This window comes from Carassius auratus, chromosome 5, assembly GCF_003368295.1.
Source record: "Carassius auratus strain Wakin chromosome 5, ASM336829v1, whole genome shotgun sequence".
NCBI classification, from domain to species: Eukaryota; Metazoa; Chordata; class Actinopteri; order Cypriniformes; family Cyprinidae; genus Carassius; species Carassius auratus.
Window position 1 is genome coordinate 4,139,494 of NC_039247.1, and position 144,179 is coordinate 4,283,672.

A 144,179-nucleotide genomic window follows, 5' to 3' on the forward strand; every position below is an offset into this window, starting at 1 on the left:
TTGACAACACAAGTGTTGCAAATCCTCACAACACATGCATATAACGTAACACGCTGCAAATCCTTCACAACACATGCAAATTAAGAAACGCTACATTGCAGTTGATTGAGCTATCTCAGCCACCGTACTAAAGTCTCAAACTGTCAATTACAGTTATTACTGAAGCCATGAAATATTGATACGTCAAGGCAGAATTTCTTGTATTATCTTTAGTATTTTCTCGTCCAGACAGTACTGAGAATCTACTTATTAAATTAAAAATATCTAATAATACAACTCTAACAATTATTATTGAATTAAATAAGTAAATACAATTATAAATAAATACATTATTAAGAGCACTTTTAAGTATTTAAAGGACACTTTATTTTTGTAAAAGGAAAAGGAAATGACTAATAATAGAATGAATTGTTGAAATTAACTGAATAAACTAAATAACTACATAAGAACTTGTATTTTACTATAAGAAACATTGTACACCTTATATTTCTATATTATAATATTATATTAAAATATTTATTATTTTTACTCTTGATTTTCGGGTGACATATTACTGAAATCACAGCTTTAAAAAATGCAAAAAGGCAAAAGAGAGAATGGATTACAGGTTGTGTGTAGCACTCCTGGTGGTCTGTGATTGGCTGACTCTGTTGTATAACCACAAGTCGTACTCTGCTTTGGGCATCTTTACCACATTCAGCCTCACTATCTGCAATGACAGGGAGAAGAAGAGACACACGGGAAGAAAGATAAAAGAGCACTTCTCATAATTACCAGCTGCTAGCACCATACCCTCCCAGTTCCTGACAATAGCTTATTACACACTGGATAATCTGTCATTATACGGCCCAAATAGCTGGTTGTTAACGGCGTCCTGTTTGGACTTGATTTGAGGGGGTCAGCAACATTTTGGCAGTTACAATTAAAGGAGGTAGGAAATAGATAGGAAAGCCGAGACACCTGAAATCTAAAATTTTAATAATTAAGAACACATCATGATGCTGTAGATTAAATACAACACAGCCAACTGTCCCAAAGTGTGAGCTGAACTGAGTGGTTACATAAATATGAAATACATAAATATTCCACAGAAAAAATATTGTGAAATATTATTTCCATTTTTTAGCAGCCATTAAAAATCAGAAATCATTCTATCATGCTGATTTGGTGCTCAAGTAACATTTCTTATATTGTCGATGTTAAAAGCAATTGTGCTGCTTAATAATTGTTCTGGAAACCCAGATATATATTCAGAATAATTAATAATTTTTTAGAAATATAAATTTTGTAAAACTCTTTACTGTCCCTTTTGGTGAATTTAATGCATGCTTGCTGAATAAAAATATTAATTTCTTTACAAATTGTTGCGTACCCAATATATTGTGAGTTAAAATATTAAGTGTAATATTATGCAGACACCTATTTTGTAAACAGTTGTGCTTTTTTTTTTCTTTTTTTTTTTTGTGGAAACGATTTTTTCTGGATCCTTTGATGAATAAAAAGTTCAAAAGAAAAGCAATTATTGTTACATTTTTAATGTCTTTACTATAAACCTTGCTGAATATATATGTATGTATGTATGTATGTATATATATTTTTTTTTAATTCATTGATTTTGATACTTTGTTATGAAATCCAATAAAACTGGTGCATTTTTAAGAGTGTCTTTCATCTACAAATATTTTCTTTGGCCCACTGCAGGATGCAGATGGCCCAGATACTGTATGTTGTAGCCATTGTCTTGACTGAACTGTTGAGTGCAGCAGACTGTAGCATTATCACATTTAAAAGTACTCAGAGTTGGTTGTCTTGTACCTCTATAGCCACACACAGATCAGGACAGCAGAGCTCCCACGGCTGGAGGGAGTTTAAGATCTTCAAGAAGTTGTGTGGGTGAAGCTGCAGTGTGTGGCCTTCTGTAAATCGACTCAGCTTCTCTAACAAACGTGCCACCCTCCCGTCTGAGTGTTTGACGGGAGCCAGATTACTGAGCAACGCTGAGAGCCTTCAGCAGACACAAAGAAACACACAAGGACTGTGTTAGTGTAATGTTACTGTAAACAGCAATGTTGAATGCATACACACACTCTTGCACCTGCGAACATCCTGTAGGGTCATTAACGTTAATATTTGCCAAACACACACATGCAGCACATAAGTGGCTTTGCATCCGTGTTCCCTGGAGGATTGGAAGTGATGCAGGCCATTAGACATTCACTCAACACACACACACGCACCACTGAGTGCTGTATGGATCCTCAGTGCTGTTTGGGATGTTGGAGTCTGGCACTGCTGGAGAGACCACAGAGGTTTTGGAGGTCACAGCAGAACAGGTTCGTCCTCGGGATAGCATGTTACAAAGAGATCCGTATCTCTTGGCCCCAAAATCCCATCTCTTCCTAGAAAGAGTTTAAAAGAGGAGATATTTACATGCATCACATTACTATAACTGAGATACTGTAACAGTTTTCTTTGTTTTGTTGATATTTGTAAGTTTTAAAAAAAATGTAATTTGTAAATTTTTTCTACTTACTGCAGAATTTTCAGGCTTTTTTCTTCAGATTTTTATTTTTTTACAATTTTACTTTAAAACTATTTTCCATACCTTCATTATTTATTTTTGCTACGCAAATGCTTTTACAGTATATTTTACATTATTATTTACATTTTAAAATCTAAACATTTCAACATTTTAGTGTAAAAATGTATCATTAGCAGTTTATAAGAGAAATTGCCCCTGTTCCTCAGTTAATAAAAGTAAAGTGTGTTTAGTTGAAGAACTGTATAAAAGTGTGTTATATAGTAAAAAAAAAAAAACCTATCATAAAAAAGATTCCTTGTTCCCCAGTGTGGTGGAAAAAAGAACTCACTTGGCACAGCGATTTAGAGCATCAGATAAATTAAGTGTTAACTCTTCTGCTATGTCCACAAAAGACGCCTTTTTCACACCCAATATGGCTTCCCTGCTGTGAATGAGTCGGTTAGTGGCAGAGATTCTGGCAGGGGAGCTAGTAAAATGAGAAAGAAATATAATAGTGATTTCAGTTGATGTACACAACAAAGATCCCTTTACATGGGCAGTACACATGTGAGAGATGTACAGCGGTGCATCAGAGGGTAAGACAACATGAGGATTGAACAGTAAATCTATGGAGCCGTTTGGGACTACACACTGTCTGTACACTTTTGCACAACAGCTTAGACAAGAGATGAGGAAGGAAACTGATCCATGCTGTTTACTTTCCACAAACTGTAATTTATAGCTTTATTATCATAGGTGGAGTTTATGAAAATAAAGGTCAATGCAAAAGGCCTAGAGCTGTACTAGTGCTTGATATGTCAAAAAGCAATACATTGTTTGCAATGAATAAGCCATATTACACAAGTAGCAGAAAGGTTCATATGTAACTGTATCTGCCTAGGTCCGCTGCTACACTTCTATGTGCAAAACATTCATGTAACTGTGCTTTTTTTGGACAAAATATTTTCTTGATTATTTATAAATAATAACCTCCTTTTTTTCTATTTTGTCTTCAGATTTACTGTTTTACATTCTGTTCAAATGTCTGGATCAGTAAAAAGAATACTTTTATTCAGCAAGGGTGCATTACATTGATCAAAAGTGACAGTAAAGACGTATTTATTTTCAATGCTGTTCTTGTATTCAGTGTTGTTTTCATCATTGATAATAAGAAATATTTAATGAGCAGCTTATTAGAATGATTTCTGATCATCATAATGTGACACTGAAAACTGCTGAACAATCAGCTTTTGCCATCACAGGAATAAAAACAACAAAAAAACTAACTAAAAAAAAAACTTTAAGATATATTAAGATAGAAATCACTGCAATTAAACTGTACAAATATTTCACAGTATGACACTTTCACTGTATTTTTGATCAAATAAATGCAGCCTCAGTGAGCATAAAGGACTGGTTTTCAAGCTCTTTAACAAATGGCCCGAAATAACCTGATGGTCATTTTAGTCATTCATAACCTGGGAATACTGGGAACAGTAGACACACCTCTTCACTCTCAGAGACTCCGTCTTCTCTCCGGTTGTGTTTTGCTGTGACTCACTCTCGGGTTGGACTTTGACTGACATATCACTTTAACATAATGCAGACAATTGGTCACATGAAATCTCAGCAATCAGAGGTCATCACATTCTCACATGCTGATCAAATGATCTGATAACCAATGATATACAAATAAACTACAAACATCAGTGAAACTGTGGCATTTGTGCATGTGTCATATATATATATATATATATATATATATATATATATATATATATATATATATATATATATATATATATATATATATATATATATATATATATTGACACACTGTCAGTACAGTCTTCTATAATAATAATAATAACAAAATATTATAATAATGATTTACTTTTAATAGTTGTTGTCTCCTGTGCTAGTTTACCTGTCTGGAGTGGACGTGAGTTGTTTATCAGAATTACAGCAGGTTTTAAGAACACTCTGGTACACTTCTTCGAGAAACTTCTGGAGATCTAAAAAGATAAACAAATATAAGCACAATTTATGCAAGTTTTACAATGAGGCAATACAATTCCTGTCATTGTGGTATATAATAAGTAGCCCAGTTTCATTGTATGCTCTGATATTTATAATTTAATTTAAGAAACTCTTGTTCTCTAATCTTTTTAATATTCAATAAAAAAAAATATATATATCACCTTAATTTTTTTAAAGCAATAACGGATTAAAGCATGTAAAACAGAATAACAACAGCAGCAACACCAAAAAAAAAAAAAAAAAAAAAAAAAAAAAAAGAACAAATATATAATAAAAAAGAATGACAGAAAAGATTCTATATAATATTTGGGAGTTACATAAATTTGAAAAGCTTTAGAATGTTTATTGTTTTTATAAGCTTGTTTTGTGATCTCATATTAGAAAGGGTATATATTAAGATCAGTGTTACATAAGGTAATATATGATGATTTCTTATGAGTTATTTTTGCCTTATGAATGTAAAAATTTGGTAAAACAATTAAAAGATTAATAATGTAATTTTGTTAATCAGAAAAATATGGGGTTCGAAAACAAATGTCATACGGTTCTAAATGAAGGGTTTTATTAATTTGTATTGATTTTATTTTTTTTATGTCTATTTTAAAGTCAACACAAAATGAAAGAGAATAAGGGCAATAGAAATGCAATATCTCAATGTTCAACATATTTCTCTAACTACGACTTGCATGGCTGTGTGCATGATCCAAGCGCGCCCTCTGCTGGTCGATCGATATTTCACACACTCAAATCCAAAGAAACACAAGCTAACAGCAGAAATTAACATTCAGTCCGTATATTTATCTAATAACAATTCAAACAGATTTATCACCATGAAAATATCATCTCCCTCAAATACAACACTTCATTAACTGAGATAAAACATAAATCGTGAGCACAAATTAAGTTTTCATTACATAAAACAAACTAGGATGCTGTTGGAGACACAGATGAAAAAAGACAGAACCCTTGAATAAATTGGCTGGTTTCATGCCTCATAAATACAAACTATAACAATGTCATTTTCAATCCTCTGGATTTACTATCTATTATAAATACATAGAGTTATTAAATTGGAAGATAAATCACATCTATATAAGCTTACATATTAAATAATTAATGTTCATGCTGATTCTTCTCAAATACATTCTCATACAGCAGGTTTATCCCAAAACCAATTAAACTGGCAACAATAAAATTCCAATAAAGCAGGATATCTTCAGAGTTCAGCTTTTGGATTTCACTCTTAAATCGTTTGGATTAGTCTCTTGCTCGAATAATTGGCATGACCGAAAGAGGCTTTAATAGACCTTTGATTTCTTTTATAGGAAATGAAATAAACCGTAATGACTGTGTGAAAACAAAGGAAGTTTCACTGAGCTCCCAAGCTTTCATCAGGACTCAGTTCTTCTCTCTGATCTACTCTGCAGGGTCTAGAGAATTTGAGCTTATTATCTTCAGGCAAAAATGCAGGACACCTAGTGTGCATTAGGCCCATCACACGTTTAGGCCCAAACGGCCCAGGAGTAGAAAACAGCACAGCGGATACATGCATTTTACAACCCAGGGAAGGATTCTTCAAAGATTTATTGACGTGACAGAAAAAAAAGAAAGTTTTGCTTCACAAACTAGTTTTTTCCAAAATTAGATTTCAAGAGGGACAGAAAAGAAACTCTAATTCTGAGCAAAGAGCATTTCTGGAAGTGTCTTTGTCTAGCCATGAATCCAAATCTGATGGATTCTTTTTTGTCTTGTTTTGTCCTGAGAGCCAAACAGCACAGCACTGAAGTGCACGATGATAATGATGATGATGGCATGCACTGTTGCCATGACAATGTGCTACATGTGATTGTGTGAGCAAGGCAAGTGACAGTTCATCTGGCAGTGAGATGGGAAACAGATAACACTCGTTTTGTGCTCCACTCATCTAGAACCAGACACCAGCAAAAGTCACTCAGGCTGTGAATCCATGAGTCTGTTTATCTGTATCAGTTTCACAGCAGCTGTGTTCTGCCACAAAAATAATAAATAAAATAAAATAATAATAATTCCCGACTTGTCATGAAAAAACAAAGCAAAAATGTGTGTAAATGCATTTTATACCTATATAAAAAATAACTTATAGTGTGAAATATTATTATAATTTAAAAAAGCAGTTTTTTTTATGGTAGAACGATTTTCATTTTTGTTTAGTAGACTGTAGCCTAAGACTATCCTACATTAAAAAAATTAACAAATTGTAAAATTTTATGTTCTTTTTTTTTAAATGTTACAATGTTATATCATAATGTTATTGTTGTTTTACTTACTGCTATCTCATTTTATAATTACATTAATTTAGCAATCCGTCCCTTTGCGCCACCTGGCGGTAGTTTCGCGAATGATTTCAACACGCGACTGAATTACAGTTCAGTCACCGCTGCGGCGGTATGCGCGGCGGTAAGGCCCAGATAGGCTGGCCACCTACTGTAGGTTTCTACACACTGATGGACGAGTTGAAATTGTCAGCAGCAGTCAACAGCATACCATAGATTGCAGTCCCAGAAGTGATTTTGAAAACATCTCAAATATTCCTATAAAACTGTCTGTCAAACTGTGTCATCTTAGTGCATGCCTAAACCACTAAAAAATCAGGGAGCTATAAATACCTCATTTAAATCAGACAGAAGTTAAATGTTAACCATTGGGACCTACATTCTGTCGATGAATGATCAGAATCGGATTCTCGCACACTCAGAGTCTCGATGCCCTTGGTGTAAATAGGCTCATCACAGGTGTGATCTGGAGCCGGAGCCAAAGACAGCAAGCTGCCCACCGATGACCCTGTTACTGAGGAGGAAACCACACTGAGAGTGGAGGTCCTCCAGGTCTCATGTCTCCCTGAAGAAACATGTAATGGCCTGGATGTGAGATGCCGTGTCTGCTGGAGAGGAAAAAATGTCGAGGTTACATTTAAAACCTTCACTGAAGAAAGTGAAGACATTTTCAGCATAATTCAAAAAATGTTGGAAATGATGGATATATGTATATAAATACTTTATTTCTTATTTAATTTTTTAATTTCTAATTTGGCTATTTCTTTCTTTTGATTTTAAGGTGGAACATGACCTGGATGTGTTCTTGGCAGGTTTCAAGAGATTCATACAAAAAGAAAGAAATCTGTGAAAATGTATTATGAAATTATGAAAAAGAAATGATGCTCTAAATGTGTATTGTATATGCTCATATAAATTAGTCATTTATCCCAAGCAACCCACCTTATAACTGGAGAAAAATAATAAAAGCTATGTTTGGAATAGCATGTTACTAAAAAAACAATTGTAATTATTCCAACTTCACTTATTTGATTTGAATTCCAAAAGTTGAGACACATTTTTTACAATTATAATTAGATGACAAATGCAAAATAACTTTTTATTTTTGAGACAATATAAGGTTTCGTTACAAGAATGTAGAATCCTAATGTACTGAATTCTTTCACACTCTATTTTTGCTCTATAGAGTGTATGCCATGTAGCATACTAGTAGTATACCATTGCAAACACCCTAATCGTCTTGACCAAGGCCACAGCAGTGATAACTCATAGCTCACCACTTGGTTGCTTGCTCAGATCTTTAGCCATAAAGCCACCCCACATAACTGTTGTGCAAAATGGGTGTTTGAACAAGTTTCTTTCTACAGACGGCGTAATTAGCCCTTTGCTTATTTACTGTGTCTTCTAGAATGCAGCTAATGTTGCACACTTGTCTAAACCCCAGTGGCATGCTTAAGGAGAACACATCGCTTCACAGAGCTCCAGCAGAGCCACAGAAACACAAACATTCCAGTGTGAAAGAGACGATTTGGAGGAGAAAACCTTCGGCGGGGCAATAAACTGCTCCCACTTGGCCTCTATTGCCTTTTCTTTATTCAGCCTCTTTATTGTGGTTCGGCTTGTTCCAGGGTCCCTGAAAGAAACAGAGAGAGAGACAGATAAAGAGACATAGAGAATTTACTGACATTTTAATTATTCACATGATCTCTTCATAATGTGCTGGAATATTATCAAAATTGTATATGTCACCTTGAAAGGACAGAAAGAAATAGAAGGATGGAGGGAAACAAGCGCGCACATCTCATGCTCTCTCTCTCTCCTCCTGGCTTGGGTCTTAATGGCGGTTGATAAAGTTTCATTATTTTTTGTAATATCTGCTCTCTGCCGTGCTGTACCGTTTTCCCATAAAGCTTCACTTTATTGGAAATTGGATTCTGGGATGGTGGAAGCCCCTCCAGGCTCTGAGAGACGCTTCTTACAATCTCTCTCCCTCTTTTTCCATTTGTTTTGACCTCGCTCTCTCCGTCCATCACTAGCACCAACCTGTAGCTCCAGGAAATGAAGGATTAAATTCCCTCCTCTCTCTTTCCCCCTGTATCTCTCTATTTAACACCACCTATACGATGGTTTCATCATTTCTCAATTAGCTCTGATTCTAGTTTTTCCAGTTGTTGTTCCTGTAGGATCTCATTAGTGGCGATTGCTGAAGCATCACTATTAGTGATTTGAACATACCCCTGAACCCAAGTATTAAACTCTGGCGCATAGCTTGTTCTGCAGTATTTGTACAGAAATGAATAATACCTATGTTTGTTGACTACCTTAACAACTGAACCCTAAAATATTTATCTTAAAGTATAAAGGCAGTGTGACGAGTGGAGAGGGGCAGGGCCGAGAACCGTGGGAGTGGAGCGAGGCTGGTGGAGTAAATGATGATGAGTGAGGGAGGAGGGACTAAAAGAAGGAGCGACGACAGTGCAAGACGAGAGAGGACCAGGCCTGTATTTCATTTTGTTGTTTTATTATGTTTCATCCGGCAGTTGACCATGAGGGGCTGCTGCTTTTCCTTTAATTTCGTAATTGTTCATTTGTTTATTAAAGTTTTGTGTTTAAATGCTTGCCGGTTCCCGCCTACTTCCAAATCTACGAACATTGTTACAGGCAGCTATATATTTTAACGTACACTACCATTCAAAAGATTGGGGTCGGTAAGATTTCCTTTTTTTTTTTTATCCTTATCCTTCAGCATTTATTATTGTCAAGGTTAAAAGCAGTTGTGCTGCTGAATATTATTTTAGAAAAAACAACAACAACAAAAAAACATGTATATTCAAAAGGATTAAATATAACAGCATTTTTATGAAACAGAAATTTTGTAAAAGTCTTAACTGTCACTTTTAATGATATTAATGTATCCTTGCTGAATAGAATGCTGAATAAAAAAACTGTAGTGTATAATAACCCATGTATATATATATATATATATATATAGAGAGAGAGAGAGAGAGAGAGAGAGAGAGAGAGAGAGAGAGAAAGAATATCATAACTGTTGCTGCCAGACTCTGAAATATCTATATGAATCTTTTGAATATCTACTTTAATTTTCCAAAATGCATAAAATATTAGACTAGGTCATAAGTGCTTGTATCCTCAAATATCATTTAAAATTTAAAAAATGAAGGTTAAAAACATGGTGCAAATCTAATTAGGTCATGACTTCAGGGGACACAGTCTGGTTGCCTGCACTAGTATGGTTTAGTCCACACACACTATTTACACACTACAATATGTTATATAGAGACTTGCCAGCTTTAATGTCTGTTTAACAAAGATGGATGTACATTTTGTGTTATATTTCTAAGGCACTAAACTAAATGTTATGTATAAACAGACATGTTCGCAAGATTTACATGCAAATAAAATCAATTAAACTGAACCAGCGTGCACTTGAGACAGAGGTTATACCTTCCTAAAATACAGAAAAAGAGTTCAGGCACACAGACACAGTGCTAATAAGCAGAACACAAAGGAGTAAAGGCATGTTAAAAATTCTACCATTGTACAATTTCTACTCTGTAAAAAAAAAAAAAAAAAAATAACAATAATGCCACACTACTGTCAAAAAGTTTGGTGTCAGTAAGTTTTTTTTTTAATGTTTTGCAGGAAGTCTCTTATGCTCACCAAACTAAAATGATCAAATATGCATTTGTTGCATAAAAAAATACAGTTAAAAAAAAGTTATCATTTGAAATATTATTACAATTTAAAGTAAGTATTTTCTTCAGCATCATTATACTTCAGGCTGATCATGTGATCATTCAAAATTAATTCTAATATGCTGATTTGTTGCTCAAGAAACATTTTGTATTATTAATAAATTTGAAAATAGTTGTACTGCTTAATATTATTATATTATATATTTATGGAAAATATGACAGAGCTTTTATCTTTGATGAAGAGAAAGTTCAAAACAACAGCATTTTTCTGAAATAGATATCTTTTGTAAATGTTAAATGTTGATCATTGCAATGCATCTGTTTCTAAATGTCTGTTTTATCTTAAAAAAAGGCAAACAAACAATTAAATTATGTTCTTAAAGACCAGTGACCAGCAAATACAGATTTTGCAATGCTGTAAAACCTAAGCAGCATGGTCTATAATGTATATGGGATTGTCTCAACACATAAAATCCTCTAAAACAACTGATGGTGATCTAATAGGGAATTCTCTGGGCTAGTGATTTTAAGATTACAGATTCAAACCCTGGAAGCAGTTCAAGCACTAGAACACAGTTTTGCCCCTGAGCAAGGCAGTTAACTTTAGGTTATTCCAATGGGGGTGGTCCATGCAGAAAGGATTCTGGAAGATGCTGTGGCTGCTAAACGACAAACCAACTAACTAAAAGCAGCATGCCTGAATAGAACAACTGCATTTGAACCCCAAAATAATCACATAATGCATTTTGATATTTTATGGTGATAAAATGTATTTATTCGAATCTCACCTAGAGACCAAAATATTTTGTGTCCACAAGCTCAAACATATATTTGCTGCTTTTACATGCAAAGCACATCAGCTTCTATTCTGCACTGAATTCTCAAAGTCAGTTGGAATTCAACCAACTGAACAAGAGCAAGAGTTCTGACATATAAAATACAAAGTTCATAATTTAATTTTGGAATCAGGACTATAGTAACTGTCGTGCTTCACAATTTACCTTTAAGCTATTAAGAGAGACTTAGATGTCATCTCTTCCTGTTTCATAGCTGAACTCAAGACCAGATCCTAGAGCAATGCTAGACCCCCCCACCAAGGCACACATCCAGGCCAATTCCTTACTCCAACACCCTAAACTTGCCAGTCCAGGAACCACCTTTCTGTTTCCAAGAACCACCTTTCCATCGTAATGAACCGAAATGCTAAAATGAATACTGCATGAATTTTGTTCAGTGGCTAAATAATTGGAGATAATTCTTATTTAATTCGAATGGCAAAAATAACATGCTGATCTGTTGTTGAGATGATAAATGGATAATTAATTCATTTGTGTTCAGTCTTGCATTAAATTGATCAATAGTGGCAGTAAACACACATATAATGTTACAAAAGCTTTCTATTTCAAATAAAAACTGTTCTTTTGAACTTTCTATCCATCAAAGGATCCTCAAAATGTTTCACATTTTTCATAAAAATAACTAGATAAATTTAAAAATATTTAGGAGAACAATGATAAGAAATGATTTTTCAGCAACAAATCAGCATTTTCCAAATAATTTCTGAAGTATCATGTGACATGGAGTAACGGCTGCTCAAAATTTAGTGTTTAGCTAATTTAGAGGGATAGATTATATGATAAAATTAATTCAAATACAATGCAGTTATTTTAAATTGTGCTGTTTTTACCATATTTTTGACCTTAAAAGTCTTACTGACCCCATTCTTTTGAATGGTAGTGTACATCTACAATGATGGGGATGAAGATGAGCTTAAAGAGTGACTGTCCTAAAACTCAAACTCTGTTATGTTTTATGTTTCACTCACCTGACATCCCAACAGAAAATAACAGGTCCAACTCTTCCAGAACGTTCTAGAGTCAGTGCCTCCAGCAGCCAATTCAGACAGCACAACTGACGATATAAACACTCACTAGAAAAAAAAAAAAAAAGATAACATAAATCTTGCAAATCATATTTATAAAGTGAGGGGAAAAACACCCCCAGTATGCCAATGTAATATTCCTGCAGGGCACAACATGTAACCTTGTGTCAACAACAATGTTCAGCTTTGAAATCCTGTATGTAAAGCAGAAGCCCTAAAACTTGCTATTCCACAGAGAACCTGACAGCTTTCTTTTCATAATTAAAAAACAACAACACGATGTACGAATCACATCAGATAAATAATAAAAAGCCTTGTGTGGCTTGAAAGCCCTCTTGACAGCAAAACAGCAGCAGAACTTTGTTTTTGAGGCTGCCTAACAAATCTTTCATCCAGCAATTCATTTTATATATTTTTTTATATATATTAGCCAAGATAAAAAAAAAAAGAAAAGAAAAAAAAAAGATGTGCTTCTGTCAGAGTAAGTTGCTTTTGTGAGGACTTCTCCTGTGTGTGACACAACTAGTCCAAGTTGGGGGGATTGTCTGTAAAGAGTGTGAGAATCAAATCCATTGTTAATAGATTCAGTGTTTAATTTCCTATTTAAAGATGAAAAAAAAAAATCTGTTGGAAATAAAATTTACAGAGAGAGAGAGAGAGAGAGAGAGAGAGAGAGAGAGCTAGCCTGACTGTGCTTTGGCTCATTTGTTACAAACTAACATCTCAAGGCCATCTCCATGTCTAAATTAATTCCTCTTACTTTCTTTTCAACGTGAAGTAGAGCCACTGTTTTGCTCTCTGCTTTCTGTTCAAATATCAAGGTTAAGATGTTTAATCAGACCTCCAATGAAAGACATCCACCTACGCACTGTTGGCGGACAACAAGATTCCTGCTATCACGCCACCTAGTTAGCCACAATGTGATACATGGGTTAAATCTCTGGCTTAAATGAAACAGTTAATGGAACAGGATTTCTATAAATGTCACATTCAAGCAGAGGTGACCACATACTTAGGGAAGTTGTCAATAATAAGATCTTCATTCAAAAGGCCCAAAACAGTAATTTTACGATAATTACTGTTGGATAAATAAGAGAACAAAATACAACTATACTGAGATTTATTAATACAAAGGCAAGCTGTATAATGAAAATAGATTTGTACCAAAATGTTAAACTACAGGTGCTTCTCAATAAATTAAAATGTTGAGGAAAATTTCATTAATTTAAGTAATTCAACTCAAATTGTGAAACTCATGTATTAAATAAATCCAATGCACACAGACCGAAGTAGTTTAAGTCTTTGGTGCTTTTAATTGTGATGATTTTGGCTCACATTTAACAAAAACCCACCAATTCACCAATCTCAACAAATCTGAATACTTCACAAAACCAATAATAAAAAAAACATTTACTCCTTGGCCCCCCTAGTAAAATGTGTCTAGAGCCACCACTGTGTTCCACCACTGAAAGGCATTAAATAGACATTATTATGTTTTTTTTTTCAGGAGTCCATGATGAATAGAAAGTTCAGAACAGCATTTATTTGAAATATTTTGTTTATAAATTTCAGTAAAAATATCTATAAAAATTATAAATTAAAAAATTACCCCTAACTTTTTAATGGTGGTGTATTCATATCAAAATAACCTGCCCGAGAAATTTACGCATTTAGCAGACGCTTTTATCCAAAGCGACTTACATTGCATTCAGGCTATCAGTTTTTACCTATCGTGTGTTCCCGGGGGAATTGAACCCCCAGCATTGCACCTGATAGCACAATGCTCTACCAATTGAGCTACAGGAAGACTGAAACACTTACTAATGCAATGCATCACAGATACAGATCAGAAGTGTGTATGTGTAGTACAGTGCCCTCCAAAACATATCTGTGAACTTTTGGATACATTTAAAGAATATATCAATGTAATTGCATTAGATAACAAAACATCAAACATATTAGCCTACACATTGAGAGGTAACTACAGTATAATCCACAACAAAACCAAAAATGTGCAGGAAGAAAATGCAAATAGGTTATCAAAGGAGTAATGATGCATCGAAGATGTACTTTGACTCCAGCATGACATTCCATTCCATCATGAGACACTGTAAATGAGCCATGTTTATTTTTTCTTTTCATTTTGCTGCATAAGATCCTTCTAGTCAGAGGGTAATCACTCTGTCCTGCTGGGCGAGACTGATGGTTGAATGAATTTTGTTTTTCTGGAAGCTGAGACCCTCATAGTGAAAACTCTCACAGATTGCTGCGGCTAATTCCAGCAGAGAAAAGCATTATTTTCTTGTTTTTAAATTTTGTTTAATGCAGTTTTATGTCTGTGTGAACTAAATTGTAATGTCAGAAAAAAACGTGTGTTTATTTGATAAGATGTCAGTATTCCAATCATCCATGAAAAAGTGACACTGAGAAGTTATCAGGAATGCTTTAATCACATGTAGACAGATTGTTGAATTATGGCAGAAAGTCTGGCACTCAAGCAGCTTATTCTGAACCAAGAGTAAAGTGACCAGTGAGACATTTAGAAAAACCAAATTATGTCAAATTATGAAAAAATGCTAAATCAAAATATGGATTTGTGTAAACAGCAAAATAGAGCACAAGAAAGGGCTGAGCGGTCTTACCCTGGTAGTAGATGAGGAGGTGTTGAGATCAATGATCTGTGGATGGGGGTAAATGGGCGAGCAGCCCGCATTTTCCTCCTGTTGGGATTCCAACCTGGCGAGGATGTTGCCATAACATCACACCACCTGACAAAACATCCGTGATGGGTTTAGTTGGTGTGAATGGAAAAATGGTATATGTATTCAAGTTGAACACGTTTAGGTAGCACTCCCAACCCCTAGAACATGGACTTAACATTTACTGTAGCTAGTGATAAATACTGCAAAAAAAGTTATATTCTTCCTCAGTATATTAGTTTTACAGTGCAAAAAAAAATAAAAAAAATTCCTAAATCAAGGCATATTACTTGATAAACAAGATGATATGAGATAAGTGGACTTAGAACTTAATACAAAGGGAAAACTATTTATTTACCTCACTGACAGATACTTATTCTATATAAACCCACTTATTTTTCACTGATCCGAAAAAAACAACAGTTCAGCTATCTTCATGTTGCATCTTAAGTAAAAGTATCTTGATTTAACAATGTTTAGATACTTGTATTGTAAAACAAGACAAAAGTGATTTTTTTTTTTTACAGTGAATGCAGCATTTAATGCCATGACTTTATGAATGTAAGACTTTCTGCTACAATTTAAATAACTTTTTAAAGCCTTCATTTGCGGAATGAAAAATTAAGACCTTTTTAAGACTAGCAGAAACCCTCTCAAATGCAAGTTATCAAACACAACTTGAGCTGACATCTATGGCAGTTATGAAACTGTTGGACAGTTTTTATTATTCATTTGCACATTTAAAAAAGTTGTACATTTTTCCTTTTTGTATTTGATTGTTGTCAAGAAATTATAACAATACCACATCAAATGTAATCAACGATAAATAATAATAATAATAATAAATACATAAATAAATAAATAAATAAATAAATAAATAAATAAATAAATAAATAAATAAATAAATAAATAAAAAACAAAAAATATAATTCAAATATATGATGCCCAGAGAATTAATGAATTATTTTGACTGAGCATGGCACTAGCAACACCAAGGTCATGTGTTTGTTCTCTAGAGAAAGCAAGGATTGATAAAATATAAATATATACCTTAAATGCAATATAAATTGCTTTGGATAAAAGTGTCTGCCAAATGTGTAAATGTGAATTTTATCAGCCCATTTTTCCACAAATTCAGCCTGCATATAAGCATTACATTTGCAAAAATAGAGCTAGATAGTGAAAATATCACTTTTGTCATCGTCTAACCTCTCAGTATCACTGTCCTCATCTGAATCGGAGAGATTGGGAGGTCGTAGTTTGGTACGTCTCAACTCCTCTCTCCTCTGTCTTTCTCTCCGCTGCTCCTCCTGCGCTTCCTGTTCCTCCTTCTGAAGGAGGTGAAAGTAGCTACGACCCTGCTTCACTGCAAGAATGTGCTGCCTGTAATGACATTAAAATATTTAGAATGCAACTACTAAGAGATCACAATCACTGAACATTTATAACACATTCACTTAAAAAGTTTCATTGTTAATATTAATTACCCTGTTTTATTCTATAACATAAAAAAACATCAGCAATACCCCCTTGTTTTTTTTTTTTTTCTTGTTTTTTTTTTTTTTTAGCTTTTACTTCATTTAAAGTTAATAAATGTTGTCTTCATTTGTGGAGATTGAAGAAAATGTAAGAATCACACACTTTTGTTAGTCACAGAGCTCCTTTTTTGCAATAATCCAAAAGTCAGTGGAAAAATCGTGTTGGGTTTTTGTAGAGGGAACCAGTTTGTTTTTTGGTTGGCCTACAAAAATTTGTATATCAGCTTCATATTTCATCAAGGCCAAAAGTAAAGATAACTGAAATAACTGAAGCAATATTGAACAAAAAGCTTTTGATATACACAGAGCGATGACCTTATCCTCTTGCGACTGTGTTTCAACTCATTGAATGCGGCCATAATAATCACATTTTTCTTTTCAAAATGCCAGTCTTCATGACAATGAGTATGAATATTTCAGCACGCTTGGCTACGGTTTTGTCTGTCATAAATGTCAACCATTTTGTGATGCGCAGAAAGAGAAGGGGAGGAAGAGGGTGACAGGCAGACACAGCTCTCTTGCCTGTGGTGCAACTGTGTTAAATTCCCTCACAAACAAAATGCCATCGGTGACGCCTGCCAGGTTGAAACCATAGCCGCTGGGCAAGACGCAGGCGGTGCAAGTGGGCAGGAGAGGAAGAACAGATAATAATAGGTTTTGCTGCAAAAACACACAGTTTATCATTTAAATTACTTCTAACATATACCCCTGGTTTCACAGACGAGGCTTAAACCTAGTCTCAGACTAGACTAGAAAATGTAAGTCTGAGCTGTTTCAATTGTAAGAAACTTACACTGATTGACCTTAAAATATGTCAGTGCCCTTGTTTCTCCTCACGATGCACACCAGTAATGTTTTTTTCTAAGAAATGTTTCTAAAAATGACTTAAATGTCCTAATTGAACTATGGCCTAATCCTGGTTTAGTCTAAACCCTGTCTATGAAACCAGGCCACAGATTTCTTATTGTGCTTTAGTTTTATTCAGAGCTGTGCTGGTGTCTGTAGGGAGAACCTCCAGAAAAATTAACTCAAACATTATACTGAAATGCCAGTACTAGCATTATGACTTAAGAATTCCATTATCGGTAGACTGTTGTGCTCTCTTGTGCAATTTAAAAGCTTCTGACAGATTTTTTATTTTATTTTTTTGATTGCCTGATCAGTGCATTAAAGATGTGACAAGACAACTAACCCCAGTCGTCTGGTCTATTTAAATAATTATTTACAAGACAAATCTATTTCAAAGCATGACAAGGGATAGTTCACTTAAACCAGCCCCTGCCCCCAGAAAATTCAGTCATGATTTTCTCACCCTCATGCCATTCTAAACCTGTATGAATTTCTTTATTCTGTGAAACATAAAAGAAGATACTTTGAGAAATGTCTTAGTGTTTTTTGTACATACAGTGGAAGTCAATGGGAACTAAAAATGTTTGGTAACCAACATTAAAAATATCTTCTTTTCTGTTTCTGTACAAATTTGGAATGCCAAAATAATTTTCAGTTTTTTGGGTGGATCGTGAAATACTGTATGTATACTGTTTTGGGATTTGTAAAATCATAAAACAGATCTAAAAAGCTTAATTTTATATTATGAAAACATACATATTCATATTTCATGCAGTAGGCAATCCAGTGATTTGGCAGTGCTTAAATGCAGCATCTGTGCATGCAGCTGACTGGCGTTGTACTGCTATAACATATTGATGCAGACATAAACAATAATTAGTTCACAGTATGAACCCTAACCTTGTTTGGCATAGGTGTTTTCGAAGAACCGTGTCCTCTCTCTTCCATGACTGGGGCCACTTTGATACCAACTTGTGAAAAAAACCAAAAAAAACAGCAGGAATGAGATTGAACCAAAGAACATATATTTTCAGAAGGTTTTTGTAAATATCTATAAACAGGGCTTGGCATAGGGATTAGCCTATAACGCCCTTTTGTGGCCAAGCCATTGTTCTAAAATAGAGGACAATATTAAAAAATAAAATAAAAATCAACATTACTTCCACTTTTAAATAACTGTTTTCTATTTTAATACATTTCAAAATTTAATTCAAGGGATAGTGAATTACAGGGTAATTTTTATTTTTGTAACTATCAAGCCATCCTAGGTGTAGGTTTATATGACTTTTGGAGTTATTGGAAAATTGGAGTTCCAAGCTTTATAATGGCAATGAATGGGTGATATTCAGTAGATTAATAAACTGCGCCAGTCCATCATAAAATATAATAAAAAAAAAGTGCCCCACTTGGCTCCAGGGGGTTAATAAAGACCCCTTGAAGCAAATTGGTGTGTTTTTGTGAGAAAAATATACATATTTAACATTTAAACATTAACAACATAATATTTAAATTCCTCTAACTGCTACGCGCGTTCACGAGAAAGGGATGGGCGTATGGATCCTGAAGTATCGAAATATCAATAATGATGCGAGTATCTAAACTATCGATACTCAAATTAAAAATACTGATAATAATGTATTTTATTTACCCGTGATTTTGTTTATTTGTTATTTGAACGTACTTCCCGACCGTTTGTAGTATGAATGGAATTCATATGCAAATTTACACACACACACACACACACACACACACACACACATTTACAGACTGCGATCCCTACAACTGAATGTTGCAGTGCCAATTCTTGGTTGTATTTCGAAGATGGATCTGGCCTTACTCTAAACCTCTTGATTTCATGACAGTCCATCACATCCCTCATCGCTGCTTTGAAGTCAGATTCTGACCATGGCTTGGAAAAAGATGAGAGTGAGGTGCTGGTGTTTCTCTATTGACTGGTCCACGCAGCATTGTACAGGCTGGTGTCACTGACCTTTGACATCCCAAAGTCCATGGTGAATGAGATTGTGCACAGAATCCGCAGGGCAGTCATCAGTATTTTGAGGAGGTTGATCGCTTTCCCGACCCCGGATGACCTGGAGGCACTGGTGGCAGATTTTGCCTAGCTGGGTGGGTCTCCAGTTTTCCGCATGGTAGCTGGTGCGATAAACAGATGCCACATCCGGATCAAGCCACCAGCAAGTGATATGCGCCATGCTATTTTAACAGGAAGCTCCATCCTACGTCATCTGCTGGAACGCCACTTTCTCATGAACTATATGAATATCTACTGAATATCACATATTCAATGCCATTTTAAAGCTGAGAAGAGCCAAGACATTTTTTTAATATAACTCTAATTGTATTTGTCTGAAAGAAGAAAGTTCATATACACCTAGGATGGCTTTTAACCTTACAAATGTTTTCTGATCAATTTAATACATTACTTATATGACTTCATGACAGCTATCAAATCATAAATACACTTTTGCTATATAACTTTACCTTGGTGACATATTTAAAATAGGCAAAATTGGCATTAATTGTCTTTTATTTTTTATTTATTTATAAATTTCTCATGTTCAGTGCATCTCAACCCATGTCTGATCATCACATCATTTGTACTGATGTTGTACTAACAACACTCTCTTTGGCCGTCCTTATTGTTTAGGCCTTCTAAAGTTCAAATATTTGAACAACAGCTCAACAAAAAAGGCAAGCAAGTCTATAATGGGAGCAAGTTGACGCAATCTGCCATCTGACCAGCTATAGATTGGTACAATTCTCCAAATGTGACATTCCACATAGAACCTGCACCTATTTGCACAGTCAATCGGCTGACTTTAATTAACACGTTCGTTTGCACCTATGCCATGTGCCGTCTCATACTTTCACTCAGCTGCAGAAACAGGACTAGCGTGTGGATATATAATCATTGGGTAGGTGTGAAAGCATTGCAGATAAACCCTCACACCTCATTTTCCTGTGAAGAATGTGGAGGGGTTTCGTGAATGAGATTGTCATCAACTTCAGAGATCTTCTCATTTGGTGCCTAGTAGAAAAACACAAGTCATTTCAGGATGATTTTACTGGCAGCACAGTTGCACAGAAATGACAATTAAAGTACGGCCCACAAAATCCAGAGAAGATGTGACATTACAACATAACAAAAGTTCATTATAGGCAAAGCGCTCAAAGTTTTCCCCCCTTAGTGATAATGAAAATCTAAATTTTCTCATGCTTTGTCAGAGATGTTGCAAAGCAGTTAGCTCATGACATATACTATTTTAGTTTTTCATATATTTCCTAATTTAACAATAATTAAAAAAAATACAAATCATATTAAAATTATAACAACTCCAAATCAATTTCAGAATCTTATTTTTTATCCTAGAAAGTGCAGAAATATTTATTTCTTAATTGATTCCAAAGTTTTTAATGTTTAATTTAATGTTTAAATATGTATAAATCAATAAATATAAGTAATGTATAAATATATTACTGATGTAAGTCGATTAAAAAAATAACTATTTAATCAAATATTTTTATTTAATCACGATTGATTGCACTTTAAAATGAGTAAATAATAATAATAATAATTCACATTAATTCTACAAATGTAGAAATAACAAAGATTTTCAAAACAATTTTTTTTTTTTATTCGGCTGTAATTACCCAGTGCAACTTATAACATAATACTGAAATATATAACACAAAAATGTAAAAAAAAAAAAAAAAAAAAAAACTAAAACAATCACTGAGTTTAAAAAAGTATCATCCCCTCCAAAAAAAATAACCTGTAAACTCAATCAGGTGTAAGGCAAGGCAAGGCAAGGCAAGCCAAGTTTATTTATATAGCACATTTCATGCGCAATGGTAATTCAAAGGGCTTTACATAAAAGTAATTAAAATAATCATTAAAAAAATCATAAAAACTTTTAAAATAAACTAAAATTGATTTAAAATGAATTAAAACAGTTAAGAACAGTAAAAGATTATACATAAAATACAGTGCAATCAGTTCAGACCTAGCACAGTTCTCATTCACTAAATGCACAGCTAAACAGAAGAGTTTTGAGTCTGGATTTAAATGTGGCTAATGTTTTAGCACATATGATCTCTTCTGGAAGCTGATCCCAACTGCGGGTGGCATAGCAACTAAAAGCAGGTTCCACTTGTTTTGTGTGAACAACTTGGTATTTCTAACTGCCTCGATCCTAATGTTCTGAGTAGTCTGTTAGGTTTATATTCAGCTAGCATACCTGCAATGTATTTAGGTCCTACAGTAGGTCATTAAGTAATTTATAAATGAGTAAAAGTACTTTAAAATCATTCCTACATGTAACTGGAAGCCAGTGTAAAGACCTGAGAACTGGTTTGATAAGCTCAGATTTTCTGGTTCAGAATTCTTGATTGGAAACAAAACATCTAATTCTTGCGATGTTTTTGAAATGAGATTTAGTTACTGCTTTGACAAGACTACTGAAACTAAGGTCTGACTAGAATCACGCCAAGAGTCCTTACTCCTTGACTCTTAATTGTTTGACCCCTAGAGTCAAGGTATGCATTTAACTTGAGAACTTCATCTTTGTTTCCAAATGCAATGACTTCAGTTTTTTCCTTGTTTAACTGAATAAAAGTTTTGGCACATCCAACTGTTAATTTCATCAATGCATTGGCAGAGGGAGTCGATAGGGCTGTAGTCATTTAGAGATAAGGCTAGGTAAATCTGGGTGTTATCTGCATAGCTGTGATAGCCAATTTGGTTCTTTCTCATTATTCGACTTAGTGGGAACATATACCCAATCACCTTCTCAAAAGCACACAAAACCATTTGACTTTCAACTGTGATCAGCTATGATCATTTTATTAGCTCAGCTTGAAAAAGTCCTTGGTACAACTGAAGCAAACGATCAACTATGGGTGGCAAGGCACTGTCAAAAGTTCTCCGGGATAAAGTTGTGAACAGGCAGATGGATACAAAATAAAATTCAAAGGTCTTATCAATGTCTAGAAGCATGGTGAAGTCTATTATTAAGAAGTGGAAGGTATTTGGTACAACACAGACCCTCCCTGGATCAGGACGTTGCTCCAAACTGGATGAAAGAGCCAGGAGGAAGCTGGTCAGAGAGGCAACCAATAGACCGACAGCAACTCTGAAGCAGTTGCAGGAATTTATGATAAAAAGTGGTCATTGTGTGCATGTGACAACAATATCACAAATTCTCCACAAATGTGCCTTGTATAGGAGGATTGCAAGAAAAAAGCCTCTCCTCAAGAAAGGCCACATGCAGTCATGACTGAAAGAAAGGCCACGTGAAGTCACGACTGAGCTTTGCCAAAATGCACCTTGAATATTCTCCCTGACAGCAAGCAGTTTCGGTCCAGATTCGGCCCACATCTGGCCTGCATGGATTTCATGCGGGCCAGATGTGGGCCAGATCTGGGCCGACACTATGTTGCTGTCTGGGATGAGACTAAAATTGAATTTTTTGCCTCAACACCAAATTATATGTCTTGGAAATCCAATACAGCTCACCATCCAAATAAAAGCACAGCAAAATCTGCAGAATGACTTGAAGACTGCAGTCCACAAATTCTCACCATCAAATTTAACTTGAGCAGTTTTGCAAAGAAGAGTGGGCAAATATTGCAAAGTCTAGATGCGAAAAGTTAGTAGAGACAATATATATACATACCATGACAATGGTCATGGTCTACCCTTCTCAACAGCTATTATAATCTCAAATAAAGGCAAATGCTCCAAAATAAAATAAACAACAGTCATCACAATCTCCAGTTCACTGTAAAAGTGCATGGGATCTCTGAATACCAGCTCCCTTCACTATGAAAAACCACAGGTCAGTTCCATCTCATAATTCTTGAAAAGATGTATAAAAAGAGACAGACTTCAGAGACAGTGGATGAAAGAATGTATCCTTTCTCTGGCAGAGGTCTCTGCTCCGGTCTCATGTCCTCCATGCCCTTGTGCACATCCTCCCTCTCCCCTGCTGATAGATGATCTCATTTGCAGTAAATCTGCTTGTGTCGGAGCGAGACATGCCTGAAAGCTCTGCCTCCACTGCTCCACCCCTACTGGGCCTAAAGCCACAACATATGAGCCACATTTAAACACAGTTTAAAGAACTGTTACCTTAAAGAGCAAATCGACTTCACATTGACCATGCATGGTTACAAAAAAAATGACATATGTTCAACGGGACCATAATCAATGAGTTTTTTTATTTTTTTATTTTTTTTTTTTTACATTTATCTCACAACAAAAGTGCTGTTTTTCCCCCTAAATGTTATCACGATTGCAAATGTGATATTAATTTTATACAGCAGTTCAATAAACCAAGTTCATTTTAAGAGACTTACCTTTTAGACACAATGTTGTCTGTTTTTGTTCTACTTTGTCAACGAAAATGGTTCTCAACAAAGCCAGACCAAAACACGGTTGTTTTGTTACTGAACAAATCTACGTTTGAACTACCGTAATCAGGTGAATCAATAATTCAATTCAAATACAAATTCAATGACAAATACACTGATTTGCTGCCACTTACATTTCATTATATAGTCACATTTAAAGTTTTTCAATATTTTAAACATTTCATATTCCTGTAATCAACATTTTACAGTAAATGCATTCGTGCTGTCTTTGATCTTAATGCCACAGCAGCCTTTGTGCATCCTTTGTGGTGCAAAGATGGATTTTATTGATACTGATTTCATTTGAATTTTAATTTATTTATTAATTATTTCTTAATCTTTATTTATTTATCAAGGTTACGGTTACAATAAATAAATAAATAAAATAAATGAACAAGTAAATAAAATACTACAGGAAATCAATTTAAAGGGGGAAATATGGCATTTTAAGCAAAGTTAACTTCTGTCAGTATAATTTGTTAATAGTTTTCTATTGCATTAGCTGTATTTATTCTGTCAATTTAATGCTGTCACCCTAAATTACATCCTTATTGTTTTGTGCCAGATGAACACTTGTTGGACTGCAGAAATTGGCACCATCTCATAGCTGAACATAATGAAGAATTTTTGCAAAAGGGCAGCTTTACTGAATTATTTTTTATTATGAGTATCCTGCATAACTAAAGCAGCTTCCCTGACACAACACTATTAAAATAAAACTTTAAAAGTTCATGCTTACAACATAAAAAAAATATTACAATACTCTCTAGAATACATCAAAATACTGAGAAATAATCGTGCATATGTTCAGTTCATTGTTTCTGAGAAATAAGTACACAGGTGGCAAATAAATGCACACCACAAGAGCACAAAGGACATTTGTTAAGTCTGTCCTTGGAGAAGCCTCACGCTACTCTGTTTCAACGTAAAAGGAATGTGTACAACAACTGATTATGCAACTAGAATGTTAAACAGACCATCTGGGATTGTTTGAAAATGCATGGTAGAAATATCAGTACTTACTGTATAATCGCATAAAACCATTCCTTACATTACCATTGCCATGCTATCTAATAAGAGTTCTCTCCCCTGTCACTTTAAATACTGAAAACACACAAAAGCAACCTGCCCGTACATGCCTAAATATATAATGATAATAAATGCAAAGCTCACAGCTCATTTGACATTGTAAATTCCTATAATGCATTAGGCTCTCTGCAGATCAGCATGCGTTGTGTAACTCCTTAAGGCATGTAGTTATAGGAAGTGATGGCATTGCTCTGGCCCACTTCACAGGAGTAATTGTGTTTCAAATGACAGCCTCTGCCTCTCATTGATTATGTCTGTGTCGGTTATGTAAAGCCACTGGGAGAAGCACAGAGCCGTGCTGAAGTCTTCAGCAGAACTGGAGAGCATCTTTCACTGTTGAAACTAAAGCCTCTATGGAACAGTCTCTCTCGGCACAAGAGAAAAGAAGTGCAAAGTTGGAAAGGGTGATGCCCTTATCACAGCTGATGCTGTCAGTGTCATTAATTTGCTCTGTATCCTTGTCCATTAAGAGTAATTGGAGTACTTTATTTCAAGGATCAAGACAGATGTGTAGGGCCTGCGAAGGTGAGGAGAGCTTGGACAGTGTGTCATGGGAGAAAAAGTTCACACTAATCACATCAGTGTTAAAAAGTTTTAATGTTTTTTTTTTTTCACATTAAAACTTGTGGCTCAGAAAACATTCAAAAGTAGCATTCCCATTATATTGAGGGAGTGTTCAGATTTGACTTTTTTCCAACAACAGTAACATTAGCAAAACATTCTCAGAGCACAATTTTGTTAGCAGGGCTGAAAAAAGTAACTTAAATAATCAAGTTTTCAAGAGATAATTTTCTCCACAGTATGTCCATACTAAAAGCTAAAATACTACATGATGTGCACAATTACAGCCAATTTGATGTTTAAACCTAAAAAACCTAATGTATCATAATAGATACACAAGTTTAAGGTCTCTAAACTATCAACATGGTCAAAACTTTGCTTAAAAGCCTGATGTACAAAATCTACCGCATGCCTTTCTGACGTTTGGTCAATAGTTCATACTTTATTATCAAGTAAAAAGCCTTTTAGTATATTTATCAAAACAGGTTACAGTTCATGTGCCTTTTTAAACTAAAGAATAAAGATTTTTATACACTAAAGAATAATTGATCTATTGTAATATTTCAAGATGAGCACTTACTGGACTGAAGGAAATTGACTATCCATCCATATTATTTATTTCTTTATTTATTTTAGAAATCTGATCTGATGTGAGCCATAAAATGTTAAAATGTGACCATCAAACATTATACATCAGGCTTTTGATCTCTTAATCATCACAGTATCTTCATTCATTGTATAATCGTCACTGATTATACAATCACTAATCATTATTGAATGTACAGATCTTTGATCATAAAAAATCTACAGATCATAAAACTAAGTATTTAAATATAATCTTAAGACATTGTTGGCAGATATGGAGTGATAACTGATATGCATATGAATTTTGTAGTCTGCTATTCAGTTATAAAGATATTGATTTACATTACAAACTATTTTTCAAATGATATATACATATATACAGTCACACTACACAATTTACTATTATTTTTTCAGCTCGTTAGAATTAAGCTTCATTAAACTGATATTATTAATATGCTTGTGATGCCTTGCATAGACAGTATTACCTTGTCTGCTTGTTCCAGATTCTTTGGTTCCAGGTGAAGTGGCTCCAACACATCTTCAGCACAGCTCCATCTGAGTGAACTGTAGACTCTACGGCTCAGTGGTTCCTGTCTGTGGTGAAGTCTGTCCCAAAACATCTCACATTTATATGGTTTGTCAACCTTGCATGGTCCAGAATCTGAAGAGACATCGGTCTCAACTTCCATTTTCACTGTTTTGGGTTGAGAGAAGAACAATTATCAGCCCATTAAAATTAAAATAGTTCATGTACTGTACACTACCATTGAAAAAAACTAGGGTTTGTATTTGAAAGAAATTGGCATGGATGCTTAAAAAAAATTATATTTAACATAAATAGCCTTCTATTAATCAAAGACGAAGTTTCCAGAAAAACATTAAGCAGCTCAACTGTTCTCAACATTAAAAAAATTGTTAGAAATGTTTCTTGATCAGTACATGGATTTCTGAAGGATCATGTGACACTGAAGAATGAAGAAAATTCAGCTTTGCCATTACAGGAATAAATTACATTCAAAATAGAAACTAGTTATTTTAAATTGTAATAATATTTCACAATATTACACAAAGTTGCATTTAATCAAATAAATGCAGCGTTGGTGAACATAAGAGACTTCTTTCACAAACATTAATAAAATCTTACTAACCCCAAACTTTTGAAAGGCAGTTCAGCTATATTCATTTATATAAAAGCGGCAGAAGTCTTACAGTGCAAACTCAGCCTAATGTTGGCTGTTTGGTCTCCAGTGGTAACAAGCCAATTTAAAAACCGGTCTGAACCTGTCCTTTCCGCAGTATTTGAACCCATGCTGGATGGATTATTAGCACAGTTGTGCATCTCAGATATTGCTCAGGCCATACTGTATAGGTTTGGAATAACAAGCATCTGTATAATTGCACATAGTGAAATAATATTCTATTATATATATATTTAATCATATTGCACACCAGGCACAGACTCCCAATGTTCAGTATATTAAATAGAACCTGAACACAACAATAAAGTGTTGAGCAAATATAATTGTGCAGTCAGCTGTACGCCTCTATAGTCGGCGGCGCTGAAATTAATAAGGGTGAGTTTTCTGCACTGGGCCCATTAAAGAAAATCCCCTGTGCACTCTTTCATTAAGGTTCCTGGAAATAAAGTTAACATGCACTTAGACACCTTCACAACCTCTATGTAGACACCTCAACACTTAAATAGTTTCTATAACACCATTAACGATCAGTTCAATAAAAAGCACTTTGCCTGTCAAAGGCTAAGCAGGACGTTGCTTGTCCGTTCTCATCAAACAGCTATTTGTTGCTTCCATTTTAGATCTATAAATATCCTTAATTAGCATCTCCCATAGAGCCCCTCCACCCGTCCAGCAGCAGATTGAAATACCTAGCCATCACTTCATTCCTACATTCTCCTCTGGTCACATCATGGTAAGTGCTTAGTAAGTGCTAAAACACAAGGACGCTATATAAACAGCGTCTGCGATGTGTGCTGGTCACATTTGGGTTTGCCCTCATTGCACAGTGGTCTCATTTTTATATAGTTAGTACTTCTTTAGTCATACTGTTGCTGGATCTTCCAAGACTTTTTCTTCCTTACACTTTTTGATTTTCTCACTATGGCGGATGCTATCCAGTCGCCATCCAGGCCTCAATATTGTCATGATGTATCTTGGAATCCCCTGAGCTACAGATGGCCTAGTGTAATCTTTAATCAACATTATGGCCTGCCTCCGTTATTGCACCCTCAAGACCTCAGCTGGATGGAAGGCATCTTCAGAAGGCTGGGGACATCATCTTGGCCCGGGTACTTGCGCACACCCGTGTTCACTTCCTTTACTCAGGCCCCAGGACAGCCCATGTCTAAGCTGCAGAGGGAGATGAGTGGAGGGGTGTCAGAAGAGGTTGGTGAGATGTGCAAGTGGAAAATTAGCTTGGATGTCAATCACTTCGCTCCCTCGGAGATCACGGTCAAAATACAGGATGGATTTTTGGTAATTGCAGGTAAGGGTGATAAATAGTAACATTAAATAGCATGCAGCATAGCATAAAGATGACAGAAATACATACATATATATACGTGCATATAAAAGACTTGGCAAAATGCTGTTTACAATAGTTTTAGAAGAACAATGCAAGAATTTAATATCAGCTACCATATGACACATTATTTATTAATTTTTTGGGAAATTCCATTTAGAATAATTTACAAAATTCATAAAATGCTCTTCTGTGAGATAAAGTTATTCTTCTAAATTTTGTTAACATCTTTGATCTATAGGAAAGCATGAGGAAAGACAAGATGAGCACGGCTACATTGCTAGATGTTTCACAAGAAAATACACGTAAGTGTCAACAAGTTCATTCAGAAGTTTGGGGTGGGTGAGATTTTTGATGATGATCATCGAGGCTGTATTTATTTAATCAAAAATATGGTAAAAACAGTAATGTTGTGAAATATTATTAGAATTTAAAAACTTTAAAATGCAATTTATGCCTGTGATGGGAAAGCTGAATTTTCAGTGTCACATTATCCTTTCAATCATTCAAATATGCAGATTTTCTCACCATTTCCTTAGACTTCCAGGTGGTGTGGATGCTGAAAATCTCCAGTCGCGTCTGTCCGCAGATGGGATCCTTACAGTGGAGACACCATTACCCAGCATTCCCCTCCCTGCTGATGTCAATATCCCCATCCAGGTATTGATTAGCCAATCATACATTCTGAACAAATTCACTTGTTGAAGCTCAAAATTAGGCACTCATTTTTCTGTGTGGCATGCATTCAATTGTTTATGTAACCATTACATTTAAGTGCTGTTTTCTGCCATTCATGGTGAAATGGCAACATTATTGTCATTATTGAAAACTTTTCTAGGAAAATCCAAGGGTAAACATTACCAATCCATCCTCCGGTACGTAATTGGTTTTGTGTAAGAGCTAGACATTGCAGGCAGAGCATCTTTCTCCCAGGAGCTGTAATTTTAGCCGGTCTATTGGCAAAAAGCTGACAGCAATTTAAGTTTGCTGGAGAAACTAGGTTGTAATACAGACATGCGAGAGTAAAAGGATTCCTCAAAACCTATTATTTCAATTATTTTGTTGTATTATATTATTGCATGAGATGTGGCCATTCAAATGAATTTGCATCACTTTATAATGTAGATATTGTTTATCTGTTGCATGTCTTTTTTTTCACTTATGCCAGATTGTTAAGACATGCCGTCATTATAGGCTGCAAAAAAAAAAAAAAAAAAAAAAAAATATTAGACGTATATAATTCTATAATTTTGTAAATATCTAATGCTGAATTTGAAGTCAGTTTATAAATGAATCACCAAGTAATTCCAATTACCAGGCTCATAATTGTTGTAATAACTGACAAAGAGATCAAATTTAAGCTTATTTTCCCGCAGGGGATGTATGGCCTTTCATCACAACCCAGAAAATTAATAATTTTTGTGTACACTGACCCTGGCATTTTAGGGTCTTGATGTGGCATTTAAGCTCTTGACTACATTTAAAGACTGTTTCACGTTTGCCACAGGTGGAGGAAACTGTTGGAGGAAAACAAGAAGATGCTGATGAGCCTCAAGTTGAAGCAGAAGCTAAACCGGAATCATTTGAAGGAGAACCGCCTGAACCCTCAGTCTCATCTGAGCTTCCTGAGGGTGAACAGATCACCGAACAAGACCAGCAGACTGTACCAGATGTAGATCCTTCTAGTGAACCACAACCCCAGTCCATCTCAGAAGCTGCACCAGGTACCACTGAGTCTGAAAGCGAGCAGGTCGGTGAACCAGGAGAGGAGGACAAAGAAGGTGCATTTCAAGAGGCGGTTGAAGGCACCGAGCAAGATGGAGAGGAAGTCCGTGAGTCTGCAGACAAGCCTCAGGCTCCAGAGATTCCAGACACCATTACCTCCGAGCAAGGAGAGCAGGCAGAGGTCACGCAGCTTCCAGAACTGGAAGGTGAAGAAGGACATGCAGACCCTGCTGTGACAGAAGATGAGCAATCAACCTTCGGGCAAACCCAGGAGGTGTTCGAGCCTCAGCAGGTGCTTCAGAAGGAAATGGATGTAGGCAAAATGTAAGCTACAAGATAACGACATCCCAGCTCTTTCCTTAGCCTCTTAATTCCCATAAATATTTTCGAATTTACTGTAACAATGCATCTTCTTAGCACTAATAAAGACCTGAGCAAGAATGTGTGAAGCTTCTTGTTGTGCTTTAAAATAACAAGAGCAATTAATCAGAAAAAGCTGAGAAATGTTCCAGTTGAAGGTGACAGACGGAGATCTGTCAGTGTGGCACTATAGTTAACTTCTTGTCATGCTTGTAGATAATTTTATATGAATCTTTTATGCTGTGAATACATTGCATCCCTTGAGTTCTAGCAAATGTTGTGTAATTCTCATCATAACTCGGATGGTTATGATGCCAGCGCCTCTTGAGCATGGTTATGATCGTGATTCATTAACCTCAAAATTAGATAACTAGAGAACGCAAATCGATTTGACGAGAAAAATCCAATGGGCAAACACATCAGTTAATCAGCAATGGAGTACCGTTTTCTTCAATATTTTCTCGTCGAGGAGATTGAAAGCGAGCCAAAGCATTCAGAATAATCTCCACACTAATCTGTCACCCAATTACCACCAAACTGTGCAGAGACAACTCCCATGGAGTCACTCCTATAAGCACACAGCCAATCTGCCAGGCCAACTCCCAGATGTGATAGAGGACAGAGGATTGTGAAACAAATGAGAACATGATGCTTGATTTATTACTCGACAGCATCAGGTTATATAGGTGGCATAAGCAAACAGGTGTAAATTAAAGGAGAAATAACATGCTATATCGGCAATACAGTTCATTTATTAACTTTAGAGATTTGCAGAGAGGAGTAATAAATAAAAAGCGTTCTTTCGTAAAATTCCATTTATTATAAAAATTCATAGCTTACATCCCTACACAAAAAGAAAACACAAATATAAGAAGAAGAAAAAGAAGAGGAGACCATAAACAGCCTTTGAGAAAGAGCTCCAGCATTAAGGCCCAGTTCTCAGAGAAGACCCATTGTCCATTGTAACAAATATTCAGATGATTTAACAGCACTTCCGTTTGAATTCAGAGTGAAAACAAGTTTAGGTTTATATGAGGGACAGAAAGTCCAAAACGGACTCTACACAAGTATGTGAACATAAACTTTAGTTCAGCAAGCTTGGTTTCACAAATGAAAGGGTCTGAAAATAATTTATGTGGCAACACAAGCATGCATTGCATTACCAGTGTTGTCCTCTATTTGAACATGATGGAGCAAGAGTTTAAGAAGAATCTTAACTTAAGCTAGAAAGTTAGTTAAATGTATAGTTGAATTTAAAGTTCAGCGATTGTTTACTCACTCTTATGTTGTTCCAAATCTTTCTTCTACAGAACACAAGAAGACATTTAAAAAAAAAAGACAATTTATTTGAAGGGAACTCTATCGCCCCCTTGAGGTTTGAGACTTGCCATTACAATGTTTGCCCATGCTTTCCAATCAAGATACTTGTGTAGAGTATGATTATGACCACAGAAATTCGCCCTGGTCTCATTCCATTTCGTATCTTTCACTTGCCACTTGACTGGTAGCTCTATCACTTTCATTTTTCTTCATTGACATAGTAATTGAAAACTACTGGCATTTGATCCAAACTTGTACCATGTAGAGTGACATTTGATTTATAGAATACTCACTAGCAGATTAATGACTTTTGGTTTAAGTAAATTTATGAAACTGATTAAACTAGATTTTGGCATTGGCTTGGAATAAATAACATGGGTGTATAAGCCCATATTCACTCCCGGTTTAGGCTGAAGCCATGCTGGGATCCTGAGGTCTGGCCTCGGGTTCTTCCATGGGTTCTGCAGGCATTTCATTACTGTAAAGGTAATACGGAGGGGTCTGCCGAGCTTCAATGATGAGAACACCTTCCGGAGACAGAGAAGCGAACACAGTGATAGGGTCCACATCGGATGGGATTCTGTGAAAGATGAGAGATTTAATAAATGATGTCCATTTTTTCTGAACGCTTTTCACAGCAATGCCATAAAAGAACCAATTTGGGTTCCCCAAAGAACCTTTCAGTAAATAGTTCTTTAAAAAACTAGTTTTACTTAGGGTGAAGAACATTTTAATAATCGAAATAAAATTTTTGCACTATAAACAACCTTTGTGCATTGAAAAGATTACATGGATGTTAATGTTTCTTTATGGAACCATCAATGACAATACACATATATCTATTTGACACAGATGGAAACAGATTCTGATTTAGTCCTTTGTAAAATTTGGTTGTACATATCTGATAGCTATAATATCTAAATTAGGGCTGTAGCTATTGAATATTTTAGTAATCGAGTATTCTACCAAAAATTCCATCGATTAATTGGATAAAATGTGTTTTTGCTTAATTAAAGTGCAATATTTTAATTTTTTAAATGCATAGAATGCAATGCATACATCAAATTATTACCCAATGACAATAAAGTTGACATGAATTAAGTGGCGGGGTTGGCGCAGTGGATAAGACGCATGCCCTTGGTGTGAGAGGCCCGGATTCGAATCCACTGTGAGGCACCAATGTGTCCCCGAGCAAGACACTTAACCCCTAGTTGCTCCAGAGGCGTGTGACCTCTGACATATATAGCAATTGTAAGTCGCTTTGGATAAAAGCGTCAGCAAAGTAAATAAATGTAAATGTAAGTGCCATTCAGTTGGAGTTTCAAAATAAAGTATTTTCTTAGATGCACATAAAACATTAATTTAATTTATCTTTTAATTATTGAAAATTAAGCAAATGTAACTTTTTGGTAAACTAAGGGAATTTACTATTATAAATAAAACATGGAGGAAATGTTGTGTGATTAAACCTTAAAAAAATAAGGTTAGATATTTTTTAGTAGTAGGCTATGTACATTCTGCTGAATGATAGTAATACATATCTGTCAAATACTTTAAACTAAACCGGACTTCTATTTTGACGGGTTGACGTACCTTTACAGCTCTGTGTATGTGATGTGACGCTACTTTTACTCAAATCAAACGGACAAATGCTTATGAAGTGACTCTCAGAGCAGTTCTGGAGATGTTGTTCATGTGTTCTCGTCTTATTTAGTGAGACAGCAGACGCTGAAATCACCGCGAATGTCACGCGCACTTCAGTGTGTGTGATAAAGGAAGTCGCGCTTCTGCTCCATTCATTAACAGAGACACGCAGAACATGCAGGATTCATATTTACAGATATTAGTCCATATCATGATTTGATGTAAGTGCAATGACCTATTTTTGATTAATTCATTCAAAATTTCGCAATTTCCGTGCCATTCCGCGTTAAACTGTAAATTTTGTTTTTATGACTGGATTCCACGACTACCTCCGCATTTTTTGCATCGCGGAAATCATAGGGCCCTAGTTGTGGTATGCCAGCTTTATTTTGCAATGAACACACGCAACAACATTCTCTTTATGTTTGCCCGCGCCCTCAAATCAAAACACTGTTGACTCCTTGCAGTATGCGATTTCAGACGCAGCGCTTGTGTCTCCTGCCACTTTGTGGGTGACGTAAACGCGTTGTGTCACATTTAAAAAAATCATTGCGAAAGAACCTGACGTGAGATTTGAAATAAATTAAAAGAGGCTTCGAGGCAGAGGAATTTGCCTCGATAATTTTTTTTAATCGAATTACTCGAGGAATCGTTTTAGCCCTAATCTAAATAAATACCTTACTTTTCAACTTTTTTTGTCCAACAAAGTAAAACAAAGAGACAAAGCTTTGAATCAAATATTACAATAAGACGTTGACAAAGGTCAGTTTAATTTTAACAACTACACGGTATTGCCTGAACAAAACCCAGACTAATTGAGTTCAAACTCAAGTCTAAAGTTGATATTAACACAGAATTGTGAAAGTTTCTCAGACTATATCCTTGTGTACTCAGTATATTCTCATTTTGGTTTCATTTTCAACAAACTTAATTTTCTGTGTGGCAGCTTGTGGCTAGAAGATAATTCCCAGTGCATTTCGTGGTTTTCATTTAAATGTTCTGCCTGCCATCACTTGCAATGAGAGAAAGAGAGAGAAAGAGAGAGAAAGAGAGAGAGAGAAAGTGAGCGAGTCCTGCTCCAGGTGCTGAGCTCAGAAATAGAGTCTGTTGCCAATTATTACAAATCGCCTCCTGATGCAAAGTTTATCACCAGAAATTTCCATCTACACACTAGTCTAATCATCCAGCAGGCAGACTGACTGCAGCTATTTTAATGAGACGAGTTCTTACTGTCTGTTTGAATTGTGATGCCTTTAAGGCTGGATTACCATAAATTCATATCTGCTCTACAGAGAAAAGGTGGAACTTGTTTTGAACATGAATTGATGGTGATATCATACAAAGCCGCTTCCTACTGCAAAATTCTAGAGGTGAAGGAACTTTTAGGGATGTTTTAGAGATCTGAGAGGCAAATGCAGCAGTACTTAACAAAGTATATGAAATAAATAATTTCCACTGTCAGCAATTTATTACTAAATGGGCTACAAAAAGCATCATGCTAACCTTGCTTGTAATGCTTTGCACAGCCAGAAACTCCTCACATAATACAAAATGAACCCCTCGAGTGAGTCACATTCACCATTATTTATAGAGTTTGACTTATGATACAACAAAATTATTATAGAATTGACAAGATTCTAAACTAATGATGAGATGCTTTACTCTAATAATAAAAATATATATAGAGAACACACAAAAAGCTGATACTTTCCAATTAGATTGAATAGTTTTTTTAATCTTTTCAACAATGTAATATAAAATATGTTTATAATATATTATTATTGTCAAAATGTTTGCAAGGTTTTTTTCCCCAAAAAACAAAGAAACATCAACAAATACATGCCCACTGAATATAACATGCTGTTCAACAGTTTGAAACCTGTATGATTTCTTTAAAATATTTGTGAAAAGTATTTTATGAGCAACTGATTTAATGAAATACAGGAATATTGTGAAATATTATTACAATTAAAAATAACTTAAATAAATGATTCTAATAAAATAATATTTTTATGCTACTATATTTTTAAATGTCATTTATTCCATAAATTTTTCCTCCTCAGAATTCTTCAATTTCAACAAAACAACATTTATTTGAAATAAAAATGTTTTGTAAAATGATGTATTTGACTGAAACCTTTGATTAATTTAATTCTGGTGGTGGTTGAGGAAAGACCCCCCCCCCCCCCAACATGATTGTAAAGCTCTTTGGGTGTACAACAGTACACAATAAAGTGCTATATAAATCCACCATTCATTCATTCATTCATTCAATGCATCCTTACTGAATGAAAGTATTAAAAACTGACCCTCAATTTTCAAAAAGTACATCGTACAAAACTACATTTAATACTACCTCATTTCAGTCTAATGCTGTTTGGACAGAGGGTTCAGGACAGAGCTACTTTACTGTTTTGTTGTTGTGTTTTAATCTCTGTCAGAGTGAGAGGACTCAACAGAGACAGACAGAGAGACACTGACAGAGAGAGAGAGAGAGAGAGAGAGAGAGAGAGAGAGAGAGAGTCTCTGAGCTTTGCAAGTCATCATGTCCAAATAAGGCTGGAAGGTTCCACACTTGTTGCCAAGCTTCTGTGGAGTTTATATAAACCTTATCATGTAGCTGACTTTAGCGGTCTGATGCTATTCAATTAGCACAGCAATGCTACAGCCTTCCTGCGCTGTGCAGCTCGGCTACTGAAGGGCAAATGACAATACTGAAAGAAGAAAAGCTCAGTTGAATTGAGAATAGACAATTTTACCCAATATTTATGCGTGACCTATATCTTCCACAAGGGTATTGTGTTCTTAGCTAAGCTGTTAGAATCAGTTGTGAGTCTCTATCATTTCCCATCAAAAAAAGTTTGGGGTCAGTAAGATTGTTGGTTATTTTTATATGTTATGTCTTCTATGCACACCGACGAGTCTGCATTTATGTGATTTTAAAATAAAGCGAAAATAGTAATATTCTGAAGTATTATTATAACATATAATTCAAATATATGTTAAAGTGTTATTTATCCCTGTGATGCAAAGCTGAATGTTTTAGCATCATTACTCCAGTCTTCAATGCCACATGATGCTTGAGAAATCATTCTAATATGCTAATTTTCTTTACAAAAAACATTTTACCCTTATTATCAGTGTAGCTTAGTATTTTTCAAACTTTTGAATAGATAGTGTAATCTCTTGTGTTAAAATACTAAAATAATGCTGAATTCTTCAATAATTAATTTAGTTTTCTTTCTGAGAGGCTCTTTCTTCATCTCTGTCAGAGAAACAGCATGGTGACGAAAAAAAAAATCAAATCACTGTGTCGCTTAATTACTGCAGACATCAGAGCCACATGATATGTTTTCTGAGTCTAACAAGAGTTTTCTCTTTTCTATTTGATCTCTTGACTTTGATTCTTTTCCTCTGCCTCAACCATCCAATTTGACTCTGAAGAGCGAGAAGAAAGCTGAGAAGTTGGGGTGGGTGGAGGAGTGGGAATGCTTCGTGTTGCTTTAAAAACCCTGAGTGACATTCCTCGGGAAGTTGCTTTATCATTCTAGAAGGTTCCAAATCAGAAGCCCCAGAAACTTTTGATACAATCATCAGACTTACTGAATTTTCTTCGTGAAGTTTTTGGTAACAATTCCACCCTCGTCTTGCTTTTCCTCATGCTTCCCTGGTGAAAAGACATAAAGGCAGTTGTTAATGCAGAGATCGATGCCTTCTAGCGAGATGATCGATACGACCATACAACACTTATGACATTCTGCAGTTATCAGCTTTTAAATAAGAGGTGTAGAGAATTGCTTTTGAAAAAGATGTCGCTTTAAATACAACATCAATATATACGGGTATCTTGAAGTCAATTCAAGCACTGGTTGCTCACAAAAAGCTATAATGTTTGGCTTGACACTGACATTAAATTAGACCTGAACAGGTTTATAGTCTCAGACTTTCTTTCCATATAAGGCTTTTTGTTGAAGAGCCTTCACATTTTACAGTCATTGTAAAGGCAACAGTATATTTTGTGCTATTTCAAATCGAGAAGGCCTGTTTAAAAGCCTCTTGACCTCATTCTCTGCAGCTGTTTGTCACTAAATGCCAGCCATGCCATACTGCGTCTTTCTGTGGCTTACATATCTACAATTACTTACTCTTTAGGGAACACTATGAGCACAAACACATTTGACTGATTATTCTCCTGTCATTAGGCTCATAATCTGCAGCTGATATAATTCTTGCAAATAGTTTAAAATGTATATAAATGAAAGGATATTTTAAGAGCAGTTCATCCATAGAAATCAATATTTATATGGGAACTTATTTCTGTCACAGAATAAAAATATACTAATGCTAATTGTACTTTTTTCTTTCTTTAAATTGCGAGTTTATTTATCAAAATTGCAATTTATGTATTCATAATTGCGAATTCATGCAAAATCTGTAAAAAAAAATATTTAAAAAAAATATAAAAATTCAGAATTACTGGTTTATAACTTGCAATTACAATTTTGAGAATAAATTCTGAATTATGGGATATAAACTCAAAAGTTAGATAAAAGTTGCAAATTACCTTTTTTGTTTCCATACATTTCCATACTGACATATTGTGCACTATATAACAAAGATGTTCAGATGTGGCAGTGTCATTTGTTTGATAATGCCTTTCCTCAGGACAAAGTTAATGTTTTTCTGATTTTCAAGGTGTTCCAAAAATGATCACCAGAATCTGGGGACTGTGTAAAGGTCTTTGGTAAATCAGAGCATAGAGTAGTTCACTTTGATATCTCTGTGTGACACTTTTAAAATGAGGTTATGTGACGTTTCCACACTCCTCCCTCTGTGACTGAGTGACCCAGCTGGCATACCAGCACAGTGTTTCCAAAAAACCCAACCCGCCAGGCCTTTGCTCTGTCCTGAACTCTGAACTTCTGTCCTGCCGTCACGGTCAACAAATATAAAGTATTTCTGGAGCACACAGCAACTGTACTTTGCCCTTTTCACTTTATAAGTTTTACTAAAGGACTTTGGTCATTAAAGAGAGAGAAAAAAATGCAAAGGAAGTAGTGCAGTGTGGGACCTCTCTATCTGAGGTCTAATTCAGTGTGTTTATGTGAGTGATCCTCAAGGGATCTCAGCAGGTGGCTGATTACAAGAGATTTGCTGGTAATGTGCAAGTCATGCAAAAGGCCTTCCATTCTCAAACCACAGAGAGACAGCAGCAGAGGGGTATGAAATAATAATATGGGGCCCAAAGGGCATTATTGAAAATCTGGTGTCATTTTTTTCTTGTTAGGCTATATATATATATATATATATATATATATATATATATATATATATATATATATATATATATATATATATATATATCCATGTTGAAACTCGCTAGAACAACATGTAATTATATATATATAATTCCATGTTATTCGATAATTTATTAATATGGTCTATAATTTAATGTAATATAAATTGTGTTACCAACAATTACTCGTCCTTCTCAAAGTTCATATGTGTTTTCTCACCTGACACCTCTACAAAACCGTCTTTAGTTTTGACATTAAGCTCCTCAGGTTTGAAGCTGTGCACGTTCACGCACACTTTCCATGGTTCGTCTGGGTTGGTCGGGGGCGCGCTGGATCGGCGCGGGCTCTCGCTGTACCTGGAACTGAAGCCTTGCGGCGAGCCCATGCTCGTCCGCGGGAAGCCCGTGCGCAACGAGCCCGTCCACGGCGCGTCCATGCGGGCGCTCATTCGAGGCCGTGCCCAGCCGGGCCAGTCCATAGATAATTCGTCGTGAAAAGGTGGCATTCCAAAGTCGTCGTCCATAAATCGAGATGATAGCGACTGTTCCAGGAACGGATCCCGCGGAATCCTCTGTCGGTTGCCCATAGTGTAGTAATCCCCTTCTGCCATGGTGAAACTTGGTGGGAAAAAAATTAATTTAAGTAACTTTTCTTGTTTAAAATGTCGCGTTCCTGTCAGAAGTATGAAACTAAGTTATTAAAACAGCGCAAAACTATTTCCGTTTCAAAAACTTGCCGCAATTAAGTCTCCAGGCGCGTGATTACGCACCTAAGTTTACTCGTACCACTGTGCTCATGTAGGAGTTCTAGAAGTTTACTGACGATTTAAGTGCTCTTTCCATTGGTTTATATGTGATTTACCGGTCTACAAATTCCAGAAAGTGCTCGGCGACACACGACAGCTGACTGAAGACCCTCCCTATCCAAGTTTAGACCCCGGGCTGTGACTGGCTCAACCGGACAGCGACTGGTCCAATCTCACCCTCCCCCACATGACTCATTCACTTCATAATAGAAAACTACTCACTCCTCAAGGCCGAAGAGGAGTCACACACACATATGAAGAACACTAATAATGTTCTAAACACGAGATGTGACGAAACACAACAGAGGCACGCGGTTTCTGCATTTCCTTCTTTAGACGAGTCCTTGCATACGTCATGAAAGAGAAATTTGAAAGATGAGCAAGAAAAACATACACCCAGTTATATTTTAAGATGTCTCCTATCTGTTGAAAAGTGTACAGTGACTTATTTACAGTGTACTTATTTCCTATTTAATGCTGTTCAGTTGCTTTGTTACAATCTATATTATTAAAAGCACTAGGCCTATAAATAAAGCTGACTTGACTTGACCCAAAAATCCTCACATTAAATGTAATTTGATTTCGTTAGACAACAAAATATCCAGCCAATGAACTGACATTTTTTACAGCACTTTTCATACAGAAATGAATAATATGAATATTATAAAACCGAATCACACAAACACACACACCCACACACACACACAAAGACAATGAATAAAGCGAGTGCAATTTTAAATAAGCAAAAGAGTGGGTGAATTAATTAGATTAATAATTTATTTAGAACGCTTTGCAGATCATACCATATTCAGACCACAGAGAACTAGGCAGTAATTTACTTTAGCAAGGGATACATTGATATTCTTGTGCACATAGACAACATTGTATATACATTATAAAATAGGGGAAAATTGGGAATGTTCTTGACATAATCTTCCAGCCTGGTGCCCTGGATTGAGATTTTTACCTTTGCACTAAAACAAAGACACACTTGCTTTATATCTCTACCATTCATTCTGTGCAAAAATAAATTATTACAGGATATTGCAATATTTATTATTATTATTTTTTTATTTACAGAAACCAATGGCATACTGTAGAATGTTTTCACTTGGATTTTGTAAAATAGGTTGGATTCATGGCAACATTTCAGCATGTTGTCTTTTTTTTTTTAGAAGGAATGCAAATTATGTAAATTAGAAAGTCAGCCTTGTAAAGAGTCAATACCACTACTCCATCTCAATAAATAAAGCCCATGCCTAATATTGTCATACTAAACATTTGCATATTTACACAACAGATTTACATAATCATTTACTAAACTCATTTATGGTTGAGATTAGGTAAAACATTTGTGACACACATAAAGCCCCCCCCCCTCAACTTATCTGTACAAGTGTCAAATTCACAACAGTCAGACAGCTAATAATATACAGTGCATAGAGATCACCATGCCTTCGTTTAACAAGCATTCAAATAGACTTTATGACACAGAAACAAAGAAACTGCCATCATCTGTCGCGATGAAGGTGATGATTTTTACACGCCATTTCATCAAGCTGTATCGCACTCCAAATATATATCTTTGATCCTTTACAAAAAAATCCTTGATCTAGACACTCTGACTGATTTCTTATGACAACCATCTTCATTTCTCCAAGTCTGTAATAGTTTCTCTGCTGTTGCACTGATGTGCAACCAATAAATATGCTTTATAAAATATTCATATTTATAAATATCATCGTCATTTACAATATGTGAAGTGTGTGATTACATAATTCAAGAGATTTAAATAATAAATATCTGTACCTCACTATTTGCAGACCCAAAAGAAATGAGTTAAAAATACAAAAAACTAGGCATTAAATTATTAAATAATTTTACACAGCTCAAGGGTAATGCATTTAAAAATGACAAAAACAACAACAACAACAACAACAACAACAATAATAATAATAATAATTAAGTATAGCAGTGCTTTGAATCTTGGAAACATCACAACAGGGAAAATGTACCTTTTCTTTGTTCTCTCAGATGCATCCTTGAATCCAGTGGATACAAATATTTAAATGAATATGTACTTTAACATATTTGGTAACAGTACGGACAGCTGGACCCGCAAAATGGTTCCACACCTGTATCTTGATCGTCCACCACCATCATCATCATCTCCATCACGGGGCAATGACATTTGAATTGTTTTCCAGTTCAATAGAAGATAAATAAAGCTGGCATTTGGGCTGATGGGGTGTGCATTTGCCAGTGGGGCCGATTCGGATGGCACATTTTTCAAAAGTGAAGGTGTGTGCAACACAGAAGCGGCTGCTCTCAGTAAAAGCTGTTATGGAAGCAATAAATCTTTCTCCTCAAGCACTTTTGACATATCCTATAAAAAAGAAAACACTACAAAAATACAATAGATTCATACATGGGCTTTTACAGTTGAGCTTATGAGTGTCTCGTGAGTGACTCTGCACTTTTTATCTACTATGGTTGTTTTGATAAATGTCTAACAATATCCTCACACCTATGAGAAAAACAAGGTATAGCAGAACTCACTGATTGCAGCACACATATTGGAACCTCCGGTCCGGTCCTTCCTACTACAGCAGGCTTTGTGTTTGATAGACAAGTCTTCATTTGAGCAGGATGGATGAAAGCACACAGTTTAGTACACAACAATATGGAAAGCTTCAGTTTTATCTGACACTGAACAGATGATCCTGTCACTGGCTAGTGTTCCACATCTAAGCACAGCATGTTCTCAGTGTTGCTCCATTTCACTTCCAGTTACAGTAAGATGCGGTCCTGGGATTGCGCTGTAGCTCAGCATTCTGGCATCTGGTTCATCCGTAAATTAGCGACGGGCTCTGCTATAGCTCACCATTGAGTCATAGCTTCTGCTCCGACTGCGTCTGCATCTGCTATATTTCGAGTTCCACGATGAGCTGCGACTGTAGCTCCTGTATGAAGAATAAGTGTGACTGCGACTCCGGCTGCGACTCCGTGAACTACTGCGAGTTCGACTGCGACTGAGAGAAAACAGGCGCCAGGGCAGGAGGCTGGAGGATCGGCTGCTGACGGAGGGACTGGGACGGTGGTAGGGTATCGGCCTCTTTCTAGCACTGTGCAAGACAGGAAGGCATGTGGAAAGAGAACACAAAGAATGGCATATTAATAAATCATTTTAAATTGAAAAAAAAATAAAAATAAAAATAAAAAATAATAATAATAATAATAATAAAATAACAAAATTACTTGTCCATTTGTATAAACATACAGTACCACTCAAAAGTGTGGGGTCGGTAAGATAAAAAAAAAAGAAAGAATGTTTTTGAAAGCAATATCTTATGGCTGCATTTATTTGATCAATAATATATAATGATATAACGGTTCAAAAAAGTTTGGGGTTAAGAAGAAATTAATACATACAGTATATACAGCACAGCAAGGATGCATTATATTGATCAAAAGAGACAGTAAAGACAATTATGCAAAATATTTCAAATAAATGCTGTTCTTTTGTACGGAGCTGCACATGACCTTCAAGAAAATGTACTCGATGTACTAAAACATGCTCACGATTACTATTTTCTTCCCTCAATTTGCTAAATCGTGTGCAATATTTATTCATTTGTTCTCTCGATTTATAAATATTGTACATGATTTAGCAAATCGAGGGAATGAAATAGTAAATTGTGCGTACTATTTAGCCTACTTTTTTTCCTGCATGCCATGTGCAGGGCTCCGTACTTTTGAATCCTACTAAAAAACTTAGAGCTTATTTTAAAAACAAATCATTGTTTAAATCCATTCTTCAGCTTTCTACAGATTTGTCTCTACAATCAACGTAGAAAGGTGAAGAAAATCTATCTTGGTTTACTGATCTCCAAAGAAAGATCAGCAGAGCACTTCCCTTATGTGATTCATACAGTAGGTTGTTAGCTTGTGGTATAACACTGTAGTTCTGTAGGAACAGACCTTGTTATTCTACGGGCTTCAAGGTGACTGGGGGAATCTCTTCTTCTCTTTCTCATTGGGGAACAAGGTCTTCTCCTGCTGTGCTTTTTGCTCCTGCAGGAACTGCAGTCCCTTTTACGCTCTCGAAATCTTTTCATCCACACATAAGAGATGCCAGAATGTATGTGTTTAATAACAGATTTCATTAATGTTGCAGTCATTGTCAAACAATTATTTTAGATAAAATTACACATCTTGTTTCAGCTGAAATTCACCTGTCTGGTGTGCACCGTGAGTTATTTAGAGTGTGGTAACTGCTCACACTAGACAAACTGTCTCTTTGTGAATCCAGGGAGTAACTGGATGAACGGGAATGTGATCTGTAAATGAGCCGAGGGAGATGATACAAGTCAGATACAAAAATACAAGTTATAATCGTATAGAGTTGTGGTTTCTATAATAAATAGCAGCTACGTGACCCACCTTCTCCCTGAAGACAGGGATCGGCTTCTGGAATAGCGCCTCGAGTATCTGCTTTGGTATGATATGCTTCTGCTGCGGGACCTCATTCGATCCTGATATCTATGAGAAGACGGACTTCGATTCCTGTCAGTGATGAGACCCAGAGGCTGTGTCTTCTCCAAATCAGAATACCTGCCCGTTTTTTCACTGCAATGATAAGAGGGAAGTTATTTTAGACCTTTACTTTAATACTTCAAAATATAATAGGAGATCTGTATAGTTGCACAGAGAGACTGCATTCTGTACCTGGGTTAGTATTGTTAACTAAAACTAAATCTACAAATGTTAACTGAAATTAAATATAAAAAGGAAAATGATTTCAGCCAGTTGCCAAGTATAATAATAATAATAATAATAATAATAATAATAATAATAATAATAATAATAATAATAATAATAATAAAATCCATGTTTGGCTTGATTTTGTTTTATGTTATTAAGTTATTAAGTGACTCATCAGTGGTTAATCAGTTGTCAAGAGTGAAATGGAAGCTTAACCTACACCAAAAATTAAGATAATGTTAATGGACTTGTCATGGTCTAATGTAATGTTAAACTGTGATGTATTTGATGAATACCATATATTATTTTTACTTACACTTATTCTAACTGTAATATAATCAATTCAGACAAATGTAAATTTGATGTAAAGTACATTCAAAAAAAGCCTCACCTTTTGAGCTTGTTGAAGACAGAGTTGTGTAGGGTATTTTCTTTGACCACGGGTTTACTCAGAGAGTCATAGCTGGTTAGAGAATTGCCTGAATCTGAGGCATTGTCCCCATGGGCTAACCTAAGCTTCTCAGGAGGTGTCAGATCCTGACACAAGAACTTTCCTTTTCCAGTAACCTTTGATTTTGTGATGCCTGTTTTACTTGAAAGCGGAGAGGACGTGTCATTTCCTGAATCGTAATCTGCATGTCCTTTGCCCTTATTGGATATTGAGTCCTGGACAATCACCATTTTGTTTAAACCCTCAACCCCAGAACATGATGGTGAGACCTGCAAGCAGACAAAGCAAAGTTGTTGTTTTTCTAAAGAAAAACAAGGCCACATAAAAATATCTGCTACCTGCATGATGCAGTTTGAGTACTCTTTTAAAGGCAAAAATGTCCCTACAGAGCACAGAAAGGAAATTAATCAAGTATTTTGGGACAGAAACTAAAAGATTTAAAAAACGCCATGCAAATCTGTCACATGCAAGAAATTTGTAAAGGAGAAGAACAAAGCAAGAACTCTTACAAAAGAAACTAATGAAATAGAGTCTGAAGAGAGAAAATAAACGATGAACAAATGCTAATGAAAGAGGCAAATTAAAAAAAACATCCAGATCAAAAAAAAAGAGAAAAAAAGAACCTTCATGAATAAACTGCCAGCTACTTTTATGTTTGAAGAAAGAGAGAGTAAAAGGAAATAGAAATCCCCAATTTGAAAGTATTTTTCCTTTAAAGAACACTGAACAGACATCACAGAATGGGCTTAAGTAAAACAAATATTATAATTAATATGAAAAGGGTTGCAGACAAAAGAAATATCTCCATCACTCTAACTAGGTAAATCCTTGAGAAAAATAAAAAGAACATGTTTCTGCCTTAGTCCCCTGTCGGAAGAGATTTTACAGTCCACCAGCGGCCTACAGTAAGTCCCTGAATCTGCGGATAGCATCGACTTACCAATCAAGACTTCCTCCTTAAGTAGGTAAGGTGTAAGAAAAAAGGAAGAGCGGGTGACATAAGTGCATCATTAGAGTTGTAAAGTGCAAGAAAAAGACAATAACCCTCTCTTCTTTAAATCCAACTCCACTCTGCCACATAGCGGCAAGAGTCTTTTTCGTTACCTTTATTGTGCACCTGTAGGTCTTAAATTAGTTATTTTATATTGTGGGACTGATGGAATAAATTTAAATAGACTCTATACCCTTCATGGAAAATGGAAAGAAGCAGCTAAACTTCAGTAAAATTCTAGTTTGCTACAGTTGCACGAAAACCAATCAAACTGGCTCACAACTGTTGGAGAGCCCGGTGGTTATTTGTAATGATCTCGCTGTGAAGTGAGACAAAAACAATTATGGGCAGGTTATGTACAGATTTTATTCTCTAGGGCATCAGCTTTTTGCAGGCTTCAGTATATGAAACAAACCACAACAGAGCAAAACATGCTTTACTTAAACAGAAAGAGGCCATTGCTAACCAACCGTGCAATAAAATGTATCTAAAAGAAAAAACAAATAATATTTTTTTTTTTATTCAAAAGAAAGACAAAAAAAACAACAACAACCACCAAGAGAGAGAGACATCTATAGCATCTATAGTTTTAGAACTTTCCGAAATCAAATAAAAAATGTGTGGAAAGAATATTTTCTTCACACACTAGACAATCTTTAAATATGCTAAAAATATTAGCAATGATTACAAGACTAAAGAATGTAATTAGTGTAACTTTAATGATTATGTCAGGAAAAGTGATTTATCTGCCATGCATTCAAATGATCACCAAAGGCTTCAAATCCATTATACAAAAGTCTATTTAAAACTTTCTGAAAGTAATGTTCAAAAATCCATGATGCAGCATATAGGTTTATGTTAATTATTAACATTAAATTATTAAATTATGATATTATATGACTACTCTTTAGGACCACGTTCTTAAGTGATGGTGAACTTTTATATATTGAATGATGTGTGCTATTTCTGGTTGGAGTGGATGTATTTAGAGTGTGGCAGTAGGTTACATGTCACTTTTAACAAGTGTAATTACTGAGAGCGGAAAACACTCCAAAAGCACTCTCATTAAAAAGTTAATTAACTTAAATTTAAATTGTGTGTCAAGCATGTGTGCAATATGTAAATCTCATGATGGTTAAAAATTCCAACCACAAAAATAACCTCACTCAAAGGCAGTACTACAATGGTGATTATTGATCCCATTAAAAATGAAATGGCAATTTAATATTATCCAGTTTTTATATTAGCTACTTTTAAATGCATTAGTTAACAGACAAGCAAAAACAACATAGCTTTTGGTCTCGACGCCTATTAAGCAAAAAGAAGTGATTGGTTTCACAAGGGCCTTAAAATGACCAAGAGTTTGGCACTGTAAGCACATCAAGTAGCCATAAGAAACACTTACGGTGCTTTCAGAAAAGTGGCAGCAGCACTTAGGGGAGATTTTACTGGTCAGCTTGATTGCCGACCTGCATGCATTGACTCCATGGACAGCTGATGAATGGCCACTGTCTTGGAAACCAGATTTTTCACAATCTTCAGATCTACATAATTAAAAAAGCACATAAAATCATTGTTAACACTCCTTCAGGAGGAATTAAAATATTCATATTCACATTATATATACACTCACTGGCCACTTTATTAGGTACACCTTGCTAGTACTGGGTTGGACTCCCTTTTGCCTTCAGAACTGCCTTAATTCTTCGTGGCATAGACTCAACAAGGATTTGGAAACTTCCCTTATGAAACAAAAATATATTGCAGTATATTTTAAAATATCATGTTATATATTAGGCATATATTCTTATATATATTCCCCAGAGATTTTGGTCCATATTGACATGATAGCATCACGCAGTTGCTACAGATTTGTCGGCTGCACATCCCTAATGCGAATCTCCCATTCCACCACAACCCAAAGGTGCTCTATTGGATTGAGATCTGGTGACTGTGGAGGCCATTCACGTAAAGTCAGAGACAATTTATAAGAGACATGCCACTTCCTCAATCCTAAATACAAATATATAAGAAAAACCCATAACGGCAAAGATGGCGGTTGTATGCACATGTCCCGCCCCTCCCGCTGGAAAGCCAATCATCTGCTTTTAACAGTCAAGCCGGGCAACATTTAAGCATATCGTCTGGTTCCACTGACGCATGCGCAAAGTTGAGGTTTTGCGACAGCGGAGACGATTTGCGACAGCGAGTTGTGGTGTGTGCAAGATCAGATGGAATCCACATAGAAGAGTAAAAAAATAATAATAATTCAAAATATTGTACTGTACACTGATAAAACAAATGACATTGAGCATTTGTTTAAGTGCTTGGCACAACACCAGCATTCTGGACAGAGACATAAATGAAGTTAGTGTCGTGAACCCTTGCACATGCGTAGTCAAAAAAAAGCTTTTCCACAGCTGGATTTGTAATTCAAGAATGGAGAATGCAACTTAAAGCTGGGACTGTGGACGATATCCTTTTTCTGCACATTAACCTTAAGGGAAATTAAAGGCATAGTTTGTGAACGACAGGCTCAGGTTATATATATATATATAAATATATATATATATATATATATATAAATATATATATATATATATATATATATATATATATATATATATATATATATATATATATATATATATATATATATATATATATATATATATATATATATATAATTTTTTCTATTCACATGTAGTTATCAGGCTCCATAGTCTATTTAGCTGCCGATGGTAGGCTACTTGAATGGCGCAAAAACAAAGCACACTTTCGTTTCATTAGCACATTAATGACACTGTTGTGATGTTGAAAGAGGTGCAAGATAAAAAAAATAAAGCACTTTAATTGGAATGATTTCAGAGTGTGCGATTTATCGAGGGCGCGGATCGGGTAACGGGCCAAATATTAACGGGTCTAGGCAGGTGCGGATTTAATTTTTATATTATCACAGGTGACAGGTCAGATCTGGTGCTGAACTTTGTGGGTACAGGCGGGCACGGGTGTCCAAAAATGGACCCGTGCAGGACTGGCACCAACAACCATTCCACGTTCAAAGACACTTAAATCCCCTTTCTTCCCATTCTCGGTTGGAACTTCAGCAAGTTGTCTTCACCACATCTACATGCCTAAATGCATTGAGTTGCTGCCATGTGATTGGCTGATTAGCAATTTGTGTTACCAAGCAATTAAACAGGTGTACCTGATATGACAGCATGTGAGTGTACATAGCACTGTAAGAAGAACCATTTTAATTTATCAAGATAATGCTCACAGCACCTTTACTTTACAACAGTAGCAAAAAAAAAAAAAACAAACAAAAAAAAAAAATTCATAATGTAGAACAGTAAATGTATAATAGGTATAGTAGTTAAGGTATAATAGTCAATTTTCCATTTCTAGATTTATAGGCAGTGAGGAGGAAAGGTTAATCTTCCACAAGTTAACATATGGAAAATGATACTGTCACTGGGAGAAGCATCAAGGAAAGTGGCAAAAAGTGTAAAATGAAGAACTTTGTCAAAATAAATTATTAAACAAAAGCTTTTGCATCTACTGATATTATATTTCTTCTGAAATAGTAATTGAAGAGATCCAGCTAATTTCCATTTACTTAAACAACTGGGAACATGCAGACTTTTATTTCATTGTCTTCCATGATCGTCTAATTACTCTGATCTGCACAGGCTTGAGTTGGAATAAAATGGTTTCCTATGAAAGGACATGACAATTATATCAGCTCAGGACATGGATGATCAGTAATGGGTCTTTGTGAAGTGAATGAGGATTCACTGGAATTGGAACTGATGGCCATTGTTCCTGTTGTATGGCATGAGTGAGTGGGCTGTCTGTGCCTTTTCAACTCAAGAAACCATGTAAAGCTTCACTGTGCTCTCTTTCTATAATGATTTCGTCCTTTGAATATCCCTGTAAAATTCCAAATAAAGGAGAGATCAGTTAGGGATTTAAAAGCAATCATCTCCAGCTTAAGATTATTCAATTTGAGTTTTTCTACTTTCCCGAAAAAGGCAGAAATTGTAAGCTGAATGAATGAGAGCAGCTTTTTCATGAAAGACTGATGAAGTAATCAGAGTGGTGACACCTGGGAGAGCATTTGGAGCTAATTTAATACATGAAAAACTGTGTCTGTGATTACTCTGAGGCATTAATCTAATTCAAAATGTATTTTTAAAAAATACTAATTTGAACCAGTACAAAATGGTCTTATTTTACATCTCATTAACTATACTCATTTGTGCAATAAGGAAGCATGCACTCCAATGTCCTAACTTGTTTAAGCATTTGTCATAATCTCTGTACATGGTCAATCAGCAGGATTGACATTGATACGCTCTGCAGGCAATCTTCACTGATTCTTACTATCAAAGAAAACCTGAAACTTTATTTCATCGCTATTCCTTACAGTGCTACACCTCTACAGTACATCAACCTCATCACCCTACAACCTACTCCAAAGAGATGAAACTGGGGCAAGATCTCAAATATAATTCCCTTTCCCATTTCCATTGATCTACACACCAAATGTTGGACATCAGATGTGAGAGGCAGATAAAAGAGTTTCCTCTGTGTCACCTCTACCTTTATCAGTCATCACCACAGTGGCACTGGGTGCTCACAGATAAGAGAAAAACCTGACTGGCCAGCATGAAGCCATGAATTTCTTTGACCTCCAACATTCTCCAAAAAAAAAAAAAAAAAAAAAAAGAAGAACTTTTAGAATAAGAATGTTTTCATACATATGTTGTAATACGAATATACCACAACCAAAAACCATGGATTAATAGCAATGTTCAAGCAGCCTTGTCAGCATGGACATCTGTTTTAAATACAGAAAACGCTGACTATCGCAAACTAGCAAGTTATAATTTCAGGAACTCCATCAAAGCAGCAAAAAGACAATATAAAAACAAAGTTGAAGAACAATTCAACACCAACAATGCAAGAAGCATGTAACGGGGCATCTATAACATATCAGACTTTAAAGGGAATAAACCAGCTACTGTGAACATTGCAGACTCTCTACCGGATGAGCTTAATAACTTTTTTGCTCATTTCAAGGCTCACAATAACTCCTGCGGCTGCTGCAGAAGAGGTGAGTGCACTCTCCGTCTCTGTTGTGAATGTAACCCAATTCTTCAGACAGGGGAATATGCGCAAGGCTGCGGGTCCTGATAGCATCCCAGGCTCATGTGCTCCGAGCATGCACAATCCAACTGGCCGATGTTTTCACAAATATTTTCAACCTCTCCCTCTCTCTGTCTGTGGTGCCCTCATCTTACAAAAAATCAACAATTGTGCCCATCCCATAGAAAAATAAAATCACATGCTTGAACGACTGTAGGCCTGTTGCTCTTACACCCATCTTCAGCAAGTTTTTTGAGAGAATTCATCTGCTCTGTGCTGCCTGCCTCACTGGATGCGCTACAATTGTCATATTGTAGCAACCGTTCTACAGATGATGCTATTGCTTTCACCCTACATACTGCACTCTCCCACCTGGAAAATTAGAATAACTATGTGAGAATGCTGTTTGTGGACTACAGCTCAGCATTTAACACCATAGTGCCTGCCACATTGTTGCGAAACTCCAGACTCTGGGACTAAACAGATCTCTGTGCAGATGGATCCTGGTCTTCCTGACAGGCAGAAGTCAGGTGGTCAGAATGAGCAACAATAATCCCCTCTGACCATCAACACTGGTGCTCCTCAGGGCTGTGTCCTCAGCCCACTCCTGTATTTCCTGTACACACAACTGTGCAGGCACACACAGCTCCAACGTCATTGTCAAATTCACTGACGACACAATGGCCTGATCAATGACAATGATGTGACGGCCTACAGAGAGGGGGTGAGCACCCTGACTAAATGGTGTCAGGAAAACTCACTCAAAATTGACAAGACCAAGGAGCTAGTGGTGGATTTCAGGAGACAGAGCAGAGAACACACACCCATCAACTTCAACAAGACTCTTGGGGAGCAGCTTTAAATTCCTTGCTGTTCATATCAATGAGGATCTCACATGGTCAGCACACTGATGCAGTGCTGAAGAAGGCACATCAACGCCTCTTCTTCCTGAGACAGCTTGTCAGTTTGAGAATAGTTTGGAGTTTGGAGCCCCAGCATCGTTAGAACATTCTACACCTGCACTGTGGAGAGCATCCTGACTGGCTGCATCACTGCCTGGTTCGGAAACTGCACTGTTGGCAACTGCAAAGGGTCATGCAAACTGCCCACTAAATTGTTGGAGGTGAGTGTCCCTTCCTCCAGGACAACTACACCTGGCGGTGTATAAGGAAAGCTCGGAGAAGCATCAGTGACTCCAACCACCCATCCCACAGACTGCTCTCTCGGCTGCCCTGGAATAACGTCTCCACAGCATCCGATCCTGCACTAGCCAACTGAGTGATAGCTTTTTCCTTCAGAATAATGAACAGTCAGAACTAATACACCCTACAGCATACTCTCACAATACAGTATGTCATACATTGCACTTTAACTCCAACAGTTCATTACTGGACAATACATACACACTGCATTTAATACAATAATCTATCTGCTACCACTGGATACCATCCAATGCACATCCATGGCATTTTGTGTATCCAGTTCATGTATAATCTGTTTGCACCTTCGCTTTTATATGTGTATATATGTCTACATAATATAGAATGTGTACATACTGTGTATAATGTGTATTGCTAACTGTAAGTATGTACATACTGTGTATAATGTGTAGTGCTAACTATAAGTATGTCTAATAGTACACTGTGTGTACTGACTATAGGTATGTGTATATTGCACATTGTCATCTGCTGAAATCTGTATGTTTATATGTAAATTGTTTCTGCACTGTCTGGAGAATGCTCCCAAGAATTTCAATCACTAAGGCACATGTGCTGTGGTGATGTGACAATAAAAGGAATTTAATTTGATATGAATATGGTAATGTGTGTTTGTAAATGAATGTTCATGTCAATTTAGGATTTTGTTGTATTCTATTCTTACTTTAATTGGTTTTAGACCTTAAGATGTGATGTAATAGTGCCACTGATAGACTGGCCAGGACAGCAGCTGCCTTTCGTTTTAGACTCAGCCATGGAGTTCCACTGAATCTTACATTTCAATGTGGCCTTCTCCCAATTATTCAGTTGTAAGGTCACAACTGTACCTGTTTTCCATAGTGGAAGAACTCCTAATTTCTGCTTTCCAGCGCCGGTGTCTGCGATGAGAGTGGCTCCTTGCCCTGAAGGGTAACCAACAGAGACATACATGCAAATAATTAACTGTCTCACCCACATTTTATGCTATTTTGTGCTGGGATAGATAATGGCATCGGCCCAACCCTAGTAAGCAGTGAGCCAAAAGAGAAATTACAATGCCATAAGACAATAAAAAAAAAAAAAAAAAAAAAAAAACACCAAACACCCTAGCAAGAGTTAGGGCTTTTTTGTGTGAATGTCTCTGAAGTGTTATAATTAAATGTTGCACATGTAAAACAGTGTTAATTGAGTCTGAAATGGAGACAGTTTAGTCACACTTTCAGTTATTGAGTGGAGATTCACATAAGATTGCTGAGCTATTTCAATTACAGTTGTTACAGTTATGACGGTTTCCAAAAACCAAAATAAATACATAAATAAATAAGTTACACAGATAGAAAAAAAAATGTTTCTTGAGCACCAAATCAATTTATAATAGAACACATCAGAAGAAGAAAAAAACATCTATATCAGATAGAATAACCCATTTGTGCAATTAACATTCTCATGTTCTGACTATTTCCTAAATCATCTTTAGCATCTGTATCATAAAATTTAAATTAAAGCTTATGTAAACATTTTCAGTGCAATTAATTCGCAAAGGACAAAGAATTTAGAGTGTTGGACTGTGAAGCAAAAACACTTGAGATCTACTGATTTACACACTCACAAAACCTGAACATTTTGAGGATCAGAAGCCCAGCGAGGCACTTCTTCTCTGGCTGTGTGTGTAGCAGACTAGAGCCATGAAATTGGTTGGTGTTTCTCTCTCTGGGTGCTTTCCTGCTTCAGTGAGGAGCTGCTCTCATACTGCACTGGCTCTCCTTCAGTTTGAGAGACCACACAACAATAGCAGCCAATAACAGCACTCTTTGAGAGGAGCTGAGGTGCACTACAGTGTGGCTGTCAATACACCATAATCTAATCTAGAATATGTGACTCTTGTGCATGAGAGTTCATGAAGGTGCATTACACTGTAGAATGCATTAAGCTTTTGACACTAAAGGATAAACCACTGAGGAACTTGAATATAACTTAATAATATGTCAGTGCTTGAATACTTTCAACTGAAGTGTAAGCTGATGGGTTCTAAATGATTAAGGCACATTATGAAATCACCAACCTCTTTTTATAATTTTTGTCCTCCTTTCTTTTTCGTCTGGGACTCGAGCCACTGGAAAAATAGGAGTAAAACTGTTGATTAGGTTTAAATGAATGGTTCCATAGGAAACTAAATTCACAGATGAGATCTCTTTGCTGTTTCTGCTAGAAAACAATAAGATTCAACAAATTCTGTGTGTAATCTTTATGGTAAGTATAGCTCCCTATATTCTTACAGTATGCGAATAATTTAGCTTTTTTATCTCTTAAAAGACTTTTGGAGAAACATCTGAGACAAAGTAGATACTTTAACAATAGATAACTGAGCTCTTTCCATTCAATCTCCTGAGCTATGAAAGAGGAACTCTAAGCAATAAACTCTCTGGGAGCCATAAATGACTTAAGAATGACTTAAGAATGACTTAAGAGCACTATAATAACAACAATAATCATCAGGTATTATCTATACTTTGTGAGAAGCACTGTGCACTTTATTCTAGGAAATAGTTTTAACAAAACAAAAATCAATATAAAATGTACCTGTGTCGTCCCTTTCTTGAGGCAGACCTGGACGCAGAGAGGAGATGACAAAAGGCAGTTGTGACAAAATAATCTCACCACACCAGCATAGTGTACTCAAAGCAAACCTCTAAACATGATCTGATGTAAAAATCAATCACTACCTATGTTGCTTCCTTTTCTTTGAGCTCTTCTTTTTCTTCTTCTTTCTCACAGGAGATGGACTGCAGGAGGGCGATCTGGAAGATCAAATATATGTTTATTTTATATTCTGCATATATATTTTGGAATATTTTGTCCATATATGAAAATCTTGGAATGTGTTCCAAAATATTTAATATAATTGAATATATTTTTAACTAATTAAGAATATTATTCAAAAGATATGTGAATTTATATATGAACTGATATGAACTTGATTTATGTTTTTTTTTTTTATTAAATCTGTTTCAAATTGGGATGCAAGATATTATCGGAACAATATTGAAATCAACCGATAACTTAAAATGCAAATATCAGCTTTGGCCCGATATGAAAAATTGGCTGATATGCCTAGCCAATAAGATGAGTAACTCGCATGTGCTCAGGGTGTGCTAGCGATAAGATCATATCAGCAGTGTGGTCATACTTGAAGCAAACTTTTGATCATTAGATTCACTGTTGAGCATTTAATCTGAGAATGCAAGTACAGAATGACCCACCCGGTGTGGGAAAGAGTCAACTATATGGTTAACATACGCTCTCTTTTTCTCGGACATGTCATCTTTTTTTTTATTTGTCAATGAGTTTAGGATCTGTTGAGCAGCAAATCCTCCAGCATGGTCTGTCAGCCATCTCTCCTCTCAACCCGTGATCAGTAAAATCTGACTCCTGCAGCTACTGTTGAGGCTATCAAGTTGAAATTTTGCATAAATTACATTTGACTGAAATGCTTATATTGAAATATTTTGGATTCTACCTATGATAAAACTGTGCTAGTTACTTTAGGCACTATCAGCATTACTTTAACCACCAACCAACCACACCAAAGACCCCCGCCCTACTCCGCTCCGCTTGCCCGGCCCACCCACACTGTCCTCTTTTTTTAGAAAACTAAAATATGGTCACCCTAGTAAACAGTTACTAGCGCATGCAGTCCTAATGCCTGTCATTAATCAATATATATTAATGTGTAATATGTTTGTTTTAATTTTCAAACAGATTATATAAACTTAAATACAAGGAGCACTAAAATATTTTCCGAATTTGTTCAATTCTTTTGCTTTAGACCATCTACAAATGTTAAATATTCAAATATTTTTTAAAATCTTGCTTTATGTTGCTCTCAAAGTTTTCAATGTTCTCTCATTCTCAGAACTGCATTATTTAATTCTCAAAAGTAGGTTTTTGTTAAAAACGAACCAAAATAATTTTAGCGCTAAGATAGATCTACTGTCATGTGAAATGTGTGAAGAGAAATGAATGAAAAGTGCTAATTGGCATTTCATTTATAGTAGATTTGCTTTATTACATTGCATCAGATTTCTTTTTGAGCACGGTTTGCAGCGTTAATCACTATAACCAATCACCCACATTTCTGCTGAGCTTATGAATGCAATATCCAGAGTTGTTCAGTGTGCCACTCAATGACTGATGTACATGAGATCCTAAAATGTAAAGAAATGTAAAAGCCTTTGCTTAAAGCGTTTCAAGCTGAGAATAGTTGTTCTGTTCAATGGCTATTGTCATTACATTAATAATGTGCTTGGATACTTTGACACAACCACACTGTTTATTGTTCACTAATGCACATTGATTAAATACAGCATAAAATCGTTCTATCTATCTGAACTGCATGACATTTTCAGTTTTGTTGACTGCTCAGAATAAAAGATTATTGTTGTCACATGTGATAATTTGTTTTGTGGGCTGACCTGTGTCTCCTCCTCTTCCTCTGTGACTTCTTCTTCTTTTTCTTTGCTTTAGGGACTGGACGAGGGGACAGATCAGCATCAAAAGAGACCCTGGAAAAGCAAACACAAGAGAGAACACAATTTTTAGAATCTATTTGTTATTTACATTTTATAGTTTATACAATGACAATTATTCAAAAGTAAAAGCTTGATGAATGACCAGTCATTCACTGTAAGCAAAGGTCAGGGTTGAGTTAATCAAAGACTGACTGATTTGTAACAGTACAACTGACAGAAAGTTTCTAGAACGGAATAAATAGACAGCTGTAAATAAAAATATTTCTAGAGACAGAGAACTATTATTCTTAGTTCTTTGTGAGAGATAATGCAGGAAATGCCTCACTCACATATTCAACAGTTCCTTGATCTCTTGAGAAACAGACAATACAAACATACACAGGCATCTTCGAGGAAACGCCTCTCTCAGATATGCACTGGTTCCTCCTCATCCCCTTCCTTCCCCTCACCCATGTTCACACACTTCACACTCTGTATTTTTCTAAAAGCCAGGTGTGCATCTAAGTCTTAAATGAATCTTTGAGAATCTGATGTCTTGTATTGATTTGTTATCTTTGAATTGGCTATGTAAATGGCATAATACATATTTACCTGACTGTTAATAAATTGTTATATTTGATTCTATTCTGCCTTACTCTGAAAGTATTTTCTCAAGTAGATTAAGTGAAGGCGTTTGTTACTGAAATCTGACTCCAGGGTTAGTACATACTAAATCTCAGACTAGATGGAGCATAGGGCACATCAAGTGAGATTATAGATTCCTGACTAACTGCATAACTTTAGTTAAGATGTTATACAACTGCATTACCGATGGGGAGCTAGACAAAATATTATTGAATTATTAGCATGGTTCGGGCATATTTCATAATACTAGCCATAACCTCTGGTTATTGTCTCACTATATTCAAGTTGTTAAAGTATATAATTAGATTAGTTATAGGGGGCTAGGTAAAACATGATTGGAATATCATATTTCACAGTGCTAACCATGATCAGACTGGAGAGTTTGTGATCATGGGGTATATGTACATCGGCCGGCATTATACACTCTGAGTGACATAGAATCCTAATGAATGAGTAAATATAAAGTAAAGAGTTAACTAGAATAATCAAATGTCATAATAATAATAATAATAATAATAATAATAATAATAATAATTAGAGACAGACAATCAACCAATTTGTCTTTCAACCTAAATTCCAGGTCATACTAAAATGGAGTTTAGATAATAAAATGGATTCAAATATATTTGAATTTAAATTGAATAACAATTTCAACTTCAGCCAGCACTGGATACCTTTCTTGGACCTTCCATGGACCTTACAAACTGATGAACTTGAATCTAGCAATTTTTTATAATGTTAGTTGTCTTGCTGCTGTTCGGAAATGTAACATCCAAATAAAAGGTTAGTGTTCTATAATGTTTGAAAATAATGTACTACATAAACTAAATCATACCCTAAACCTAAGCGATACCAATGTAAACTAAAGCAAACGTGAGATAAAAATTTATTTGCTGAAGCAACCATTCAATTTTCCATTCCAGCTTGCTTCTATAAATCTATTAGCTCTTGTAGCATGATTTGTGTTTCACGGGACTGATACTGAAGTGCAACCCTGTACCAGTTGAGTGACAAAGCATGTTTACTATGTTAGCAAGCCATACTGTACAAATGAAGCTGGTTATGTGATGCAAACCTCAAAATGTATTTGTTTACAAATCATACACTATGGTAAAAGTGTTTTATGGTCATAGTATTTTGCAAAGAATTACTTCTTTAATAATCAATAATTAGGGCCCTATTTTAACGATCTAAACGCAAAGTGTAAAGTGCACGGCGCAGGTGCACTCAGGGCATGTCCAAATCCACTTTTACTATTTTAAAGATGGAAAAACTGTTGGTGTGCCTGGGTGCATGGTCTAAATGGGTTGTCTCTATTCTCTTAATGAGTAATGGGTGTTCTAATTTAGGTAGAAGAACCTTTGAACAGCGCCAATGAACCTTTACTTTCACCCAAAATATCTAAATTCTTAAGAACAGAAAAGGCATTTGGAAAAATAGAGGTTAAAGAGAAAGATATTTAAAAGATAGCAAAAGGAGAGAGAGATAGAAAGCTGCATGCTCAGATAGATAGATGACAGGCAACTTTAGTACTTTTAGTAGCAACACTTATGCAACAACAAAGCAGAAGATCAGAGAATGGACGGCATGTCCTGACTGAGCAGGACATGTGTGCTGTTTCAAAAGCACCGAGGTGTCACCTCAAAATCGTCTTTTAAAGGCAATAACATCTAGGGGAGTGCAAGAAAGGATTTGAAGCTTAAAATAGATCCCACACTGCATCTACTACTGAGAGTCTTGATTCCAATTCAAGTGCAATCATCAACAGGGAAGACCATAAACCGACAACAGACATTTATATCACACATTTTCACTGTTTACTAAAGCATGGAGCACTACTGTTATTATCTTGATTGCAGCAATGACACACCACTCTCGTTCCATCAAGACGACTAAGAAGATTCAATCAAAAGTGGGCGTGAAACGCTTTAACCTAACCACCAATATCCCTGATTTAAATTAAGGGGAAGCGGTGAGATGAACGAGTTAAAGGCATTTTTCAAGCTAATTGAAAAAGGTTAAATTTCCGCCCCCCTGAACGAAGGGGATTTATTGATTTTAAAGATTGAAAAGACACTGTTAACACTGCCATCTTATTTAGCCACACCAAGTAATGTCCTTCCATCACTTTTAATCCTTTGAACCCGCCCAAAGAAATCCCTTAGATGCTTCAAAATCCCCATTCTGAAACATTTAAACATTAATAAGGCCCATGGAATGGAACAGCTGACCTCTATAATATTTTCAAAGGCAGATTTTCTGATACCGACCTTATTTAAATATTAGAGACTAATTTTAGCTCACTATATTAAGCTTAAAATGCTTAAAGAGATTGTCTCATAAGCATTAGCACAGTGGAGGAAGAACATGTAATGCTATTTCCTTCATGAGGTGTGTGTACACTAAATAGCTCTTTATACTGTACATGTACACCTCAAAACATCACAGACTGTCAGAATGACATGCATCTGACAGGCAGCAATGAATGCGTGGGAGGAACTATACTGGATATCCATGACAAATACACATGACGGGAGCAGGGTAAGGCACGGTGGCAACGGCAATGAGATTTCCTTCTTGAGGCACATCACTACAGCAGGATAATAATATTTCATAGACACAGGGGAGTGCTGTCCATGACAGTCGATGAATTACAGACTGTTGTAGCTTTGGCTTTATCCAGCCAGTCAGTGATTCAATATGAGCACTGAGAGGAAACCATTTAGATGGTTCAAAACACAGACAGAGAGCCAGGCAGACTGTACGGATGTGCTCACAGGGGAGCGGGCTGCTTATTCGCTCTCTAAGGGTGGAAAAGGCTGTTTGGTCTGATATCAGGAGGCAGTTCATCCAGCCATTGCTGCATTAGCAAGCCTGAAACGCATTAGAAGCTGATTAGCAGAAAAGCAAGTGCCATTTCTGCTTAATTATGAGCCTTTGTTTCACATTACACACTTGACACAGGCACACACGCACACACACATACACAAACACATGCAAACACTACAATAGTACAGGATTTGTAGTTAATCTCTGCAGCTTTTATTTTTTATTCATATTAATATTTTAATATTAAATTTTTTTTTTTTTTTTTTTTTTTTTTTTTTTTTTTGATAAAGTTTTAGTATTTTGTTGTGTTTTTGCCATTTGCCATGACACAGGAGTGGATTTTCAAATCTCTCCCGTCCAACTCCCCAAAAAAATACAAAAATAAAATCCCATCCTGTCCCAATCCCATGAAAAAAACTGGGAGAAAATCTCGTCCAGTTTCAATCCCGGAAGAATGACTTCCGTTCCCTCCCACTCCCGTGTTGTATTTTTTTTTTTTTTTTTTTTTTTTGGCCGGAATCTGTCAGTTACAGTAAAAAAATAAAAAAAAATAAAATAAAAAAAAAAACGGTACAGATCACAGCATGCTCACTTTAGTTAAATAAAAATTGCACACACATTAAATTTCATGTAAATCATCCATGCTAACGCACACGTTTTTTATTTTATAGTTTTGTTTTGTTTTTGAACGTAGACATTTCACTATCTATAGATTTATTTTTCAAGTTTCTCGCCCAAGTCCACATGACCGAGACGGCAGAAACCACATCTTGTTTGCTTTATTTTAAAGAAGCACAACGTTTTCTTGTTATTGTGAGTGCACACAAATAAACATATATGGATTTGATAGATTTATTACTTTTATCTGTATGTCCAAAAATTATGGAGTATTTTCAGAGCAGGTGACAGCACCGGTGCCTCCATCTGTCCTACTGTGAGCATGCTGCTGTTCAGTTTCCACACACACTTCAATAATGCACATTTCTGTAGGGTAACATTAGATTGAGCGGCCATTAAAAGTTGTTATTACATACATCTTTTAGATGAAAAGCTATATTTGAGGTCTATGAATGATAGGTGGGCTTTTTGATGTCCTGTCCAATGTAGGCTACTGTATTACCACGTAGACCAGCCGTTAAAGAACTGGCCATCATGCGGTGGTCATTCACTTAACCAGCCACACCAAAGCAAACAGGAGGAGAGCAGAAAGAGAAAGGGCAAGTAGAATTGAGTTCAAAATTAATATATATATATATAGAAATTGTGTAAATAGTAGACATATGACAATACTGTAAATAATGCAGTATCAATAACCAGCATAGTAGGTGGTGGAACTGCACCTTAAAGATGGTTTTGTCACCTGTCAAAAAATGGAAAAAGAAATAAGAGGCAGTGTGTAGTTACTACTGCTGCACAAAATCATGTTGTTAGAAATGACCCCCCCACCCCCCCCCCCATGTGAATTTCACAAAGATGTGTCCGGTTATGCCTTTTATTTAGCTTGTAGGTTTGCTCTACAGCTTTAAAATCTTTCCATCAGTTTCAGTTGACCTTGAAGGCACACAGGTAACGAAAACACCCCTAATGGCCACCATCACTTCAGCTGTCAGAAGGAACAGCGTGGAGAGGGTCGTTTTGTGAGTTAGACCGAAAACTGACACACTCAGGAGAATGGACAAGGTTAGATAGTTAAAAGGCTGTCAACATTGATAACTGACATTTCACTGAGGGCTTCAGTGCTGTTTACATTGCCAGTACTGCTGTACTTAACTTTCTGCTTTGGAAAAAAAAACTGCACCATGATTTTCAAAATCAAAATAGAGGCTTAAGCTTGTTGCGAAAGTTATGAGAGGAAAAGTGTGCAAGCAAAAGATCAAAAAGAGTTTTTGACTACTGTCACACTCCAAAGGATGACAAACCTGCATTGTGAAAGCACTGTCAGGACTAATAAAAAACATTAAACAGAAGTGTCTTCCCAGAAAGACAGAGGGTTTATATTTAAAATGTCACTATATTGAGACTTATATTGACAATATACCATAAGGCTTTCCACATTTGAGATGTTTATTTTATTTGTATAAGAAAGAATGTTAAAACAACTGTGTACAGTATGTACATGATTTAGGATTCTTCAGTTGTAGTGATGAAGGAAAGCTGTTTATGTTTATTTCAGGGGTTTAGCTTGATCTGATTTAATCATTGTTTGATCTTGCATTGTTTAGTGGCGGTTGAATGCTTCATCATAACATCTCAACCCCCCCCAGAAAACCGAGCATGAATTCACCTAGAGATTAGCATGTTTAAGATAACATTTGAGCTGGCGTATTTCCGGTTTTACATACTGATGCACTGCTTAGGCCCTGCATTATCATGAACACTTCGAAGCTATCAGTGGAATTATTGTGTAAGGAATCTAATGCTGAATCAATTTCTTTCACCAGGTGGAATCTGAATTTGGTGGATTGGAAGGAAGAGGACCCCATAAAAGACACCAGGAACACCTGAATGTATACACTGTGGCAAGGAGATAACCTGTCTCGCTTTAAAGTTTGGGGATTTTAAATCATGGTTATAGAGTGCTTCATATTTTCATATGTTTGATCTTCTCAAATAAAATTTGCATTTGAATAAGTGTATTTTTTTCAACAGCACATGCTGTTTTCAACCACTTCAAAGATGGTGGAAAACTCTACAAATAGCTTTTTTTCAAGAACAGCAAAAGAATGCTTTATATTGAAATGTTTCACCTTCTCGGAAACCTGCACTTCTTCCTCTTTCGGGACTGCCGACAGCAGGACCAGTGTCTGAAGCACATGTGACAAAACTCCAGTCAAACTGGCCTACGTGGCCTGTGATGTCACAGGCGGGCAGCCAGAAGTATAAGACTGTGCCTGCCGAACATGACACCATCTTTTGTTGTATTCAGAAGCCGTTTGTTTGACAGTGCATGTGAAGGTGTTATGGAGAAAAATAAGGCAAGCAAGCATTTTAGAAAGTGTGTGCCTCCATGTCCGAGGTTTTTGACAACAAAGGACACACAATCTATGTGTTATAAGTCTTGGTAGGGAGCATGTGCTTTTGTTGCTCTGAATGTGCTCATTGTAAGAAATTCTCAATGAAAAAGCTCAGTTTGTGTTTATCCCTCTTCTCTCCAGATGAGGCACAAGTTTCTGCGTTCAGGTCCCGCTGCTGCTGAGGCACAGTGTAGACTCAGATCTTGGGTTCATACAGGGAAAATGTTAGAGGTAATGGTGTGTGCTTCGAAGAGGTTTGATTTCGGCCCCGTCCACACGGAGTTGCATTTCGCTGTATACGCATACATTTTGTATTGTATAGGCATTTTGTCCACACGGATACAGAATTTTGGGAAAGTGAAACCGATATGTTTTGAAAATGGGTCCCAGAGTGGATAAATTTAAAAACGCCTTCTTGCATTTTTGTATGGATAGCGAATCTAGTATATTTTCTGAAACGATGACATCGTTAGCCTACGTCTCACCCTTAGTCAGACACCACTATGTCATGTAACAGCAACAAAAACATGAACAAACACTGAACGATTGTCTTTTTATGAACTAACATTAACACAGATTAATAAATGTATTAATCCATGTCGTTTGTATACCGCATGCAAGGTTTATGCGCATAGTGCAAGTCCAACCTCTCTGTTTTTACTGTATCTCTGTGGCAGCGCCACATATTGGTCTGGGATGCATACTACATCATTTTGTGGTTTTGTGTGGATGCAGATATTTCTTGAGATGAGGGGAAAAAAGATTGGATAGGGAAAGCTCTGCCTTCATGTGGATGTAGCCTTAGTCTGGTCATGCAAAAAAGAAGCAGTCAGTTGGGACGAGCGCTTTCTGTCCGGTCATGACCTCCCCATCCCCAAAAGTATCCCCTTTCTTCCCAACCTCCACATAAAGTTAGTGAGATTGTGGGACAGGCCATATTCGGCTCGGCTACATCTTTTTCTGCATGCAGACTATTCTAATGTAAAGGTTGTGGCTAAGCACAGATATGCGGAGATGCACACTGTACTGTAGAGGAGCTATCTCTCCCAGGGTGAGTCATCTTCTTTAAAGACTCCTCCTCTTGCATCCAGACGGTTTCAGACCACCTCACGTCTGAATGGCAGGGCATATGTGGTGGCAGGTCAAACTGGTGGAGACTTGCACACTATGGCTGTTTTTCAAACTTACCAAGCAGATTTTCTTAGAGATCTAGATGAGTGCAAGGTTTTTGTTCCCTGAGGCAGTCGAGGAACTGTGCACCACAGACTTGGCTCTTTGCACCACTAAACAGACTGCTGCTGCCATTACTCATGTGAGGGCAGCATTGGTGGCTACGGAAAGGCATTTGTGGTAAAATCTTGTGGACATTGGGAGGAAGGAGAAACCCTTTCTTCTTGACGCTCAACTTTCACCTTCCGGACTTCTTGGCACTTCCATTGAGAAGGTGGTTGAGAAGTTCAGGGAGACGAAGGTGCAGTCCACTGCCTTAAGGAAGTTTATTCACAGCATCCCAAATCTTCCTCTCATACCTCTGAGAGGCCTGTTCTGTCTTGATTTGATTTTTTTTGGATAAAAGGCAGGATCAGAAGAGTAACATGGCCACTCGCACCCCCTCCTTGCTCTTGAAGTCTGATAGGCACTAAGAAGTATTGGATGAGAATCGTTCTTACTGTAAACTGCAGACTTGATGTGGTCCATGACTCCGTGGTCCGTTCAAAGCACTTAATGAGAATAGAGGTAAGTACAATTGGATGATAGTCATTGAAGCTGGATGGAGAGGGCTTCTTCGGGACTGGAATGATGGTGGGAGCCATGAGGCATGTGGGGACACAAGCCTAAGCAAAATGTTGAAAATGTCTGTGAAGACATAAGTGAGTTTCACTGGACAGTCTCTCAGTACATGTCCAGTAATGTTGTCTACAGTGGGGACTTGTAGAACCTTGTTTCCCCTGTGTTGGAAAGTCAATGTGTTGGTATATTTTTGGGAATACACTCTTTAAGTCTGTGTAGTTGAAATCCCCAGCCAAGATGAGAAAAGCATCAGGGTGGGCTGTCTGCTGCTCACTGATGTGCTGGTACAGTTCATTTAGTGCCTCGCTCCTGTTGCTGTAGCTGGGAGGGATGTATACAGCAACGAGCAATATGGCTGTGTATTCCAGGATTCCCCATACATTTATTTATTTGTGGCAGCCCGCCACAATATCCACGTTGACCACCACAAATAACCACCACCCCCTGCCATCAACTCCTGCGTCTCATACACTAGCGCGACTTTGCAGCTTTTAGACCCTTTTAACAACTTTTTTTTCCATAAAAGGTACATACTGAAAAACCTAGAGACTATTTGTAATAAATAGCTATGGTTCCATTCAGTTGGAAGATTTCGCCATTGCTGCCTCGCGAGCGCGAGGTCTGACTTCCCCAGCGCAGTGTCGTCTGTCTCTGCATCTGTTCTGTGCAGTGAGCAGCAGAGGAGCATCGCTTTCAGCTGGCTGTACCTCAACAGACTCGTCAGTAAATGAGTATAAAATGGCGTTTCCAAGCACCTGTCGCTTACTGACTGTCTGGGCTTATAAACATGAACATAGATCATCTGTTAATGTGCCCAGCTTGTTACTCAGACACAGGCAGTGCACTGCATGAGGCAAAAAAAAAAAATCAGTTGTATACAGTATGTCAAAGTCCAGAGAGTAGAACACATCTGTACTGAACGCTAACTCAATGTCATGACATCATAAATATTCTTATTAATGTGATGTCATCTGCCGCCACAAGTCTCACAAAATCCTGTGGGAAACACTGTATTCCCTCGGTAGATAAAACGGCTGGCACTTAATAATCATAAACTCCACAAGGGGTGAGCAGTGTTTGCAGACCACAACAGCATCGTGGCACCATGCAGCATTGATGTAAACACAAAGCACGCCGCCGCAAACTCTGTCCGTTCGATAACATGTCAGCTGATCGAGCTGAATAGCACAGTCTGGAACGTTGCTGAGCCATGTTTCCGTGAACAAAAAAATACAACAGTCTCTTACAGTCCTCTGAGTTGAGCATAGTAGTCGGTTATAGTCCAGTTTATTGTCCAAAGAGCGTATGTTAGCCAGTACGATGGTGGGCATGGCTTGTGTGGCATAGCTGTTAGCCTATCCCAGATAGCTCTGTGCTTACCCCTCTTTTGCTTTCTCTCACACCGAGTGTGGCGCCTCCGCTGTGGGTGAGATGCAGACCGAGATCAGACAGCTCTTTGGCATGCATGGTATTTAACTCTAAAAATTTGATTCTGCTGACATTGATCAGAAACTCACGACTAGGCATGAGCCGGTATGAGATTTTGACGGTCTGATAACCTTAAGCAAAAATATCACGGTATCAAGGTACTGTTGTTACAGCTCTGAAATGTGTTATTTTTAAACGACTGAGTAAAAAAAAAATATTTTTTTTTTTCCCCCGCTGGACAAAATATATTTTGCTCCTGAGCAACATGCAGAATATTAGAAACTGTAGAATTTGTCTATTTTTTTTTCTTTGATTTTGTTTCCTAAAAAGAAAAAATTAAAGAATATATAACTATTAATTTTAGTTATATAATTCATATACATACCATTTATATAATTTCATATAATTTATTTATATAATAATAATACACACCATTTGATTTAATAATAACCCAATTTGAAGCAAAAACAGAACGTTCTAACAAGCTTTGTTGAATTATAAGTGATCTAGCCATGCCTGAGGCTTGCCTGTTTTCACATCTCCTTCATACAATCAAGTTGGTAATGTGTTCGGCAGGCGCCCTCTTATACTTCCTGTATACACCCGTCCTGCTGGCAGCAGTCCCCATAGTGTCTGCTAGACACAGCGTCTCATTCCCTCTCAGGGAACCATGGTTACTCCTAAACACCAAAATATCCTTGATGAAAATGTGTATATGACTCACAGCTTTAGAAAATACAGACCTCTGAACTTGCCGGTGACTGTGCCGTTTACGTCCTCTGCATTTTATGTGTCCATTTTTCTTATGGGTTTTTGCAACTGCATCTTTTGTTTTCACTTTTTCCTCATCGTCTTTGGGTGCTAGGCTAACTGCTGTCTCCAGTCTGGAAGAACAGAATAACAAAAGTCATTAGAATCAAATATTTTACAGGCAAAAGGCTGTCTAATCTGCATTTAAGTCCAGTCAATCATAACATGACTTTCTGTCTTTGCATCAGTGTTGGGAAAGTTCACTTTCTACATGAACTAGTTCAAAGTTCAATTCACAAATTTTAAAATGAACTAGTTCAGGTCATAGTTCAAACTACAAACTTTTGAACTAAGTTCACTAAGTTCACAGTTCCAAAAATGAACTAGTTCATAGTTCTTTTTTTCCATATGTTGCTGTGAGCTATTATTTTTCACAATTATTGCCACAGCCCATATAGAATCACAGACAGCAATTATTTTATCAGTTTTAACAATGATGCGTCAGATTTCATCTTCATATCCAATTTTGAATCCTTATCCAACCAGGGTTTACATTAGCATTGAGGGGACAGCATTTCCCCATTGTTGCTTTAATGCTTTGCTTTGTCTCCCATTCTCACCGACCTTGTCATAAACATCATAAAATTCTTTTAAATGATCATACGCCTTCTTGCTACATGCTGCTGTCGCCTCCATGCCTTTTTTTTTTTTAGATGACGCGTCACGCATCCGGCGGACGGCGGTGCGACACTGGTGGCTGGTGTTGCCAGATTGGGTGTTTTTCCGCTACATATTAAGACCCGTTTACGGTGTGTTTTAGCCGGGTTTTCGGCTGGAAGGCTCTATAGAAATCTGGCACCCTATTGAACAAAGTTAACCTGAGAGAGCATGCCGTTCACAGACACCAGAATGAACGAGTTGACAGTAACGTTCATCAGGCATTAATACCGCATGTTCAGTTCACGTTCGCCCAAAATATGAACGAGTTCATGAACTATCGTTCAATTAACGCGTTCAGACACAACACAGCTTTGCATTTTGTAAAGTTTAGGCAGTTATGTAATGATCTTAATTATAGCTCTATAATGAAACTGAAATGCATTGTTCTGAAGGCATGAAAAAGGCCCATTATTTTGTTATTCATCTTGTAAATGCACTTGTGTTTGAGGAAGTAGGTTGAGTTTGGTCTTCCGCTGAAAAACATTGAGCATTTTCATGTTTCTCTCTAAGACCTTCATAAATGCAGAGGTCATCTGCTCAGCTTTCAAATGATGTGTCAAAAGAGAAGCCTTTATTTACACGCCTCAGTTGAACTGACATTTCTGAAATTATTTGTGCGTATCCCAAGGTTTTAAGGTGCATGGTTTGGAAACTCAAGACTCACATGTGCTCGTCTTTCTGTCAGTGGAGGAGAGTGAAGAGTTATATGTGTATCCTTCATGATCTGACACTAAAACATCTGACATTTGAAAATTGCACACACAAGTCATTGCCAATTATATTTTTCATGCTGTCTAATGATTCACTGAATACACCTGGCCAGGCTGAAAAATTTTTATAATTGGTTGACAGGAAAACTAAGGAATCTGGTTTGTGTTAGCCATACAACATACCGCTTACATAAAAGTTAATTGTAAGGGTGATGTCTTTTGATTCATAGATATTTTATGTGTAATGTGTAACGAGGAGTCAGAGGCGTTCGGGTCCATGTGCAGCATTTTATTGAGAGAATGGTCATACAGGCAGAAATCAGGAATGGCATCATGTATGTTAGGGATATCCAGAATCATTAACGGTAACAAGCAGTGATCAGGGCAATCAGCAGATAATCAAAGTCAGTTTAAACAATCTAAGATAATACACAGGATGAACAAACTGTAGAGAAAACCGCACAGAAATGCCAGACAGGCTAAACAAGACTTCACAGTGAGTGAGAGTGATTGTGCTGCTTTTATGTGTGTGTAAATGAGGTGCAGGTGTGGCAAGGAAATTGGCTGATGAATGAGGTGCAGGTGTGGCAAGGTGATTGTGATGCAGTGACTCATGGGGAATTTAGTTCGGGTGTGGTGCAACAGTATGAGAGGTGCTAGTGTCCAAGTGATCATATGCTGACATCTGGTGGTTGATGGGTGGAATGGTCCTGAGTGGAGTGCCCTCTACTGAAGTTCATGGGCACTCCATCTAATGATCGTGACATACATCTTGTTCGACCACATGCTTTCATGTTATGTTATGTTTTGTGCTGTGTGTCACACAGCTTGTTTTTTCAAGGGCTGTGTGTTTTTATGTTCTCATGATTTGTGTGAACACATGGCTTATGAGTGTTCTCGTTAGCTGTGTTTTGTGTATTATTTTGTTTTGCTGGCCATACAGTATGCTTGGGGTTTTGTTTTGTGTGAGCAGAAGGCTTTTCTTGTTTGTTTCTGTGTGCCATGTGCTCTCATGTCTATTTACTAACCCTTCCCACCTTGTTACCTGATTATTTGGTTCATTTGCCCCACCCGTCGTCCCTTGTCTGCTCCCTATTTATTCTCCTTGTGTTTGCAGTCCTGTGGTACTTTGTTGTTGTATGTTCCCTGGTTGTGTCATGATCCTGTCTTGTACTGCTTGCAAAGTTGCCAGTCTTTTTCCCTGTGGTAGTTTTTGTTTAATTTATTTTATCATTAATAAAGAGTCCTTGTCTCATCCTCACACCCCAACCCTGACAGTTGTGTTCCAACCTGTAGAAATCAGACAAAACGTGAAAATATATTTCCACTAAAATCACACTTTACATACAAATACAAAATAAAATAATTAAGACTGCTAAACTGTGGTTTTAACAGTAAGACTGCTGTTCAACACTCTCTCTATTCACAATCAGATTGTGTCTGATTGAAATGGGACTTGAGCAAAGATATACCCAGGTGATTCAGCAAAGACTGTGACATGACACTTGAGCCATTTGTTTTCCTGTAATTGCCATGTTCCTTAAAAGCAGTTAGAAAATAAATGCATAAATAAAACTGATTACTAAAGCTTGTTGAGTAGGCCTGACTTGATCTCATTGGCATAATTACAGATCCACCTCTTGAGTATGAGAGTAGTGTGTGTTGCGTGTGGCCCCGTACATTTGTACATTAACTTGTGTGTCTGAGTGCCTGCATGGTTTGTGTGTGTGGGTGTCTGATTATAATGTGAAGTTAATCAGTCTTGCAGATGAAATGCTGATTGCCTCTCTCTCAGCAGCAGGAGGAGGCCTACCCCCTGTCACCTCTGGATAAGAGGGCAAAGCACAATCACATTATTAATGTCAACTTTCCGGCACCACAGCCCTACACAACCCTCTAATGTCTCAGTACTTGATTGGAAAATACATTGGATTGCTGGGTATAACAGGGATAGGATTACAGACAGCAAAATAGTGAAAACATGTTGGTGTGAGGGCAGCTGAATGACCCAAACATCAAAGTTCATATCTGACAGAGGTCACATGTTGTTGAAGGACAAGGAAAAATATGTGATTTCGAATTAATACAAATTATTTTTTGCTTTTGTTTCAATGGATTACGGACTTGTATTTTCTCCAGAAGCAATGGTTTATAGTTTTGCCATTATGATCAATTTGTTTCTTACAAACACACAGCTTTTCACTTCACAAGACATTATCTGATGGACTGAAGTGGATTATTTGTGGATTAGAGTAACAAACAGTACAGACCAAAAGTTTGGACACCTTCTCATTCATAGAGTTTTCTTTATTTTCATGACTATGAAAATTGTAGATTCACACTGAAGGCATCAAAACTATGAATTAACACATGTCGAATTCTATATGGAATTCTATACATAACAAAAAAGTGTGAAACAACTGAAAATATGTCATATTCTAGGTTCGTCAAAGTAGCCACCTTTTGCTTTGATTACTGCTTTGCACACTCTTGGCATTCTCTTGATGAGCTTCAAGAGGTAGTCACCTGAAATGGTCTTACAACAGTCTTGAAGGAGTTCCATGAGAGATGCTTAGCATTTGTTGGCCCCCTTTTGCCTTCTGTCTGCGGTCCAGCTCACCCCTAAACCATCTGGATTGGGTTCAGGTCCGGTGACTGTGGAGGCCAGGTCATCTGGCGCAGCACCCCATCACTCTCCTTCTTGGTCAAATAGCCCTTGATGCCTTCAGTGTGACTCTACAATTTTCATAGCCATGAAAATAAAGAAAATTCTTTGAATGAGAATTTGGTGTGTCCAAACTTTTGATCTGTACTGTATATATTCATAAATATTAGGGGTGTAACGGTTCACAAAATTCACGGTTCGGTTCGATACGATACACTGATGTCACGGTTCGGTTCGGTTCGGTTCGGTACGTTTTAGATACAGCAAAATGTAAAAACATCTCAACTTTTCAGAATGCTGCAAGGTCATGTGACAAGAACTAACCAATCAGCTTCATCCTTTCCCGTAACAACGTTGAAAACTCAGCCAAGATGAAGGAACAGCTGTTCACAGTTGTATATGGATTGCAATTTTGAAATAAATTTAGTAGCAGAGCTACTGCAAGCGATTTTTAGAGCTTGCAAATCCATTTATCATTCGCTGAAATTTCCGCGTCTCATGGAGAGAGCACGTCATTGTTGCTTAGCAAAGACAGACGCCTCATGAGCGCTTCTGCCCGAGCGCTTTGGAAAGGAGGAGAAAGACGCGCTTAGCGTTTTCCACGCGTTTTTAGGCGCGATATGTGAACGGCCCCTAAGGCGCTCGCTCACTCAGCACGCGCTGAAGGCTCGTTGCAAAATGTCTAATGCATTTAACTGACCAGAAATATAAGATCCTAAAATAACCAACAGGTCTGGTGTGGGTGCACTTTGGATTCCCTGTAAGCTATAATACCGGTGTCTAAATGCTGCAGGGATAGTTTGTTGCGTGCTTGTTTCTCATTTTTTTCGTCTTTTCCCAGATACTGACACAATAAGGTGATGTCAGCGTAAATGAGTTGACATGTTTCAAGTATTCCCGCTGGTGTTTTTTTTTTTTTTTTTTTTTTTTTGTATTCCCGCTGGTGTACCCTGTCATGTTGCAGATGCGACATACCGTTGTTTTTTTATCCACCACTCTCTTGCCATCACCATTATAGCTTAAAGGGAATCCAAAGTGCACCCAAACACCAGACCTGTTGGTTACTGGAGGATCTTCTTTTTTCTGGTATGTTAAACACATTGGCCATTTTGCAACGAGCCTTCAGCGCGTACTGAGTGAGCGAGCGCCTGACTGAGTAGTACCCTAACATAAACATATAAGTTGGTGTTTTTTTCTTCTTCGGGAGTGTCAGGGGCGTTGCCTGTTACGTCGTTTGGGTTATTGGGCTACCTTGTTGAACGCATATCATTATATTTCTCTTTTTTTTTTTTTTTTTTTAATATAATGAATTAGTCCAACGAACCGTTCGGTATACATAATGCGTACCGCGTACCGAACCGAAAGCGTCGTACCGAACGGTTCAATACGAATACGCGTATCGTTACACCCCTAATAAATATTTATTTTTCAAGTTGATAAGAACATTCCTAAGAGTAATTCTTGAAAAATACAAATTACAAAGTTTTGTCTTTAGATGAATCTTAAGAAAAAATATAGGAACATTCTTAGAAAATTCATGTGAATACAAAATATTAATTACCTTATTCTTAAGATTAAGAAACAGAAGTTAATATAATTTTATTCTTAAGAATGTTTTGTGAATTTGGCACCTGGTGACCAAAAAGAATATACCTGCTGGGATGCAGCAGCAACAACCAACTGAGGAGCTCAGGAGGCTGTAACTATTGTAAAATCACAGCCTTCCGCTGTAATAGAATACTTCTCTCAGACTTCTTTAAACCCAGATTCTTTCTTACTGGCCGTCAGTTACATGATGAGAGCTTTAAATGAAATTGATTTCCCCATCACTGAATTACTTTTCTCAGATCAGCTTCAGAATTTATGGAAGAACTTCTCCACAGGGAGTCAGATTTATGGTGCGCTATTTATATCGGTCTCAAACATGTGCATCCCCACATGCACTTGCATTGGTTTGGGCTTGCTAACTTTCAAAGCTGTCTAGAGTGCTTGCAATCCATTACTCCGGAAAGTACAGATCATTTGAAGGGTCTAAATTGAACTATTCAAAGTTAACAGCAGGGAAAAGCTTTCTAGCAAATAATAAGCTGCAGATTTTAGCTGCAGGACATTTACTGTAGAACTGTTAGACGCTTGAGCCTTTCTATTTGTTAGCAGTTATGGAATGGAGTAGGGCTGTCACAATCTTAGACTTGACATATCTCGTTATTGTGTGTGTATGTGTGTGTGTGTGGGGGGGGGGATGTCAGTCTTTGTACTTGGTACTTTGTTTATTGAGTTTTGCTTTTTCACCCAACGAACATATTGATAATTGTTGCTTTGAATATCACAGTTATTGTCAATACCAGTATATCGTGACACCCCTAGAATGGAGACTTTGATTTCGATTGATTGCAAAAAATAACTAACATTGTGATAGCCAGTCACTAGGAAATATATTTAAATTCATGCATTTTCATCTTAAATGTGTTGTTAAGTAGTTTACTATCGTTTTCCAGATAGTTGCCCGTAACCAGCTTTTGTTATGGACACTTAGACACTTAGCAGAGCAACAGCTCTCCTTACATCGCTTACTTCATCCTTAACAAGCTGCACAATATGAGGTATGTCATTCATAGCATAAACAGTGTGGAATGTATTACAGTTAGAAGTATTAAAAAACAACAACAACACACAACAAAACAAAACGGGGTCTAATAAAAGGGGAGCAAGACATGGTGTGTTGTTTGTTTTGTGATGTGAGGTCCCAGTGGCAGTCTAATGTCAGCTAGGTTGTGTTGATGGTTGATGTGTTTCAGTTGCTGTGAACGAGTCATCGCTCCCAGCTTGGGTCTCCTTATTGCACATCACACTAGCCAAGTTTCCACCTTTTTGTTATCGACAAACATAATATGTGCAAAAAAAAAAAAAAAAAAAGTTGCTGTGAACGTTACTGTCCATAGCCTGTTCCCATCCAACTAGCCTTTTACCGATAAAATGGTGTGAGTGATGTTGTCATTGTTGCCCTTGAGCTGTTTCCATACATAATTTCAACTACTGCATAAATTCTATAGGCTAGTAGCCAGAGTTAGGTATAATGCATTACACAGAAATGCATTATTATAAACTAATTACTTTTCCTGGTAATGCAGTAAAGTAATGCATTACATTTTAAATTTATGTAATTTGATTACAGTTACTTATGTCAATAAAATTACGGCTGCCGGATTAATAAAGACCACTTTGATTATCCTTTGCTCCGTGTTCCTTCCAACAGCGTAGTGTGACACTACTGTATATCTCATGTAATTTTAGTGACTGGTATCAGAAAGATACTCACAGAGACTGAGAATGAAGAAATCACATTCAATTTGTTTTATCTTACAAAAAATATAATAATGTTGATATTGGGAGTGTATGCAATAAAAATAATACTATAGCATTATTAAAATAGTATTTTATCTGCCAATATTAAATTAATAAAAGAACTATGGGTTTCTCTTTGTAGTGCATTTTTTAGGTTTGACAACTTGAAGAGTAAATTTGAAAGTAACTTGAAAGTAAAGTAATTAGTAATCTGATTACTTTTTAAATGCAGTAATCAGTAATATAATCAAATTACAATTTTAAAGAAGTAATTGGTAGTTTTTTTATATATGTTTATAGTAGAAATTTGTAGTGAATTACTTTTTCAAGTAACTTACCCAACACTGCTAGTAGCTTGTTCTTCATCCACAAAACTTTTATTATATAGCCTATTAAACTGTATAGAACTGCATAAAATTGTTTTAAAACAAGTGTCATGAGCTTTTTTGTTTTTACTTTGTTACAGACTATTTAGAGACTTGATCATTAAATGTTATTCAGTTCAGTTGTATTAGCCTATCATTATTTTCCTGAATAACTTATAGAGTAAATGTTAATTTAAGTTATTGTATTTCTTATAACTAACAACTGACACTCATCAAGCAAAGTGCTCACTCACAGCAGTGAGAAGTGAACACACACCCAGAGCTGTGGGCAGCTATATCCAGCACCTGGGTGGCCAGTGCTTTGCTCAAGGGCTCTTCAGCCATGGGTATTGAGGGTGGAAGAGAGCACTGTTCATCAATCTCCTGCCAGCACCGAGACTCAAACCTGTGACCTTCAAGTTACAAGTTCAACTCTCTAATCATTAGGCCACAGCTGACCATATTTTATCGATAAATGGCATTTCCATCAGCTATATCGGTAAAAATGTTGAGGCACTAAATATATACAGGTATATAAAAATATATAATATACCTAAAATATATAAATGGTATACAGATACCAGTGTGATGGGACAGAAAAGCAGGGGGTGGAATGGAAGACTGAGATGGTTCCTGGTTCCTCAGGGATCAGTTCTTGGATCCCTCCTCTTCTCCATATACACCACATCACTGGGACCCAACATACAGGCACATGGTTGCTCCTACCATTGCTATACTGATGACACACAGCTCTATCTCTCATTTCAACCAGGTGATCCAACGGTAGCTGCATGGATCTCAGGCTGCCTGGGAGACATCTTGGCATGGATGAAAGAACATCACCTACAGCTCAACCTGGCAAAGACTGAGTTTCTTGTCTTCCTGGCCACTCCAAATCTACACTTCCTGTGTCTATTTGCCTATTTCGGAAGAATCGCTTGATGTATTTCCCAATTGTAAGTCGCTTTGGATAAAGCGTCTGCTAAATTAATAAATGTGATGTGATCTAGGAAAAACCACATGGTGAAATTTGACCTTTTTTAGGGTTTTATACCATGTGAAAGCAAGCCCTTTCCACAACTGTTTTTATTTTGTCTATAGCTTCAACACAACAAAAGTTATGGTTATCTGAAGTTGGCGGATAGCTATTATTTTCAGCAATGGAATTTTGAGAAAAGTTGGTTTAAGATGAGACAGGGTTCACTTTCACTTCACAGGTTTAACAAGAGTTTTAACAATAGTTTTGACAATGATTGACATTCAACCTATTTTTCGAATTTCCTGAAAAAGTCCCAGAGTGACATCCAATGGGTTTTTCCAAGATTGCATCACAAATGTAAATATTTTTATGATGTCCTCACTATGTACTGGTGGATGTTTTGTTGCTGTCTAAGCAGGGTAAGAGAGCTCTCAGGTTTCATCAAAAAATATCTTAATTTGTGTTCCGAATATGAATGAAGGTCTTACAGGTTTGGAACAACATTTAATTTTTTGTGTGGGGGGGGGGGGGCAAACTATCCCTTTAAGATGCATTTTTTTGTGATATGATTACAAGTGTTCAGTGCTAAATACAGGTTGAAACAGGGTCTAAAAGGTTTTGTGATTAGATCACTGAAACCACATCGAGGTAGTTAAAAACACATGACCACACTGAATTTTTAAGAGAAGAACCAAGTACTCTTAGTCAGCTCTTCTAACATGTTATCACTCTGGGACATGTTGAAAGAAAGCATACTAATACAAGTAATTATTACTCATCTTAATATCAGGTGGAAACACGGCCAATTCAGCAGTCACAAGGATAGCAATAAATGCCTCAATAAAACTTAAAAGCAGATTTTAAAACAGCTACAATTACATGCACCCGATATGTTTACAGGAATCAGTTTTTAAACAGACCGGTGGCTCAACTGGACTGAAAAGCCTTCAAGTAAACACCTGAATCCATCCAAGTGAAATTCTGAGAGCGTATTGACCTGAAATAATCTGATCAACAGGAAAAAACAGGGCCGTAAACACTTGAATCTGACTAATGTCTAAATCTGCACTAAAATACCTTGTGCACATGCACTATGCCTTTATGTGTCTTATAAAAGAGAGTATGCAGACTATAATGTAGCACCTTGGGAAATTTCCTGAAAAGCATAAACACTCTGGCACTATCAATTGTTATTTCATTTTTTTGAGTGGCCCAATACAGCAACCAATGGCATCCGTTTAGGGCGGGATCTGAGCGTTTTGCCCTCTTTAAAAATCTATTTAGAAAAAACAAAATCATTATTTTTGGAATTCTGTTGGATGAAACAAGTGAGACAGAAACTACACACTTCATCTTTAATTACCACTCAGGAAATACACTGCAGTCCTTCGGTATAGCTCCAGTTACAATGTGTCACGATAATACTAATTCTAGCACTATCTTTCTATTCTTGAAAAAAAAAGTTCTGTGCTAGACTAACTAAGACTTGTCAAGGCACTGTTGTTGTTCTCTTGTTGGTCTGATTGCTTCTATTGTTCTCATTTGTCAGTCTCTTTGGATAAAAGCGTCTGCTAAATGATTAAATGTAAATGTAAATGATAAGGACTTTTGTCTTGGTTCTTTCTGGACTCCATGTCCCATAAACCCCTGCCTAGGAACTCGTTATTGCACCACACCTGTTTCTTATCAGGGACACTAAAAAAGTTGCATACTCCCACACGGCTGATTATTTATTAGCGTGTTAGCCTGTCTAGTTCTTGCCTTGGCTTGGCTTGGCTTGGCTTGGCTTGGCTTGGCTTGTTTTGCCTTGGATTGCCTGTTTTGGCCCATGCCTGTTTATGACCACGTTTTGTCTAACGTCTCAATCAGCATGTCACACAATGTTTATGCAACAATTTTTAGAAAAGCACTATGAGATGACAGCAAAACAGTGAATAATGAGCACATTTTATTAACCATAGACCTAACATTTCTAGTCATAACCCACATTGACTGTATGCACTCACAGTTTATGTATCTGTGATTGAATGTAATAAAAATTACCTGTCGAGTTCTGAATGAATAGCTTATTGTTTTATTTTTCATTATATAATTTTTAAATCCTAAGAACACTCATAGCCTTTCTGATTCACTAGGAGAATAAGTGTTATTTGAGAATGCTGCTAGTTACCATGGCAGCCTGATTTGAATATGCATGAGATGTTTCATGCCAGCTAACTTATGACCCATAATTATATGCTTTAACACTCAGACTAATTAGTGCTGTTAACACTGACAGGTCACCAAGAAGACCTGTCAGGGACTAGATGAGAAATATAAAACAAATTCTTCACATGGATACAGACGTATGGATGGATTTTAGAGGCTTAACTTTAGATAATTTTGATAGTTAATATTATTTAGCTTTGTTTCAATTCTGCAAAAATTATTAAAAATAAATAAAAATAAAATAAAAGTAAAAGTACAGATATCTTACCAGAAATTTTTTAGTAGAAGTTGAAATCAACGTTTAAAATATTACTTGAGTAAAAGTCTAAAGGTATGTGATATTTATTGAACTTAATTTTTTTAATCTTTAAGGTTTAGTTCACCCAAATAGCACAATTATGTCATTAATAACTTACCCTCATGTTGTTCCAAACCCGTAAGACCTCCATTTATCTTTGGAACACAGTTTAAGATATTTTAGATTTAGTCCGAGAGCTCTCAGTCCCTCCATTGAAACTGTGTGTACGGTATACTGTCCATGTCCAGAAAGGTAAGAAAAACATCATCAAAGTAGTCCATGTGACATCAGATGGTCCGTTAGAATTTTTTGAAGCATCGAAAATACATTTTGGTCCAAAAATAGCAAAAACTACGACTTTATTCAGCATTGTCTTCTCTTCTGTGTCTGTTGTGAGAGAGTTCAAAACAAAGCAGTTTGTGATATCCGGTTCGCGAACGAATCATTCAATGTAACCGGATCTTCTTGAACCAGTTCACCAAATCGAACTGAATCGTTTGAAACGGTTCACGTCTCCAATACGCATTAAGATGACTTAAAAATGCAGTAGGTAACTTTTGTAAAAATATATTTTTTACATATTTGTTAAACCTGTCATTATGTCCTGACAGCAGAATATGAGACAGATAATCTGTGAAAAAAATAAAGCTCCTCTGGCTCCTCCCAGTGGTCCTATTGCCATTTGCAGAAAGTCATCCGCTCCCGGTAAGAAACAACCAATCAAAGCTGCGGTCCGTAGCTTTGTTTGTGTTCAAAATGTAGAAAAATTTATATAATAAGCGAGTACACCATGAATCCATTTTCCAAACCGTGTTTTTAGCCTGTCCTGAATCACTAGGGTACACCTATAATAAGTGTTTATATACGGACTACTTTAGATTGCTTCGGGGAGACCGCAGCGGAGTAACCCAGTACCTTTGTGATTCTTCATAGACATAAACAGAGAGAAGTAGTTCTGGCTAAGATGTTCTTCTGCAAGACGCAAGCAGTTCTGTTTATTAACCGCTAGAGCGTCAAAAGTTACCTAACACAGCTTTAAGCTGTTAACTTTTTTAATGTGGCTGACACTCCCTCTGAGTTAAAACAAACCAATATCCCGGAGTATGCATGCACTCAAACAGTACACTGACTGAACTGCTGTTAAGAGATAACTGAAGATGAACACCGAGCCGAGCCAGATAACGAACATTAGACTGACTCGTTTGATCTGAGAGGATAGTGAAATTGCTGTAAATACAGACTGAAAAAAAATGCTGGGAAATCACTTCACCTAACCACTTATAAGATAAGTATCACCCACTGACTTTCAAAGCTGCTACATAGTAACAACTTTCTACTTCGAGGACCTAAATAGAAATATAGTGGAGTGAAAATTACGATATTTGTCTTTCAAATGTATTGAAGTTAAAGTCATAAGTTCCCAGTAAAAAAAAATAATACTCACATTAAGTACAGATACATAAAAGTGTACTTAAGTACAGTAATCAAGTAAATGTACTTTGTTACTGTCCACGTTTGAGGACAACAGACATAAAATGTGACACCATCCTCCTACTGTGGACACATCTGATATAAACGTCTCCGGTCCATCCTGCAGTTCACTGAGGCTATCCAGTATTATCAGGCCTGTCAAATCCACAGCCAAACAACTGATAATCGCTATCATGAAAAAGGTGGGCGGCAGATCGTTTTGAAAAAGACATGATTGAGCATGTTAATTAAGAGTGGATACCGATTAACTGACTCCAGAGCTCCATCTATCATAATGGAAAGTGATTATATTGTTTGTGTAACATTCGGGGTAAAAGGCAATCTCTTTTCATTGTGGTATTGATACTAATGATGGGTATGCTTAGGAAAGACATGGCAATTAAACTTGTTTAGGCAAATGGACATGTCTATCAGAATCTAGACTCGATATTAATCATTTAATTTCCAAAAATTAGAAGATCCTCTGCATCTGATGAATGACCACTTATGAAACAAAAATATATAGCAGTATATTGGAAAATATAATGTAATATATTAGGCATATATTCTTATATATGGAATTTAATATTTATTTTTTACAAAATATTGCAATATATTGAAAGCGGCAATCATTTATATATTTTGCAATATATTATATAATGCAGTAAATGTGTTATCAATATATTATTCAATGTATTCAAATATATAATATATTAGAAAATAAAAAGGGAAAATAATATATTACAATATATCACAATATATTTTAAGAAACCAATGCACATTTTATATTGTACAATTTAAAGATGTGATGTTTAACCCTTCTAGAATGTTAAAATTCTGGGTATTATAAATGTTCCAGGTCAAACTGACCCTAATTGGATTAAAAACAAATTCACCAAAACTCACACTATGCTTTTAATCATGAAATTTGCAGGTCAAATTAACATCACAATCGATATTGAAATTTTGTACACACATTCCATAGCATTTGAAACTTTGCGAGCATGTTGATGTCCCTTAATGTGAATTAGTCACACAATTTCAAGAAAAAAATAAACTAAGCTTAACAAGTATTTCTGACAAGCAGTGTGCTCCACTAATCTAAAGCTCTGAAGACAAATAAACTTGCTGCATCACACTGCCAACAGGTCAGGAACAATGCAAATTGAGCAAAAAATTAGCTAATTATAGAAGCTGTACTATTCTTGAGTTATTCACACACACACACACACACACTTTCCTAACAACAATGAATGTGCATAACAGTCCCATGGGAATCCTAAACAAAAAACTGAGCTCATGTCTCCTTATGGAAGCAATTCAAAACTGTTTTAGGATCTGCATTCCTCCTAGGGTGACTTATAAGAATAGGAAATATAAAACTAAAAGGTTACCCATGTAGATATAAAAGCATGTAAGCTTAGAGTAAAAAGAAAAAAATAATTTTGACCAAAATAATTTTACATTCAAGCCATTAGCTATTGATGCAGGCCATAGAACACTTTCAAAAATATAATCCTCTGGCAAATGCAATTTCAAATGAATGTGTATTCAAATATAATATCATATCACAACAAATCCAAGTACTGCATCAAAGTTCTTTACTTTCTGTAGTTGTAGTATGTCAGGCCTTGATTTGATGTAACATCTACTCAGTGTAAGGCTGAGCTGAAGCTTCTTATTTGATAAAATGGGAAGACAATAACACCAGCCTAAATTTCTACATCATGAGGCCTGCAGCCTCCACTGAGAAAATAACCCGTGTGGCATCATGGGGGAAAGAAAATCATTGCACCACACCTCATTATCTGCCACAGACAATATCCTCGCTAAATCCAAAATGAGCCAGGGAAGGTAACTGATTTGCAGAGACTCTTTTAGAGTGAATGGGAAAAGGAAAGTGATTGAGGCAAATGGGGGGGATAGTCAAGGAGAAGAAAATCCACAAACAGCTGAGCCGAATGGAGAATTGGCTGCCCTATTTCCAACTCTGCATGAAGGCTCCACTGACCGATACAAGTGGACATGAAGGATTTAAGAACAATCAGACTGATCCAGCAGATTATTCCAGCCCCTCCCATTTGTTCTGCTCAGCGGGAGGTACGCAAGAATGACATAGCATCAAAAAGTTACAACCTCACTGCGCATGTGAATCTTTTAAAATCTCCCTAGATTTCTTACTTCAACCGAGTGTATTTTTACAGTTTGCAATAGAGTCTGATGTGATACTTCCATAGCGGTAACAGAGTAATAGAGCGGTAGCAGATCCAGAGTTATTGACAGGTATGACGGCGAACAGAAGGGTAGACAGATGGAATGATAAAAATGAATAATTTCTGACTTATTTTCTTATTTATATAATTAACAACAGGAAAATCCTTCCCCTACCAACAGATGTAATGTAAAATTTCTAACCTTCTGTGCAAAAGATAGTCAACACACATAGCAAGGAAAGTCATTCTGAAGACAAGTGAAGTTAGTTTATTAAATTATTGCTACCTGATGATAAAACACAGCAACATAATGGTTTGATTAATTTCTTTATCACACTAGGCACAACGAGTAATTATGGCCCAGTCCACTACTCTACAAGCCACCAATCAATCAATTTAAGCACTCTTCACTCCCTACCGTCCCCTCTCAAACAAAACAAATTACCCCTATCTTTCTCTCTCTCTTTGTTGCACATTCACACTGTGGAAGACTTTTGCCCTTGGCTGAGAAAATAATGCCAGACAAACTCCAGCTGTTCACACACACACACACATTTACTTAGATATCTAAATGGGGACATTAAATATACTTCTATTGTTTTTATATACAGATAGTTATACACTTTTTTTTAACCTAAACCCACGCCTACCCCTCACAGAAAACTTTCTGTATTTTTAAAATTTTAGTGCCCTATGAAATTTCTAAGGTTCCCAGTATTGTTTTTGGAGTCTTCGACAATAGGTTTACATGCATGCAAGGTCAAACAACTCTTTTGTTTTTTCAAAATATGTATTTAATATCGCCTCATTTTCCAACAATTATCAAAAAAAATTCAAAGCAGTTCTAAGATTCAGTTTCTCTTAACCCCTCAATGAGGCCGAGCCTTATTGATTATAATGGATTTTTGAGAGATTGCGATAAAATGAAATGAATAACAGCTTTATAATTATTATATGCAGCACACAGCACGTTTTCTTGGACAATTCATTCAGGATTTGAATACATTTTGTTTTTCATGCTGTTGGACCAGTGACAGTTGCACGCTGCAAACATCAGCATATAGACTGCGACAAAAATGATCAAATTTTTTTGAGAGTGTGGGGGTTCAGATTTGACGTGGTCGCATTTGTGCTCCACACTGTAGCAGCAGTACAATGACTCTGTGACTCTGTCAATGATTTTGTTTTAGGCCTGAAAAAGTGAAAAGTGTATAGATAAGCAAAACAGACAATTATCTTTCCTTGTAAAACGTGCCATCAAGATCGCAAATCCGATGTGAAAGCATCTAAAGTCCGGCTTATAACACAGCAAAAGAGGAATTCCCAATCACAAAATTTAAATAACAAACAATACTAATGAAAAAGAACACTCGTTACCATATAACTATAAACTATGATAAAAGTTCATCAGCATGCATTGTAGTATGTAGTAGCAACTGAGAAAGTCACAAAAGAGCACTAGTGGGAAGAATGAGTCTAGAACCCCTAAGCATCCAATTAACAAAATCTGAAAAGTAGTCAATATTTTACTTTTTCGGTGTACGGTTCTAATTAAAATTTTGTTTTTCAGCATAGAATTTAAAAATACAATAACCATAGATTTCATGATTAGAAATATTTTCAATGACAATTGAAAAAAATGGTTTTAAGTGTTTTTAAGGTTTTAAGCATTCATTTTGCCATTAATTATAATAATAAGTAGGATTTTTTGTTTGCACAAGTAGTCTGAAAACAGCCATTGCTGCACACAGAGATCTGGTCTCACCATCATTCAGTCTGTCTGAGATTATATGAAGAAACAGAACAAATAGACAGACTCAATCCAGAGGAACTGTGGAAATGTCTACAAGATGCTTATAAAATAAATTACAGTGTGTGTATGTTTGTGTGTGACACTGTCTAGCATTTTAATTTTATTCACACCAAAATCACTTATAAATCACTTATAACTGGAAACAGGTTCTCTCTCTCTCTCTGTCTCTCTCCTTCCTTCTTTATCTCCTTCTTCTATATCTCTATCCCTCTTTCCCTCTCCATGTTAAACATAACTCTATTTGAAAGGTTCGTTAATGCCTCATGAGGTTATTTTATTTTTATTTTATTTTTTTCTGTTGGTCTCTGACCAATCTCTCAATCTCATCCTGGCAGACGAAAAGGCAAATGTTCTGCACTTGATGTCTACATTGAACAATGTAATAGAAAAAATTACAACACTCTCAAAATAGAAATATGTTGTTAAGAAATGCCAAGAGAGAGCCAAATAATACAAAGATACTATGTTCACATACTATGTGTCACTAATGCTGCTTTTTTTAAAGCCTATTCTAGCATAACCATCATGTAATATCACAGTGATTTATATCATATGATGTGATATTTAAAAAGATATCAAGATTTTTTAATTGATGGAAAGTCTGAGAGAAGGTTGTATAAAGGAGCACCTTACTCTCTGGACACTCTCTGGCTCTGCTCTATATCACTGCTGCCTTGTTTCACAGCCCTCGGGATACAAACCTCAAACAATCTCCACCCCATTTCCCCACTCCCACTGACACTCTTCAAATTCCATTACCTTTACAGCCTCCCATGCATTACAAGCCAATTTATTTCATTTCATTAACTTCTATCAACAAGCTTTCATGATTGCTGGGAGACAGAAAGAGGAGAATTCATTGTAGGACATAGAGTTCATCTCCAGGATGAAAATAAAGACCTTATTAAAATATATTTTTCTTATTGCCTTAAAGGCACAATATGTAAGATTTTGTGATAAAATATCCCAAGACCACTTGCACATTGTTACATATTTCATGCTTTTGTGCACTCCCAGTTCCCAAAGATTTGTAAATCCAGAGAAATTCCAATTTAAAATAATGGCTTGTCCTGGTTCATTGTCGCCTATCAATAACTGTGTTTACATGGACCCTAGTAATCTGATTGTAATATGACTAGAAACACAGTCAGAATAAAAAAGTCACATGTAACCACATCAATCGGATTGAATTGGCCAATTCCGATTTCGATTGGATTGTAAGGGGTGGTTTATTCCTTTTGTAATCCAAGCTAGAAGACATGTAAACACTTGATCAGATTTAAAAATGAAATTGGAAAGTACTGCGCATTTGCAGTGACAAAAAAAAAATAGTGCAATGACGTATGACATGCAGAACGAGCTGTTCTTCCTGGGGAGTAAAGTGTCATAAATGAGTGTCCCATCATTATAAAACTCCCTTTCACTCAGCGTATGTGTGGTGGAACATCACAATGTCCCACCAGTCCTTGTTTAAGACTATCATCCACAGACAACAGTTCATGTGCTGGTCGTCGCCTAATTGGGACCCAAAGTAGATATATTTCAAGTGTGCTTTTTATAACGGTGTGAAATGCTGTATATTCATGCAGTGTGCGCATGTCAAAAGATTACATCTGATCAGAAGTTTGTGACATATAAACACGCATCAACCCCGATCACTTTATTTAGCATCAGCTAGTCAGAAAACAAAATCCAATTTAAGAAAAAGAGGCATTCTTTGTTGCGCAGTGATACAGGCAAAATGTTCCTTATTTCGTTTTTCATGATAAGCCCAATCTCTATGACACTTCCTGCCTACCTTCTGGGGAAAGAAAAGATGCCTCTCAGTACACAGCTAATAGACAAAGAGAATAAAACATCCAATCAGTGGGCACACCATATCTAATTACAGTGAAAGGGATGCATGGAGGACGAAAGAACAAGAGTCAACTGGGGTTTCTGATTGGAGTATGGCATTTCAGAAGGAGCAAAGAATCCACCATTAACACATCAGGCATGGTTCACTGCAACAGATTTAGCTTCTTACCACAGAGAAACTCTATTGAGTGCCAGGCTTAGATGTTGGCCAGTTGCCACTCAGAAGCAGCGGGCCGGAGAATTTGATTGAAAAGATGAGAAGGCAGGTCTAAACCCATGGGCTCAATTTTATTCACAAAAGATGCAGATGGCTGGGATTGAGATGAGAAACTTCTGATTTGTAGTTCTTTTGATTTGGGAAGCTTTTTTCCATGTTAAGGAGAAGGACAGGAACTTAGCAGGAAGTCTATATGAAGGAGGCCAATTAATTTCAAGCATGCTGATTCTAGATGGATGAGGAGATGAGCAAAAAACCAAATACAAACTCAAGCTAATTGCTTTTTCCACTGAGACAGTATCACATTCTATTAAATCAACTGCGGTAGATTTCATGTACTAGAAAGTTGGAATTAATGTTCATGTTGTTCAAACGCCACACAATTGAAAAATAAAATACTAATACCTTTTAATAATGTATATTGCATTTAAAATACGTTAATGTTAAAATCATATTAATTTCTCTATATGCAGGGCTCTATGATTAGTTTTCTTTTTAGGAGCACTTTAATTTAAGAGCAGTCAAAAATTCTCAGAGCAACTTTGGCCTTCCTATTACAAGGTGATATTTGACTTCTTAAAGTGATTTACAGGGGCCTTTTTCTTTCTAATTTGTGATTGCATTTTTTTTTACTTTAATTTATTAAAAGTATTTCATCTGTTATGTCAAATTTGAAAGGGAATATTTTAAAAACTTTTTTTCTAAATTTTTAATAAAAAAAAATATAAGAAGAAGAAGTAGTTACCAATCAAAACAAATCAGTATTAAAATTTATATGCACTACAGAGATGGAACAGAAGAACACAAAAGTGGCATGTAGGTATTTTTACAAATGTTTAACCTGGCTCAGAGGTAGCATGAAATTCATAAATCCAGATTGCCAGTTGTTTTAATGTTTCTGTTAGTTTTTTTGTTTGTTTGTTTTTTGTTTTATAAGTTTAAAAGTTGTAAGTTTTATAGGTTTTACGAAGCATGAACTGCTGAGCATTCAGCAGTACAGATCACACAATCTTCTACTGGTTTTTGATTACTCAGATGTTTCGCTGAACATTGTAGTTGGCAGAGCAGCAGCGCTATTCAAGCAACTCAGAAGCAAGCGTGGGAAGCAAGCCAGCGTGCTTGTCAAGCTCTGACAGCGCGGCTTTAGAACGCCACTGCCTAGCATCCATCTAGCAAATTTCCACAAAATGGACAAACTTCTGCTCTCCCAAATAAATAAACACGGTAACACTTTATTTTGATAGTCCACTTTAGACATTCTACTAGCAGTAAGTAACTTTGCAACTACATGTCAACTAGCAGTTAGTAGAGTATTAGTAGACTGTCTGCTTAATATCTTCTAACACTTTCTTTGTCAACTAATACTAAGCCTAAACCTACCCCTAACACTAACCCTAAACCTACCCTAATAGTCTACTCTGAGAGTTAGCAGACATGTAGTTGCAAAATTCTGAGATTTAGTTGATATGTAGTTGACATGTAGTTACAAAGTTACTTACAGTCAGTAGAATGTCTAAAGTGGACTATCGAAATAAAGTGTAACCATAAACACTTCTCAAACTCTGATGTTCTGTGTTTCGTGGAAACCTGGCTGAATGAAGACATTCGAGGTCTTTACATTTGCTGGGCTTCCAGCTGTTCAGAGCAGATCATGACGCAGAATCAACAGTGAAATCGCATTGTAGTGGGACATCCTTCTACATTAACAAAAGGTGGTATACAGATGTAACAGCATTGAACAAGATGTGCTGTCCTGATCTAGAAGCACACTTCATCAACTGTAAGCCGTTGTACTTGCTGCATAAGGTTTCCTCTTTTATTCTCGTAAGTGTTTACAATCCACCACAAGTGCACATGAGTAACAACACCCGGACTACTAGGCCTAATCATTCTCAGGAACTTTAATAAAGCAAACCTCAAACATGAACTGCCAAAATACAGACAGCATGTTACAAATCCTATCAGAGACAGTAATATACTGGACAAAGGAGATCAGAGTAGCTAACAGGAACGACTCCGAAAAGCTGAGAAACCAGTTTTCTGCCAATGATATAACATCAGTGTGAGGACTGAAAGCACCAGGCCCATCTGAGATCATAATGTCATTTGAAAGACTGGTGCTGGCCCCCCGAAGGACATCAATGAATTCTTACTGGACCCTCTGCAGTTTGTTTACAGAGCAAACAGGTCTGCATGATCCAGTCAACATGGGACTGCTTTATATTCTACAACATCTGGACAGACCAGGGACTTATGTTAGGATCCTGTTTGTGGACTTCAGCTCTGCCGTCATCAGTATCATCCCAAACCTCATCCTGTCCAAATTAGCTCTCTGTGTCCACCTCCATCTGTCAGTGGATCACCAGCTTCCTGACAGATAGGCAGCAGCTAGTAAAGCTGTGAAAATTCTCATCCAGCACCCGCACCATCAGCACTGGCACCCCCAGGGATGTGTTCTTATACCTCACTTATAGGCCTCATCCAAGACGGAGATGAGTCTGCTTACAGAAAAAGGGTTAAAGAGCTGGCTGTCTGGTGGAGTTATAATAAACTGGAGTTGAACATGCTCAAAACAATGAAGATGATAGTGGACTTCAGAAGAAACCCCCCTGTACTCCCCCTACTCACCATCATGGTCAGTACTGTGACCTGCACTGCACCATCATTGGCAACACCATCTCTCAGAACCAGAAGTGGGGCTTCCACATAAATTCCACTGTCAGGAAGGCCCAGCACAGGCTGTACTTCCTTTGCCAGCTGAGGAAGTTCAACCTGCACCAAGAGCTGCTGAGACAGTTCTACTCTGCAGTCACTGAATCTGTCCTCTGCACTTCTATAACTGTCTGGTTCAGCTCAGCTACCAAATCAGACCTTAGTAGATTGTAGAGGATAGTCCGGACTGCTGAGCAAAACACTGGTAACAACCCTCCCCACTGGCCAAGAACTGCTCTCATCCAGAGTGAGTAAAAGAGCTGGCAAAATCATTCTGGACTCACACTTCCTCTTTGAACCATGGCCATCTGGTCGGTGCTCACAAAGTACTGAGCACCAGAATAGCCTGTTTCTTCCCTCAGGCAATCCATCTCATGAACTTGGCAGTAAACATGTAATACACAACACTATCTATACATTTCTCTATTTACCACATATACCTCTTTTTATATTTTCTATGCATCTGTACATAACACACTTGTATAAACAAATATATTGTATTGTCTTCTTTATATTGTTTTTTTTTCCCTATTTACTTATCCTATGTTTATTCTTTTTATTATCTGTGTCTTGTCTTGTCACTGTCATTCTGTTTGTGCTGTGGAAGCTTGCGTCATAAAAACAAATTCTTTTTTTTAATTATTATGTTCCCAGAGCGGTAATTATAATACTACTAAAGTTTTTTTGAATGAAAAACATTCAAATTTGAGTGATTCATGACCTTTTCAACCCTGTTTCACATCCTCTGACTGAAATAGTCAGTTTTTCCACAGCCAGGAATGGCACATCATCTGACTGGCATTGCAATATTATTGTAAACAACTACTCCTTCAAACCTACTCGCTGCATGTTGACTGAATAGATGTGGGCATAAAAAAGATGCAATGGTTCAAAAATAGGCATAGCTGTCTTGCTCTGGTGGCGGTCATATGCAAACGACTGTGCCTATGTCATGTCACCTTGTCTCTCTGATCCAAAATGAGCCATTTTCTGAGGGTTATCAGAATCAAAATCAGAATGAGCTTTATTACACAAAAAATTTGTTATTACACAAAAGCCTTTTTATTGATGAAGTTATGAAACAGGATGTATTAAGCATACAAATATCTCTTCTATTTCAAAAGATCAAGGGAAACATCATTGTCTTAGAATCGTCATAGAATCATTGACTTGAGCTGCATTTTTTTCACGATACTGCACAAGCAGTTAAAAAATATATATAATCTTCTGCGCCACCACCGCAAAGCAGTTTTCCATTATCTATCATTTCACTGTGTGTGGAATTGGCAAACTGGCGCCCCTGCTTGCTGAGAGGGTGTCGTGCACAGAAGCTGTGTGAGAAGGGGAAAGGGGAGCGGGGCACGGCGTGAGGGAGACTTCACCTCTGGGTCTCTCCCAAATGGAACGGACAAAGGAGGGTGGAATGGGGGATACACTGTATAGAGCAATACTCTAATGGAATAAGTGGGCTAAAGTCATTCACACCTTGACTTTCTTCCAAATAAAGCACATTCATAATATTATAATAACAGGCCTATATTTTCTGCACATTTTAGTTTTTCTGAATTGTGTGAAATGGCTAATAAAATAGGTAATACAAAACGATTATGTGGTCACCAATGTGAATTGGTTTAGTCTTGACTTCTGGTCATGAGTGACAATGTTGGGGGGATAGTAAAAATAAGGATTGCTAAGTGCACCTTTTAAATGAGAGAAAAGCATTAAATTAAAGTATTAAATGCTGATTAGTATTCAATTATTTATTATTTTTTAATTTAAATGAAAGAAGAGTCAAAATTAAAGAGTGTTAGTTAGCATAATTGACGTGAGTAAGGAGGCAAACAGAATGCCATACAGTCGGTGCTGACTGATAGGGCTGGCAAATGCAAATAGAGCGTATTATCTTTAAATTACACATGGCTAAAAATAGATTCACAAGCAATGGACCCTGCAAGCTCCATCCTTAAGTAGCACTGGCAGAAATTCCAGACACAGATCACAAATTCAGAAAATGGTTACAGAAAGATAGAATTTATAATATGGCATTTTAGGGTGGCAAAGGGTTGGCATTTTGGTCTGACATACACTACAGTTGTGTTCACAAACGTTACCATTAAATAATCTTTCATTATAATTATAAATAACAATTCCATTTCCATTATGGCGCCATGTCAATACACAATATTTAAAAAAAAAAATTATAAATTAGAGGTTATAAATGTTTTTGAGCTCGTATCACTAAAGAAGACATTAGGTTCTATTAAAATTACATAGGCTACTTAGATGGTATAATCACATTTAGTGCAAGTTTAAGAGCAACAAAAACTTTTGAATTTCTTAACATGAAGACACTGAAACTGGATCAGTTTTTAAAACAATGTTTGATATTCTGTTATTAACAGAAGTGTCTGTAATCACCCAAAACAAACTCTTATCAACCATATACTGTAGCAACACCACAGCAACTGCATAGCAAGAGCCTAGCAACCATTCAGAATATCATAGCAACCAAATATGTCATATACACTACATACATTGGTGATAAACAAAACATACTATTAAATGTATTACAAATCCACTTGAAGTACGAGTATGTGTTACAAACACGCCAGGTTCCACCTCCACGCAATCACGACGCACACCCTCACTTCCACCTGATCTGCATCACCATCCTATCACCTCAGCACCATAAAAGCCACACACACGCACTAAATCATTGTCCGGTCACGTTCGCGACAAGGTCATTCCTGTATGCTTACTCTAAGGACTAACTCCTCTTCTACTCTCTCCAGCGATTCTCCGAAGACCCAGATCCCCAGTGTGCATGTGTGTGGTTCACCTTCACTCCAAGACATCTTCACCCAGCCAGCACGATTCCAACCATTCACTCATCCCTCACTATATGCTCCTCTGCTTGTGTCTGTTAAAAATAAACATCTTTATCTGTTACTCCTCAGCTTCCCGAGTGATCCGTAACATTATGTTTATAGTATTTATATTACTACAAACATACTCAATTTCATTTTAATACATTATACAAAAAAATATATATAATAAATGAAAAAAGACTGAAATGCTATGGCAATCTTTTCCATTTGTAGAACATTTCTATTAAACCTGTATTAATAAAAAGTACAGCATTTTACATAAATTAAGACAAATTACAATGCCATTTTTTTAGGAAAAACAAAAAAAATTACTGAAAAACAAAGTGCAGAAGTGAATAGCTGTGTGTGTGCAAAGACTGAAAATTATAAAGTTTAAGCGATAGAATAGGGAGGGGTGGAGGGGGTTTTGGAGGTGGATGAGGAGATGGCATAGGGATGGTGAGAGAACAAATGGTAATAGCAGTGCTGTGCCAATATATTGAAACTCAACTCCTGTGTTAAGTGCTGTAGCCATAGTGATAAATAAAAAACCTTCCCAAATTGATTTCTGTATAAACCATTGTAGTCAAAATATAAAAGAGACTCATGCTGTTTTTAATTGTAATCTTTCTTATAATTATTAAAGGAGTTTTGCTGTGAGAGCTCACATTTCTGCTACATCTTTCGATCTCCTTCCTGTAAAAAAAAGATCTGTAAGAAGAATTTCAGTCAGGTTTCAGTACCCACCATAGCACAGAAACTGCACTTGTTAAAATTACAAATGACCTGCTTTTTGCGTCAGATCAAGGCTGCTTCTCATTGCTAGTTTTACTTGATCTTAGTGCTGCGTTCGACACCATAGATCATGACATACTCATAGATAGATTACAAAACTATACAGGTACTCAAGGGCAGGGATTAGTTTCCATTGTTATGCTGATGATAAATAACTATATATATCAACAAGACCAGATGAAACTTCTAAATTATCTAAGCTAACAGAGTGTGTTAAAAATATAAAAGATTGGATGACCAAAAATTTCTCCTATTAGAAAGACAGAGATATTACCTTTTGGACCAAAAGACAGTACACAGAATCTAGTAGACTACAATTTGCAACTAGTTACTTCCTCTACAGTCAAAAATCTGGTTGTTATATTAGACAGAAACTTGTCTTTTGAAAACCATATTTCCCATGTTACAAAAACTGCAGTCTTCCATCTTAGAAACATTGCCAAGCTACGAAAAACTGTATGTTACCTGTTTCTGATGCAGAAAAGCTAGTTCATGCATTTATGACCTCTAGACTGGACTATTGTAACGCACTTCTAGGTGGTTGTCCAGCATCTTCAATAAACAAGCTACAGGTAGTCCAAAATGCAGCGGCTAGAGTCCTTACCAGTTCAAGAAAATATGATCATATTACACCAATTTTACAGTCTCTGCACTGGCTATCTATTAAGTTCCGTATCAGTTATAAATTATTATTACTTACCTCTAAGGCCCTTAATGGTTTAGCTCCTGCATACCTAACCAGGTTACAACCCATCACGCAGGACTTTTGGTCGTTCCTAGGATAGCAAAGTCCAATAAACGATGTAGAGCTTTTTCACATTTGGCTCCCAAACCCTGGAATAGTCTTCCTGATAATGTTTGGGGTTCAGACACACTCTCTCTGTTTAAATCTAGATTAAAAACTATCTCTTTCGCCAAGCATTCGAATAATGCATCCCATAATTTTTGACTACAGTTGTATCTGATCAAATGCGCATTCTTATTCTTTAGCTTGGGTTAAACAAATTAATTTTACTTTGCTGGAACTGCAGCTATGCTAATGATGTCTCTGTATGTTTCTCTGTTTTACCATGGATTTACACAAGCTCCAGTCTGGATCCAGAACAGCTGAAAAGAGATGATACCAACCCCTCAGAGGACCTCAGATGTTGCTAACACTGAATCAACATACAGAACTAACAAATATTGCTACTTACTATGCAATCACATTGTAATTGCTGTTTATAGTGTTCATCGTCTGGTTGACTTGTATACATTTTCTGAAAACTGTCATTTGCACATAAACTGATGAACACGTATAAGCATCTACTAAATATTGTAGAAACTTCATTTTCTGTAAAGTTGCTTTGCAATGATTTGTATCATAAAAAGCGCTATACAAATAAACTTGAATTGAAAATTGAATTGAATTGAATCTTTTTTGACTGTGCACCAGTTTGTAATGTTATCTATTTTCTTCTTGTATATGTATAATCTATAATTATGCAAAGTGAGTGAGTGTCAACATCCCATAGACGGAGAGGAAGGATGACTATAACAGCAGTGAACCGAACAACTAACATACTGTGCAGTGGAGCAGAACTAAGCAGCTTCACACTGAGACTTAAAATGGACACCACAAATCACTGATTATTTCAGTCCTGACTTGAGTCCCTCTGTCTGAGGAGAATGTCATTTGAGGAGGACATAGTCCTCACCCCACCAGAGCAGCCCTAATTATTCCAGGCTATCAACAATACACCATTTGTGAGTGGGGAGGTTCATTTTGTTATAGCCCTGGGAGTACAGTAGCAGAAAAAACCATCTTGTTTATGGAAGACTCCTTCTGATTATGTTGGCATGAATAATTAAGAGAAAAACAAATAGATGTCTTGAGGTCAAGTAATTGATTATCATCTCTGAGTCCATCCTGCACAGCAACAGGTGTTCGATATTTACATAAAGTTATACAAATTTATGCTAAATCTCAAGAGAATAATAACAATAATAATAATAATAATAATAATAATAATAATATGATGTTCTAGGATAAACCAGGGAGAAGAATCAGTGTAAGGAACAGTTCTAGTCTAAAAAGGAGCACGCACAAACAAAATATCAGATAATATAGACTGAAATTTAACAAAAAACAGTAATGGAGAAGATACTGTAAATCAAAAATACATCCGAAAGATCAGAGGAAGCAATAAACAAACATAATGATGAGATGTCAACATTATTAAAATTGCGGTAGGATATAACAGTCTTAGCAAATTTCTTATGTATAGGCAAACTAAAATTAAAGTAAATAACATTGTACATTGTCAATAAGATAAAATCAAGGATATGACCATGGAAATGTGTAGGAAAATGAACATGCTGAGACAGGAGAGGTTTAACAGTCGAGAAAACAAGTTTGAAAATGATTTAGGAGGACGATAGAGAGTGGTGAAAAATAAGAGAGTCAGCCTTCTGTACCATATATTCATATGTATCGTTGTCATGGAAAATGATTTGGAGGTTATCGCGGTAGACAGCGAGAACACCCCCTTTGCCATGCAGTCTTGGCCAGGACAAATGCGTAAATCCATATGGCATGAGTATGTTTAAATGCATGAAGTCGTCAAGGGTTTTGCTATCATTTATGTTCTCTTATCTCATTAGTTATTTCCCAAAACTCTTCACATATAACCTGACAATCAACAATTCTCAATTCTCTAGGACTTCTAATTTGTATTTCACTTTTCATTAGTCATAGTCACGACAATATGGATCAAATCCAATGACCTTTTTTTTGTCATAAATGACAGATGAGTGGTAATGTTATGTTCTAAAACAGATAAATATTCTCTTCAAAGTTATTTGACACATCAATCACACCAATCCCTTCCAGAAAAACAAAGACAAATGTCCTATTCTTTCCACTGTCAAAGCGTCCGCATGCAGCTGTGACTCAAGAGGTACTGCAGCCCAGACAAGAGCCAGATACGGTAATTAACATGATGAGAAGCTGAGAGGAGGAAGCAACACTGTGTCATTCCTCAACTCGAGATTCGCCCGATTCCACAACCCTCTCCTCTCTGCCGGCCTTTGCTATGCAAAACAGCTCACTGAATAATTCACAAAGTGCATTTTTATTCAAGCATCTGACATACTTCTCACAGCTTTCTTTACAAAATAATGAAACCGAATATAATATAGATTGTTTTGTATGTGTGTGTTTGAAAGAAAGACATCATTTTTTGTAGCAAATTTGCAGTTCCTCATAAGAGCAAGGGCAGATGAACATAGTTTCACTTTATTACCTTTCTCTGAGGAATTTCACCGGAACCACTCTAAGGCTGATGATGCAAGGGGCAACTTCATGTTGCCAGGCAATGTTGCCAAGTGATGTTGACTGGGCACATTCCCATTAAGAATGTACAACAAATTTCTATGAAATTTAGGAACCCTACTGTGCATTTCCTGTTTAATGAATGCATAGTATTTTCACTACTGAATACCTAAGAGGGATACCATCTATAATGGGGTACCATCTATCAATGCCTCTCAAATTCTGGTGCAAGAGATGTGAGCTACAGCTTATTTTGTGTGGTGGTGTGTGTGTGTGTGTGTGTGTGTGTGTGTGCGCATCAATTAAAGCAGTGCATTAATACAGAAATGGAAGCTTTAGCCTAAGTTCTGCCAGGAAGACTCAATCACTTCGTCACTAATTACCTTCATCATTATCCAATCTTGTCTTTATACTCCTGTATAAAACATCGTACTTACACATGTTTGAGTTCGCAGATGCCGACGCGACAACCTCCACCCTCCCCACCACCACCAGGATGGTCCTGTCCTTAACTTCCAGGGGGGGTCTGCTGCGCCCCTGCCTTCGTCTTCAGGCAGGAAATGCAGATTCGCTACCCTCGGATTACGAACCATGGACGGGGCCTTCCGCCAAAGAAATTTATAATTGTGCTCGCTGAGCTGTCAGTAAATGTATGCTTCTTACATTCTTCTATCTCCTGAGTCTTTCTGGTAGAACTGTGATTAAACTGAAGGATTTTAATGCATTGGTCTTGTCACACATACACAGTGGTGTTTAGTATGGTTACACTATATCTGTTATTCAATAAACCTTTGAAAAGTAAAAAATCCTCAGAAACTATTTGCATGAAAATCAAATGAGCCTATTGTTTTTATTGTATAAGATAAAATTGTTTATATACAGAATGCATTAAAAAAGGGAGATGGGGGGTGGGGGGTGGTGTTGGCACAGTGGTTAACCAGAAAAATAAAACCCCCAACAGCAATATGGCTGCCCACTGCTCTAGTCATGTTCACTACTGTGTGTGTGCACTTGGACGGGTTGAATACTTGGCCACACGTCACTTCACTTCAATTTTAGCAATATTTTGCATGCCAAAAGTCCAATTGTCCATTGACAATAGCATTGAGAAGAGATGTATAACGAATAGCTCACACAGAAGTCAAACCAAAAATCATTTTTGGTGGTCAATGTGGTGAATTTGCATGAACAACATGCAAAATCTGCGTGATGAAGTTTTTCGCCCTTACCCAAAACTCACAGTCATGCCAAATTTCACAGATCAACAATAAATGCAACCACATCTTAAATCTTTAAACTTTTAATTTGTATTAATGTTTTTTAGACAAATTTCTTAATTATTATTATTAGTAGTAGTAGTAGTAGTAGTAGTAGTAGTATTAGTATTATTCATTTGACAAAAAAATAAATAAATAAATAAATAAAAACATACATATTGTGCATCATAATCACAAGCTGAATAACCACGTCAAAACCAGGGTTTTGGAAAACTACCAAAAAAAAAATATATATATGGGATGTTGTGAATAAAACAATACATTAACTGAAATTAGTAAACAAATATTATATAAATTACTGAATTACTACTAAATAAATAAATCTAAAACTTAAAACTATACAGACATATTTAAAAATAAACCCCACAAAATTACTTTAATTATAACAAAAATGTTAAATTACAAATTTAAATAACGCTGGTTTAAACACAAACATACAGATATGCTCTACTTAGACCTGCTCATTAATTCGATGTACAAAGGATCAGATATGTCCTCCCCACCCTGTGCTCTGTTACATGGACAGATGGAGAGAGGGCCCCACTCTGAGCAGGACTCATCTGTCTACTTTGTGAGTTACAGTACCCAGCCCCTCTCTACTCTGAAACCAACTGGGCAAACACTGCAAGAGGAGCTATTTTGGAGTTGGATGCCACTGACAGTGGCCCGTGTAATGGCTGTCTGCTGACACCGTTCCACATGAAAGGATGGGAGGCTGCTGGGACATGCACAGAAAGCATACACATGGAGACAGACCACCAAGCCAAGCCCTTTAGCCTTTTATTGTCTGTTTTCAATTTGTAATTATTGATTTTATTGTAATTGTATACAAATATCATTATATGCATACTTCTAAACTTTGACAGGGAGTTTAAAAAAAATAAAGCAAAAGGATGAAATCGTTCAGTTGGTGGGAACCGACTCCTCATTAAAAACACTGATAACTCCCTCCTAACAAACAGGTATAGGAAGGCCATTATAAGGATGGACAATAAAAATGCTAGCATAATTTCCACTAATCTTCTATATTATTTAGTACCTCATCACAAAAAGCTATTTCCATTTTATGTGAGGGAGGTTCGTTCATTTAGCGGAGCCTCCTCATGAATGCTCCCTTTCAAGGGCAAGTGGATTATTCTGTTATCCATAATGTCCCACATGAAGTACCCTCAAGGACCTACAGTTTACAAAACACAGTGACATTCTATATGTTTGAAGGCTTATATCCTAAACAGAGTTTATTTATAATATGCTACACAGAAAAAAAACACTTCAGAGTACATATGTTGCCTTATAACTAAAAGAATTTGACAGCTCAAATTAGATAAGAATGTTTCAAAACTAAGAATTTCATTAAGAACAAGTCAAACAGGGACATTCTGGATTTGCCACCCCAAAAATATGTTTTCAGTTCATTTGTGCAAAAATAGTGTTGATCTACTAATGTCTAATTGATTCATTTTGTTGGTGTTATTTGTCAGTTTGTAAACTTAAACCCCTGGTGAGCCAATCAAATTAAATAAATATCATAAACTTGCATGAGCTTAATAAGACTCTGTCCATTCAATTGGCAGGCAGCTAAAGGAAATGACAAAATATTACAACACATAGTTCTGTATGCTTTAATTACATTAAGTGGAAGCTAATGCAAAAAAAATATGCCATTAATATTAAGATTTAATTGCAAATTCTAAGAAGCACATGAGTAATTGCCTAAATTAACATATATAATGTTGTTGTTGTTGTTTTTTGTGCAAGTGTAGGCAAATTTAACAAGGTATTTAAATACTTATGACTACATGTATGTGATAATCACAGCAGAATTCATTATCAGGAGGGGAGAGAACGTCATTATCATGACAAGAAAGAAATTCTATAACAATTACAATAACATTAGATAAATTATGTTTAATTTCCTGTCCAGAAAATTATAATAAACCATAAAAGGTGAAACGGAGCACCAGTTTAAAGTTAAAAAAGGAATGTTGGTCTTAAAAGACTACACTCAACTCGAAGTTTATGACATTACTTTGCCCTCTTCTTGACAGCTTCTATACTAAGTCGTTCAGAGGTGTCAGTCAAATCTGTGCCATGCTTCTCCCACCCAGGTCAGATCTTATAACTTTTTTCTTATGACCCTGATACTTTAAAGTAAAAAGGGAGAGAGAATGAAGGAATAATAACTATGATTAGTCATACAATTTCCCTACAGATTTTGACACAAAGAGAAAATTTGATATTAAAGAAAAATAACTTTTAGCATACTGTGGATCAAGAGAGCAGGTCTCTAAAGAATAAATTCACAGAAAATGCAGGGAACACTGATATGTTTCCCATATTACTTTGTAAACTATGATTTGGGAAAGCATTGCCACAATCAGAAAAAAGGTAAAAAGAGCAATACTGTATATTGAGGGCATTTAAATAATTAAACAGCATCGGATTCCCACTGAACGTCCTATTATGATGGGAATGGGAACATGAGCACATCACTACCCCTTGATCAAAGACTTCAGTCCTGTGTAATAGGCCTGATTCACTGTAGTGTAGCACAAAATCTTAGCTGGAGAATGACAATGCGGTAAGGTATTTTTCGAAATTCTACAAAGTTTTATTCATTTAAAACTTGAAATAACTACTTAATGGCTCACCTATCTACGGAACTTGCATGTTCTGCACATGAATAGAAAACAATTTCAAATAGATATGTGAAAGTATTACTTTCTGAAAACAGTATGCTTGAAGTAAGCCTCTGAAAAACTTTCTTCAAAGCCTGTGAAGATACAATCTTTTAATAGCTTAATCTGCACTTGGGAAGAATTTAATTGTTTGTGGAAATTAAAAGAATTTCTTCACATCATTTTTCCCGGTTTTGTGGAGTGCACAGTGAGGTTACCAGAGAGTGGTTAATGAGTTAGAGGAAAACACTTTAAAAAATCCTCGCTGTAGGAGAAAATCTCTCTAATGCACTTCACAATGTGCCACAGCATCTAGAGAACGACAGCAAACTTGTCATCTTTGGTTCTTCTAATAACTGCTCAGCTGAATCTGTCGGCTACTGAAATGTCAGTGGCAATATTGTTCATTCCAAGAGACCATCGCAATTTATGAAGAATCTCCCAGACTGTGTCCCCTTTGCCACTGCCTGGCATGTGAAAAGCTACAACTCTTTTTAACTTAGACGGTCAATGTCAATTGGAAGTTCAAATGTATAAACTTTTGACTGAGGGGTAGATACGACGGAAAGATGTTCCTAAATTGCTGTGAACCTCGTATGCAATATACAGTAATACTGAATACATAAAAAAATCATTTTAATTTTACTTCATTAACCTTTATTTTTCTGCCTTGACAAAAACATACACAGTAAAAAGAAGAACCAACTATAAAGAGAGCATATGACCAATAGAATATTCAGACTTGTATCTTAAAATGCTATTCTGAATGTTGAATAAATAATTCAATGACTTTCTATCAGAACACCGCAGAAAGTTGAAGCCTGAACATCTGCTCAGCCAGAGGGTGAAGGAAAGGAAATGTCAACTTATGGAACACTTGTCCTTGACTGCAAGATTGATCCCTAAATTGAGAGGTGGGAGAGTTCCATTCGCTCGTTATTGCTGTCACTGCATCGCTATTGTGCAATGATGTCGCCACAGAAACAGTCCCAGCCCAAATGAAGCATCAGTTATGCAAATGGAAGCAATTTTGGGTGAGTGGCAGATCGTCTTCCTGAAATGAGGATGGGCAAGGGATGAAAATGAAAAATGAAGGGGAGGCAGAGAAGAGGAGAGCCAGCCAAGCTTGAAATGATTTAATTTAAGTGATGAAGGTTTGACTTTGATAAGTTAGCATTTTAATAATGGCCTTTGATCACTCCAGGGGTCCAGTGGTGAGGAAAATAGCACCAAAGCATGTGGGTATCAGCACCTGACAAGCTGATAGACGGTAACCTCTGCGAAACGTTAGTCACAGCTTGTAGCAAGATGTGCCTGCCTACTCGTCTTATGTTCTGTTTGACACAACCTGCTTGATTGTGTCTCCAAAGATTGCATGTATTGAGAAAGTGATGTTCAGCAGTACAACACCATGAGTAAATAAGGTACAAACAAATCACAGGAGGTATGTAAGTTGAGCATATGGCATATTAATTAGCTGGGGTATATCATCAAATTTAGGTAATGTTAGCCTTAATACCACTTTCTGAATGTCACAAATATCAACAGGCACTGCTATGTGCCAAAACATTATAATTTTTTTCCCTTGAGATAAAAGATACTCAATAAATTGGTGATCACATAATTGTTGGCAAATGCATCCCAACAATTATGTGATAATAATAATTCAGATGGTACAGTGCAGTACTTAAAAATTATGCATTTTGCATACAGTATATACATATTTTTCAACAAATCAGTTCATACAGACTTCTTGAAATAGCATACTGCTCTTACTGCTTCTTCTGAGATAAATAGATAGCATAAAAACAGTTCGAGTAGCATTCTACAGCACAGACCGACAGCAACTGGGTCTGATTTCAAAGGCTGCCCCCCACAGAAGGTTGCATTTGTTATATTATTTCAGTTACCATTACTGTATTAAATTACAGTAATTTACTCGACATAAGGAATTAGAGTCAGCATTTCAATAGTTGATTTTTGAAATTAGATGACATATGTGGCCAGAAATTGCTTTCTCTGGAAGGTACAGGCTTCGAAATGAGACACATGCAACTTGTCTTGAATGCAGAGTAATACAAAGAGTGAAATGTCCCAGCGTTATTAGACTGAAAATGAGTACACCTAGAATTCTGCACAAATTTTTTCTTCACCAAATTTCAGGTGAAGAGTAACTGTTTAAAATGTTTTGAGATCCAATTCATTTGAAAAATAGAAATTGTTGACTGAATATATACTCTGAAATCTGTATAGATTTATAATATCGTCACTTGTTATAAGTTTGCTATTGTTTTGAAGTGTTACACATTGGTCATTTTGAGACTGAATCCTTTTTGGCTTTGTTGTTTTTTTATTTTATTTTACCTTGTTACACCTTGACATCGATGTTAGTTTGGCTGGTGGTTAAAAGAAGACAATAGGCCTTAAAATTAATCAGCAAATAATCAGCTTACTGCTGCCTACACGTTGCACACACACAGCCAGTGGAAAAAATGGTTCCATTGTGTCCTTGAGTAAACAGTCACACTCACAAGATGCTTAAAAACATTAATTTGCCTGCTCTATCTTCCCTGCGAAACTTTCTAACAGCCTGTTTTGTATATATTTGAATATTGACAAGAAAAACATAACTTGCTTATTCAGATAGACATTGCTGTAAATCCTGTGCACAATAAATATTTCAAGAAAAGTAATAAAATAATAGCAAATGTAACCTCTCAAAAGTTCAACCTAGCAAACAAGTCCACACATTCTAAACGATATGGCAAAATGTAAAAAGAATGAGACAATATTTCCATAACATTTCCACTATACTTAGTAAAAATTAGTAATAAAACTGCACAAAACAAAAAATAGAACAAAAATTGTCTGCTCTGCACATGATCTCACCTATAAATATAAATCTCCATTATGAGTCCAGACAGTTTTGCATACATTACAGCTAAAATTCTCTTAAAAAATGCTAGAAAAGAACTACTGTTAAAACATTATATAGCTGAAATATTTATTGGTTTTAGTCAGTAAATCATCAAGGCATGGAAAAAAGTTCATAAGTGGATTTATACTCATTAAATATGGCTGTTAATATTTAATGGAATCAGTATTACTTCCCTAAATGTATGCAGTTCTGTGCCAACACTTTATGGATTATTCATCCTGGTAATATTACTCCAGCATAACCCCAGGTTGTGCCTCGTTCTCATTTTTTCATAATCTCACCATCTTTTCAGTGATTCAGTGAGGTTCTACAGTGCCTTTGAACATAGTTAAGGTTTGTGGACTTCATAAGAGAAAGGTAAGATGAGAGTGAAGCATAAATTTAGAGTAACTTTTATTCTAGTCAAATGTAATTTTACGTATGACTAGATTATAATCAAATCTACAAGAGGAAGTACACTGTTCTTAACAGCCTTGAAAAAGCCCAGAGGGATTTAATACATTTCTTAAGTGGATGGCAGCACATACTCTTGCAAACATCTTTACGTGCACACACAGTTTGTATTTTTACATGAATGGTGTTAAATACATCATATAATGACGATTAAGGCTTAATTTGTGTTTTCTCACCACATCTAGCAAAGACATGAAATATTCAGTCATAAGCTTTCTCACTCTAGCATCAGATTGCCAACATAATTCCTCCATATCAAGATCACATACTGCATTTCAACATCTTCCTGGTGTTTCACAGCTGTGCCTTTCATCTTGTTACTGACTGAATATTGGACTCACTTCTGGCTAAATAAAAATGTGTCCCTCCTACCTCTTAGATGATGTGCTGGAACGTAGCAGTGGCTACATTTAAAAGGAATTATAGCTGAACCCTGCAGGCCTGGCAACCATATCAGCATTTTTACAGCTCTGCAGCTGTCTCTTAACCAGAGCTTAGCTCCAGGGGTTACAGCCCCTTCGGAGACCCCACACACCCAGAAACACAGAGAAAGAACAAGAAAAAGTGTACAAGAGAGTCAAATGGCCTTTCAAATAAAAAAGGGTTGAAATTAGATTCTTTGGAATGTAACAACTCTATTGGCGACCACTGCTTCAGCTGATTTAAATCAACTGAACTGGAACTAAATGGAACTGAGAGTTTTGACTGGCTTCTACATTAGGCACTGACACACACAACCTTTGAACAATACCGTTTCCTTCTGCTTTCAGAGAAAAAGCAAAAGAAAGACTGTGGGTACCAGACCTCACTGATGAAGATCACTGAAATCATTGTCCTATTCATTTTATCACCTCAGCAGTAGCCTGGGTTTTGGGGCGACTACTTAATTAAGAACAAAAAATAATGGCTTGGACCAAGCTACCTAGGTGTTACATAATAACACAGTATTTTTATAATGATTTGCAGTTTAATAGCAGTTAATCTATCAGAATTTTGCCACCTTCTTAATAACTGCTATGATGCTACACTAGGAAATGGCTGTCAAAAATCTTACACAAGCCGATACACAGCCGCAGTCTTAATTTAATTTAGTTTCTTCTAGTCCAGTGGTTCTCAAACCTCTCCATGAAGTACCCCCAGCACTGCACATTTTGTATGTCTACCTATATCTGATACACCCACTTGATGAGTTGAATCAAGATTGAAGGCGCGGTCACACTAGACTTTAAACGTGCGAAATTATTAACTTTATATTATATAAAATAGGACGCTGCTCTACAGCTAAAGTTATAAAGCGCTTCCTTCATTTTTGAATTTCTGTACAGAGAGGTCATGCAGTGACGTATCGATCTTCTACTGGTCCCACATATTCACGTGATGCGAATTCAAAGGTCAGAGTTTACCAAACTTGAACTTTGGAATGCAGCGAAATGCGAAATTTTTCGCATAAGCTTGCATTTCTGGTCTGACGCATTCGCATGCGTATGAATGGAAGTCAATGGAGAGAAAAGTTCAGTGTGGCCGCAAAATGTGCAGGGCTGGGGGTACTCCATGATACGTTTGAGAACCACTGGACTAGTCAAATCAATAGCAGAGGGAAACCCAATCTTTGAAACACGCAACTCAATATACTCAATTCCTTCTTAAAGCAAACATGTTAAAATCTTTTTCTTCAAGAAAATTGTTATTGTAATAATTTTATGGTAATTTCTCTTCTTCTGCATTTGGGTGCAGTTGGTTACTCTGATCTCTTTATTCTTCTCCTCATTAAACTAGCATCTGCTAAGGGATGGGATACTCCCCTATACCCTTTCTCCCATAGGCCATCTGCTTCCTAAACTACACAAACACACTTATACTCAGTCTAGCTAAAACCCTGTGCATTTTTAATGAGGTCTGCCACTGAGAATAACAGCCTGTGGGGCTACAGTGGCCGGGGGCAGGACCCTCTGGCTGAACAAGAGTGATCTCATCTCTCTAGCCTTGCCAGAAAACACTAGGTCTACAGAGAAGGATCGGCAACACCCTTTGTAATTGCCCTGTGCTATGGGCCTCTTTAAAGCTCAGTGACACTATGAGAAAGGAGGAGGAGGAATAAGAAAATGAAATATGGTCGATTAAGCAGAAAAAAAATGTGTAAATCGGGTCACAGTGGGCTAAATGTACGCATAGGTGACCAACATTTTTCAGCTGACATAACCAATAATGATGTTTCTCCAGTCATGCAGATGATACTACAAGCTAATGGGCCTTATGCTCTGAGATTTATTACTGCAAACTGAAAGAAATTATTTTACTTCTTAGACATTTTAACATCTTAAAATGTCTGTGTTGTCTGAGCTGTGCCTGTGGTAAAAACAACCAAGACAAACCTAAATGCTGAATTTGCAGATGGCACAGTTTAAATCGACGACATTAGTTCTGTTGTAAATGTTGCTTTCATTTTCAACCTTGTACACATCAACATCGATGTCAGGTGTGCCCTGAAGGGTGAGTAGCCTTATGAATATGTAAATATTTACAGTGAGATAAACAGATAGAGAGGAAGAGACTAATGACAGAGAGAGGAGAGGCTACTAAAAGAAAAATAACAATGTGAATTATTAATCTCAACATTATCTTAATCTCAACACATATATCTGACGAAAACAACAACAAAAACATTCCTGAGAGTTCAAAATATTCTAAATCTTAATTTTTTATACCTTTTAAAGAGACTGTTCACTCTAAAGGGATTGTTAATCCAAAAAATAAAAATCCTATCACACAGACTGGTACATTTGATTTTCTTTGCATGGACAACAGAAAATATATTTTTTCCACAAAAAAAAAAAACATATATAAACTAATGTGAGCAGCACAACTGTAACATGCCACTTTTGATACACACATTCAACTGGTGCCTTGAACTCCAGTTCCACCGAGACTCCAAGATGTGTTACACAGTTTATGGAAAGATACATTCACATAGGGAACAAGAGTGATTTAAAAATCAGTTATGCACACCTTACAGGCATAATGAGTGAGGAGTAAGGCTTGAACCTGATTAACAGGAAATTAAGGCAAGGGAAGGGAAGCAAAGCTCTGGTTTGTCTATTGTTATTTTGCCTTTTCTCTCTATTCCACACACTGCCAAGCCTCCTAATTCATGGGTGAAGGAGTCGCTGAGATCATCTTCATGTCATAAACCTAAGGGCATAATGAAGGGCTCTACTCTGACTTGATTCATTAGGACTCAGTGTAGCCTCTCGCTCTGCTGTGCACTTATGTGTGCACAAGTAAAACTGACTTGCCTCCAGTGAAGGACGGTCAATGATGAATGGTGAGCACGGGCAGAATTCGCACTCAGTGTTTGTGTAATATGAAAATGGGACAAAATGTTGCATGAACAAAAGTGAGGCAACCAGATGAGATGAAAGACTTTACCAGGATACCAATCCAAAATACAATGTAGAAAAGGCAATAAAACAAATACAAAGAGAAAAAGGTCAGAAATAAATCGCCAGCAGTTAGAGAAACGTATTTGTTTTATATTTGGGACTCCAAAAAGAAGGAAGAAGTCTGATACTTAAAATGTCAAGTATTTCTCACGCTATTAAAATGCCATTCTGAAACAAAATGATTGCTAAACAATATTTCAATTATCAAGATAAAGAGCGAGAAAGTAAAAAAATATATTTAAAAAAAAGCCTCAGGCTAACGAACTCACTTTGTCACGGCTCTCCGTGCGGTGATGCTGGCGACGATGATGCTCTCGGGTCTCGGCATTGCCACGGCTTTGAACGTGCCCTTCCAGAACTTCTCAAAAAGCTGCTTCTCTCCCTGAAGTACACCAGCCATGGCTTCAAGATGTTCTGGCGTGAACTGAGAAGAACTGGTTCGGATTTGTGCAGTAGTTTCGATGAATCCTCTCACGGTCGTTTTAGTAGGCTACTGTGTGTAGGCGGCTGCACGAGGGAGCTGTCCAAGTTCTGAAACCAACGGTTTGTCTGAAGGAATCCTTTTCTCAATGTTTGTATTTTTCTTACGTGAAAGAGTCCGTTTTAAGTTCTTTTAAGAGTCCGTTTTTACGTTTCCCCCGTGGGTTTCATGCCGACGGCGACCGTTAAAGCGACCAGCTTCTATTTATTGGCTCGGCGTCCCCTCTCGCGCTTCCCGCGTTCAAATCAGTTTAAGAGTCGGAGCTCGCGAGCTATATCCCTTTGCAGAAAATTCACAATATCCACTGAACTCCTGACGGTTAGAAATGACATAAATCAGCGTGTATAGGTCCTATTACCAGCGTTTTTTGTGTATATATGTGAAAGGAAGAGTTGGACGAGTGTGACAACCTCAGCAGATGGTGGCTCGCTCGTTCGCGCACGTTGCGATGTGAAGAACTCAGCTGATGGTGGCTCGTTTTTGTTGCGCGCACCTTGTGACGTTAAAGAAGAGGAGACTGGGGGGCTATAGGTCACAGGGAGCGTGGCCATCCTTCCGTGCTCGTCCTCTCTCTCTCTCGCTTTCTCTGATTTGAACAAAAGACTGTGCCTGGTGTCTAAATCAGCATAACAAAAGAGGCAGGTGTCAGGCACAATACTTCTGAGGTAAAGCATTTCCCCCGCATCAGCCCTCCAGGCCCCACAGTGAACCATCCCCCTCCCTTTCCCAACAACCACCTGTCACCCCACCTGCACCTGCAGAGTGCACAGGTGATGGTAGTACAAACAAAAGCCAACCACCCTCCTCATTTAGTTCTTTTGTATCTGTAATAATAATACCTTTAATTTTTAGTTGCCTTTCGAGGCACTCAAGGACACAGTACATTATAAAAGAAGAGCAAAAAAATATAAAACAATAAAAGAAATACAGAACTATAAAAAATACAACATTCAAATCAAACAATCAAAACACTAAAAGCTATTCCAAACCAATAGGTTTTAATCTGAGCTTTTAAAATGAATGTGCAGTGGCAAAGAATTCCATAAAACTTAAACTTGAAAAAATGATTAGTCATCCATGCACTGACATCCTGCAAATAGTGAGTTCTAAAGCAGGATGGGAATTGTTGGGATAAATACAAATTATATGATAAATACAATTGCGTATCGTCAGTTTAAAAATGGAAATTATGCCATATGTGAGGGGATTTATTTTTATATATTTTATGTGAAAGTCATTCATTCAATTTGAAAGACATCACTTATTCAAAAGTGTGGACACATACATTAATTCTTAGTAATTATTATTCATATTTAGAATAACTTTCAAAAGTCATTAAAGCTATAAAATATTACAACTTTTGTATTGGTCAAATGTTTACAAATATATATTTGTTTTAGCTCATTAATAGCTTTTAAGCCTTTCCATGAAATGGTCAAGTTCATGATAAATATACATTAAGATCATAACAAACAAAGAATTATATGGCAGTCAAGTGACTGATAAAGGTTCCTATTAAACTATGAACTCTATGATATCCTTCATTAATGACAAAACAACTATAACTTAACCTTTTTTCTTTCTTTTTTTTAAACCGGGGGGATGTACAGGCTTTTGGTAAAATGTATATTGTAAAGCAATTTTTTCTTCACTAGTAATTTATAAAACCCTAGATTAAATTTACCATATTTGTAAAAACCTTCATATGAGCAGGCTCATGGTTAATGATGAAATGTTTTTTGTTTTATACAAACTGTAAATGTTGAAATAAAAGCATGAAATTGAGTCCAAATGGTGTATAAAACTGCAAATAGTTAGAAATGGGATGATGCATCAATTTATATTTTTGCATTTACTGTATAATCATATTTAAATGTAACTATAATAATATCTATATATTACTATAAAAACTATAACAATATCTCAATGGTACTAAAATAACACTTAGAGAGATCTGTGCATTTCAGGAAAGTACAACTGAGGCCCAGTCAGTGTCCATTGTGAGTCGTCTTGAAGGGGTGGGAAATGCTGTTTGTTTATTTTTTCATAAAATTACTCATGACATCTCATCATATTTTGCTTTTCATATTATAAGGCATGGAGGTTTGGCTGACATAGCGTCTCTATTTCCTCCCTGCTATCATGTCCATTACCACAGAAGCCTGGCTCTATTCCTGTCACCACATGAAACAGAATTGTGGGTAACTGCTCAATCCTGTCAGCTTTTGTTTAATTCCAGTAGTCAACATGTCAAGAGATGGGATGCTCCATATAGAGCATATGAACAGGGAAAAAGGCTACATAAATCACTGACAGAAATAAACTAGCACGAAACATCACTCTAGATAAAAACTGCCAGGGCAAGATGTTGATTCATATTTAATTTCCTTTGAGTGCATTCCTGCGTGAAATATTGCCCAAATGCAAATTAATTTAGATAACTTTATACCAATGACTGAGAGAATGGACTGACATCATCTGATGCCATCTCTGGAGGGAGGAAAAAACTCTTTTGTTACTCCTTACTAATTTCATGTTGTAAACAGCCACATTAATTAGATTTCTGTTAGCAAGTTGTATTGCCAATTTAAAAAATGTAGGTTTATTGAGGGCATAAATAGTTAAACGTAAAGAAACATTCGTGGGAAGTCGTGGCCTAATGGTTAGAGGGTTGGACTCCCACTCGAAGGGTTGTGAGTTCTAGTCTCGGGCCGGATGGAATTGTGGGTGGGGTTAGTGCATGAACAGCTCTCTCTCCACCTTCAATACCACGACTTAGGTGCCCTTGAGCAAGGCATCGAACCCCCAACTGCTCCCCGGGTGCTGCAGCATAAATGGCTGCCCACTGCTCCGGGTGTGTGCTCACAGTGTGTGTGTGTGTGTTCACTGCTCTGTGTGTGTGCATTTCGGATGGGTTAAATGCAGAGCACAAATTCTGAGTATGGGTCACCATACTTGGCTGAATGTCACTTCACCTTTCACTTTCAAATATATTTCCCACTAATTCTTCCCTTCAGAAACATTTATATTTCAATATGCAAATGCTAAATATCAAATACTCAAAAACAGCATAACAAGTTTACCTGTAAAATAGACTGGATGGTGCTAATTACATACATAATTAAATCAAAGAGGCAAAAATAGCTAAACAAGCTGTAATTTCCTTAGCATGTTCTTCAATTACTACATTTCACTGATTCACAGTCATGCACTTACTTACCCCCAGTCTGCTCTATAGAGGATAAATCATCTGGAATCAATAGCCCTTATCCCGTCTACCCGTGATCTCTATCATAGTGAACAAATTAAATTGTAGCTAAAGGCAATCAGTTAATGAACCAGCAGTCTTGGAGCTCATTCTGCATCTTTGTCTGTCTGAATGCCACTGGATGACTTTGCACTGACACTCTGATTAGATTATTCTGGAAGAGCATTATTCTGGAAATACACACAGTGGAATCCATAAGCCTGGGACCACATTAAAAAAAAAAAAAAAAAAAAAATTCTGGAAATAAACCGATGTTTTCAAAATTATTATTTTGGAGCATTTAAATCAAACAAATGTTACAGTATAAAATGAAAAGGAAATATTTCATATTCTGAAATGAATATTTTCACTTCTCAAATAAGCCAATTTGTGACATTGACTCAAAATGCTGAACATTTGCAAATCACACCAATAAAATAGATCAACAGTCTATATCATATTTTGTGTTTTCAGTAAGGCAAATGGAAAGCTGTAAAATTAAACGCACTGCCATTCAGAAGTTTGGGGTGAGAATGAATTTATGTTTTCGAAATAAATCTCTTTTTTGTTCGCCAAGGCTGCATGCTGTCTTTATTTGATCAAAGTACATACAATCAGATGGAAGTACTGGTAGAAGGAAGCTGCCAAAGGAAATAGATAAGGTGTGTAAAACTCATTAAAATGTTTATGCCTCTTCAACTTTGGGCACCTGGAAAGTGATAGATGAGAACTTATCTCTTGAAAAACAGATAGCAGGTAGTTTTCTACAAGGAAAACAAGCATTATGAAAACTAATAAACAATTGTGGAAAAGTACTGGGAATGATGTCTCAAAGAATATTCTGTATGCTCATTGGACAGTGACCTATAATTAAATAGTACAAAGATGGTTGTCTGTATAGAGACAGATTCAGATGGTCAGCTGGCATCTCAACTTTTATTTTATTTATGTTGATTTATGTTATTTCTTATAATAAAGTCTAATTTTGACTTCTGAAACTCACAGAATTTTCTTCTTCAGCTTTGCAGCAGTTCCACACAATCCTTTTTGTGAATAATAATGCATAAATACTTTATAAATAGTTTTACTTCAGCTTTGCACTCAGACTGTCAGGTTAATATTTCACTATATGTTCCTATATTAACTAGAGGTCTCAGACTTTAGGACCCCATTATACATGTAACATATATACTCAACTACAGTATATTTATATATGAAGATTGCAGTTGTGTAATGAACTATGACAAACCCCCATAAAAAATGTAAAAAAGGAAACACATAATAAGTGGAGGCAATGAAGCAGAACTTACCCAGTACAGTTGAGTACAAGTAGGCAGTGTCAGCTTCTGGCCATATTTGCAGACATCTAGGTTTTTCTTCATTAGAAACAGCGTTTTTTTTGCAGATTTTGCTTTTATCCAATTACAAACAGTTGGTGTTTGTAGAAAAGTGAAAGATACAATTAGCTAAGTGCTGAATGTGATGTTACATTAGACAGTAGATTTCCTAATACATTCTGCAGTATAGAGCAATGATGATAGCTACTGTATAAAGTTCTGGGGAGGCAAAAAAGAAGAAGTTCCGATAAGGATCATTAGGTTTTTATTGGCAAATACAAATGCCACTCATTTTTTGTTGATGATCAAACTCATGTCTTTCCACTCAGGCTGCAGCTGATTCACGCATATCACAAACTAGTGTTTAATGAACCATACAGTTCAGAGCTTGAGATGTTTTCAAAGGTTAACTTACGGTTAAATAATGCTCTACGGTTTTCACTTTGCATTTTAATAACAACTGATTCATTTTAAAGGAATAGTTCACCCAGAAATGAAAATTTCCTCAGGCCATTTAAGATAAATTGTGTTTGTTTATTTATAAGAACAGATTTGGAAAAATTTGGGATGATAACACTTACTCACCAATAGATCATCTGCAGTGAATGGGTGCCATCAGAATGAGAGTCCGAACAACTGATAAAAACATTACAATAACCCACAAAAGTCCACACGACTCCAGTCCATCAATTAACATCTTGTGAAGTGAAAAGCTCTGTTTGTAAAAAACAAATTCATCAAGGCAGTTTCAGCTTCAAACTGACGGCACCCATTCACTACAGAGGATCCATTGGTGAAAAAATGATGTAATGCTTTCTTCAAATCTGTTCTTAAAAAAAAAAAAAAAAAAACTCATCCACATCTTGAATAGCCTGAGGGTGAGTACATTTTCATTTATGGGTGAACCATTCCTGTACGTTGCCACATTGCATTATTCGCCCCTTTAACAGATGCATTCTCCTTCTGAGGTCATTACATTACATTTTCACTACAGGGACAAGGCTCCTTATTCAAGGCCATAATGGTGCGCATGGATGACATCATCTGAGACCTGAAATTACAAAGTTTAGTTTAGCAGTCAAGATCTCCAACCACTCAGCTGCTCTATATTTTATGTCACGGGCACAACAAAACTTGTCACGGTGCTGGTTATTTCCTTTAAAATTTAACTACTGCCACCAATAATTTAGTATTGTTGATGTATTCTGCATACTTGTATAAACTTCTTCTAGATTCTTGATGAGTACATGTAGTAGTTCCACTACCATTACCTCTGCAACAACATCTAAGAGAGCAGTCATACATGGCAAGGGTACAAGGGAAACATCCATCCCCTCACATTAACTCACTGTCATTTTTCTCTCACTTCAGGCAAGAAAGAGAAGACCTTTTGAAACAGAGTTGATGAGACATAGCCTAAGGACGAGGCATAATGTTTATCAATAATGATAGTCGCCATTCCTAGTTAGCAGTAAATGGCATTATGGCACTCTCATTCTGATGGCACCCACTTCTTCTCCATTCCTAGTTAGCAGTAAATGGTAACTAAAGAGACAGCTTCTCTTCCATGGTAGGGTTATGAGCTATTTCGGGCTGTGTCTCTAAGTCACTTCCCTTGTGGACAAGAGTCCTGAAAGTCATCATTGTGGCTGCCACCGCAGTTGTAGTAATGTGTGCCATTGTTTATATATTATTCTTGTTTGTTTCTTCCAGTAAATTAGGTTGAATTCACCATAATTCTGTTACTAAACACTGTTGCTTCCAGTTGTTTATTTATGCATTAACTGGTTTGCTGTTTATAGGATGGGGTGGCACATATTTCTGTCACAGTTTTATCTACAGGCTGCAAGCTGCATTTATGTATTATGCATTGATTATAGAATTACTGCAGTGGCTAAGCTGTTTTGCACAGTTGCTTTCCCAAGTGACAGACAAATGGAAAACTATCATACTGCTACTAGAATTGACAATTAACAGCATTATTTGGTCCTCAGATTATTTGGACAAATAATTTTATATCAAACTCAGTGTGTAGCAGAACAGTTGAAATCTTCTACACAATAAAGGCAAAAGATCGACAACAGATTATTACAAATTACAGTTATTACCAGCCAACATGGGCACTGGCTCTATGTGGACTTTAGCAAATCAAGTGGAATGAACATCCTTGACATCAAGGTTATTAGTTACCAAAAAAAAAAAAAACTTTAACTGAGGAAAAATAAATAAAATTAAGCTATTTGTCAAGCAAATATCTCACTTTACTTTAGTTTAGCTTCTTGTACTAAAATAAATACAATTAAAACTGAAAAAAACTATATAGACGAAAACATAATAATAATAAAAAATACAAAATCAAAGCAAAACTGCTAAAACTTTAAATAAAAATCAAATGAAAACAGATAATATAAATAAAAACATTCAAAATATTATTATAATAGTATGTTAAAATAATACTGATTGAAACTTAACAATTATTTTTTAAGTTTGTTCATTATAGTTCAGTTTTGTATATTGCCAACCAATAATGAATAATATATATATATATATATATATATATATATATATATATATATATATATATATATATATATATATATATATATATATATATATATATCCTACAACTACTTTTATTATTATTATTATTATTATTAATATTATTATTATTATGTCGATCATGAATCTATAGGCTATACTATACAACTAAAATTGACTTGACCTGAAACCCAATCAATGGAGAAGTGGTGTTTGTGCAGTACTTCCAGAATATCTCCATTGACACAAATGATATCTATTAAATAACAATGCATATGTATTTGTGAGACAAAGAGATAATGATAAACATTAATTCTGTCCAGTCCTCTGTTTGGCTACGTTCACAAAGCAGCAGTCAAGAGTGCCATATATGCTAACGATCATATGCAATCTGGCAATGAAAGAGTGATAAATGCGTTCTAAATCTGAAGAAACTATAAATCATAAATCGAGTCATAGATGAATTTTAGAAGTGAGCTTGGTTGACATATGCCATATGAATAGAACATCAAAGGACATAAATGCAACAATGCAACATAAATGCAGGTTGTACTGTTGCTGTCAACCACAAATGTTAGGCCTGTCAACCTATCTCAGCTACAAATAAACAGCAAAAAAATAGGGGTATTGTGCAGCAATAAAGCAAGATAAAAATGTTTGAGGTGAGAACACACAAATAAAAGGAGAACAAATTGAGAAGAATGAAAGCAGAAAAAAAACAATATGTTCAAGGTTTGGCTGGTTAGCATGGTCCTGTAAGTAAACCAACTGGCTGCAAAAAGTAAATAAAAGCACATTTTGAAGGTTTTTCACCATCAGAAGAAATAGTACTTGTTATAATTTACATTTAGTGCTAGAGCAAAATAAAACAGCAGAACTGCTTGACAGAAGTCAGAATAACAGAGTATACAACCGCAAAACTACCATATTGTGGGTCTGATTGTGTTGCTTTATTTTTGGTGTTGTAAAGCGATGTAACCTTGTGGGTAAAGATGTCTGGTAAATGAAAGGCATAGATGTTTGTGACCTACCATTGACACTTTAAATTAAAGGAAAAATCTAAAACATCAGTGAATAACAACTTTTCTGGTATTTACTGTATACGGTACTTTTTCAAATCATTTTGCCATTATACCTTTTCATTCAAACATTTATAGATCAGTATGGTTTTTAAATTAATATTATAAAAATAAATGAAAGCTTTTATTCATCAAGGATACATTAACTGATCAAAAGATCAAATTTCAAACAAATGCTGTTCTTTTAAATTGTTATTATATGATGGGTAACATTTTATTTGACTATGTCTTAGTTACATGCACTTACTATAGTAATAACATGCACTCAGTACTTAAATGTATAATAGCACTGTAACAAGGACACCGTAAAATAAAGTGTAACAGAATACTGAAAACAACGTATTCTGTCCCTTTTTGAACACAGGTTATAAAAAAGGAATATTTCTTGAGCACCAAATCAGCATAAGAAGGATCATGTGACACTGAAGACTGCTTTGGCATTACAGTAATAAATTATTATTTCATAATATTACTGTTTTTATATATGTTGATCAAATAAATGCAGCCTTGGTGAACATAACAGGCTTCTTTCAAAAACATAAAAAACTTATTCAGACTGTAGACTTCTAAACGACAGTGCATACTTTCATAGAAAGGCGCAGAGAGCTTGTTGGAGGTCAAGGCTTGGCTGGTTAGATGACTGCAAAAAAAAAGATCTGGGTTTCTCTATTGAAGGCAATTCAAAAATATAAATGTTTTAATGGATTACAGCTTTCTGGAAGCAACCAGCATCTACTACATGTTTTATCTTTAAAGTGGTCATGTTTTATCTTCAAGAGGTCATTTTACTATTAAAACATTCTGTAAGTTTCAGAACTCAAAACTTAGTTAGTTTAAAACAGCTTATATTGAAGTAAATCTGCCAAAACAACATGTTGTGGAATGTGCCTCTTTATGACGTAACAGTGTGGCTAAGCACAGCCTCCGCAGAAGAAGATAAACGCCTGCTTCTACATCACTGCCTGGTTAGCTCCACCCACCAATTCACATACGCAGTAGGTAAATAACGAGAGAGATAAATGCAGGACTATGCATAAATCAAATGATAAAATGTTCCAAAAACAACAATACTTTGTGCAGTGCTAAGTTTTGGAAAAACACAGTCATTGCACTGCCTTCCTTCTGATCCCAACATTAGGAAAGAGTGGATGAATTTTATTTTTAGTTTGCAGTTCCAGACCCCGTCAGTAAGAACTTGGTCTTTTCTTTGCAGCGGATTTGTTTACAAACAAGGCACAATTTGACTCCGTATTTTCAGAAAGATTGAAACAGAACTTTACTCGAGTACATTTTAAGTGATGTATAACATTTGTGGTCGTTACATGCTTGTTTTAATTTTATTTATATTCATCAGTGTGACTGGATATAGAGAGAGTAATCGGCCTGTGACTCTCGTCAAATCAAATTGCATAGAAAACTTTAATCGCCAACTGATGATAATCATGGCTGCTGGATGTGCATTCTTCAAGCATCAATTCAGTTGAGTTATCAGCCTCTTCCTCTAATATGTTAAGGTACATTTTTGATTTCTGCTTACTAAATTATCTGTCTATGCTAGCCTACGTACAGGGCCTGCAATTTTGGGTATTGTGTACAATATTTTATGACTCCTGCAAGTGTCACGTTCATAATATATATAGTTCAGTATATAAATAGATGCACGATCTGCACTGCCGTGTCTCTCACTCACATGCAGTCACTTGGAAAAGTCTGCAGCTTGTGGACTCCTGATGAGTTTGAGCACGAGATGAGCGCTGTGAAAAAGTGTGTTGAGTACACTCTAAAACGCTTGGAAACATGGGAAAACGTAATGTATATGTAATAATTGTGATGTAATAACACTTACTAAAAAATGAAAAAAAAAAAAGTTTGATCCATTTTATCCAATCTGCCCTCATTTACCAATTGCACTCATGCAAAAACATTTTTTTTAAGTCCAAAACGTTTTGTTCCATTCTGTTGTAGATGCTGCTGTTAGAGCAGCTTATTCGCCCAGACCACCACAGACAGGCAGACAATCAGACAGATAGATATACAGACAGAATGACAGATAGACAGATAGACAGATAAACATTGCATGAGGACACAATCTGTCCCACATAGAATAAAATCATTTTTAATGCCAGTGTCCATCATTTAAAAAATAATTTTCAGAAGTACACAATGAAACATCAAACAGGCTCTAGCTCATTCAAAGCAGTCCAACATGACATTTATCCCTCCTGCTCTACAAAACCCTTGACAAACAAACAGCAAATATTCCCCAGTCTGCCGTACTTTCACATCAACTTCATTGAATTTAAACGCAATTGATTTCAAGGGCTGGGATTGGAGACTTGTTATTTCTCTATACACAAAACAACACGATTCTGACCGAGTCTCAGGCTGCATACATTAAAGTGAATAGCGATCAAATAGGAGGAGATGTGTCTTACCCTGGTAAGTGACCATCCTTGCCCAATTAAAGCAGCAGATCTGACACAGGGCACCTAGGGTGCAAGCACAGTTCACTCAATAAATATTGATTGTTACTTCTCTCTCTCTCTCTCTCTCTCTCTTTCTCTCTTTCTCTCTTATATCTTCCCAGTCCAACTTTTCTTTCTTTCACTTTTTTCACTTTTCCCATCAGTCTTACTGCTGCCTCAGTGACAAGTACACAACATTGGCCATCTCCAGGGGATAAACCTCACCCCACTTCTTCTTGTTACACAAAGGAAACTGCATTTCTATTTGTCTTGGAGAAAACGTGACTCAAAGCAACAGAAATAAAGCGAACAATCTATTTTTTTCACTGCACCAATTTTGCTCTATTGAAGAGCAAACTGAAACAGAGAACGCATTGTGTTTTCTCTCCCTCTCCTCATTATTTCAAAGAGAGACAGAAATGGCTTTTTATTTTCCTTCAATAAAAACAGCAAGAGGAAAACACAGTCTTAAATCAGAATAAAGGAGCAAGACAAAAGCCTTTGTTTTAGCCATCTAAACAAGGTGTGAATAAAAAAAAAATCAATTTGCGTTTGAAAATGTGTTTGATGTTCTGTATGAGTAATCATTTCATTTGAAATAACAGTTGACCCAAAAATGAAAATGGTATTAATATTTACACACCCTCATTCTATGATAGATCTCTTAAGTCAAAAAACACATGAATAAAAAATAAACATTTAATAAAAACACAACAAAATAGTCCATTGTGTATAGGAACTAAATTTCAGTCATTATTCAATGATTATCATCCCCTCCAGCAAACTATTCATTCAAGAACAGTGGCATCTGGATTAAGTGAGTGAATTGGCTAAGATCTGAATCATTTTACAAAATATTATTTAGGCGTGTTTCTTTTGGAACCATTGATCCATTTGATTCGGTTCACAGATTTAAAACTGAGTGATTCCGTCTCCATCATGAATCATCATGAATTCGCAGACTTTAAGATATGGTTTATCCAAAAATAAACATTTAGTGAACATTTCATTGGAAAGGTTTGGAAAAGAATAGCATTACATCACACAGATCCTCTGCAGTGAATGGGTGCCATCAGAAGTCTATTATACAAACATGCAGCTTTTTGCTTCACAAGATGTTAATTGATGGACTGGACTGGAGTGTTGTAGATTACTTGTGGATTATTGTGATGTTTTTATCAGCTGTTTGGACTCTCATTTTGACGGCACCCATTCACTGCAGAGGACCATTGGTGAGCAAGTGATGTAAGGCTAGTTTTCTCAAATCTGTTGAATCTGATGAAGAAATAAACTCATCTACATCTTTGATGGTCTGAGGGGAAGTACATTTTCTAAAAAAACTACTCCTGTAATGATCCTGTCATAACGGTTGTCAAATTAATATTAGGCATTGTTTGGATAGCAACAGGAAACTGAGAATTTTCATTTTTGAGTTAACTATTCTTTTAATTAATCTGTTAAATAATGGGTTGCCAGATAACTGAAAGGGTATAAACTGCTAGTTTTGGCTCAGACAACTTACTGATGAGGTCAATGATGAGCACAAAACACACCTCAACTTGACATTTGCTTTATTTTTAATCATGTAATAAAACAACTGGGATTACAAAGCAGGAATAAATAAGCAGTAAGCATGCACAAAGACCTGTGGAAAACAAATTACACCGTAAAATGATGGTGATGGAACTTCACAGTGAGAGCATGACACTTATCTGTACATCTTAATTAGCCGTTCTGTCACTGTGAGCATCTTCGCACAGAAACTGGTTGGGTCATATCAAGTGAAAAGGTTGCATGCGTGCAGCAACTTAATTCAATTTTCTTTGCAACTTAATTAAAATTTTCTTTCTTCTATTTATTTATCTATTGTAGGTGTGGTATTAAGACAACGTGTCCATCTAATTGTCTGCTTTTAAAATAGAGCAATTTTTTTCTAGTTCTAAAAAATTCGAAGATCATGAAAAATGCTTTATCTTTACAGACAGTCCCTATAATCTTATTTACAGGATGATTTATGATGAAAGACGTTTTATGGTTTCCAGACGGAATAAGACCACAGCACTCCTCTTTTCTCTAGAGGTCATTCTGGAAAAGGACACGGACAACAGATATGGCAAAGATTAAAATCAATCAATACTGCAATATGAAATTATATTCCCCTCCCTCTATAATCCTCCAGGAGAGAACAACCCAAGCAGGACTGTTGCTAGCCTAAGCGATGATTAAATTTTTTTTATAAAATTAAAAATAAAAACAGCATTCTGTCAATTAATATGCAACTCAAAATCTTAGTGTGGTTTACTTTCAGGGTTTAGATCTTTTAGAATGTTAATTCACAAATGTTAAAAACAGTTTGCTGTTGTTTCTTTTTTGTTGTTGTTTGTTTGTTTGTTTGTTTGTTTGTATATGGGCAGATCTTGGTCTCTGCTATAAAAACTTATCAATCAAAACAATTATAAATAAAGAATTTTAAAAAGTTGGGTATAAGTAAGATTAATAATACAATTAATAATTTTATTCAGCAAGAATGGATTAAACTGATTAAAAGTGACACTATATTTGTTCATTGAACTTTCTATTCAAAGAACATTTCACATTTTCACAAGAATATTAAGCAGCAAATACAGTTTTCAAGATTGAGGAAAAAAAAACAATTATGAAGAATTAAGTGGCAATAATAACTGATAATAATAGTACAAGAAATTAGCATTAAACAAATACATTTCCTTGACTGGTAGTGTATATATTTGATTAGTGATAGAAACTGTGCAGAGTATTAAATATTTTTATACGCCACTGTTTAACAATTTATCAAATGAGAAAGAATAAGTTTGGTGACTGATTGCATCAAAAGAAGTAACTTGGTACAGTACATTGATACATCTGTTTTTTTGTTTGTTTGTTTGTTTGCCATTTGAGTTTGAATAAAATGTTGTGCAACAAGAGTACAGATATGAGTTTCTCACTACCATCTGATATGCATATGGCACCTGGGAAAGAAACCATTCAGTAGTATATCATTCAGTCACTTTTATGACTGAAATGAAAACCAAGTCATCACAAACACTGCATAACACACCAGCACCCTTCATCTGCACTGTTTCCCTTAATACGCAAAGCCACTTTTGTATCAGCGTGCCATGAACAAACAAAGCGATTTATTTTCCTCCCCAGTCATATTTCCTCTCAAGCAGACAGCAGTGCTCAGTCTTGTTAATGGTTTTGGTATTTGAGTTTATCGGATTCTGTTCTGGAGTTATGGCAGAAATGTGTTTCTGGCTTACTGATTCATATAGATCATGATTGTTGCAGTCATAACGTCAGAGGCCAAAGCGTCGGCTTTTGATTCCATCGGTTGGTCACGCTTTATAACCCCTGATTACTCTGTAGCGATCAAATGAATCAGTGTGCAGTGAGGACTGTTGCAGGAAACAATGAATCCACTTTATGGCAAACATTGGTGATGATGTGTTGATGGGAAATCCTTGAGAAATTGCTTACAAGTTGGTTGTTTTGGAAATGATGAAATATTAAATACATATTATCTGCCTCAGTTACTTTTAATCAAAGGAATGCCCTTCAGTGTCCAAAAGCTGGGGGTAAAAAATACTTTAGAAAATACCATATAGTTAACATCATAAATTATATTAAATTATGAAATATTAACTATTTAAATTGCATTATATTTTTATCTGTTATTCTCTGTTATTCCATCTGTTATTGATGCTGTCATAATAAATATTTCTATAATAAAGCAAAATCATTTGAAATAATTACATCTTGATGATGATGATAATAATAATAATAATCATAATATGAGCAGAAAGGGTAGAGGTTTGTTGTTTTAATTGCTTTCTTTCATTCATTCTTTCTTTCTTTTTTTTTTTTTTTGATTGCATAAAACTCCAAATGTGGTTCTGGGTTGAAACAAGATAAAATGATGGAGCAGGTCACATATATCAAACAAGACATTTAGAAAAACAATGTTCCAGGCACAAGGCTGTAGGAGAAAACGGGCAGGGTGTGAAAACCAAAGACAAATTCAGTTCTCCAGTTGATGGCATTTTAGCGACACATCCCCCCTTTGTGCTAGGTGTTGCATGTAACCTTCAGTCTGCTGGGACAGAGCTGCTTTGTGCTCCAGCACAAGTTCCTCCAGCGTTTCTCTCTGATGCTCATGTTTCATTTCTTTTATTTTTATCTGTCTCAGACATATGTCCCTCGTCACTCTGTGTTCTTATCAGTCTTCTCTCAGAGTGAGGCCTTGACCACCCCGAGGGAGGAGATGATCTTTCCACCAAATTCACTCTCTCCACTATAGGCCCTTATGATCCAGAGAGCTGTCACTCATCCTATCCCAGGTGACCCTTGAAGGGAAGAGGCTGGGGTGCTACAGATACCGATGTTGTGTGTGCGTGTTGTTAGCTGTAAAAGTATACCATCGTTGTGGGATGGTGTTTTTCTGTGACAGCTGTCTGTCAAAGATGCCATTTTCTCATGCAGATTTGCCCATCATGACCTTGCTAAAAATTCAACCTGTTGTTGCACTACCCTATCCAGAGGAAACCTGTCAACTTAAACGGCAATCCACTCTCAAAAGATTAAGATGATGCTGATTTTATTCATTAATTTTATTTTATTATTAATTATAATTTTTTTAACTCCTAAAGAAATATATAGTTTATTTGATGTAATATATCATATATTGCATAATATATAATTTGATGTACTTTAAATGCATGTTTCAAATAATAAATAGATGAAGACTCCAATTCTGTCAGTAGCATGAAAATAACATTTTGAACATGAAACAGTTTTTGCAACCCATTTTACTTCTATTAACTGAAGCTTTTCTGTGTTAAGTGGGGTATTTACAGAATACAATTAGATTTTATTTGGCAGGAATTGATTTTGAAAAGAATTAAGGAATTTAAATAAGGATCATTTTGATTACGTCAACTTTAAAGTCTGCAAAGAACATTCAATAGTTCTGTAGAAAAACAGGTATGTATTGGTGCTTTACTGAAATAAAATAAATAATAAAACACACTGAGGAATGTTTAATGTGGTTCTATTTAAGAAGCATGATCATTACCAAAGATAACGTGATCAGTAAACGTGCATGTGCTAGCAAAATAATGTGCTAGTTTTGCACTTTTATTTGTTTGTCATACAAGTGTAAAATGGAAGCAGGAGGAGGTGAAACCCCATACTGATTTCATTCTGTTGAAATTACTGTATAACATAAACAGATTAATTAGTGAACCATGTATAAATACATTTGTGCTGTTCTCGCTTCATTTCCCCCGAAAATAATCTGCAGATTCATTAATGGGGGATATTACCCAGAAAGCATCAGAACTACCCATTTAAAACAATGCTTCATCTACTTTCAATTACATCTAAAGCGCAGAAGAATACCGAAAAGATCCAGCTGTTGTGCTATTAATGCCGATATGGTTTGAAACGGTCTGTTTCCAGTACCTATGCATCACTTGTACTTGGTGTACAAGTGTTTCAATTCCATGCATATTTGAATCCATTATGAGGCAGTATAAAACACATGCACATGAATAGAAACACTGATTTACATAATAACGAACAGACAGCTCACTAGCTAGATAGATAAGCGCTGTCTAGAGGATTTAATTAAATTAATGATATAGTACGCCATGTATTTCACATCCTGAACTTCATGTTAAGATACTGTTTCAAGCTAAAAACAACTTTGAAAAACATATCTCTACTCTACAGATAAATAGAACGATAGCTATAATGCTAGCTAGACAGATTAATATAAGGAACAACAGACAAAATGATAGCTAAAGCAATAGACCGAAAAAAAGAACTAAATGATAGAATAATGACAGAGCAAATGAGAGAACGAAATAAGAAATGATAAAACAAAGAAATACTGAAAGAAAAAAGAAATGATAAAATGAAAGAAATGGTAAAACGAAAGAATGAATGGCAGAACAAACAATAGACTGAATGACAGACAACACAATATACAGAGAGAACCATAGAGACAAGATAGACAGAATGAGACATAGACAGACAGAACAACAGAACACATAACAAATGACAGAGAGAACAAAAGAACGAATGATTGACAGTACTATAGACAGAATATTAGAAAATTGTATTGCAACCAACAAAGTTGCTAACTTAGTTAGCAACTATGTTTTTGGGTTACGCTCCCCAGAACGATTGATAGCATGATGTATACTGTGGATAGACATATGGACTGATAGAACACAGAGCAACAGACAGACAAAATGACAGAATAAAGAATGAACAATAGACACATCAAGGCATCATACCCAGGAACTCATTTTCTCGTGATATTGTATTACATTCTTTAATAATTTGGGGGCCATTAGCTGTGATATTAATCTAGATGTCTGTGCATGTTACCAGTCTTGCACGACTCATTGTGTTCTTCACCAGCGACTGCATTTTGAGTGGCTCCTCTCTTCTCCGTCCTCTCTCCGATGGTGTATGCCACTGCAGAGGAGCACTGTATTGATCCCTCTACATCTGTTTGCTCTAAATGAAAAGCTGAGAATGGAGAAGGTTGATGAATGTGAAAATGAATGCTGGATGACAGATCGAGTGTCCTCTGCACTGTACAGTGCCAAGCAGTTTGCTCTGCTCGCAAATGATGGCATTTGATTTAGTCTGGCTCCTGCAAGAAGACAATCAATTTCTCTCTCGTTCTCACGTCGTCTCGTTCTTTTTCTCTTTTCTCAGATGACCAAATTACTCTTGTTCCCTTGCTTTTTCTTCCTTTCCATCTCTATTTTCTAGGACATGTGCACACTCTATTCTTCCTCTTTCTCACTCTCATTTCTTTTCTTGCTTTCTCTTGAGTCTTGAGTCTATGTTTACAGCGACCGTCCTCTTGAAATGTTAAAGTGGCTCATTCTCTGAATGACCCAGGAAGCATTACTATGCACTATGAAAGGAATGAAATTGCAAGTGACCAGCATTCAATACAAATATATTTTAAGACGATTCCAAGGGCCCAAAAAGGAAGCAGGGGCCCTGAACAAATTTCTACCCCCCAAATACATATATACACACAAACACATACATATATACGAGAATTATAGAATGTGTAAAATTATGGGGTCCCAAATAACAATGCAACATTTTACACTGAGTTCACAAAATATTTTATTCTGAATATAATCTTTAATAATCTAAAATTGGTTATGGCCATATGAAGGTTTATGAGGTGGCAGGTGAGGTGATGAGTGTTATTTTAGTTTTTTAGTTTTTTTTGGCATGTGAGACAAACTGATTTATGACAGCTCAGGATTCGAAATGCCAGATATCTCATTCTGATGCCACAGGCAGCCCTAGCTGCTGTCGTCTGGGCTTGATATGTGTGAATCTGCAGAAGGAAGACACTGGTCTACAATTTAGACACCTCTACTAAAGAAAAAAAAGAGAGGTAAAAGACAGAGAAGAGAAACATCAAAGGGGTTTTTAACTATTGAAATGTACAAGATTTAATTTGGGGGGTAGCCTCAATTTCTGTATAGAAATATACCAAGTCTTCACACACACACACACACACACACACACACACACACACACGTTTCTTTTTGTGAAAAGTGGGGACATCCCAAAGGCGTAATGGTTTTTATACTGTACAAATTGCATATTATATGGCCCTTCACCAACCCTACACCTAACCCTAACCCTCACAGGAAACTAAAAAAAACTCATTCTGTATGATTTAAGTGTTTTGAAAAATGGGGACATGGGTTATGTCCTCATAAGTCACACTCTCCTTGTAATACCTATGTCATACCCATGTCATTATACAGAGTTGTGTCCTGATATGTCACAAAAACAAGAACACACACACAATCACACACAAAACATTTGAACATTCAAACCATTGTGGATGGTGGGAAAATACAGCTCTATTTAACATACATTGAACTTTTGTGACAAGGTAAATTTATACTGACATTATAAATGGTTTTGGAACCTAGTTATTGATCTGAGAAGGATACCTTTTTGTTGAAATATGAAATACTACCTAAAGCCAATAAATAAGTACATTACATCTTCAACAATGCATCCCTATTTAAGATGCATTATATCATATTTAAAGTGTTTTCAGCAAAATGTAAAAACTAAATAAATGTAAATAATAAATGGAAAATACATCATAAATCAATTTTGTTAAATTCTAATTCGGTCAACAGAAACACATTAATGGAATTGTAAAAAATTTAATTACAACTTATACAATGTATGTGACAGCTTGTATTTCATTATCTTTCCCTGCCTATTGTTGTTCTTTTCCCTCAGCTGTGGTCATGAGCCAGCGGTGCTCTGTTTCAGAGCTTCCCTTGGTTGCCATGTATGATCTCCATCTGTCTGGCCTCCATGGTCCAGCTATGGGCCAGCCTGAGTGCTGTGACACGCTGGAAGAGTTAAACACAAGGATCTGGCAACCCACAGATCTCCTCTCTGACATGATGAACTGGCAGAGCTTTCCAGCACTGGGAACAAAACCATAACAACATTAGCAAGATGCTTGAAAAGACATGGTGGATGAGCAGCATCTATAAGCTAGAACAGATGCAGGATCACTGGTCGTTCATATTCAGAATGTGTTGTGTAATATGCTGGCACAAATAATGGGGGCATGTAATTGAAATTTGATTGCTTGATGTCTGTCTCTCAATCTGTACTGACACATGTTAAATGACAGATGTTTGAAAAAAAATGTGAGCAAGCTGACAAAAATAGTAAACTGGTTAAAATAAACATGCAGTATAAATTGACCTAATTTATTGAAGTCTACAAGTCTTATTCTTTTTGATAAGAAGAATGACATGATTTAAATAATACTTTTTTTTTCTTTTCATTTTTTCATAGTTTATTATAGACTATATTGTGTATAATTGTAATACCTTAAAAACATGTAAATTATATTTTAACACAAATTATATTAGGCTAAATATTATTAATATACTCTTCCTATACTACTACAATATATATATATTTAATTAATTAATTAATGTATTAATTACATTATGAAGTTTATTGAAGGTCTATAATATATTATTTATTATTGGAATACCATAATTAAAACATGTTAATTAATTTATTGTTGCTATTTTGATACTTAACAATATGCTAATTATTATTACTCTACCATAATATCAATAGCAATATTTTTTAAGTATTACAAATATACTGTACATAATACATTACAGGCCTACTATAAAAAAAAATAGATTTCACAAAAAGGCATCCATTGTGAGATTCCTTTTAAATATTGTGGGCCATTTATGTTGAATGCCATGTATGTGTATGCATGAGCCAGAATTACAGAGACACTGAGAAAAATTAAGAAAATGTGATCTTGCAAATGTAAGTAATACATGTTGGAAAGAAACCTGAATCTTTCCTCTCCACCCTCCAATCCGAAAAGCATGGTATTTTACCCCCTAATGTGCCAGGCATGCTAAAGTAGTTCTCTTTTGTGACTAAAACATATCTGTGTAGAGCTTGCTTTTATTACAGCTGAACAAAACAGAAATATTACAGGCAATAGACAGAAGCTAAGTGCACTTACTGTTTGTGCATGCAAGTATCTGTTGATTTGTGTTCATTGTTAGGTTTTCTGTCGGCTTAGCCTTTGTTTCTTGACAAAACACACAATTCAACAATTCCATATTTGGACAACAGACATGTTTTGGTGTTCACAAGTGGCTTCGGTTGGAATGCCAAGGCTGGCAGTGGATTCACACATCTGTGCTGGAGCTGATAGGGACATGCTGATGTTGCCACATCACTCAGCTGCATTTTGTTTTTGTGTGTGCGAGCATGTTTGTGTGTAGAGTGTGCTTTAAACTGTTTAATCCATTATGCCAGAGAGGCGCACGCAGGAGGGACTGGGTTTAGGCAGGTCAAAACAGGATCAAGTTCAGAATTATTGTCCTTTTGAGCTTATAGAAATAAAATAATGGCTTTTCTTGGCATGGTAGGTAGTAATTGATTTGTAGTCTATTTAACAATTAGAATCACATTTAGATTCTTGATTCTTCATGATTTGCAAACTACTGTAATACATTTAGATTTTTGCATCACATAACCAGCTCCAGCTTTTCTGACACAGTAAACTTGCTTGGTAGCTTACCCATTAAAGCGCTGCAATTGCGATGTTTGAGCAAATACAGTAGATGAGCCCAGAATATTAACTTGCCTGTATAAAGTGTGTATCATAAATAGGTTTATACTGAATATGGCATTTTAATATCAATGTCATAACATATTACAACTTAAAAGAAACCTTGTAAAAATAACTGGCGGTCAGTAGAAGAAAGCTTTGTTTTGCCTTCCAGGTGGGCGTTCCTGTAAGTATGTGATGTCACATGAAAACTATGCATAGGGTTTATTGTAGGTGTTTTGATATTTTTAAACCTGATAGAGCATTATGTTTTCACCGCCACTCACTAGACATTTTATTTTTGCGAACTACCACTATACGTAGAACAACCAACATAATAAAACGCTGCCAGATTCACCATTTTTCTAATGAGCCCGGGTTAGACTACAGGGAAGGAATACATAATGTAGCGAATACACTTAAACCTACCATATCAACAAATCAGGCTTATTTGATTTCTAGGCCCAGCCCTGACTAAAAAAAAAAACAGTTTATAAAACACATGACATTTAGAGAAAAAAATGGGCAGATGAGAAAACATGTTACCATTTAATTTCAATATTTTTATAGTTTACTATATAAATTTTTTGCTTTCTTGCGAACTCTCTACCTATCATCATTTCAGGATCCTGTCTATGATAAACAGTGTAGATTTTCGTTTACTAGTAGAAAGTTGAAAGTGCTGTGACCCAGCTGTTGAGACATTGTGGCACAATGAGCCAAGGTGCTTGTATGACAGATAAGAGGTTGAATTCAGCTTCTGACATACCACATACTCCTCTCTTCTCCTATTTTATCCTACACAGTGTATACAAAAATAAAATAAAAACTGAGTTAAAGTTATTGTACTCATGTATCTGTTTACATAAATAATGATTTTTTTTTTACACATCCATTTTTTAAAATGTGCTTCTCTTACTCTCTTTGAGGAAACATTATTCATACTGAGCTGTTGTGTTGCATTAACTGAGAGTCCAGATGGCAACTGATGCAGGGAACAACATCCCCCCCACAAACTAATGTCATTGTGCTGCAGGAAACCAATGATCCCTCACACATTTTATGTCACGAAAATGAGCTGAAGTTGGCAATACTTTAACTCCTGCAGAGAGAATTTAGCAACACACATTAATTATCAACTGCCAAATTAGTGCAAATAATAAATCCTAAAGTATTCTAGAATGTTGTGAGCTCTAGATTTTTTTGCTTTGTAGGCAAATAATCACAGTCAATCATCACACTTTTAGTTTCATTTTTTTGTTATTTTTCTTATATTTTATTTATTTTTCTTTTCTTAATATACGTACATCTTTCCTCATCAATTGTAGATGTTCAGAAATAATAATGTTGTATAGCAATATCCGTTATATGTTGTTTTGATTCATTCATATATGAATTTAAAAATATATCTTAAGGATATAAAGCACATTTTTTTGTTAATAGTCTAACCAACTGACAATAAATGCATGCATACACATACTCAAACATGCACAACCATACATTTTAGTAATATCAAAATAAAAGGTAAAAAAAATCTGTGGAATGACAAAGTATAAGCATAAAAAAAATTCACATCAATAATTCATATAAAGTTATCCCTTGTATGCTTATAATATAACGTCAAAAATGTATTAAATAAGACATATGCCAAACTGAATCTTGTCACTAGTGGCCTGAGACATTTGGACCTTATGGTGTGTCCCTTAAATCGATAAGTTTGAAGCTGGTACTCTTCAAAGGCTTTCTGTATGATATTGGATTTCTAAGAAATAAGTATAAAGCCTTAGAAAAGCACTGGAACTGATTGAGATTAATGAAAGTCCTGTTAAACTTCAAAGCCACCGCAATGGTTATAAAAATAGTGGCGCAAAGAGAGAAACGCAGCTTCAGGTTCCCTCTGCGGCTGGTGCCATTGGAGTCGTAAGTTTGGACCCAAGAAGTCAAATTCGACATTCAAAAATTAATGTGCTGCCTTTCATCACAAATTAAAATCGAACAAGTCACAAAACTCTGCTGCTCCCTCACTGGGTTTCTGAATCTTATCCTCCAGAGTCAACCCCTTAATCCCACTCAAGAAAACTAAACGCTTTCTACATTAATCTTGATCAATGAAAGCATCCCCCGAAATCCCGAACTCACTTTAGAGTCATCACTATTCATGATAAATAGAGGTTGAGGGATTGATGTTGTTATATGCATTTGTTAGTTTTGTTTACTTTTAAAACACTGAGCCAACAGAAAGTAAGTTAAAGGTACACAAAAAATTAAACCGCTGTGATTATTTACTTATTCTCAAATTGGGTCGACATCATGTACAGTACTGACAGTTTATTCAAGCCCTCAAAAGACGCAAGGCCTCAAGAAGTGTTTTTAAAAGTTGAACATACTTCAAATTTAGCAATCCATTTTCAGAACGTGATGTGATGCGTGAGACTCTGCAACATACATGAGCACAATGGTCAGACTAGTGTCCTTCTAGTTTGTGCTTACATAATCTATGGAAAAGTAGCACAGTGGAATGAAAAAATGCATTCTGTGTGAGCAGCCACTGCATCGTTTGACAATGCAGACACTTGGCACCGCAAAAGCATTGCTATCCTTGCTCCAAAGCAGAGTTTCTAACCCCCTCATTAAATCACAACTGTTAAAGGTATCTATACCTTCTATACCTATAGAGTAAGGTTAAAAGTAGAGTATAGAGCAACGGGTTAGACACAGTGTAAAAAGCCATTAGGGCCTGTTCACACAGAATGTGTTTTTGTTTTGAAAAAAGCAGGCAGTGAAATGGGGGGGGGGGGTGCAAGGTCTCTAGACACATTTTTGTGTCTTACTATAACATGAGCACCACGTTTTTAAAGACACGAGCACAACAATTAAACATATCTGTTTAGTGTGTATTTAAATAGAAAAAACTGTGGAAAAGTAATGCAGTAGAATGTAAAATCCATTCTGAGTGAACAGCCCCTTATATGTACCAAGACGCTTTACACATTTTATTAATGGACAAGAGGGTTGATCAATTACTTGGTGAGTTTTTAATTTTGATTGAACAATTCTCTTTATTGGTATCTCCACTGCCTGTCCAGAACATACCTATATACATATATTAGGGGTGGAACGGTTCAACTTTTTCATGCCTCGGTTTGTTTCACGGTTTTAGAGTCACGGTTTCGGTATGGTTCGGTATGTGCTATGTTTATGGAGAAACTATACTTTAAAAAAATCTATCTAACTACGAGCAACAGCACAAATAAATAAGAGTAAAGATACAAATAAAATAAACAGTGATTTTCAGTTGTTGTTTTTGTAGGGAGGTCTAGCATTAGTTTTTAGGTAGCTACAGAAATTGAAATAATCAAATGTAAAACAGCATCATATATTTTATTGTGTAAATTCAAGACTGTTCTTTATTAAAGTTACAAGCGATTTCTTTGTTGTTGCTGTTTGATTAATACTATCACTTTAAGAGAATGCACTGATACAGTAAGACTAAGTTCTGCTGTAGGATACTTATCAAAACGGGCATTTCGACATAATTGTTGTCTGGATTTAAACACAATTCTTCAAAGAGAGCTTAATATTGGCGCGCGTTCTGAGGCGCGGGTTTGCGCTTCGGATGAGCGCACGCACAAATCTTCTCACTGCGCGCGCGAGCTTGCGTCCTCTGACTCTTAAATGTTTAAACTGACAAAGTTTACATGAGTTTAGTTTAAACACAGATATCAACGTGTGCTGTTCAGGTCTCATCTGTGCGCGCGCGCACCCGCTCATATTCCAGCATACCGCATTCGCATTGATCAAGAGTGCATGGTTTGTCCAACAAGTTTCTTATGTCTGGGAATCCAGAATGCGCATGCATCAAGTTTGCTAGTCCTTTGCGTGCACATATGTCTCATTAGCCAACAGAAGTTTTTAACTCACGCCTGGTTAGTGGGTCAGAAATAAAGTGAAGTCGACTAAATGATGCCGGATTGCAGACGAAACTCAAGATGAGAAAGCTTTTCTTTTGTCCTATATAAATATTGGTTAATTTGTTAGAGTTTTACTCCTGAAAGCATGCAAATGATGATTAAAGGAGGTGAATTTCCCCCTGGTCTTGAGAGTGGCACAGATTTATCGTAGAAGACGTGTGAGAGCGAGTCAGTACTTGTATTAATTTCTCACTCCAGAATGAGAATTATTGATTCAGTACTCCCTGTGTTCTCTCCCAGGATGCTTTGCAAATGATCACATAAATCATAAAATGTAATTAGATGTGCACCATCTGCTGGAATAATTTTTCGTGAGGGGAATACATGCTGTTTTTAATATCTGAAAATGAAGCAACAGTTGCATGGAGTCTTTTTAGATATGCAAGAGTCTGAAAATAATCGTGAAGTTTAAGTTGTTTTTTTACACATTTAAAATTGCACTTACTTATACCATGCAGGGTAATTTTTGACAACACAAAGACAAAATTTTTATCATATTAATTACTTTTGCAGGTGCTCAAGGCCATGTAGAATGGAATCATTACCAGTCCTGGCTAGTTACTGAACTCTAATATCCTTCCTTTCTCTAATATATATATATATATATATATATATATATATATATATATATATATATATATATATATATATATATATATATATATATATATATATATAATTTTTTTAAACGGTCTGACTAACATTCCCATAGGGTTAGATGATTGCATCATTGACCTTGACCTCTAGTTATGAAAAGAATGCTCATCAAGAGTGAATGTATTTTTGTACCCCTCTCTTTTTTGCCATTAGGGAAACAGAGTCATATTGCAATATTCGGTTCTCATTCTAGCTATGGTCTTTTGGATATTGGTTGGATACCACTGAAAGAGACTAGATGAATTTACCAGGGGATGCATGATCATTATGTTCAAATTTGTTCATTTTTCTGGTCCATCCATGCCATAAAAACAGTAGACATCAACATAGTGGAAAAAAAAAAAAATATTGCTTGTTTTAGACTTAATTGAGTTTTCCCAACACTTATCTCAAAATTCCTTGGGAGAAATAAAAATAGTCACAAATGAGACAACTGAGTTGGGCAACTGAGCAAGTTTACTGAGAAACCATAATTTGTGTGAAAAGGAATACAAACTGTCTGTGTTTTACTGCCATTAGTGTTTATTTTGGATGGAAACTAAACAGTGATTTTTCTGTATAGTTTTTTTGGAATTTGGAGCAAAAAAAAACGTTTTGCTGTTTTGTTGTGAAGCACTTGAAATCCAGCATACCTCTTTCAATGAATGTCACACAGAAGCCTTGATTGTCACTACTCTCATTACACCCTTACACACACACACACACACACATGCTCATTTTATGATTTGATTGCAAAATTATGTAGATTAATCCCAGTCTCCTATTACTGTCTGCATCAAATTACAGGCCTAAAGCTTCAGGCACAACAATTAGTTTCACATGAGTAGGGTTCATTCAGATGGAACCCAATAAGTGATTTAACATTTAACAGACACATCAGAACATACTGATTTCATTCATCTAGGAGTGAATTTCGACTACTTCATTCATTTCAGACTTGATGCCCTCTATGGTTGCTTGTAACATTGTTGTGCCAGAAATTATCAATAAAGTTAATTACAAAACATCTCCTAATGAAGTCATGCCCATAATTTGTATTCAGTCAACATAAACTTTATCTTTTATATAACATATAAAAGTTTTGTGTTTGTTTATACACTTGTATATCAAAGCCATGTGTGTCTGGGTTTTGTATAGAAATGCACTGTGTACCATTCCTAAAAGCCAAAGTTTAACATTGGCAAAACCAGTATGCCATGTAGGGAGCTGATAGAGAATGAAAAATAACATGAATGAGGTTGGACATTTTAAATATTTGAGATAGATGGAGCATGTGAGATAACCTCAAGGACCTATCAGCTTGCACAATGTAGAGTTTTAAAAAATGCTGTTGAGGTCGGGTTCAATTCTGTGCTATTGGTTCCACCACTGATTCTGAGAACTGTTATTTCATGGCTTGTTATGACTCTGTCCTTCACCCTTTGGCACCTTAATTATACTTTGCATGTAGAAACGCAACAGCATTTAACATTACTCACACATGAACAAATATCTTCTGTGCATCTTTTGTGTAGTCAGGTATGAGAAGTTTATTACATACTCAAACCCATTACCAGCAGGGCCACTGACTCACACTCACGACAATGATAGCTGGGCTTGGAAACGACAGACAAGCTCAAAGTCATGAGCACACACCCTGAAGGACACTTCTGTACCTGAGAAAAAGAAGTAGCCTTCTCTGTTGCCCATTAAGTGTGTGATGAATGAATTCCTGCTCTTGAATCTAACAAAGCCAGTCTACCTTGAAAAGCCAGACTTAAATCAATAAGACATTCTGCTTATTTGCATCACAAATCTGACCCCTTAAACTTCAGGGGGGAAATGTCTTGTCCTTATGTTCATCTGGGAGATGAGTGGCATTACCCCATGTTTCATGGTCACGAGGATAAATGAAGCACAGCTTTATTTCACAGGGGTTGGGTTTGAAGTCAAGACATCTGTTTTGTGTTCAGACCACAGTGACACATTCAGAGTCAGTTTTTCAAAAAATATTATGGAGCCTAGAGTATATGGTTTACAGCTTGCCCTACTATATTTAGTGGAATCCGTATAGGCCAAATAGTTATATATATATATATATATATATATACACATTGGTTTTTTGTTATTGTTGTTTTTTTAAAGTAGTGATTTTGTTCTGTGTGTGTAATTTTTATTCGTTTATCGGTTGTTTTATAGTTTTTATTATTTTGTATTTTTATTTCAGTTGTAGTTGTTTTAGAACATAAAGATAAACTGAATGCCAACTAGCTGAAATAAAATAAAATTATTTTTTGAAGGGTTTTTTTTTCATGTTTTTAGTTTTAGTTATGTAATAACCCTGAGGGCTATAGGAATATTCAATCATTTATTACATAATTCCTTTGTCGAAAATGTAGTGTGATATTGGCTATTAATGAAACTCTCACATTTTTTTTATTTCGAATTTGTAAATGACTGTAAAATATGAATAATAACCCATAATACAGTAATCAAGATGTGTTGATTCAGTAACTGCTCTTAGTGTTTCAGTTCAGTAAGAGTCTGTCAAACTCTGATTCAAACCGGTAACTTGTTCTTCAAAAGATCAGACTCCATTCAGGAATCAGACTACAATGGTTATGCTGTATGCTGTTAATTAGCTAAAAAGAATAGTGTCATAAGAGGCATTAGTTCAGGAATCAGACTACAGTGTATGTGTCTTTGATTCACTAAAAATAACCAACTCATACGAGTCTTTTGTTCAGGCAATCAGGCTACACTGGCCAAAAACTAAATAAATACTGTTCATTCATATACACAGGAGGGAAATTCTTTTCTCTTTGGTAAACAACAGTTGTGAATATGTGATTTATGTCAATGTTTTAATTTGATGTGCTCAGTCACACATGACCAGTGTTATTTTACATCCGTAATTAATTTTGCATTTTAGTGCCATTCGACAGAAAAATCACTTATAGAATTGGCAGACTGTCATAAATTTCAGGGCAACATTATCTGAATTTATCTGCATTGCTAAATGTAGCAGAGATATCTGAGAATGCATGGTGGCTGCTCAAAGCACCTATACGCAACACTGTAAACGATTTCTGTTGTTTTCACAGTATTATTGCTGTATTATCAGAGAAAGCTTACTGTAGAAACAGTTTACAGTAAGTTGCTGTCAATTTTATAACTTTTGCAGTATTATTGCTGTATTTCCAGCTTTGTCTTACTGTAGAAACTATTTACAGGACAGTTGCTGTCAATTTATGCTATTCTTTGAAAAAAAACAATAGAGTGGGAAAATAATTACAGTAATCCTCATATTACTGTTAAATTGATGACAGTAATAATCCAACTGACAAGGAATTTTATTTATTAATTATATATTTATTTATAAGGAATTTTATAATACATCATTTCATAAGGTAACCCATATATTAAGGCATTTGGCATATAGTTAAAAAAAGTTAAATGATTTATGTGGGTGTTTTTTAATTGAGTATCTTTATGGTTGCCAGATTTTGACACAAAACCCACCTAATCTCATAGGTTATAGCCAACAATTTTGTGGGTGGGAGGTAGTTGTAGAGATGTAGATGTCAAAAATATAGGCTAGGTAAATAGATAAAATCAATTCCCATGATATATTTTTAATATTATTATTTTGCTTTCTATTAAACACACTAATTACAAAAAGAGCGGAATCGTACGCGATATACCTGGCAACCAATCATCTAAACCGTCAGCCTGCACTCATTTTCCAATTCATTTTCTGAGCCTTTGAGGATGAACAAGACCAACGAGAACCATTCAGGTGAGATATACAATTTTATTCAATATCTTAAAGATGTGTATTTCAAAAAATTTCACCCCAAAGGGAAGATATTCGTTTTAACGTTACCACTAAATAATCGGTGGTGAGTTTGATAGTAGTCTGTAACACAAACATTCTAACGTTAACCAAATATTAATTATCACAAGGTTTGCTGTTAATGTTAGTTAATAATTTCAAGTTTAGAACAAAGTAATCGAAATGTTCTTGTTTCTGAACATTTGTGTGTAACTTACACCGTGTGCGTGTGTCCTGTCGCGATCGAGGCCTTACGCGCCTAAACATAAAGCTATGTTCGAAATCGACCTACTGTATTACACTAATGTTATGCACGACTTGAAGGGACAATCACAGTGTTTTCAGTCATATTATACATTTATTGCGTGAGTACAATCGATGTATACATTTAAAGTGAATACACAGGCAGTGAAAGTCGGGCCGGATTAATTCACTCGTCTCGTTATAGTCCTTCTTCAGACCAGACGTTCACATGATTTTGCTCACTTGTTTTCATTAACTTCTTCAAGTGCATTAATATCTGAATACAGCCACTGCCAACGCACTGCGGATAATTTAGTTGTATATTTGATATTGTGTGATATTCACGATAATGGCTATTATAATCTCCGTATTCTTGTCACTTTGGGTGCTTCTCATTTCTTATTTGTGACAAATCAGGTTCTCCCTCGAAATCGGGTCTCTGTTAGGACACCAAGAGATCTCAAATTAATTGTAATAGGTACATAAATAAATAATAATAATTTAATAGATTAGCCATTTTTTACAAGTAATAAATGAAATGCACAGGTTGAATAATTAATACTAGCATTCATTTATTTAATTTACTTAAATTATATGTTAAGTTTTTTTGTGCTATTTTTAAGTTGCATTTAAGTTGATAGCTTGTCATTTCTGGTCTTTGAAATTTGTTTTCTTTTCAAATTATTTATTTTGATTCTATATATTGTAATTATTTTGTAACCTTTTTATGTTTTAACTGATCCATGTTTCTCTTTGTCTTGCAGGTAAAAATCCTTGGTGAAGTCACCAGATATGGATGGGTAAGTACTGCATCTAAAGTTAAAATTGTTTGGAAATAAGATTAGAAATGCCTTTATCTTGCAAAGTGTGTCAGTACTCAGTAAAATCTATTCCAGAATTTGTCAGACATGCTAAGGAACACAGGAATCTTGCAAACTATAGATTCTCTTGTGGATTTTTCCAGTGTCCATGTAACTTCAAAACTGCCGTTGGCCTTCGTACACATATGTATCGTAACCATGCAGTGATTACACCAAGTGCTGACAAATCACACAGTGGTGTTAATATGACATGCCAGGTTATGGAATGTTCTTTCACTTCCACATCTGGGGATGCATGGTGAAACGAATATCTCTGTGTAGGTCTATGCAGTGTTGAATATGTTTTTCATTTCTTTCAGCGTGTATGTTGTTCGACATTGCAGCGTGCTGATGAGTTAATAAAGAGGTAAGTCATTTTCAAGTCTGTTTATCACATTGATGTCGGTCAAGCTGTAGTGCAACTTAATTTTTGTGTTTTGTTCTCTATAGGCAGCAAAAACCTGGGATCTGCATTGGCCCTGTCAAGTCTGGAGAGTGTTTTTACCATTTAATGAATTCAATTGTAATAAAAGTTTTTAAATGGACTTCTGAGTGTTGTCATAATTTGCGTGACATCTAATAATCAGTAATATAACTGTGAATTTTTTTTTGCATACAAGCCTTTATATTTCATTATTTTTTAAGCATGTAACAGGTTGTAGTTAGTTATATGTTGTGTATATATGTGTATATGTGAATATAAAAACTACCGTAATCAATTATACTGCATAGTAACTTTACAGTATTTTAAAATACAGTGCAAAAACATGAACTGTAATTAATTTTACAGTATAAATATACTGTAAGTTATTATACAGTATGTTGTGAACTACTGTAGTCAGGTTTACAGTAATATTACCGTGGAATAAAATACTGAAGCTTGCTGGCTATTTGTTGCCAGTAAGTTACTGTTGATTTTACGTGAAATTTTTTACAGTGAAGGGTTTAAATTTGAATGAGACATAGTCAGTCGTCTTCAATACAGAGAGAGACACACATCAAAATGCAATCTTCCACAACGAGTGAGATCAAAACAGAAACAGCAATACACAAAGCCTGAGCGCTTCTTGAGAAATTGAAAACTTCATTTCTTTCCAGATTGGGGGCAACATAGTGAGGCCAAAGATGTGCCATTGAAAAAAAAAAAAAAACAAGCAAACAAAAAAAAATTACATGAGGTTTTTCCCCCTCTCATCTGGGAGATTGTAAATTGTCAGCAATGACTGCATATATTTGCACATAACAAAAATATCTTGCATGTGTTTTAATTGACATGAATGTATTTTGTATTTGAGTTTATATACATGACTGCAGTGTAAAATATGTTATGAATTTTAAGGGGAAAATATGTGAAGATATTACAGTAAACCTGCCAATGGGCCAAGGGTATTTGAATTTTATGTTTTGTTAAAATTATGTTGATGTTCATGTTAGTTTAAAGTAATATGGTGAAAAATATTAAATGGGTGAAATGTTCCAATAAGAAAAAAATCTATATGTAGCATAAAATATATTTTAGTGTCATGAAATTGCCTTAATATAGCATAAATCAATGTAAGGCAGTACATTTGTGTTAGTGGTGGCAAGTGACTTTATACGTGAATCCCTGAATCACATTCATTCAAATATGCTGATTCATTCTTTAATGAAGCAATTTACTCCTTTCATGATTGAGTTCAGGAATGAAACAATTCTACAATTTTAGTCACTGAATCATTAAGTCGATTTGTTCAAAAACATTGAATCTTTCAGGAACGAATCCCCACAGGTGTGAGTTGCTCTTTGTTGTAGTGATTTGTGCGTAACTAATTTCATTAGCAGGGCAAAAAAATTAGAACGTAACAACCAATGTCGTGTTTTAAATTTTAGTTACTCAATAGCTATGAACTTTTGTTTACTGAACATCGGAACCAACAATAAAAACTAAAAAATATCAAGCACATCAGCCATTTAAATGGAAGCAGATTTCGAGCCTATGTGCAAAATCATTCTTTTACTCCCAGCTCTCTCCTGCCTTTAGTCATTGTTCACAGTGAGGTCACCACATGACCTAGCAGACTATTTTCTTTCTTTCATCTCTGCTCTTTGCCTTGAAGCAGTCAACACACATCTCTGAATTCGCCTGTGATGTAACATTGAGAGTTCTTTCTGCTGAATGTTCTTGAAGCTGACATGGACAGATATGAATCAGTGTTGTCACTTTTATGAGACGGCCCTGTGACAGTCTGTTCTCCCCGGCTCTCACATTTGGCCTCTTTTAACATGAAGATAGCAGGAGGAATGTAGGAGGGCAAATAAAGGTAATCTCAGCCAGGGATTTATAAGGTCAGTTTTCCTACAGCACTTTCAACAAATCTGATGCTATGGAATATATGACTAAAGTAAATCTTATAAACAGAACCCTTCTGAGATGTGTATTATTATATACTATTATATACATGCCTCAAAGAGTGGTCTTCATGTGGGAGGGGCTATATGTCTTAGCGAACCAATGGAAGACTACTTTAACATAATTGCAGCTGGTGACAGCAGTGGTTAAAAAATGAGTCACTTCACCTTTACAGAAATGTGTTAATAAGCTTATTTATAGGCCTCTTTTTGGCCATTTTAACATTTTGTAACATGATTTTCATGACAATTATCCAGTTTCCCTTCATGATCCCATTACTGTAAGCCTAATAAGATTTATGTAAGTGCAATTATGGTAATGTGTGTGAGTAATTATGGTAATGTTAAATGTGCTTGTAATTGTCATGAGAACAATGTCACAAATTATACAAAATTATGCTTAATTTTCTTGATGTAAAAAGGTGGGTAAAATATGACCTGAACATTTTTTGTTAAATAACATTTTGGTTTATAAAACAACTAAATTATATACAATCAACAATAGTAGAGCAAACAAACAATAATATAATTTTTTTTTACATCAGTGGTCACTTGTCTCAGTTTCTGCGCTCTGTTGCCTCATTTCCAGCGGATCAATATAAGTCCATTTGAGGATTTGGGATCTCAGGGCTGTAATTAGAGGGTGAAGTTTCCTTGAAGCCTTCTTTTGAGTCGCTGAAGGTAGCTGTTGTTAAGAGTAATACAAACTATTTCAATTATACACACCATTGAGGTGTGTGTGAGTCTGTTGTATACCTGAGCTATGCACTTTGTGGACTGACAACAGCAGGGTTTCCTAAACAGGGGTTTGTGAGGGACCTGCAAGTATTTTGTAAGATGATTAAACATAATAATTAATCAAATAAAATGAATGAAATTAAAACAAAGGCTATGATTGAAAGAAATAAAATAATAATGCATAGCTTATAATTGGTTGCATTTCAGAGTGAAGATCGGCACTGTGTTCATTTACATGCGTGCAACTTATTTTTCAGCGTTTTCAGAGTGGCTGCATTCACAAAAACTCTATTTTTGCAAATGCTGTGAGTTTAAAGTCTGTTTGTGAACATGATGTTCGCTCTTTTCATTTCATTTACATTCACATAATTGGCAACATTTTTGTGGACAGCTTTTTCAGATATTCTTCCAATACAAAAGCTCGACAATTTGACGTTAAAATTAAGCTCAAGGGTTGAAAAGAGAAGAATTTAAGGTCTATTTAAGGTCTATTCTAGCTGTATGTGAAATTATAGCTGTAGTCTGTACATGAAATTAATTACTTGTTTTGTTTTTTCAGAATCCATTCATTGCACACACAGAGGTCACCTTTCATTCTATATGACGTTCCTCACAAACTTGCTTGGTAAGCAAAGAGGAAATAACAAAAAAAATAGAAAAAATAGGTGATGGGCTCTGATTGATTAGCCCAGTGTGTTGTCATTGGCTAAACTGCCTCTTTTGCACGTCTAAATAACCCCCCCCCCCCCCCCCACCTCTGCAGCATGTGCTCTGGTTGTATTGTAAACAACGGCGGCATTAATATCGCTTATCAGTTTGAGCCCGAATTGAGAAGCAGAGGATATTATTGAGAAGGATCATGCAGAACTTCTGCAAGCACGACTTTTAACGGTAGGGCTATGTTTTGTTTTTTTTGGTTTGTTGTTGTCTCATACTTTTAGATATGCTGTTATTTGTAAATGCTACTGCTTACTGTATGTTAGCTTTTAATATACAGTTTTATCCTGATTAAAGCTTTAATACAGAATGGCAACTGTATGCGTGTCCATGTTTAACGCTTCTCATAGCTACAGTATGTGAAAATAAGTGTATAATTGGAAGATTTCATTGTTGAGGCTGAATGAGAGAGAGAGAGAGAGAGAGATGCAGAGCGTGTGCAGAGTCGGGGGGCTCGAGGAACAGTATTAAGAACCACTGCTTTAGAACAATGATTTTGAAACTTGTAAATCGTTACAAGACAGAACCGCAATTCATATACGAATAGATTTTTACATGCACCTATAGTTTTCTCTTTCTCTTCTCAAAAGCAATGCAGCATGGCTTCGCCCCCTTCATTGTGTATTCCCAAGGACGGGGTTAATCTGGGTTTGTTACATCACGAACCCAGGAAGTAACTTCTTGTAGTCCCTACCAGCTGTTTTTGTAGGCATCACACTGCCAGAATTTTAAAAAACAATGTCTCCATTTGCTTTGAATGTTCAGCTACATAACTTTGCAGATAGCAACATTACAAACTAACTTACATTTAAAAAAGTGAAATCGCAATCAACCACCCCTTTAAACAAGTAAACAAAACTGTCTGACTCTCTATCAACCTCTGTCCTCCTGATCTTGCCATTGATTTTAGTGTGGAGGAATGTGGTCATACTAAATAAAATCACGAGTTACTGTAGAATGCTGTGAGGATCAAAGAGCAATGGAGAGTACTGACAGATCTGTTTAAAGTACAAAGAAAAAAGGATAATTAAAAATACTTCTGATTAACACTAGAAAATGGAAAAGGTACTTTATACATCAAACATACATTATACATCAAATTTATTTTAATCCTAAATAAAACAATTCAATGCAATGCATAATAAAAAAAGGGTAATATACCTGTGAGAACTCAACATGAAATATTCCTTCATATTAACAGTACATATTAATATTTTCCTATTTTTACTGACCTCTCAGAGTCATGACATAACATGAATTTTTTAAGAATATCCTGGCCACTTTTTCAGTCCACTGGAAAAAAATAAAAATAAAACAAAATAAAAAAATGGTTTAGAAACAAATTGCTAGAGAAATTTCTAATAAATTAAAAATTATTTACAAAGAAATGGCAAGTAACAAATTGTATTATTTTTTAAGTAAAAAAAAATGAAATAGTATGTTCTTGTAAAACATACACTAATGTTTACTTTTCTTTTTGAAAAATAAACTTTTGAAAATTTTACAGTGTACATTTAAAGGAAAATGATTCAAAATATGCCAAAATATGGCTTGCATTCACAGATAAACATGGGATTGGAACATGAGGGTAATGACAATATTCATTTTTGAGTAAACGGTCCCTTTAAAATCCCATGGCTGTCTGAAGAGCCATATTTTTATAAAATAAAAGGTCTAATTTTGCATTTCAGTTTATTTATTTGACTGTCATGGCAATGAGTATGTAGCTTAGAATGCCATCTTGGTAAAAAAATTTAAATAACAGCACAATAACCAGAAGCAGCTTATTTATGCTTGATTACACAAGAGATGCTCTCAGTTTTTTCATTTTCATCTGTAGCAATGCATCGTTATGTGCATATGCACTGACTGCAGTTCTGTCATGCTGAACCATTTAAACTGAATTCTCTTCTGTCCCTTACAAAGGTCTTTAAATATCCATTTTCTTCAAACGTCAGACTGTTATTAAAGTGTCTGCACACTGCTGTAACATTGGGCACTTAGAATGGAACACAACAGGTAAAACAGCCTCCACGCACACTCCTCCCTATGAATGACAACCATTTAACTATCACTCTGTTGGTTTGCTTTTTATTTCCTCGGTTAAATCTTCCAGAGTGGGTTTGGTGGACAAACAAAAATAAAATGATATATCATCACAATTGCAACCACTTGCCATCTCTGACTTTCTACTTTCATCTTTTCAGAATCCCTCTTTAAAGTCCAGCTGTAAATGTAGCTCAATAACAGGTATCTGTTAAATATGAATCGTATAAATGGCTTCATAATGTTCAGTCACAACTGCCAGTTATCTTGATGACTGCATCTGCAGTGAGTTTCCAGTAGATCTCTGTCCATCAGCTCACAGAGAGATAATCCTTCATAATCCTTTGGTAGAGCACAGAAAACATTTTAAATAACATTTATATAAAAAATGAAAAAAATGTTAAATGCTTTGATTCTGATAGGGTAATAGATAGCAGGACAAATATCTTTATGCAAATAATATAATGTGCAATTAAGTATATCATCATGCATAGTTATGACTGCAAAATAAATAGGCTTATCAGCTGTTAAAAAGGAGGAGAAAACACAATTTTCTCCCATTAGTCTGCGCCATCTAGAGTTTCAAGACAGAACTTAGTTATCATGAGAACTCTTGGAAAAATTAGCATG

The 144,179-nt window shown here is 36.0% G+C and overlaps 4 protein-coding genes and 1 long non-coding RNA gene across 7 annotated transcripts; 2 read left to right on the plus strand and 3 right to left on the minus strand.

The window, feature by feature from the left end:
* Positions 1-550: 550 nt before the first annotated feature.
* On the minus strand, positions 551-7,541 carry LOC113068943 (coiled-coil domain-containing protein 60). The gene is made up of 7 exons (XM_026241903.1): positions 7,253-7,541; positions 4,449-4,536; positions 4,028-4,111; positions 2,871-3,008; positions 2,238-2,399; positions 1,816-2,005; positions 551-709 (listed from the first exon to the last, which is right to left on the minus strand). Exons 1-7 carry the CDS (start codon positions 7,539-7,541, stop codon positions 602-604), a joined length of 1,059 nt encoding a protein of 352 aa, XP_026097688.1. The 3' UTR covers positions 551-601.
* A 20,612-nt stretch (positions 7,542-28,153) lies between these two features.
* On the plus strand, positions 28,154-31,455 carry LOC113071484 (heat shock protein 67B1). The gene is made up of 4 exons (XM_026244840.1): positions 28,154-28,729; positions 29,007-29,070; positions 29,305-29,425; positions 30,273-31,455. The coding sequence occupies exons 1-4, from the start codon at positions 28,345-28,347 to the stop codon at positions 30,816-30,818; spliced, it is 1,116 nt and encodes a 371-aa protein (XP_026100625.1). The 5' UTR covers positions 28,154-28,344; the 3' UTR covers positions 30,819-31,455.
* Positions 31,456-31,584: 129 nt separating this feature from the next.
* Positions 31,585-40,051, minus strand: hspb8 (heat shock protein b8). The gene is made up of 3 exons (XM_026244845.1): positions 39,331-40,051; positions 37,418-37,481; positions 31,585-32,750 (listed from the first exon to the last, which is right to left on the minus strand). The coding sequence occupies exons 1-3, from the start codon at positions 39,719-39,721 to the stop codon at positions 32,576-32,578; spliced, it is 630 nt and encodes a 209-aa protein (XP_026100630.1). The 5' UTR covers positions 39,722-40,051; the 3' UTR covers positions 31,585-32,575.
* A 1,027-nt stretch (positions 40,052-41,078) lies between these two features.
* Positions 41,079-108,064, minus strand: srrm4 (serine/arginine repetitive matrix 4). 2 transcript variants are annotated; one of them, XM_026244854.1, is made up of 13 exons: positions 107,037-108,062; positions 67,428-67,568; positions 56,942-57,031; positions 55,193-55,267; positions 55,050-55,076; positions 54,532-54,582; positions 53,318-53,392; positions 47,528-47,666; positions 45,072-45,400; positions 44,360-44,545; positions 44,152-44,256; positions 43,898-44,026; positions 41,079-43,041 (listed from the first exon to the last, which is right to left on the minus strand). In XM_026244854.1, the coding sequence occupies exons 1-13, from the start codon at positions 107,165-107,167 to the stop codon at positions 42,774-42,776; spliced, it is 1,746 nt and encodes a 581-aa protein (XP_026100639.1). In that variant the 5' UTR covers positions 107,168-108,062; the 3' UTR covers positions 41,079-42,773. The 2 variants fall into 2 exon arrangements, with proteins under 2 accessions (XP_026100639.1, XP_026100648.1); XM_026244863.1 differs by lacking the exon at positions 67,428-67,568 and having other exon boundaries at positions 107,037-108,064.
* Positions 108,065-136,226: 28,162 nt separating this feature from the next.
* On the plus strand, positions 136,227-138,205 carry LOC113068949 (uncharacterized). Of its 2 annotated transcripts, none has more exons than XR_003279634.1 (4): positions 136,227-136,521; positions 137,565-137,600; positions 137,765-138,027; positions 138,111-138,205. It is a non-coding gene; the product is annotated as an uncharacterized LOC113068949 (long non-coding RNA). The 2 variants fall into 2 exon arrangements; XR_003279633.1 differs by having other exon boundaries at positions 137,981-138,027.
* The last annotated feature ends 5,974 nt before the right edge of the window (positions 138,206-144,179 follow it).

Coding starts and splice junctions, on each gene's coding strand:
- LOC113071484 (XM_026244840.1), top strand. CDS start 28,345: ATGGCGGATGCTATCCAGTCGCCATCCAGGCCTCAATATTGTCATGAT. Junction 28,730..29,006: donor TGGATTTTTGGTAATTGCAG/GTAAGGGTGATA, acceptor TTTGATCTATAG/GAAAGCATGAGGAAAGACAA. Junction 29,071..29,304: donor TGTTTCACAAGAAAATACAC/GTAAGTGTCAAC, acceptor CCATTTCCTTAG/ACTTCCAGGTGGTGTGGATG.
- LOC113068943 (XM_026241903.1), bottom strand. CDS start 7,541: ATGTCTTCACTTTCTTCAGTGAAGGTTTTAAATGTAACCTCGACATTT. Junction 4,537..7,252: donor TGATCATTCATCGACAGAAT/GTAGGTCCCAAT, acceptor TTATCTTTTTAG/ATCTCCAGAAGTTTCTCGAA. Junction 2,006..2,237: donor GATCCATACAGCACTCAGTG/GTGCGTGTGTGT, acceptor TGTCTGCTGAAG/GCTCTCAGCGTTGCTCAGTA.
- hspb8 (XM_026244845.1), bottom strand. CDS start 39,721: ATGGCAGAAGGGGATTACTACACTATGGGCAACCGACAGAGGATTCCG. Junction 37,482..39,330: donor CGGTTTTGTAGAGGTGTCAG/GTGAGAAAACAC, acceptor TCTTTTCACCAG/GGAAGCATGAGGAAAAGCAA. Junction 32,751..37,417: donor AACTTCACGAAGAAAATTCA/GTAAGTCTGATG, acceptor CATCTTTCACAG/AATCCCATCCGATGTGGACC.
- srrm4 (XM_026244854.1), bottom strand. CDS start 107,167: ATGGCTGGTGTACTTCAGGGAGAGAAGCAGCTTTTTGAGAAGTTCTGG. Junction 55,268..56,941: donor AGGAAGAGGAGGAGACACAG/GTCAGCCCACAA, acceptor TTGATCTTCCAG/ATCGCCCTCCTGCAGTCCAT. Junction 47,667..53,317: donor TCTTCCACTATGGAAAACAG/GTACAGTTGTGA, acceptor TTAATTATGTAG/ATCTGAAGATTGTGAAAAAT.